The 121896-nt window shown below is 43.4% G+C and overlaps 3 protein-coding genes and 1 long non-coding RNA gene across 17 annotated transcripts; 3 read left to right on the top strand and 1 right to left on the bottom strand.

The window, feature by feature from the left end:
* The first annotated feature begins 4965 nt into the window (after window positions 1–4965).
* On the top strand, window positions 4966–19378 carry LOC110521763 (dual specificity protein phosphatase 22-B). 4 transcript variants are annotated; one of them, XM_021599607.3, is made up of 7 exons: window positions 4966–5425; window positions 5647–5680; window positions 7403–7485; window positions 17653–17702; window positions 17884–17958; window positions 18046–18217; window positions 18484–19378. In XM_021599607.3, exons 1-7 carry the CDS (start codon window positions 5405–5407, stop codon window positions 18634–18636), a joined length of 588 nt encoding a protein of 195 aa, XP_021455282.1. In that variant the 5' UTR covers window positions 4966–5404; the 3' UTR covers window positions 18637–19378. The 4 variants fall into 4 exon arrangements, with proteins under 4 accessions (XP_021455282.1, XP_021455280.1, XP_090088061.1 ...); XM_021599605.3 differs by having other exon boundaries at window positions 17842–17958; XM_090231935.1 differs by having other exon boundaries at window positions 5031–5503.
* A 187-nt stretch (window positions 19379–19565) lies between these two features.
* On the top strand, window positions 19566–25200 carry irf4l (interferon regulatory factor 4 like). 4 transcript variants are annotated; one of them, XM_021599599.3, is made up of 9 exons: window positions 19566–19810; window positions 20131–20333; window positions 21220–21406; window positions 21910–22007; window positions 22346–22490; window positions 22763–22864; window positions 23051–23431; window positions 23930–24039; window positions 24314–25200. In XM_021599599.3, exons 2-9 carry the CDS (start codon window positions 20133–20135, stop codon window positions 24494–24496), a joined length of 1407 nt encoding a protein of 468 aa, XP_021455274.1. In that variant the 5' UTR covers window positions 19566–19810; window positions 20131–20132; the 3' UTR covers window positions 24497–25200. The 4 variants fall into 4 exon arrangements, with proteins under 4 accessions (XP_021455274.1, XP_021455277.1, XP_021455276.1 ...); XM_021599602.3 differs by having other exon boundaries at window positions 19722–19810; window positions 21925–22007; XM_021599601.3 differs by having other exon boundaries at window positions 19751–19887.
* Window positions 25201–26989: 1789 nt separating this feature from the next.
* On the bottom strand, window positions 26990–113565 carry LOC110521760 (exocyst complex component 2). Of its 8 annotated transcripts, none has more exons than XM_036969307.2 (30): window positions 113487–113565; window positions 111469–111536; window positions 96886–97061; window positions 88843–89019; window positions 88414–88540; window positions 84071–84184; window positions 81712–81836; window positions 81425–81454; window positions 68877–68957; window positions 67665–67810; window positions 66839–66920; window positions 66628–66730; window positions 64775–64893; window positions 57877–57996; window positions 57548–57672; window positions 57390–57458; window positions 57061–57218; window positions 55039–55160; window positions 54300–54361; window positions 49007–49087; window positions 48386–48439; window positions 47516–47577; window positions 47364–47430; window positions 39592–39708; window positions 38944–39085; window positions 34290–34345; window positions 33594–33716; window positions 28217–28278; window positions 27735–27794; window positions 26990–27550 (listed from the first exon to the last, which is right to left on the bottom strand). In XM_036969307.2, the coding sequence occupies exons 3-30, from the start codon at window positions 97001–97003 to the stop codon at window positions 27457–27459; spliced, it is 2796 nt and encodes a 931-aa protein (XP_036825202.2). In that variant the 5' UTR covers window positions 97004–97061; window positions 111469–111536; window positions 113487–113565; the 3' UTR covers window positions 26990–27456. The 8 variants fall into 8 exon arrangements, 6 of the variants coding, with proteins under 6 accessions (XP_036825202.2, XP_036825201.2, XP_090088058.1 ...); XM_036969306.2 differs by having other exon boundaries at window positions 113454–113558; XR_016495241.1 differs by lacking the exon at window positions 81425–81454 and having other exon boundaries at window positions 54942–55160; window positions 113454–113558.
* LOC149984003 (uncharacterized) lies at window positions 113056–114230 on the top strand. Its single transcript, XR_016495242.1, has 2 exons — window positions 113056–113392; window positions 113495–114230. It is a non-coding gene; the product is annotated as an uncharacterized LOC149984003 (long non-coding RNA).
* Window positions 114231–121896: the final 7666 nt, after the last annotated feature.

Raw genomic sequence — 121896 nt, 5'->3', positions numbered from 1 at the left:
CTTAATGTGTTTGAGCCAATCAGTTGTGTTGTGACACGGTGGGGGGGGGGGGGGGGGGGGGTATGGAGAAGATGGTCTTTTACCAAATAGGGCCAAGTCCATATTATGGCAAGAACAGCTCAAATAAGCAAAGAGAAACAACAGTCCATCATTATGTTAAGACATGAGGGTCAGTCAATACAGACATTTCAAAAACTGAACGTTTCTTCAAGTGCTATGATGAAACTGGCTCTCATGAGGACCGCCTAAGGAATGGAAGACCCAGAGTTACCTCTGCTGCAGATTATATGTTCATTAGAGTTACCAACCTCAGAAATTGCAGCCCAAATAAATGATTCACAGAGTTCAAGTAACAGACACATCTCAACATCAACTGTTCAGAGCAGACTGTGTGAATCAGGCCTTCATGGTCGAATTGGTGCAAAGAATCCACTACTAAAGGACACCAATAATATGAATAGACTTGCGTGGGCCAAGAAACATGAACAAGGGTCACGAGACTGGTGGAAATCTGTCCTTTAGTCTGGAGTCCAAATTTGAGATTTTTTGGTTCCAACCGTTGTGTCTTTGTGAGACATGGTGTGGGTGAACGGATAATCTCCACATGTGTATTTCCCACCGTTAAGCATGGAGGAGGAGGTGTGATGGTGTGGTTGGGCTTTGCTAGTGACACTGTCTGGGATTTATTTAGAATTCAAGGCACGCTTAGCCAGCATGGCTACCACATTCTGCAGCGATACGCCATCCCATCTGTTTTGGGCTTAGTGGGACTATCATTTGTTTTTCAACAAGACAATGACCCAACATACCTCCAGGCTGTGTAATGGCTATTTTACAAAGGAGGACAGTGATGGAGTGCTGCATCAGATGACCTGGCCTCCACAATCCCCCGACCTCAACCAAATTGAGATGGTTTGGGATGAGTCGGACAGCAGAGTGAAGGAAAAGCAGCCAACAAGTGCTCAGCATATGTGGGAACTCCTTCAAGACTGTTGGAAAAGCATTCCAGGTGAAGCTGGTTGAGAGAATGCCAAGCGTGTGCAAAGCTGTCATCAAGGCAAAGGGTGGCTACTTTGAAGAATCTAAAATATATTTGAATTTGTTTAACACTTTTTTGGTTACTGCATGATTCCAAATGTGTTCTTTCATAGTTTTTATGTCTTCACTATAATTCTACAATGTAGAAAATTGTAAAAAAAAAAAAAAATGAAAAACCCTTGAACCCTTGGGTGTTCTAAGACTTTTGACCGTTAGTGTTTATAATTGCTGCTTACTGAATTGAGGAAATGTAGATAGAACATCCCATAGTAAAAAGTGAACTTAAAATAAGATTAGTTGATTATAAATGAAATATTAGTTTTTCTGTAATTTATTAGATTTAACCAAAGAGGAAAAGTAAGTTGATTGTTGAACGAAATAGGTTGCAAAGTGAAATATAGGTTTCTAAATAATCAAATAACATTTGGCATTGAATCCTATATTTGGTATCAACAAATTTAGTTTTTGTTCAATTGAGAGAACCTAACTCATTTACTTGTAACTAGTTGAAGTCATGTTCTTTTAGGTTGATTCGAACATGACCTCCCTCATTACTGTGTCCAACCCCCTCTCCACCCCCCTTACTTTCACCAGTGTAGGTATACATACTTCTGCACTGTGCATGAGTTCTTCACCCCCAAGTACCATTGTACCATTCACCCACACATCCGTCATATCTCTATGAATGTTTCTCTTCATGAAACTTCTCTTTTATTGTGAACGCCTCTCCTCTCAGCTGCGTGCCATCTCCTGCTGTACACACAAACCACACACATGTACACGCTAGATCCAAAGCTCTGCTAAAAATGCATCACAGAACAGTGGAGGTGAAACAATGTTAACGTCAAAGGTTACTGTAATTGACATGAATAAAAGCATTTAATAGAATAACCTACCACAATGACAACAGCAGCATAAGAATATTGAATATAGAACAGAATATAATGAATTAATACTTTATAGTCCATTTTTGTGAGAAACAGAATTGTGCCCAAACCACGGGGCCTACTGGACGTCCAAAATTGTTTTTCTTTCTTCAATTTATAGACCTAGTGCGGCTGTACACCTACTGCAAATGCATGTATCTGCACAGCAAATTGGCCTGTGTTACCTAGTGTAGATTTTTTTGTGCCCGTGTTGATTCAGGATTTAAATGAACTATCTAACAGTGAAATTAACAACAGTTGTGTAAAATTACCCCAGTGTTGATGTTAATAATCAGTGTTGAGTGTGAGGGTGTGATTGGGTCAGTTTTACTCTGTGGCCATGAAAATCACATTGTTTCACCATCATTATCATAATTCCCAGCATGCTCTACTGCAGCTAGAATGTTTAGGATTGTTTTTAATATTTGTGTTTTTGCATGTACATTGATTGATTGATTGATCTTATGTTACACAAAGATAAATAACATACATTTTTCTAAACTAATTCAATCAGTTAGTTAGATTTATTGCACCTGTTACTGAAATGGTTGTTCTAGTTTAAATGGTTTAGGTAGTCTTCTTTATAAATGGCCCTGTCACGACTTCTACCGACCGAATTCAGGTCCTCTCCTTCTTCGGGCAGTGTTCTGCGTTCAACGTCACCGGTATCGCCTACGTGTTGTGTATTTAACTCTCTGTTACCCCCATATCTTTGTGTGGTATTGTTTGTTTGTAAGTGCTTGTGCACATGTTGACTGGTGCGAGTCGGCTTTTGTACCCAAGTTGTTATTTTCTTGATGCCGTTGGTTTTGTATTAAACTGCTCCGTCTATTACCTAGTTCTGCTCTCCTGCGTCTGACTTCCCTGCCACCAGTTACGCACCCCTTACAGTTCCTAATGATAGACATTCAGAATGCAGGTTGTGGGTGTATGAAAATTAGAACTGTTGGATGTCTTAACTTTGGCTGGATTCCAATAGGAATTACACATCATGTTGTAAACCAGCATAATCAGACTTGCTGGCCTTATGCGGCATGTAACCCAGAAGGTTCCTAACTCCACGGTGTTAGGGTTAATCTTGGACATCAAAGTAAAGCCTCATGATATATGTAATGTATTGTCATACATCACTTTACTTGTACTGAGAACATTCAACAACAGTAAGAACTAATGTGGTGAAGTCCACAGGACAGAAAATGAACAAATTCAACAAAGTGCATAGTCATTTTACCCCTATCTATGTATTACCTCAATTACCTTGACTAACCTGTATCCCTGCACATTGACTCGGTACTGGTACCCCCTGTATATATCCTCGTTATTGTTATGTTATTGTTACTCAGTAATTGTTTTACTTTAGTTCATTTAGTAAATATTTTCTCAACTCTTATTTTTCTTTAAACTGCATTGTTGGTTAAGGGCTTATAAGTAAGAATTTCACATTAAGGTCTACACCTGTTATATTCAGCGCATGTTACTGTCACAACTCCTACCGAAGGTGGCTCCCCTTCCTGTTCGGGTGGCGCACAGCGGTCGTTGTCACCGGCCTACTAGCTGCCACTGATCCTTTTTTTCCCCTTGTCTGTTTATTAATTACACCTGTGTTTAATTAGGTTTATTGGTGGGGCTTTATTATCCAGCCGGCCCGCCTACTGGGTGTGCGGGATGATTCTCTGTGTACATTTGTGCACGACTGTAGGTCACGGTTGTCCGAGTATATGTGTATTGTCTGGACTGTTTAGTTCCCCGTGTTTTGGGGCATTTGTTTGGGTTGGCATCGGTTTCACCTGTGCAGTGAATTAAAAGTATCACTACCCTGAACTCTCTGTTTCCTGCGCCTGACTTCTTCCTCCACTACAACCAGGGCATTACAGTTACAAATAAAATTGGATTTGAATAAATTTGTCTCTGTCACGAACAAATGCAGTCATGGGTGGTAACGCTACAAATTACTCAAAAAGGCAAGTCACACTGGGAAATGATATTGGAGACATGGCTTGGTCGGGGCGTGGCTTTGAATTAGTTATTTTTGGCCACCTGTGAGTGAAAGTGTTATACCAGTTTAATTGGTCTAGGTTGATGTTAATCAATGTTTGAACATATTGGTTACCACTTCAGATGTCTTTGTAAATGTGACATAGAAGCATGTGTCAATAAAGACTTGTAAGAAAATACTATTATGTGAGGATGACGATCATGCAGATGTGGAGGTCCTGGGCTGACGTGGTTACACGTGGTCTTAAAATGACATTGGAGGTGGCTTATGGTAGAGAAATTAACATTGCATTCTCTGGCAACAGTTTTGGCGGACATTCTTGCAATCAGCATGCCAATTGCTTGCTCCCAGCATGCCAACTGCACATTTTAGAGTGGCCTTTTATTGTCCCCAGTACAAGATACACCTGTGTAATGATCATGATGTTAAATCAGCTTTTTGATATGTCACACCTGTCAGATGGATGGATTATCTTGCCAAAGGAGAAATACTCACTGTAGTATCAGTGATCTACACTACATGGCCTCCCTTGAATGAGTAGGGGTTCTAAAACTTTTGACCGGTAGTGTATATCTGTTTATATTAGTTACTATGCTGTTACTTAGCGGTAATGTATTACGACAGTGTTATGTTACGACACCTAATCGGTAAGGCACATGCACACAATTGGGGTGGGCTGTAGAGCACGAGAGGTTTTTTTCTAAACCAAACTGTACTCCTGTATCCAGCCTGGTAATTTTCTCCACAACACAAATATTAACACTCAGAAGTGTGGACTTGTATAGACAGACACTGGCCAAGTGTCAAATTGAAAATGGTCAGTGTTGATTTAGCACTGGAGAATTTGCTTTGTGGTGAGTAGACGGTTAAAAGTTCAGATCAACTGAGAGATGGATTATTGGGGCTCTGTTGGAGCTCTGTGGGTTATGTAGGCTATTGTAGGTATGGGCTATGGGCTTGCCTCTTCTGCCCCCTGGATCTCTCTGTCTATCTTAACTCCACTCCACTGAGACATATATTTAGCCCCAGAGAGCAGTGGCCACGGGATGGCCACATACCAAAACAGTCACATAGCAGGGTTAAGGTCACATTGCGTCATTATTAATGACCAACAGTTAGATTAATCGACTGTCTGCAGCCATAACCACAACGGGCAAACCCGGTGCCACGCACACTCTATGAGAACTTCCAAGGTCTCATTAAATAGATGACGAGTTAGGAACAGGAGAAGATTGAATGGCCTGAAAACTACACGAAAGGAAAGACTACTATCTGCCTGTTGAGAGGGCTTGGCACCAGCTACCTGCTTCTGGGAGATAAATTATCCCGAAAACATTGGCTACTTTTCAAACAGGCTGTTCAGACTACTATGCTATCTATTTTGAATAAGACATTTAAGCATTAGGTTGAAGCGTCTGTCAGAGGGATACTTTCTTCCCAGGACATGGGGAATGGAATAAACAAGGTAGCGGTAATAATTATGTCAAATGGAGCACGTGTGTGTCCCGACGCTTTCTCGGAACGCCATCATCTGCTTTTGATTGTGAGAAAGGATAAGCTATAGAAATTCAGTTAAATAGAATGGCTCAAAGATAGACTGCAGTACATAGGCCACAATTAGCCGGCTCTTTATTATTATAAGCTATACAGAATCATTTGAGAATAAACATGCATTTCACCATGTAGGTGCTGCCTGATCTCTATCTGGGAAACTTCAAAGGTAAAGTCGTTCCCTCACAGTGTGTGTGTGTGTGTGTGTGTGTGTGTGTGTAGCAGTGGGTGTCCCACACCTGCTGTTCAGTTCTCCAGGTCCCTACAAAGATCCGCTCAAGCACAGTTATGAGGGTGTCTTTATTTAATAAGACTGTATGCTTGTGTATTAAGCATATACAGTGGGGTCCGGAATTGTTGACACCCTTGATAAAGATGAAAAAGAGGCATTTGCAGTTCATTTTGTTTGTGTTTTAGATGATTTTTTTAATAGAAAGAAATGGTAAATCATGTATTGTGAAATGTTCAGTCACTTTTATCGTAAATAGGAATAGAATATGTTCCTGAACACTTCTACATGAATGTGGATGCTACCATGATTACAGATAATCCTGAATTAATCGTTAATAATGATGAGTGAGAGAGGGTCAAAGATCATACACCCAAGACATGCGAACCTCCCCTGTTATTGGTAATGGCGAGAGGGAGAGGTTATAGCATGTCTTGGGGCTATGATCTTTAACCCTCTGTAACTCTCTCACTCCGTATTATTCACGGTTCATTGAGGATTATCCGTAACCGTGGTAGCATCCACATTCATGTAGAAGTATGTGTAAAAGTGTAATGTAGAAACAAAGGATATTCTTATCTAGAATAAAAGTGACTCCAAAATGACACAAGACATTATTTACCATTCATTTCTATTGGGAACAAAATCATCTGAAACACAACCTATCTGAACCACAAATGCATCCAATAAGTTTGGAGATTCACACGCTTGATGTTGTCATTGTGTGCTATGAATATGGGACCAAATACTTAACATTTAACTACATTATTTATTAGAATCTTTGTGGGGTGTCAATACTTTTTACCCCTACCTTTTTGAAAAAAAGTATTACTTGTTAAACAAAATCTCTTTCTCTAAGCAATTGTATTAGTATAAAATAACAGAATTTCCATTTTTTTTGCATACAATACAGCTCAGCATTTGAGTTATTTATTTTATATATCCATTATTGCTCATTTTTATCAAGGGTGTCAATAATTTCGGACCCCACTGTATGTGTGTTTGTGTGTGTGTGCTATATTGCTCTAAATAATTGATTTGATGATTGTTATTATATAATAGATTACACCAGCCAATATCAATTCACTGTGCATGGTTTGGGTTGGACGTCATTTCATAATCAGGCTTGGGCCTAATTTCCTCAGTCCTTTCTAGTCCATATGTATATCACCTCACCATTCAGTAAACCAACCCAGTGTGAGAAAACATGCCCTTGGCACATCTGACCTAAGTAGAGAACCTTTAGCTTCCTTTTAAAGACTGAATTTGATTAGAAGATTTACTGTTTCTTGCTTTTGTGCTCTTTTAGAAACACTGGTTTTCCGGTTTTTCTTTCAGTTCAAATGAAGAAAAAACCTGTTTGTGAGAGCTTATTTGCTTGGAGATCCTTGGGGAGTTGGTTGTTGTTGTTGAGCAGAAAACTCTTTATTTAGGACAGGGGCGCCTAGGGTCTTTGTAATTTGAGGACAGGGCCTACGTGATTTTTATCAGCTGGTAAGTGTGTGGCGCTAGCAACTCCAGGGTTGTGGGTTCGATTCCTGCAGAGATCATGTACATACAGTAAACTTAAAATGTTAACACTCGCTGTACTGTAAATCGGTTTGGATAAAAGCATATCCTAAATGACATATTATGTTATATTATTATGTTTTCTATTCTCAGATGCGCGGGACAAGGAGCTGTTGGCGAAGCACAATATCACCCACATCCTTTCCATCCATGACACCGCTGCCCCCATTCTAGAGGTGAGACTATGCCTTGCCCACCCCTGACACAGATTAAGCCTAGTCCTGGATTGGAGATGGAGATTCTCCATTGAAATTGTATATTAGCCCGGGACTATGCTTTATCTGTGTCCAGGGAAACATCCCTTTGAGTTACGACCTGTGTGATATTGGAATCAGCAGTATAACCTGACCAATCAGTCTACTGCCTGCCTTGTTATATTAGCATGGAATGATATCTGGTTGCAGTAGTTGAATGGAACGATAAGTATAGATCATTTTTGATCCTACTCTACTTATATTATAACCTTGGGAGGCCATGCTTGATCTTGAATACCTAACACCCACTTAATCCCACTTGATCACAGTCATATCACCAATAGCAATACAAGGGCTGAACTTGATATAATCATTACATTGTGACAGTTGGAAAGTGTTCTGTTCTTTCTAGATTCGGCTGTGTGTTTTGTAAACAGTGTATTCTAGTCAAAGGTTCTACGCCTCAATGCCTGTATAATAATGGTTCTCAGATAGTTGTGGATGAAAGAAATACCCATAAGTAATTGCTGCTGTGTACTGAGTCAAATACTCATACAATGTTCATTATGTCACCAATTCACACTTCTCTGTTACGACTCCTGAAATAGAAAACTGAAGTTGAATTGAAAGTCGAACTTTCCTATCCCCATTTTCAATTGTTATATGGAAAGTATTAGACTTCTGGTATCACTCACAAGACAATGGGGTTCTTCACTCAGAAAAAAAGGTTCCAAAAGGGTTCTTCAGCTGTCCCCATAGGAGAAGCCTTTTGGGTTCCATGTAGAACCATTTTGGGTTCCATGTAGAACCATGTGGAAAGTGTTCTACCTGGAAACAAAAAGGGTTCTTCAAAGGGTTATCCTATGGGGACAGCCAAAGAACCCTTTTAGGTTCTAGATAGCATCTTTTTTTTAAAGAGTGTACCTCATGTTATGCAACTCAAGGTGGAGTTGTTGGTGAGTTTAAATGATTCTACACTTTTTTTAATCAAAATGTAGGCATGCATGCATCATTTTGCAGTTAGATTTCTGCCTTTTCTGATGACATTATTGAAACCTTATATTCCTACAAGCTTTAACAGTCTCACGTCAGAATGAGACGATCATCCATGTTTCGGAAACGTCAGATTTCGAAGTTGTTCCAAATGTCAAATTTCGAAGTGTTTAAGGTTAAGTTTAGGCATAAACTCATAATTCTTAAGGTTCGTCATTAACTTCGAATGGTACATGTAAGGGTTAAGGTTTGGGATAGGCTTAAAACAAAAATATCAAAAACAACTTTCTCTCGCTGTACTGGAACATGCAACCTTGAAATCAGAGGAAGACGCTTACACCTAGTGATGGGAAACCAAATTGTGCGCTTTCACCAAATTGTGCCAAAAAACGGTAAATTATTCAAAGCCTCTTTATCTGGTAGTAATGCACATTAGTGACATCTGCTGGTTAGCTATAAATAGTATCATGTGATTATCAGATAGAGGTATTTTTTCTCTGTTGTGTTCTTTATAACACCTTGGTGGAGCAGTAAATTGTTAGATTTAGTAGCCTATAATCAGTTGGAATACCAGGTTTGCATCTTACACCATGCTTCCTTTTTGCTATAGAGTGGACACTATATAAATAATTCCTACTGAATAGGTGGTGGACTTAACTGCAGTATAGTATTATTATTATTCATGGATGTTGGTGTTGACCATGACCTTTACCCTCCTGTGATGTCATCACACAGAGTTGGCACAGTATTAACGGGACACTACCTCATGTTGAGTTGGGTGTATCGATCTCCTGTTTTCAACCTTTGTTACATGGCTGTACCCCTTTATTTTGTAGTGTGCAAGTAAAGGCAAGGAAACATTGAAACGCATGTGGATAATCCTTGTAAAGTTACCACACTTTTTTTGCTTTCAAGTTCACTATTTAAAAAAACTGAATCGAAGGCATGATTTAGGATGCTTACGACAGAAGCTTATACTACACTAAATAAAACAAATAATTTGAACAACAGTGCAGAAAGACCAATTTTCAAAATAGTGTGCCTTTAACAGGATTCAAACTCATACCTTCACGAATATTCCTTAGTTCCCTCCTCTATGTACCTGCTAAACTACCGGTTAGGTGAAATGTTTTGTACAAAACCCGAACTATATTTACGGTGTCCACTAGAGGTCGATGTTTGAAAGCAGCTTGGAATAAATACAAAAAATCACTGGAAACACAGCAAAATCTGTGGGAGCTTGCATTTTGCAACAAATGATTTGAAAAAGCACGTGATCAAACGATGCTTCGGACGTCATTGACGACGTACTTCTGATAAACTGATACACGCAATGGCACACTGCTTCGAAGTTAGCTGCTTAGCAATTTCGAAGCATGCCTCGGAGCTCCGGTATCAAATGTAACAACACTACTTATGCCCATGCACAACTCCCTAGCAAAACCAAAACCTACTTGAAGGTGACAGTGCTCACTGTTGCCCCTAGTGGCCAGTTTTCACAGAATCTCCCGACATCCTGGAACATGTATGGATGTTGAATACTGACTTGTATCACGGGTGACCTGCCTGCATATTCATAATTACATGAAAGTGCAACTCTATCAAATCCAATCAAATTTTATTTGTCATGTCCAACAAATACAACAGGTACCTTACAGTGAAATGCAGGATCTAAACAACTGTGCAATTTTTAAGTAAAAAAAAGGTATTAGGTGAACAATAGATTAGTAAAGAAATAAAAACAACAGTAAAAAGACAGTGAAAAATAACAGTAGCGAGGCTATATACAGGCACTGGTTAGTCAGGCTAGTTGAGGTAGTATGTACATGTAGGTATAGTTAAAGTGACTGCACATATGATAAATCGAGAGTAGCAGTAGAGTAAAAGAGGGGTTGGGTGGTGGGACACAATGCAGATAGTCCGGGTAGCCAATGTGCTAGCTTAGTCGGGCTAATTGAGGAAGTATGTGCATGAATGTATAGTTAAAGTGACTATGCATATATGATAAACAGAGAGTAGCAGCAGCGTAAAAGAGGGGTTGGGGGGGGGGGGGGGGGGGGGACAATGCAAATAGTCTGGATAGCCATTTGATTACCTCTTCAGGAGTCTTATGGCTTGGTATACTTACCAACATGGCTTGGGGGTAAAAACTGTTGAGAAGCCTTTTGGTCCTAGACTTGGCACTCCGGTACCGCTCGCCATGTGGTAGTAGAGAGAACAGTCTATGACTGGGGTGGCTGGGGTCTTTGACAGTTTTTAGGGCCTTCTTCTGATTCCGCCTGGTGTAGAGGTCCTGGATGGCAGGCAGCTTAGCCCCAGTGATGTACTGTGCCGTACGCACTACTCTCTGTAGTGCCTTTCGGTCAGAGGCCGAGCAGTTGCCATACCAGGCAGGGATGCTCTCAATGTTGCTGCTCTTTTGAGGATCTGAGGACCCGTGCCAAATCTTTTTAGTTTCCTGAAGGGGAATAGGCTTTCTCGTGCCCTCTTCACGACTGTATTAAATGTTTATCTGAGTTTTCAGATAGGGCTTCATTCGGATGTTCAAATATGTTTCTATATGAGAGAGTGGGAAAGGTGTGTTTGTGTGAGATAAGTACAGATGGGGAGAGGACAAATCTCAAACTGAGAATGCTAAAATGAGCTGTGTGGTTAGCTACTAGTTTTCCTTCAGTGCTGTTGACTGCAGCTGTTTCAGTTGCACTGAAAAGCAATAAAATACCAAATACACCATATTTGTGTACAAACACAACTATTGTCTCTGAACTTTAATATTTTCTCATTGAAAGCCAGCCTGGAAACCATGTATCAATCTCTTTACACTTTATCAGTCTGTGACAGCATCTCAGTTAGTTGTTGTGCGTACAGTAGTGTGCTTTCACTATTATTATGCTGGAGAGAGAATGGCAACTTCTAAAACAGTATTAAGATACACAATAGTAGATTTTGGTAGACAGAAGGTGCTCTTTGATAAAAGGGGTGAATTGGTTATCAAAAAGAAAGGACGACCAAGGCACTCTTCATATAACTAACTAAAATGCCTTTATTCGTATGGCATGTTCAATGGAAACAAAGTTTCAGGGAGACCAGGGAGTACTCCCTGTCGAAGGCCATGCAGCTGAAACGCATCGGCGAGTCGTCACACTACTAGAGAATGCGTTATCATTCTACCTGTAAATCAGCTGATCAACTGTTTAGAAAGCCTCTATGACTCAGCTCTTTGCAGACTAATGGCAAGCCAGATGGAGGGTCAATTTGCATACCCAACAGTCAACTTGTATGGTTATACTGATTGATTACTGCAAAGATAGCTCTGTAGTTTTGGAGAGGGAAGAGGTTAGTTAACAACCTGGTGAAGTTGACATGGGCAATTTTAGCAGAAATTGGTAATGCTTCTCAGGATTAGTATTCTATGTATTAATTGCGGTGTATTTTTCTAAATCTAATTCGTTGCACACAGTTTTGGTTAGAGTTGTGTGGTAAATTGTGGTCATGACTAATTGCTATGATGATTATTGATCTTGACAGTGTTGTGTTGTGGGTAGCTATGCTGATTGTGATGACTCATTGTTTGGGTGACCAGTTGAGATGAGTTTATTAAAAATATCAAGTCGAAATGAGTTTTGGGACTGCTCCCACCTGTGTTCTACTGTCTATCGGGCGGCTGTCTGTCTGACCTGTCCAGTTGGAGGACTACCGTGGCTGTCATGTACTGTCATGTTGTGTCTTGTCTCTGTCCTTTCCCTTCACCCTGTCTCCCTCTGCTGGTCGTTGTTAGGTTACCTTTTCTCCCCCGCTTTCCCCCAGCTGTTCCTTGTCTCCTCTAACTACCCATTCACCCCGTTTCCCACCTGTTCCCTTTTTCCCTCTGATTAGGTCCCTATATCTCTCTCTGTTTCTGTTCCTGTCCTTGTCGGATTCTTGTTTGTTGTGTTTCATGCCTGAGCCAGACTATCGTCATGTTTGCTGTAACCTTGTCCTGTCCTGTCGGAATCTGCCGGTCTATCTGAGCCTACCTATGTTTGGTTATTAAAGAAGCTCTGTTTAAGTTAGTTCGCTTTTGGGTCCTCATTCACTCACCATAACAGAAGAATCCGACCAAGAATGGACCCAGCGACTTCGGATCCTCTCCACTCAGCCGTCGGGATCCAGGGAGCGATGCTAGGCAGACACGAGCAGGAAGTGTCTGCTGCTCGACATGCCGTTGAGACCCTGGCCACCCAAGTCTCCAACCTCACAGAACAGGTTCACCATCTCCGCCTCGATCCACCGGCCACTTCCAGGGCTTTCGAATCTCCGGAGCCCAGAATCAATAACCCGCCGTGTTACTCTGGGGAGCCCACTGAATGCCGCTCGTTCCTCACCCAGTGTGATATTGTGTTTTCTCTCCAGCCCAACACTTACTCCAGGAGCACTGCTCGTGTCGCCTACGTCATATCTCTCCTTATTGGACGGGCTCGTGAGTGGGGCACGGCAATCTGGGAGGCAAGGGCTGAGTGTACTAACCAGTATCAAGACTTTAAGGAGGAGATGATACGGGTTTTTGATCGATCTGTTTTTGGGGAGGAGGCTTCCAGGGCCCTGTCTTCCCTATGTCAAGGCAATCGATCCATAACAGACTACTCTATTGAGTTTCGCACTCTTGCTGTCTCCAGTGGCTGGAACGAGCCGGCCTTGCTCGCTCGTCTTCTGGAGGGTTTCCGCGCAGAGGTAAAGGATGAGATTCTCTCCCGGGAGGTTCCTTCCAGCGTGGATTCCTTGATTGAACTCGCTATTCGCATTGAGCGACGGGTTGATCTTCGTCACCGAGCTCGTGGAAAGGAGCTCGCGCTCTCCGTCGCCTCCCTCTCCGCATCACTACCATCTTCCTCTGCCGGCTCGGGTGCTGAGCCCATGCAGCTGGGAGGTATCCGCATCTCGACTAAGGAGAGGGAACGGAGAATCACCAACCGCCTCTGTCTCTATTGCGGTTCCGCTGGTCATTTTGTCACTTCATGTCCAGTAAAAGGCCAGAGCTCGTCAGTAAGCGGAGGGCTACTGGTGAGCGCTACTACTCCTGTCTCTCCTTCAAGATCCTGCACTACCTTGTCGGTCCATCTACGCTGGACCGGTTCGTCAGCTTCCTGCAGTGCCTTAATAGACTCTGGGGCGGAGGGCTGTTTTATGGACGAGACCTGGGCTCGGGAACATGACATTCCTCTCAGACAGTTAAAGGAGCCCACGGCCTTGTTCGCCCTGGATGGTAGTCCTCTCCCCAGGATTCAGCGTGAGACGCTACCTTTAACCCTCACTGTTTCTGGTAATCATAGTGAAACCATTTCTTTTTTAATTTTTCGTTCACCTTTTACACCTGTTGTTTTGGGCCATCCCTGGCTAGTTTGTCATAATCCTTCCATTAATTGGTCTAGTAATTCTATCCTCTCCTGGAACGTCTCTTGTCATGTGAAATGTTTAATGTCTGCTATCCCTCCTGTTTCCTCTGTCTCTTCTTCACAGGAGGAGCCTGGTGATTTGACAGGGGTGCCGGAGGAATATCACGATCTGCGCACGGTGTTCAGTCGGTCCAGGGCCACCTCTCTTCCTCCACACCGGTCATATGATTGTAGTATTGATCTCCTTCCGGGAACCACCCCCCCCCGGGGTAGACTATACTCTCTGTCGGCTCCCGAACGTAAGGCTCTCGAAGATTATTTGTCTGTAGCTCTTGACGCCGGTACCATAGTCCCCTCCTCCTCTCCCGCCGGAGCAGGGTTTTTTTTTGTCAAGAAGAAGGACGGGTCTCTGCGCCCCTGCATAGATTATCGAGGGCTGAATGACATAACAGTGAAGAATCGTTATCCGCTTCCTCTTATGTCTTCAGCCTTCGAGATCCTGCAGGGAGCCAGGTTTTTCACTAAGTTGGACCTTCGTAACGCTTACCATCTCGTGCGCATCAGGGAGGGGGACGAGTGGAAGACGGCGTTTAACACTCCGTTAGGGCACTTTGAATACCGGGTTCTTCCTTTCGGCCTCGCTAACGCTCCAGCTGTCTTTCAGGCATTAGTCAATGATGTCCTGAGAGACATGCTGAACATCTTTGTTTTCGTTTACCTTGACGATATCCTGATTTTTTCACCGTCACTCCAGATTCATGTTCAGCACGTTCGACGTGTCCTCCAGCGCCTTTTAGAGAATTGTCTTTTTGTGAAGGCTGAGAAGTGCTCTTTTCATAACTCCTCCGTCACATTTCTCGGTTCTGTTATTTCCGCTGAAGGCATTAAGATGGATCCCGCTAAGGTCCAAGCTGTCATTGATTGGCCCGTCCCTAAGTCACGCGTCGAGCTGCAGCGCTTTCTCGGCTTCGCGAACTTCTATCGTCGTTTCATCCGTAATTTCGGTCAGGTGGCAGCTCCTCTCACAGCCCTTACTTCTGTCAAGACGTGCTTTAAGTGGTCCGTTTCCGCCCAGGGAGCTTTTGATCTCCTCAAGAATCGTTTTACATCCGCTCCTATCCTTGTTACACCTGACGTCTCTAGACAGTTCGTTGTCGAGGTTGACGCGTCAGAGGTGGGCGTGGGAGCCATCCTTTCTCAGCGCTCCCTCTCTGACGACAAGGTCCACCCATGCGCGTATTTTTCTCATCGCCTGTCGCCGTCGGAACGTAACTATGATGTGGGTAACCGCGAACTGCTCGCCATCCGGTTAGCCCTAGGCGAATGGCGACAGTGGTTGGAGGGGGCGACCGTTCCTTTTGTCGTTTGGACTGACCATAGGAACCTTGAGTACATCCGTTCTGCCAAACGACTTAATGCGCGTCAGGCGCGTTGGGCGCTGTTTTTCGCTCGTTTCGAGTTCGTGATTTCTTATCGTCCGGGCTCTAATAACACCAAGCCTGATGCTTTGTCTCGTCTCTTCAGTTCTTCAGTAGCCTCCACTGACCCCGAGGGGATTCTCCCTGAGGGGCGTGTTGTCGGGTTGACTGTCTGGGGAATTGAGAGGCAGGTAAAACAAGCGCTCACTCACACTCCGTCGCCGCGCGCTTGTCCTAGGAACCTTCTTTTCGTTCCCGTTCCTACTCGTCTGGCCGTTCTTCAGTGGGCTCACTCTGCCAAGTTAGCCGGCCACCCTGGCGTTCGGGGTACGCTTGCTTCCATTCGCCAGCGTTTTTGGTGGCCCACCCGGGAGCATGACACGCGTCGTTTCGTGGCTGCTTGTTCGGTCTGCGCGCAGACTAAGTCCGGTAACTCTCCTCCTGCCGGCCGTCTCAGGCCGCTTCCTATTCCCTCTCGACCGTGGTCTCACATCGCCTTAGATTTTGTCACCGGACTGCCTTCGTCAGCGGGGAAGACTGTTATTCTTACGGTTGTCGATAGGTTCTCTAAGGCGGCTCATTTCATTCCCCTTGCTAAGCTCCCTTCTGCTAAAGAGACGGCACAAATCATCATCGAGAATGTTTTCAGAATTCATGGCCTTCCGTCAGACGTCGTTTCGGACAGAGGTCCGCAATTCACGTCTCAATTTTGGAGGGAGTTTTGCCGTTTGATTGGGGCTTCCGTCAGTCTCTCTTCCGGCTTTCACCCCCAGTCTAACGGTCAAGCAGAACGGGCCAATCAGACTATTGGTCGCATCTTACGCAGTCTTTCTTTTCGTAACCCTGCGTCTTGGTCAGAACAGCTCCCCTGGGCAGAATACGCCCACAACTCGCTTTCTTCGTCTGCGACCGGGCTATCTCCTTTTCAGAGTAGCCTCGGGTACCAGCCTCCGCTGTTCTCATCTCAGTTCGCCGAGTCCAGCGTCCCCTCCGCTCAGGCTTTTGTCCAACGTTGCGAGCGCACCTGGAAGAGGGTCAGGTCTGCACTTTGCCGTTATAGGACGCAGACTGTGAGGGCTGCTAATAAGCGTAGAACTAAGAGTCCTAGATATTGTCGCGGTCAGAGAGTTTGGCTCTCCACTCAGAACCTTCCCCTTAAGACGGCTTCTCGCAAGTTGACCCCGCGGTTCATTGGTCCGTTCCGTATTTCTCGGGTCATTAATCCTGTCGCAGTTCGACTTCTTCTTCCGCGATACCTTCGTCGCGTCCACCCGGTCTTCCATGTCTCCTGCATCAAGCCCGTCCTTCGCGCCCCCGCTCGTCTTCCCCCCCCCCCCCCCCCATCCTTGTCGAGGGCGCACCCATCTACAGGGTCCGTAGAATTTTGGACATGCGTCCTCGGGGCCGTGGTCACCAGTACCTCGTAGATTGGGAGGGGTACGGTCCTGAGGAGAGGAGTTGGGTTCCCTCTCGGGACGTGCTGGACCGTGCGCTGATCGAGGATTTCCTCCGTTGCCGCCAGGTTTCCTCCTCGAGTGCGCCAGGAGGCGCTCGGTGAGTGGGGGGGTACTGTCATGTACTGTCATGTTGTGTCTTGTCTCTGTCCTTTCCCTTCACCCTGTCTCCCTCTGCTGGTCGTTGTTAGGTTACCTTTTCTCCCCCGCTTTCCCCCAGCTGTTCCTTGTCTCCTCTAACTACCCATTCACCCCGTTTCCCACCTGTTCCCTTTTTCCCTCTGATTAGGTCCCTATATCTCTCTCTGTTTCTGTTCCTGTCCTTGTCGGATTCTTGTTTGTTGTGTTTCATGCCTGAGCCAGACTATCGTCATGTTTGCTGTAACCTTGTCCTGTCCTGTCGGAATCTGCCGGTCTATCTGAGCCTACCTATGTTTGGTTATTAAAGAAGCTCTGTTTAAGTTAGTTCGCTTTTGGGTCCTCATTCACTCACCATAACAGTGGCTCTCTATATCGCAGAGGTTCTTTCCTTGCCGAGGCGCAGTCATAACGTGACGGTTCGTTTCTGCCCGCTGAGGCCATGGTTCACCATCAGCTGTCAGGTGCACATTCACCACACACACACACACATAGAGAGAGAGAGAGAGTAAACCTGTATTGTCATGATGCGCTACTGCATGGGGTTTGTCCCTTGTTAGGACCTGAAAGAGGAAGAGAGCAGAAGACCCCAACACCACAGAGTTCAAACTGAAGTGATAAAAGAGCCTCATCACTAGATATAGTACGTTGGCATACTGCATTACGACACAGTGTTTATAGACCCAAATGCATCATGTCAAATGCCCAATTGGGTATGTCAAAGTTTTACATGTTGTTGACTTGTTGTTCAGCTCCAGTTGTCCTCTTCCACAGGAGATGAAATACCTCTGCATCCCTGCTGCGGATGCCTCCAAACAAAACCTGTAAGTGTCTGTGTTTGCGTGCACGTGTGATGTGTGTGTACGCGCCAGGTGCTCTGGTGTGTGTGCGCGCGTGTGCGTGGTTAATTAACAAATGAGGAACGCCACGTGACTTTATATCCCCTAAATGTTCATTTATTAGCTCAAACTGCAGCCCTAGTCCAAGCTTTATATCTGTCTTCAGGACCCCGTTTTTTAAGGACAGCATCATTTTCATCCACGAGTCCAGACTCAAAGGGAAAGGCTGCCTGGTCCACTGGTGAGATTTTTTTTTATGTACTGATATTTGATTGAATGTATCGATGAAATTCTAATTTTTGTAATTGATTGACTGATGTGTTCCCAGTGTTGCAGGTGTGTCTCGTAGCGTTACGTTGGTGGTGGTTTACATCATGACAGTTACTGGGCGGGGCTGGGTGGAGTCGTTAGCTGCGGTGAGGGTGGTACGGCCGTGTGCTGGACCTAACGTGGGGTTCTTAAGGCAGCTAGAGGACTTTGAGAATCTAGAGTTGGCACAGGTCAGTGACAGTCTTCTTTCGCTCTCTCTCTTCTTAACCCACTGAGTATTGCCCCTCTCTCGCTCTCTCTTTCTCTCTCTCTCCTCCTCTTATCTATTTATCTTTCTCTCACAATCGCTATCACACAAGTTCTCTACTCTCTCCTGGGTCTTCTCTCAATCAATCTCTTTTTCTGCTCCCTCTCATCTTTCCCTCTCTTGACTCTCTCCTCCTCTCAACTCTCCCACTCTTCTGACACTCTCTCCGGTCTCCTTCTCTGTCCTCAGTATAGGGAATGGTTTAAGGACAGGTATAAGGAGAACCATTTTAATGATGAAGAGGAGATCAGAGCCCTTCTGTGGCAGAAGTCTCAGGCCATCAGTGAGTCCATAGCAACGGCCACGGCAACGGCGGCTCAGCTAGCCACCAGCAACACATGACCCCATGGTCTCCTGCCTGCTCAGCCCACGCCAGACAGCTGTCACTCACCCAATGCCCAGCCAATCACCGTTTGACTTCAATATATATAGGTGGGACTGAGTTTCTTATTCAGTTCAACCAACTGTAGGTTAGACCAACTGGAAAATGTTGATTACAAAAAAATGTACAGGTACAGGTCATGAGGGGGATTTCTCAGTGGTCCCTGTGTGCGACTGGGTTCTTGCTCTCCCTTAACAGTCACAGCAACATGCAAGAGCAGTCAATCTGAACGCTCAGGAAATATACATTACAAGCCTACATTACACACACAGAGAGAGAGTGAGAGAGAGAGAGTAAACCTATAACTTCTATAATCTCCCCCACTCCTGTCCATACACACTCCCTCCCCCTCTGAGTGTGGCGTGTGTGGGTTTGTGTGTGTTTTGTGTTTAGCCTATTACAAGGAATACATCTCTGTATATTCATAGGCCTAAAAGTTATGTGAAACGTAGCACTGTATCTTTGTAGACCGACAGAGATTTTGATTGATTATTCTTGACCATGGATTATAAAAAAGTACTTAAAATGTGTCTACTGTTTCCATGCATATAGAGGTGGTTAAACTTAGGCAATATCACCAAGCACAGCCACATTTTCATGTTATCCCCACTAGGCAATCTTCTTTATCACAATGATAATTAGCCTATGACTTTAGGAATTATAATGATTACATAGGTTACTTATTAAAAAATTGGTCTCTGATTAAGTTTGTTGGGTCTTTATTTGAAAGTTGGAATTCGATTTATAGCCCACATCTATAGCCTACTGGAGACAGATTTTATCATGAAAATAATATAGGTTTAGGCTTTCCGTGACAGGATGTAGAATTAGCCTATATCATTGGTTTATACAATTTCAAAGAATTGCTTTGCTCTCGACTGGTGAACAGATTGCTCCACTTTCCAGCGCTGCGGGTGTCTTTTTCTGCGACTGACGTTCGCGAGGGTTTCCCCTGCCGTTTACGGGAGGCATGCGCAGCATGAAGGTTCACAGACACGAAAAGCCCAGCATCCACGCTCGACTTCATTTCGCCCCGCCCCCATCTACAACTGATTTAAGTTGAGTTGTCACGCTGCATTATGATCTTTCAAGACTGATTGATTTCAAAACTCAAAGGGGTTTCGAGTTTCAGCGGTAAGTCAAGGACATTTGCTCTGCTCCCGCTCAAATCTATAGGCTACCTGCAGCAAAAAAAATACGTTTACATGCAAGTAAGTGTTCAAAAGTGAATGTAGCCTATTCTTAAATTATTTGAATACAATTTACATAATTGGTATGCAGTTTTAGTATACGCAAGCAATTTGTCACAAAAAAACTCCAGCAATAACATTTTCGCAGATATTTTTAGGCAAATTCATGTGTTATGGATAATTTGTAGTCTAAATATCTTAGTCCCTATAATATTTACCAATATTGCCTATACTGTCCTGACCATTCACCTGTCTCTTGGCTAGAGATGAACCCTGAGTCGGACTACGGGATGTCTACGGTGAGCTGTGGGAACGGAAAGCTCCGCTCGTGGCTAATCGAGCAGGTGGATACCGGGAAGTACCAGGGCCTGGTCTGGGAGAACGAAGAAAAGAGCATCTTCAGGATACCATGGAAGCACGCGGGCAAGCAGGACTACAACCGGGACGAGGATGCCGCTCTCTTCAAGGTAGGCTACTGTATGGTACGGGGCCTCAAATGAATGTCTCCAACATTCTGCATTTAAGCACTGCATGTGCGAGAGATGTGTAGGCTATTACATTTTAATATTTTAGCAGACACTCTTCTTCAGAGCTACTTACAGTACTGAGTTCATACATTTGAGCCACACAAGGAGCTACACACAGTACAATTAGACTAGTGATGAGTTAAGTAGGTGCTTTTTATTTATTTGAAATTTGTGCAGGATAAAATAACTTGAATCAAATCAAATGTTATTTGTAACATGCTTCGTAAACAACAGGTGTAGATGAACAGTGAAATGCTTACTTATGGGTGATTTCCCAACAACACAAGAGTTAAAAATAAAGATAACAAAAATAAAAAAAATGAAATAGTGACACGAGGAAAAAATGCACAGTGAATAACAATAACGAGTAAAAATAACATGCCTATATACAGGAAGTACCAGTACCGAGGCGATGTGCAGAGGTACGGGGTAATTGAGGTAGCGATGTACAAAGGGTAGGGGTAAAGTGACTAGGTTAGATAACAGACTTAGCTGTTGCGGTAGCATCTCGTTTTCAAGTGTCCAAATATAAATATATATTTTAAATACTTAGTAACAAGAATAATATAGCAACTACTGTCTTGTAATAATAACAATGAAATAATAATAATAATACAAAACTTTAATTAACACCATAAAAAATTGTTTTACAACTACTAGGCCTTCCACTAATAAAAGCTACTGCTACAACTACTAACTTCAACTAAGCTTTGGTTAGGTTGAGGTGCCAAATCCATTACGCATAGGATTTACCAATTTATGCACAACTGCACCGGTGATTCATTACCCGTGTCTGACGACTCCGTTTTATGCGACTTTTCTGCAGGCTTGGGCGCTGTTTAAAGGCAAGTTTCGGGAGGGCATCGACAAACTGGACCCGCCAACGTGGAAGACTCGCCTGCGGTGCGCGCTCAACAAAAGTAACGACTTCGAGGAGCTCGTGCAGCGAAGTCAGCTGGACATCTCAGACCCATACAAAGTCTACCGGATCATCCCGGAGTGCGCCAAGAAGCGTCAGTTTAATATTTTTTGCATTTACTTTAAATATAGTGGCCTAGGATTCATGCTGCAATTTTACGTTGCAGTTTATAATGAATTCAAATGATGAAATTTGTGGAAAAACCTATAGAAAAAGTTATTGAATCAGCTTCCATATATGTATGTTTTTATTATATGCACTACTATCAGAAGGAAACACAGATGGCACCCATGCACTGAATGCCCCAGCAGGTTTTGATAGGGGCCAGTGACTTATGTGCAAATAATAGAAACAATAGAAACATTTCAGTATACTGGAAAATCAGGCCGCCAAACCGCAAGACTTTGGCAGCCTGACTTTGGCATCCATTTGCTTTCTCTGATATTTCATATTCATTATGAACTTTTATGATAAAGTCTTGATTATTCATGTGTAATTACAAACTACTATCTACCCTCTCATAATTTAAGAGTGCCGTTGAATGTCTGTGTGATTACTCATGTGGCGTGTGTTTAAATTATTACTCCTATGTAACAGATTTCTTGCTATCAGGATCCAAACAGGAGGATGGTGGCAGCCCCCTGAGTCCTCTGAGTTACCCCATGCTACCCTCCTACCCCGCCCTGCAGACACAGGTAATTATGGTAGTCTGTAAACTCTCACCTCTTAGAGGTTTTGTTTGTGGCGTGTGTTTACGTGTGTGTCTGTATGTGTGTTAGTGAGTGAGAGAGTGAAGGGAACAGCTGCATGGATTGGCGAGTGTGTCATCAACATCACATGACGAGGGACTCAGAACCCACCCTTTCAGGCATGAACTCACACAGACACACTAGTACGCACATTGAGTGATTAGCGCACAATATCACATGAGCCCAGTCTTAGTGATACTTCCTCTTCCATTCATATTCTGAATCATAGTTGGTCCCGTGTGTAGAGGTGATTGTTTGACTGACAGGTATCTCTTTCTCTATAGATGCCTGGGTACATGCCCAGTACAGAGAGAGGTTGGATGAAGGACTATCTTCCAGAGCAGGCCTCTCTTCCTGAGCTGCCCTATGCCCAGTGCCCCTACCCCTCACGCAGCCTATCCTGGGCCCAGGGGCCCAGCATGGACAACGGTAGGCCTAATACCACAGCATATATATTTTTACTTGTGTGATAGAATCTAATGTAGGCTATGCAGCTGTTATGTATCTGTAGTTATGCAAAGGGCTCTCATGGGCCTAAACCCTAACTTGACATCTGCTCAAATAACTCACTTTTTTTGCGTAAGTCTTCCATTGACCTCAATGTTTGATCGTCAATTCAGGCTCATGATGTTTGCGTGTATGCTTTTCTGGTGTGTTGGAATACGTGCCTTTATTCAGGTCCTGTCTCTCTGTGTTTGCAGGGTACCAGATCACAGGGTCCTTCTACACCTACAGCGCTACTGACGCCCAGCCCTCCCCCTTCACACTGGACACCAGCATGAGATCAGCAGAGGCACTCTCAGGTACACACACACACACACACACACACGCTTATTTACTTCAATGTTGACTTACAAATTATAATTTAGATTTTAGTCCACGTAATTGCGCATTATACTTAAGGCAAATTTATACTGTATTCCAAGAGTTAGCTAAATACTCTGATTTTTATGCTGTTTCTCTTACCTGTACTCCTTCCTCCACCCCAGATATGCGGTTACATGTGTCAGTGTTTTACCGGGACTCTCTGTGGAGGGAGGTGACCACCTCCAGTCCAGAGGGCTGTCGCATCGCTCCCTGCTCCCCAGACGAAAAGCTTTATTCCCCCACTGTGGGTCCAGACCTGGTGCCCCTACCCCTGGACAGCCTCCCAGCCCTGGGGAGGGGGGAGGAGTGTCCTCCTAGCCCCCCTAGTTGTCCCCTGGAGAGGGGCGTGCTACTGTGGATGGCCCCAGATGGCCTCTACGCCCGGCGGCTGTGCCAGGAGAGAGTGTTCTGGGAGGGAGGGTTATCATCCTATGTAGACAAACCCAACAAGCTGGAGAGAGAACACACCTGTAAACTACTGCACACACAGGACTACCTCACAGGTAAGTTAACGTAAACTGCAGGCAGTCGCACACGCACACACATCTCATTCACTGGCAAACTAAACCGCAGTTGTCATGCCGTTTCCTTGTCGTGGACAGGAAGCAGACACGTCCTCCTTTCCTGTAAATATTATGTTGAGCTTGCCTCCATACTCCCCACCACACACTTTTAAGAATAGGACATTATACAGTCATGTGACCTCATCCCCGCCCACCTTGCCCTACCACAGATGTGTTCAGCCTGATTGGGTTAATTTGCATATAGACACAGGACTTTCCACCCAGTCACATGACCTCTAAAGTAACCACCACACCAGTTCATAGGAATTCACATTGGTCAAAATTAATAAATTCTCTACCACCCCTCTCTCTCTCCTCCCCCCCTCCGCTATCTCAGACCTGCAGGGTTATTCCCTCCAGTCGCCCCTCTCCATGCCACTCCTCTGTACCTAACCTGACCATCTAGACCCTATTAACCTTTATTTCTCTGTCTACCAGAGTTGCAGGGCTATGCCCTCCACTGTCGGCCCCCTCCACGTCTCCAGGTGCTGCTGAGCTTCGGAGACGAGTGTCTGGATCCCCAGAGACAGAGGACCCTCACTGTACAGGTATAGAACCATCCCCTAACATCAACATGACCTCTACCGGTCTTCAATGCCCCTCTCTACTTTACTCACACCCCATCAACTAATCCTGACCCTCTATATACCCCGTAACCTCCATCTGTCTCTCACAAAATATCAGTTTGATTCCTTGTAACACCCACACTCATACATAGCACTTACAGTACAGTCCCCCTTCTATCTCACCACCTAACCCGCTTACCACCACCACCTCTGTGACACCAGTAGTAATCCCTGCTGTTCCCATCCACTCCTGCAGGTGGAACCCATGTTTGCCAGGCAGCTGCTGTACTACACCCAGCATCAGCAGTCCAGCGGACACTACTACCGCAGCTACGACCTCCCTCTCCCTGGGGTCACGGAACACAGCATGACCCCTTCCATAACCGAGGACTACCAGAGGGTCATCACACATCACCATAGCAACACCCTGCAGGACTGACTAATCTGACCATCTCTGATCAGTCAGACTGCGGTGCAGGACATGGGGAGAGGAGAAGAGAGGGAGAGCCTGGGGAGCCGAGGAAAGAGTTGTCACACTGTACTCTGGATCACACATTTCCATCAAAGCTGAAGCAGAAGAACTATGCCCATCCAAGCCAAACTGAACTTAACCAGGCCATGGGGGAACGTACACTGGGACCACTGAAGAGACTAACAGATAGTTGTATGCTGTAGATGTGTGTTGTAAGGGAGTCAACACCCCAAATTCTTATGGATCAAACTGTATTTCACCTACTCTCAGGGAGCCATCCTTTGGCCTTAAAGACTCAAACTTGACCGCCGTTTTGCAAGGTCCACTTTGTGACAACAGAACTGACAGCTGTAGTGATTGTATCGACATGCTCTAGAGTCGTTTGTGTGTGTGTTTTTGTATCTGCATTTTATTGTATGATCGTGTGTAGTATGGCCATGCTGATGTTGACATGCTTTCTTCTGTAAATACATTTGCCCTGTTACTTCTAGTGTATAGCATCACATTTCCTCAATCATAAATACTGCAGTTCAGAGATGACCAAAGACTACCACTGAGATTCGATCACACTGAAACACGTACTAGCATGCCGAACCTTTGGATTGGCTCACTGTGTCATACACTGGGGAATGTTTTGTAATGGAATAATTAAAGTGTTTTAAGCAAAAAAACTTTGCATGTTTTGAGACACACATCAAATGAATAGAAAGAGGGCTCGTGTTAGATAAGGGATTTGTGAGAAGTGACATCCTTTGTGTGTGTACAGGAAGCCTGGTTCAGATGCAGGATGATGCTGGTTAATCAAACACACTCGCAGGAGAACGCGGTCATAAACAATGGGTGATGACATCACCAGGGGAGGAGGAAGAGGTCGGCCACTCTTTCCGCCCCAGAGAGGCATTAGAACTGAAGAGGGTTTAGAACTGTTTCCTGGGGTGCCTTTGACATGCCAAACAACATTTTAACTTCCATGGAAGAATAGTGAAAACCCCAGAATGGGTGACACATCTGTGTGGTTACTTCTCCACGGTCTGATAAGGTAAACAAGGCTGATGACGCCACTTGATACCACATTGTAATACCTTATGGAGGAGAAATGGCTGTCAATGTAATCACACAGAAAAATGTGCACACATGCAGCCAACTTAAATAAATGAGAAAACATACAATGGCAAAATAACAGATTTTTGATCATAATCAACACAGATAACCAACTGGTTTGCCTGACACTTTCCACTCCACCATCTACATACAAAAATCCCTCTACCTACTGCCAGTGTCAATATCACCTATTTCAGAGAATGAGATCAATGTAAACATGTTTTGATTGATAGGCCTGGTCCTCTCGACCTGCGGCGTCCCGGATGGAACAGAAGTGTGGTGTAAAACTCCCCTCCTCACCTCTCTATTGCTGTAAACAGTCTACCGGTGGAAGAAGGATGAGACCTGAGGGCTTTGAACCTACTGCTGTTGTGAATGAATCCGTGGGTGGACAGAGACAGAGCTAAGTTTAGAACAGACAATCAAAACACCCTGTCTAAATGACTTTTCCCCCTGCCTGGCCTTAGAAAAAAATGGGCTGCTGCTGCTGATAATGTAGCCTACATTAAGAAATTTGAGGTTTGACTTGTCTGAAACAGTCGATAGTGGCAATAAGAACATTGGCACGTTTTTGGGTTTGTTTCGTCGATAAGAACATTTTCTTATTCAACATTTTAAGCAGGACGAAATCTCTTTTTCAAATGTCCCCAAAACCGACCACCCCCCCCCAAAAAAAACAATATACAGTAACAAGACTAATATGGCAAATTGTCTAATAATAATAAAAAACTAAAACTTACATATTGTTGTTAGACATTTCAATCTCATGATCTTTTATTAGAATTTTTTGGTTAGAGCTAGTTGATTTCTGGTAGGTTATTCAAGTCCCCATCATGTTTTGTGTTGAGTTGTCTCGTAATGAGTGATGTTTTCATAATCAGTCATGTACGTGTGTAAAATGTTACAATATTTTGTGATAAAATCCCACAGTGCCGGTTCTAGGGACACGCCCTTTGATAATCCCACGACTCATGGGTGTGGCAGCCTTCGTCTACTACTACTACTACATCTGACATACGACCACACACACACTTCAAAACCGCAACCATCCATCCCAGTTCAGTAATTGCTAACTCCTCACACCTACAACCGAATCTCTGTGCAACATTTTGGTTTATAGCCAGTAACTAAGGAGTTAACATAGACCACTCCCCACCCCGCCCTACCAATACCCTAACCGGCCCTACCCCAGACTCTATTGTGCCAGACATTGCGTGAGCTGTCAGTACAACAACCGCCAGAGGTGACTGTTTTGGCTATTAACGTACTGTTGCACGGCTGAGGCCTTACCTTCTACGGGACAGAGATGACTATATGCTCTCTCTTTCACTGTCACAAATGTGGCTGGTTACAAGAACATAAATAATATAAATGTGTCTTTATTTGGCAATGGAGACAGTAATAAGAGGACAGAGCATAATGTGCAGTTTCTTTATGAACATACAGAAATCAGGGACCACATATGTTGACTGGTTTCTCAGTAGAAGAGAGACAGTCTTGTCTCAAACACCAGGCTAGCATGACCTAGCTTGCCTACAAGGGACTGGGATGAGTGGCCATCTAACAATAGCATAATTAGCATGTTTCCACAGTAGAGGGGCTGCCCAGATTAACTATGAGATTAACTCAGAAAAAGAATGTACATATCTAAGATTAAAAAATAGATTAGCGTGAAAAAGACTAGTGTGCTAATTTCCATTCTAGATCTTATAACAATTTAACAAAAAGCTACGAGAGTTTATCGGTGCAAGTAAATAGGCATTGCACATATTTGATAGAGATACTATAGTGCCATTATATTAATGTTGAAGAGACATTGTACAGACTCATCTCTTGACAGGCTGGACATTAGAGGGCTGGAAACAGGTGAGCTGGAGCTGCATACTGCTCTTAAACTTATTCAGCAGCTCCTCCAGTAACCTAGAAAGAGAGAGAGAGGGAGGGAGAGAGAAGACAAGAGACAGAGGGAAAATAAGAGGTAGAATCATCCCCACTGTACTGTGCAGGTTGGCATTTTTCATCATGAATCTTGTTCTAGTGGCAGCTTGAACCTGAATTACTTACTTTTTGTCTGCTCCAAATATGACCTTGACGAATTACTTACTTTTTGTCTGCTCCGTTGTGTAGCTGGGGAAGGACCTCCAGAGCCTGCTTGAAGCTGGCGCTTAAACAAGATATACACAGTTAACACAACACCACACATACCAACAAATTATACTACACACAGAAGGAGAGAGAGACATACCATAACACAAAGACAGACTTATATTAAGTCACAGAACCTGATTAAACTAGTTGGATTGCTGGTAAAGTTCTGCTTAAGTCACAGAACCTGATTAAACCAGTTGGATTGCTGGTAAAGTTCTGCTTTCGCTTCCTTTTCCATATACCACCAGGTGATGACGACTAGAGGTGTGGGGAAGATGAATGTGATTTACAGGAATGAAAGTGAGAGTAATGTATAATCTCTGTAATTCATGTACATTTGTATAGTATGCACAGTGTATGGAAGTGTAGTGTATGTGTATGTGTGGTAAACAGGTGTGTAGTGGTGTACAGTGTCAGTGGGGGTTCTATGGGCCTTACTGGCTCTCAGATGACAGGTAGGAGGCTACAGCATCTCTCAGAGAATCTATCTCCAAACGGGCCTGCAGAGAGAGAAAGAGAGGGATGAAAGAGGATAAAGAGCAAGAAAGGAACAGATAAAAGCATATACAGATATACTTAGGGTACTTAAAGTATCAACATCATATGACCCAGATGCAGACACAGGAGGTGAATAGTTCGATACTCAGAATATTTATTATACAAAGGGGCAAGCAAAGGGCAGGTCGAGGGCAGGCAGTGGTTCGTAATTCAAGGCCGGGTCAAACAGGGACAGAATGGCAGCCAGGCTCAGGGTCAGGACAGGCAGAAAGGTCAGATCTGGGAAAACAAAACTTGAGAGCAAGAGAAACGGGAACAGGAGACACAGGGCAGTGAGACAGAGGTTTAATCCTAGACACATGGAAAGTGGGATGTATACAGAGGGTGCGGGGCAACAGAAGACGAACAGCGATGGGGCTAAGGACTTTAGAGATGGGGAAAGGGCTCACCCGGAGTGCAGAGCCATACCCTCTGCCCGAGACGATAGCGGACCGCCACCGGGTCCCGGCTACCAGCTATACCTCATCCAGGTATGCCGACAGCGGTGGATAAACATCTGGAGCCGAGGGTGTTGACCTCTTCCTCTTGCTCAGAGGAAAAGGGCTGGGCTCCGTGGGCTGATAACCCACGGAGCACTCGGAGGGCGAGAGACCAATTGTCGAGCAGGGAAGGATGTTCTGAGCGTATTCCACCCACACGAGTTATTGGCTCCAGGTGGGTGGGGATGGCTGAGATGATGCACCGAAGAGTCGTCACCAGGTCCTGATTGGCAAGCTTCGACTGGCCGCTAGATTGAGGATGAAACCAGGAGGACTGGCTGGCTGACGACCCAATGAGGTTGCAGAAAGCCTTCCAGAATCGTGACGAGAACTGAAGACCACGATCCGAGACTACGATCTGAGAAGAACGCTGGGACAGGACGGGTCCAACGTCCGAGGTGTCAACCTCCACTACGAACTGACAGGACGGGTCCGGATGGATTAAGAAGCTGCAGCTTCACTCTGGATGTGGGGCCACTCCACCACCGCTCTCACCTTGTCCGGATCAATCTAAATGTTCCCGGCAGCGATGACATATCCCAATAAAGGAGATGGTGGAGCGATGAAATTCACACTTCTAGTTCTTCAGGAGGTGCTGGAGGACTTGTCGGATGTGGAGAACACACTCCTGAACCGAATGGGAATAGACAGCGATTTTGTCAAGGTAGACAAACACGAACCAGTTCAACATGTCACAGAGCACATCATTGACCAGAGCCTGGAACACTGTGGAAGTGTTGGTCAGTCCGAATGGCACAACCAGGCACTCATAGTGCCCATTAGCTGTGTTAAAGTCTGTCTTCTATTCATCTCCTTCCCGTATCCGAACCAGATGGTAGACGTTCCGAAGGTCCAACTTCGAGAATACGGTCTCCCCCTGGAGATGCTCGAAAGCCGAGGAGTGGTAGCAGGTAACGGTTCTTTACCGAGATATCATTAACTAGGGCAGGTGATCCGCTAGCGGAACCCCTCGACAACATTCCACTGAAAAGGCAGCGCGCAAAATTCTAAAATATTTAACTTTCACACATTAACAAGTCCAATACAGCAAATGAAAGATATACTTTTCGTTAATCTAACCATCGTGTCCGATTTCAAAAAGGCTTTACAGCGAAAGCACAACATATGATTAGGTCATAGCCAAGTCAAAAAAACAGCCATTTTTCCAGCCAAAGATAAAATTAATCACTAACCTTTATAATCAAAATCAAATAAAAAAATGTATTTATATAGCCCTTCGTACATCAGCTGATCTCAAAGTGCTGTACAGAAACCCAGCCTAAAACCCCAAACAGCAAGCAATGCAGGTGTAGAAGCACGGTGGCTAGGAAAAACTCCCTAGAAAGGCCAAAACCTAGGAAGAAACCTAGAGAGGAACCAGGCTAAGTGGGGTGGCCAGTCCTCTTCTGGCTGTGCCGAGTGGAGATTATAACCTTTGATGATCTTCATCAGATGACACTCATAGGACATCATGTTACACAATACAATTCGATAATGTGCATATTTATATCCAAAAATCTCAGTTTACATTGGCGCGTTACGTGCAGTAATGTTTTGATTCCAAAACATCAGGTGATTTAGCAGAAATACTCATCATAAATATTGATAAAAGATACAAGTGTTATTCACATAATTAAAGATAGACTTCTCCTTAATGCAACCGCTGTGTCAGATTTTAAAAAAACTTTACGGAAAAAGCATAATCTGAGTACGGCGCTCAGAGCCCAATCCAGCCAAAGAAATATCTGCCATGTTGGAGTCAACAGAAGTTAGAAATAACATTATAAATATTCCCAGGAATCCCAGTTTGACAATAAATGACTGATTTGTTCCATAAAGTCCATAATTTATGTCCAAATAGCCACTTGTTGTTAGCGTGTTCAGTCCAGTAATCCATCTTCATGAGGCGTGAGCACCACGTCCAGACAAAAACTTTAAAAGTTATGTTACAGGTCATAGAAACAAGTCAAACAATGTATGGAATCAATCTTTAGGATGTTTAACATAAATCAGCAATAAGGTTCCAACCGGAGAATTCCATTGTCTGTAGAAAAGCACTGGAACGAGAGCTAACTCTGTCGGGAACGCACATCACGAGCCCGAGACACTGCCAGACCCATGACTCATTCAGCTCCCATCCCCCCCTCCTTTATAGCAGAAGCCTGAAACAAGTTTCTAAAGACGGTTGACATCTAGTGGAAGCCTTTGGAAGTGCAACTTGACCCCATAGACACTGTATTTGGTAGGCCAAGCTTTGAAAAATTACAAACCTCAGATTTCCCACTTCCTGGTTGGATTTTTCTCAGGTTTTCACCTGCCATATGAGTTATGTTATACTCACAGACATCATTCAAACATACTAATAATAATATGCATATATTAGCATCTGGGACAGAGTAGGAGGCAGTTCACTCTGGGCACGCTATTCATCCAAAAGTGAAAATGCTTCCCCCTATCCCAAAAAGGTTAAGGCCCCAGTAGTCGACACACGGGCGCAGGGTTTTGTCCTTCTCCACAAAGAAGAACCCTGCGCCTGCAGGGGAGGAAGAAGAATGAATGAACCCTGCTCCCAGAGAGTTCTCAATGTACCCTTCCATGGTCCTGGTCTACGGGCAAGACCGGTAATAAAGCCACCCCAAGGCGGTGTAGTGCCAGGGAGGAGGTCAATGGCGCAGTCAAACAGTTGATACGGGGGAAGAGATGTGGCGCGTGCCTTGTTGAAAACCTCCCAGAGGTCCTGATACTCCACGGGAACTGCGGAGAGATCCAAGGCTTTCCCCAAGCCGAAGGAGGATGTCCAGAGGCGGGCTAAGCTGCCCTGAGGCAATGCGCATGGCAGAACGGGTTCCAACCCAGGATAGAGCCCGTTGCCCAGTCGATCAGGGGGTTGTGCCTCTGGAGCCACGACAAAACCCAAAACCACGGCTGCACGAGGACATTCAATGAGCAGGAACCGCATGGACTCACTGTGATTCCCTGACACTCGCAGGTTAATAGGAATAGTACTGTGGGTAACCCTGCCAATAGAGCGTCCATCCAACGCTCTGGCGTCCATGGGAACGGAGAGGAGTTGTGTGGAGATACCCAGCTCCGACACCAGGGTAGTGTCTATAAAGCTCTCATCGGCCCCAGAGTCCACGAGTACCTGGAGAGATTTAAACCGGTCACCCCACAACAGGATAGCATGGAGAGGAGTATGAGTAATGGGAGCTGGGAAAACTCCCCGTATGACCCACCAGCGTATTCATACCTACTGATGAGCCTGGGCTTTTTACTGGACAGTAATGTAATGTCCTGAAATTCCACAATACATACAGCTTTTAGAGCTCAGTCTGTGTAAACATTCCTCAAGGAACAATCTAGCATGGGTGCCGTAGGAGGCGAGTCGAGGAATGTCAATGATTTCTGAGGGAACTTTGGTGATATTGGATTCTCTTGGGAATGCAAGCATTACGGATTTCCGGGGTTCTTCGGAGGCGAGGGGAATATCGTGGACGGGTGCGTGTGCCCGGGATCAGACCTTTCTCTACTGCGTTCCAGTAGTCGCCCAACGATCCTTATGGTCAAGGCTATGAGAGAGTCGAGGTCCAAGTGCAGCTCCCGGGCTACGAGGTCATCCTTAATTCACACTGATAATCCATGAAGGAACATGTCGAACAGGGATTCTGGGGTACAGGCACACTCAGTGGCTAAAGTGCGAAAGTCTACTGCGTAGTCTGCCACACTACAGGGGTCTTGACACAGTTGAAGTAGCTTTACGAGCCACTTCTCTCTCAGACAACAGAGAGTCGAACACCTTCCTTACATCTGCCATTAAATCCTCCAGCCTAAGGCAAACAGTGGATTGTTGCTCCAACACCGCCGTAGCCCAGGCGAGTGCCCTCCCGGACATCAGCGTTATAAGATATGTTATCTTAGAATGGTCAGACAGAAATGTAGAGGGCTGCAGCCTGAAAATGAGGGAGCGCTGGGAGAGAAACACCCGGCAGCTTCTGGGATCACCAGCATAGCGCTTCGGAGGAGGTAAGCCGGGATAGGCTAGGGAGAAACGCCGCTGGTAGCGGGGTTACAGAGAGTCTGGGAGGTTACCGTAGTGGCTTGCTGCCTGGTAGATAATCTGCGGAATAGCTCCAGTAATGCATTGAAAGCATGGTCATGGTGTTCTGCCATGGTCTGGAGTCTTTCCATAAGCCTATGAAGGAACTCCTCATGTCTTCCAATGGTAGCTCCTTCGGAGAAAACAGCGTTGCAGAGCTGGTCTGTGTCTGCTGGGTCAGTCATGGCCAGTTCGTGCTACCACAACTCAGGATATGACCCAGCTGCACAGACAGGAGGCAGATTGTATAATAAATATTCTGCATATCGTACAAAGGGGCAGGTAAAGGGCCGGTCGAGGGCAGGCAGTTCGTAATTCAAGGCAAGGTCAAACAGGCGCAGAACGGCAGGCAGGCTCAGGGTCAGGACAGGCAGAAAGGTCAGATCCGGGAAGAAAACACACTGGTAAGACCTGACAAGACAAGACATACTGGCAACAGACAAACATAAAACGCAGGTATGAATACACAGGGGATAATGGGGAAAAAAAGTAGGAGACACCTGGTGGGGGGTGGAGACAAGCACAAGACAGGTGAAACAGATCAGAGTGGACCAGTAGGTAGTACAGCTGGTTTGGAAGAGGTAGTTGGGGGTTACTGTGGTCAGTAAAAGAGGGTAAATCCCCGCACAATTGGCCCATTTGACTTACCCGAGAGAGTGGCAAACTGAAAGTGTGTGTATACCTGTATGGCTCCGTTCTTGCTGAAGGAGGAGACACACTGCATCAGGCGACTCATCTCTTCCGCCACACCCTCAATGATTCTACTCAAAACCCTGGGAACTAGGTCCTTAGACACTGTAAAGACCTAAATGAGAGAGAGAGGGTTAGATTGGAGGTGTCCACTGATTCAATGAATTATGTAAGTCTACTGATTTAATGTAAGTAACGGTGAGAGGTTCTAGTCATTGTACAGAAAAGCAGTGGTCTAAGGTACTGCATCGTAGGGCTAGAGGCGTTACTACAGACCCGAGTTCATTCCCGGGCTGTGCCACAACTAGCCGTGGCCGGGAGTCCCATAGGACAGTGCATAATTGGCCCAGCGTCGTCCAGCTTAGGGGAGGGTTTGGTTTTACTTGGCTCATCTCTCCCTAGCGACTCCTTGTGGCGGGCTAGGTGTCTGCAGGCTGACCCTGGTCGCCGGTTGAACTGTGTTTCCTCCGACACATTGGTGCGGCTGGCTTCCGGGTTAAGCTGGCGGGTGTTAAGGAGCGCAGTTAGGCGGGTCATGTTTCAGAGGACACGACTCCACTTTCGCCTCTCCCGAGCCCGTTGGGGAGTTGCAGTGACGAGACAAGAACGAAATATGGGGAGAAAAAGTCAAATACACACAAAAAAAAAGTCATTTTTAGTCATGCATGTCTTTGAGTACAAGATTTACCTCTGCATGGACAGTGATGATGTTCACCAAGGCTTCTTTCAGGTAGTTCCTCACACCTGTAGGAGAGTAGTTTTGCAATGACATCAAAACCCAGTCCAACACCCAAACCTGATCAAATGAAAATGATCCCAGACCAAACACTGACACGCTTTCTTTTACAATAAGACCAGACTAAAATGGAGTGGGTGTGGAACAAAAGTTGTGTCAAACTTGGAGTTCTATTTTTGTCTGGCATTAAGGCGGCACTAGTGTCAAACACACATTCATTTGCAATTTCGACCTATTAAAGCCAGCATTCTGCTACTTTCTGTTGAGCAAGGATTGTTAATTTACTGGTCTTAAACCAGCGTTGTGACTTTTTTTATCCTGGCAATTTTATGATATCATTAAAATGTACATGTATTTATTGTTGTTGTTTAAAAACAAAACAGATTGGTAAATAAAAAAAATAAAAAATGCTAACTTATTTGAATGATTCAGTGTCCTGGCTTTATTGTGAGATCGTCCATGGTGTGCATGCAATGCAACTTCTGGAGAAGTGTGAATGTCATCTGATCTGTTAGATGGTTATGATTATGTTTATAAATTTATATTTGGCAGCAGTATAACGGTGAGGTGGCATTCTCCTTTATTCTTTATATTGGCTCTTTGTGCAGCGACTGAGAAAGGTTTGGATGTGTGTAACACCCTCCACAGTCTGCATTGTTTTAATATTATATGCACACAGTGAGAAATGATGGTGCCTGTTAGTGTATTTAGAGAGAGCCTATTTGAAACAAATGGTTTCAATCGTTTAGAATTGGATTAGAATTATTCGCTCTCGGGGCCTCCCGTTTGAGGCGTCACTACAGACCCTGGATCAATCCCAGCTGGCCGTGACTGGGAGACCCATGAGACGGCGCACAATTGATCCAGTGTCGTCCGGGTTAGAGAAGGGTTTGGCCGGCCGGGGATTTCCTTGCCCCATTGAGCTCTAGCGACTCCTTGTGGTGGGCCAGGTGCCTGCAATGTGACTTCGATGAAGTCGAAGGTGTTTCTTCCGACACATTGGTGCGGCTGGCTTCCGGGTTAAGCGAGCAGTGTGTCAAGAAGCAGTAGGGCTTGGCAGGGTTGTGTTTCGGAGGACGCATGGCTCCAGACCTTCGCCCCTCCCGAGTCTGAAGGGGAGTTACAGTGATGGGACAAGACTAACTACCAATTGGAAATCACAAAAAAGGGGTAAAAGTACAAAAAAATATATAGGAGTTGAAGTCGGAAGCTTACATACACTTAGGTTGGAGTCATTAAAACTCGTTTTTCAACCACTATGCCATATATTTTGTGAAGTGCACCAGTCCCTCCTGCAGCAAAGCACCCCACAACATGACATTGCCACCCCCGTGCTTCACGGTTGGGATGGGGTTCTTCGGCTTGCAAGCCCCCCCCTTTTTTCTCCAAACATAACGATGGTCAATATGGCCAAACAGTTCTATTTTTGTTTCATCAGACCATCAGTTGCAAACCATAGTCTGGTCTTCCTGGCTGATTGGCCTGTCAGGTTGTGTCGATATAGGACTTGTTTTACTGTGGATATAGATACTTTTGTACCTTATTCCTCCAGCATCTTCACAAGGTCCTTAGCCGTTGTTCTGGGATTGATTTGCACTTTTCGCACCAAAGTATGTTCATCTCTAGGAGACAGAACGCGTCTCCTTCCCGAGCGGTATGAAGGCTGCGTGGTCCCATGATGTTTATACTTGCGTACTATTGTTTGTACAGATGAATGTGGTACCTTCAGGCATTTGGAAATTGCTCACAAGGATGAACCAGGCTTGTGGAGGTCTACAATTTTTTTCCTGAGGTCTTGGCTGATTTCTTTTGATTTTCCCATGATGTCAAGCAAAGAGGTACTGAGTTTGAAGGTAGGCCTTGAAATACAACCACAGGTACACCTCCAATTGACTCAAATGATGTCAATTAGCCTATCAGAAGCTTCTAAAGCCATGACATAATTTTTCTGGAATTTCCAAGCTGTTTAAAGGCAGGCACAGTTAACTTACTGTATGTAAACTTCTGATCCACTGGAATTGTGGTACAGTGAATTATAAGTGAAATAATCTGTCTGTAAACAATTGTTGGAAAAATGACTTGTGTCATGCACAAAGTAGATGTCCTAACCGACTTGCCAAAACTATAGTTTGTTAACAAGAAATATGTGGAGTGGTTGAAAAACAAGTTTTAATGACCCCAACCTAAGTGTATGTAAACATCCTGACTTCAACTGTAGTTGATTTTATAAAAAAAAAAAACATACGGTTTGTCTATATATGGAAAAATACACATTTAAACATTTTTACCAATTGATTAGTCGAAATAACACTTTTTTTGTTTTTGTCGGGGACAGCCCTAAACAAGTGACATCATTAAGGGACCATAGCTTTCACCTGGATTCAACTGGTCAGTCATGGAAAGAGCATAATGTTTTGTACACTCAATGTATATTTCCATATTGAAGCCATGCAATTACTTAGAACAATGTGGACAGCAAACAGGTTCAAGTTAACGTATTTCGCAAGATGGGATAGGTCTACATGTTGTTATGTTGTTTCTGTAAGCTATTTAACAAACTATAACGGACTTGGAGTTGATGACAATGCAATACATAAAAACACACAACTTGAAGCAACCACGTATTTAGCTATGGAGCACATTCTCATTGGCCAGTGAGGGGCCAAGTCTCGACACACCCACAACTGGTTTATTCATCAAAACACAGCCCTTTGGCGCCACAGCCAGCAACGGCGGCCATAATTCTGGATGTGAAAATAGTAAAAATAGTTCTGACACAGCCCTGAACCTATTGCGCTACCGTCAGAAGTTAGATTTAACATTTTGTTAGATCGGTCCGAAAAATGCCCCTGGTCTTGGTCTTTCTAATGAGAAAGTGGTTTATAGACCCACATTCACTCTGGGGAATGGTGGATGTATAAATATAGCCACCACTAACAAGCCATGTTGAAAAGACAATAGAAGAGTTGTATGCTGGTGTCTGGTACGTTAGGTTAATACTTCCAAGGGGCGCTGTGAGAGTAATACCACGAGAAAAAAAAAGACCAAAACCAGTGAAAGTTGTCTTGCTTTTTCCGCGGGTAATGGTTTGCAGCATGCCCATACTAAATCACACACACACATACATAGGCTAGTCCTGCACACGCTAAGCCAGTGAAAGTATCATATCCTATTCCTTATAGTTGTGGTTATTAAGTCCAAATGTTCCTGTTTCACTATTAGCAGAACACACACACACACTTTCACTCCTTGGAGCATTTTGGAGGTGGGGGAGTGGGGTTATGTCAAACACACACACCGATTAACTTCCTGTTCCCGTAAGGTACGTAAAACCACCAAGTTTCACCTGGTCTCACTGCACATCCGTGTGCACGTGTGTGTGCATGGACTTTTGCACACACACCCAAAACCACAGACCATAATGATATATTGTCCATGTCACTACTTATATCAGATCAATTTAGATTGTGTGTGTGTACAGAACGAAGATTCACTGAGAATTCATGTTTGACATTTCCTGCACTGTGCAGATGACACACACAAGGAGCTCCCCCACCCACAAAAAAACAAACAACTTCTTAAGAGAGAATATAGAGAGAAAATGAAAGAGAGAGAGAGAGGAAAAATATACAAAGGGTAGACATCAAGCCCATAGAGAAAACTCATTTTTGAACCCCTGGCTAAGTGCATCCAAGCACTGTTTACAGTAACACTTCAAACAGACACACAGAGACATTACAGTATGTACTCCACATATGACATACACATAAACCACAAAACACACAGGGCTGCTCAGACAGTCCCATGAATTCCCCTGACAGTGGTCAGGTTTAGTATATTTCGAGGTAAGCCAAAAGACTACATACAGTGCCTTCGAAAAGTATTCAGACCCCTTGATAAAATCATTTTTTCCCCTCAAATCTACACAGAATTCCCCATAATTTCCCATTTACATAAGTATTCAGACCCTTTCCTTAGTACTTTGCCGAAGCACCTTTGTCAGCGATTTCCACATTACCACCAGTCTTCTTGGGTATGACGGTACAAGCTTGGCACACTGGTTCACTGGTGGACTCCAATCAAGATGGAGAAACATCTCAACGATGATCAATGGAAACAGGATCCACCTGAACTCAAGTTCAAGTCTCATAGCAAAGGGTCTGAATACTTATGTAAATAAGGTTTTTGTTATTTAATACATTTTCAAAAAAAAATAATGTTTTCACTTTGTCGTTATGGGGTATTCTGTGTAGCTTGCTGAGGATTTAAAAAAATGTATTTTATCAATTTTAGAATAAGGCTGTAATGTAACAAAATGTGGAAAAAGTCAAGGGGTCTGAATATTTTCCAAAGGCACTATAGGTCAGGGGTTATTATGGGTAAACCCCCCTCTCTCTGTCACACATGTGGCTTGGCTCAGAAACTCAACATTGCGAAGGCAATCTCTGAAAACATTTGGGAAATTGCATTTTAAAAGTCTATCAACAGTGCAAAGGTCGTTAATCTGTGTTTGTTTGAATCCTGGCCATAGCGCATAATGTCCTGCGATTAAGGTGTGCAGTCCCTCCAATTGAAGTAGACAGCATAGACCTGTGTGTGTGTATACCTGTGGGTGTTCCGCAGTCTCTCCAGTCGAAGTGTCCAGCATAGATGCCTGGTTCCAGGGATCCTACGATGGGATCAGACTTCCTCTCGATGTAGGCATCAAACAAACTCTCATCTAGCTCCTTCACAGCATGTACAGTCACCTGGAAACAGAGGTAGAGACAAACCTAATTAACACAACTACACAAACACTAACCTGGGAGCAGATTTCAATGTCTTTTATTTAGAAATCCCTTCCAACATCAGCAGTTGTCGCAAAGTGCGTTTACAGTAACTTTATTGGTGGTCTTATAGTCACAATATTGTTCCCTAGGCAAAAACCCAATAAACTGCCCTGAGTGGCTTTGAACCAACTGCTACAGGCGCTCAGCTGTCTTTACGGGAAGGTCCAACCAATATGTGAGAGAGAGAACGAGACTGACTCAGAGATCTGACATTTAAGTGTTTAAAGAGAAAGTGAGTGTAATTGCTCTGCCCTGAAACAAACTTCTTTCTCATCATATCTTCGGTGACAAACATTCTTCTTCACAGAACAGCAAAAACTAAACACCAAAATATCTAAGGGGCCAGTTAACGGTTTGTTGTTTCTTAAAGTTGCAGCTTCCCAAGGTTGTGCGTGTGTGTGTGTGTGTGTGTCCTCTCTACTCACCCGTGTGATCTTCTCAGTCCCGGTGAATCCGTGTTGCTCAAAGTGTTCAGCCAGATTAAGGAAGGTGTGTTTCTCCAGGTACTGACAGTTACTGAGGATGATCAGCAGACGCTGCTCCTACACACACGCGCGTGCGTGCAAGTACACACACAAACACACAGAATTTTAAAGGTCAGAACATTGGATTTGTCATATTGAGTGGTCTCTGAACATTATCTGCCAGTAATCTCATCTTTGACTCCAACCCTGTTTTACTGCATACCACACACTCCGGGTTTCCCTCTGATACAAGTTAAATGAGAACAGCTACCTCACTGACATGATTAGTGTAACAGGTAGGGTTCACTCTTAACACAAAAACCATCACAGGCCAACAGCCACTGACCTTTGATTTTGTCAATTAAATTATTATTATTATTTTTTAATGTCCTGCTCCTTCCCTGACTTTTCCTAAATGTTTGTATTTTACACTGCTCATTTGTCAAAATTTTGAAATCACAAACAGAAAAGTATTGAGCCTTTGTACCATTTGTTTCCACACCTATTCCCAACTTAACCCGCCAAGACAATGTGCTGTTGGACGTTGGTACCCAGTCCCAAGCTAATGAGTCTCTCTCTCCTCACTGAATGAATGTCAAATAGGTGAATGGGCGATAATTGTGCACCTTACTTCACAATTGAATTTAAATGAGGCCTAACTGAATGATAAGGAAAGACAATAGTGTAATGATGAGTTTGTGTTATGCCTATTTAAATCAGCAACCAATAATTTGACAATAACCTCAAGGAGTGAGGGTGAGGCCAAGAGAACTAATCTGGGGGAAGTGTTTGGAGTCAAAATAGGATATCGTCGGGTCCCAGGTGGAGTAAAATGAGTTGGTTGACCCTCGAATGGTATACTTAAATTGATTCTAATTTTAGGAACAGCATCAAATCTTTGAGCCAAAGAGAAGCTAAGGGTGGATTTACAGATTTTTACAATCCAATAAACTCCTTCTGCGGGTCAACAGAGAGGCAAAGGCATCTAGCTGTCTATTGGTCAGGGAAGGATTGTTGTTTGGTGCTCCAAAAATAACTATTTCTGTACTAGGCTGCAACTCTATACCAAATGCTTCAGAAAGGGTTTTAAATATAGTGGACCAATAGCCTATCAGATGGGGACAGGACCAGAACATGTGAGTCAAGTCCACCAAGGAGCTTTTACATTGGTCAAATGTACCTTCAACGTTTGGGTAGAATTTGGACAATCTGGCCTTACTGATATGGATACAGTGAAGTACCTTAAACTGTACAAGGCTGATTAAGAGGAGCTTCCATTTACCCTAAGTAAGGAACTATTCCAGACTTTGTCAGATCTCTCCGCCAAGTCCTTTACCCCACTCAGATCAGATTTGATTAAATGACGGATTATCAAGGGACATGAACGATTATCTAAAAAATATGGGAGATGAGTCCCTTTAGTTGAAAAGGTGTTTTCAAAAGGGCATTCAAACTCGATCCGGGTGATAGAATTGGAAAGGCGGGGGGGCTTTGATTGCAAATAAACTGGCGGATTTGGAAATACTCAAATAAACTTGAATGGGGTAGATTCAATTTGATAGAAAGGTCATCGAAATTGGCAAAGGTGCCATCAATATAAAAGGTAATTAAACTTAGTAAAGCCATTCCTCTGCCACAGCGTAAAAGCTGAATTTGCCTGGAAAGAAGAGTTGATTATTACATATATGACCATGAATATAAAAACACAGAATGTAAAACATTGATGGAATTGAGTAAAACATTTGAGTATTGACGACAATTGGATTGGCTGTGTAGCGCAAAGCTAACAGAGGAAGATTGGAGGTGACGAAAGCTGACAAAGAGGAAGAGAAACAGTAGTTGGCTTCTGTTTGACACCAGTCAGTTTCTGGGGTGCGAAGCCAAGTAAACAATCTTTTGTATATTTCGCTGCCTAGTAATAATACATGAAGTTAGGAGGGGCTAGTCCTCCATGTGTAATATCTCTCTGGAGGAATGCTTTACGTATTCTTGGATTCCGACTGCCCCGTTTAAAAAAAAAAAAGATGAAAAAAAGACTTGTGAAGAGAGGGAGACGTTGGAACAAATACTGAAATTTGGGCAATTACATTCCTCTTAACACAATTCACTTTACCAGCTAAAGTAAAATGGAGAATACTCCATCTCTGAAAGCCCAGTTTAAGTGTGCTAATCAGGGGGATAAAGTTCTCATCGTGGAGGGAAGACGAGGTACGGGTGATATTGATGCCTAAATATTTAAAGCCAGACTTGGACAAACGAAATGGAATAGTGTCTCGTGGAATGTGTAAAGCTAATTCATTAATAGGAAAACATACATTTAAAAAAAAAAAAATCAATTTCTGACCTGAAAATACAACAAACCTACACAGTAGGTCCACTGTATCAGGGACACACTCTTCGGGGTCTGAGAGATATAAAAACAAGTCATCTGAATACAAGGAAACGTTGTGTTCCAGTCCACATCTGTAGATACCATGTATTAAGGGTGTGTCCTTTAGCATAATAGAAAGGGGTTCTAGTAACAGAGGGGACAATGGATATCCTTGGTGTGTGACCCTTGATAATGGGAAATACTGTGAACAAAGTTTGTTTGTAGGTACTGATGCCTTGGATGATGAGTACAACAGTTGGACCCAAGAAATGAGGTTCACACCAAAGCCAAATTCTCTCAGTACAGAGAATAAATATTGCCATTCTACCCTGTCAAATGCCTTCTCCGCATCTAAAGACATAATTACTTCAGGAACATCCGAAGATGCAGGAACGTATCACATTAAGCCGATGTTGACTGTTAGAAAAGGGATGGCAACCGTTAATAAACCCTGTCTGATCCGTTGATATGTCGTCTGTCATAGTGGACTCTATTCGAGAGGCGAGCAATTTCGCAAATATTTTAACATCTGCATTTAAAAGTGGGATCGGTCTGTATGAACCACATTCAGACGCACCTTTGCCGTGTTTTAACAACAGTGTGATCGACGCCTCTGTCAGGGTTTGGGGTAAAACACCATGGTCCTGGGTGTTTTCTAACATTTCCAGCAGGAGAAGCGCCAGGTTGGCAGAAAACCTGTAGAATTTGATTGGGTAGCCATCTGGGCCAGGGGATTTCCCACTTTGCATTGCTGTAATTGAATGAAAAATCTCCTCGAACTGCAAAGAAGTTGATCAATTTCCCCTCTCTTCTCTGTACTACTCTGGTAGGAGTTTCTGAATGGTCAAGAAAATCATTCATAATTGAATTGTCTTCAGGTGATTCTGATGTTTAAAGGTCTGAATAAAATGGTTTTGAAAGTATTATTGATTTCAGTGGGACTAACTGATAAAACACCTGAGGAATTTGAGGGATCAGCTGTGAGGCAGATTTGAACTCGAGTTGAGAAGCTAGAAGTCGACCAGCCCTTTCTCCATGCTGGTAAACAAAACCTGCGTGCGTGAAGTAGCTGCTCCTCAGCCTTATCAGTGGATAGTAAATTGTACTGAGTTTGAAGACTCAGCCTTTCTTTATGATGTTCTGGTGATGGAAATGTGGAGTATTGTTGGTCTAATTCCAGAATGGCGTCGATCAGCTGCTGTTGTTTAATTTTCCGTGGTTTATTGAGGAGAGGAATAGGACATTTGTTCTGAGAGGATAAACACTTTTAAGTGTTTCCCAAAGTGTAGACAGAGATCGAATCTGTTTTATTTGTCTCAATAAAGACATCAATTGCATTCGATAGAATTGGGCAGAAGGAATTGTTTGAAAGTAAAGATGAGATGAGTCTCCATGGGGGGGGGGTGATATGTATAGTTCAATGAGAATGAGAGGTCGAGTGACAGAGGAGCATGGTCACTAACAACGGCAGAGTATTCTACTTTCTTTACAGATGGGAGAAGGGCTTTATCTACAAAAAAATAAAGACAATTCCTTGTTATTGGAAAAAAGGAATCTCCATGGATCTACACATCCTGCCAGTCTCATGAATGTAGACAAAGCGCTGGACATTTTTGAGGGAGAAAATGCTCTAGGGTTTGAACGCCTTGAATTGGATCACACAATTCAAGTCACCTCCAAAAATGAAATAGTGTGAGAGTTGAGATTGGGCAGCAAAGAAATAAGTTTGTTAAAAAAAAAAAATCTACATCATCCCAATTGGGAGCATAAACATTTACAAGCAAAACAAAAAAGGTGTGAAAGAGAGAACCAGATACCATAACAAAACGCCCCTGTGGATCCGAGATTATGTCAGGAGAGGTAAATTGTACTTTCTTTGAGTAAGTATTGCTGTTCCCCTTGACTTAACATTGCATTTTGAATGCAAGTGTGTCAAAAATAAGGGTCCTCTCCCTCGTAAAAGACACGAAAAGCTGAGGAGCTGAAACTTGACCCCTTCTTGTAGAGACAGGTTTTGATTTCCTTGAATTCAGCTTCACGAGGTTGGCACACAGGTCCAGGTAGAATCATATATCTTGGCCACGGAATTTTGCTCCCTCGCCCAGCGCATTGCACGTTCATAATCTTGGTAATGATGAAAGTGGGCTATGATTGCCCTAGTCTGCTCCCCTGAGCTGGGTTTGGGGGCGAGGGATCTGTGTGTTCGGGCGAGACACCATTTCCCATCACTACTACCAGCATGTCAGAGACAAATTTCACAGGGTTGACTAGTCTCAACGATCCAGATATTTTCCCTTCTGGTTTAATTCTCCAACGAATCTACCCATATGCGAGGCAGCTGCCTCTACTAGCTCGGCAATATGCTTGGCGTTGTTTGTGGAGAAACCTTCTCGTGTAGTGAGGCGTTGCCCAAAAGTGTTGACTATTTCCCAAAAGGCATCAACAACAGTTTGGAGAGGTGCCAGCGAAGGGCTGATGACAGAAGCCATATCCTCTTTTAGGCTACTTATTTGTTTAGCTAGCTCAGCTACAAGCGTGGTCATAGACAAGGGCTCCGACTCTGCATCAGGGCTGGCCGTGGCAGCCATTTTCAGTGTTCGAGTAGTTGATTCGGCCTTCGACGATGTGTTGGTTGTAGCAGTTCTCTTCGGGTTGGTCTAGCTCATGGTACCATAAAAAGTGATTAAAATAATATAACCAACCGATACAGCAACAGAAAAACTAACAGCGGTGCCTAAAAACGTAAAAATTAAAGTTTAAATTAGGGACCTCTCTCAAAAACGTCTTCGTACATCGCCCGAGCGGAAGTCCACTGCAAAACATTTCCTTGACTCTATCTAAGTTGATGAGCGGGAAACAAACAATGCCTGCACAGCCGGCCCATTGAAACTACACCGAAATTAATTTCACACATAATAAGAGTTAGCCTATAGACAAGATAACATTTACAATAATCTGACGAGTGACAATATTAGGCCTATCAGTTTGTACATGATGAGATGGGCGCATCTTGTAATTGACAGATAGAGGGAAAGGAGTATCAATTTCTATATAGTATCATAAAGAGCATGTTCTGCAGCTTCTATGACATGTACCTTTGTCAAATAACTCTCAAATTCAAGAGGTGCATCTCTATTTACGAATGTCACTTTTTCCAAGAATATCCGTGCTGTCCATGCATTCAGCACATGACCACTCGAGTGGCAGCATTGCGGTGGCTACTAAGCAAATACTAGTAACCTAATAACATTTAAATATGCTATTCTGTTATCAATGGATGAATGGGCGATAGAAACCAAATAGAAACTGATAATGGTGCATGTGACTTCAATGAACTGAATGATGAGGAGGGTGATTAAACTAGATTTATCTGAATAATGAGGGTTAAGAGGATGATTGAATTTAGAACAATAGTGTAATGATGATGAATTGTGGGCTGTCTAATTATTGTATTATGAAAGGCTGGAAATTGTATATAATTTCCCATCGGAGAGTCAAATCAGACACTGAGTGTAGTTCAGAATGGCAAGCCGAACCAAACGAATGGACGCACTGACAGACTAGATGAATTGGAGTAACGAATATGGAGCTTGAAAATCGACATTGCTGATGAAGAGCCTTCATCTGATTCTGATGTTGACTTCGAGCCTCCGTCTCCGATGCCTGAGTCTCGCCGCGGAAAAACCAGAACAGAGCCAACTGAGGCGGTGAGCCCAACTGCCACCATGAGACAGGAGTCTGGGAGGGACGGCACGGTTTGGGTAGAAAAGAGTGACGAGTTTATGTGGCATGCAGATGTTGTAGCACATCAAAGATTGTACTGTTGCTCATGCGCACAGAAAAATAAACAGTATGTGGGACATGTCTATGGATGAACTCAAAGCATTTATGGCACTCTTGTATGTCTGTGGGGCATACGGCGGTAAGAGCATGGATGTGGAGTTATTTTGGTCTGATAGGTATGGTGTGGACTTTTTCAGAGAGACCATCCCACGTAACCTCTTCCCAGAGATTATGCAACACCTGTGGCAGGTGCTCACAAAACAAGGCTCGTGAAAACTGTGTGCAGTGCCACCAATTTATTTCCGGGGCTTTGTGTGAGCAAAGCAAAAGTGAAGAGGCGACTCCGGGATGCTAGCGTTCTAGGTTCCTCTGTCCAGTGTCTGTGGAATATAAAAGGCCACTAACATGTGCAGGTTTGTCACACAACACAATGCCACAGAGTGCAATTGGCATGCTGACTGTAGGAATGCCCATCAGAGTTGGTTAATTTTTAATAAGCTGCCTCCAACATCATTTTAGAGAATTTGGCAGTACGTCCAACCGGCCTCACAACCACGTGTAACTACGGCCGGCTCAGGACCCCCACATCCGTTTTCTGAGGAGTATTTTGGACTGTAATAAAGCCCTTTTGAGGGGAAAAACCCATTCTGATTGGCTGGGCCTGGCTCCCCAGTGGGTGGGCCTATTCACTCCTAGGCACACCAATGGCTGCGCTCCTGCTCAGTCATGTGAAATCAATAGATTAGGGGCTAATAAAATTAATTACACGTGACTGATTCACTTATATGAACTGTAACTCAGTAAAATAGTTGAAATTGTTGCATTTTGCATTTATATTTTTGTTTTGTTTTGCTTGGCAGGTAGCCTAGCGGTTAGAGCGTTGGGTCAGTAATTGAAAGGTTGCTGGATCGAATCCCCGAGCTGAACAAGGCAGTTAACCTACTGTTCCCCATGACCCGTCATTGTAAATAAGAATTTGTTCTTAACTGACTTGCCTAGTTAAATAAAGGTTAAATAAAATGAAAATAAAAAAGTATCTTACTATGAATATTTCTTCATGCAATTAATCCTTTACAATGGTTTATGCACTATTTATCAAGCGTTGGTGCTCATAAATAAACTCTGGGCATCTGCTCTGAATATTGCCTGGCTGTCAGTCTCACCATCTCACCCCTGCTAGAGACTAGGGGAAACCCCGTCTGCCCCCTGCTCTATTTCCCTTTACCAGAAAAACCCTACACACACTCCTCTGTCATCACCCCCCCCCCCCCACACACACATGACACCCATGCCATTCACTCTCATCTCAACATATAGTATTTACAGGAAATAAGGTTGTGCCTGCTTCCTGTCCATAACCAGGAAACAGCATCATAACACAGAGTGGTTTGGTTTGCCAGTGAAAGAGATACATGTGTGTGTTTGTTTGGTGTGTGTGTGTGTGTGTAGTGGGGTGAGATTGTAAGAGAGATAGAGCGCGAGAAAGAACCCTCATTGAGAACGCTTACTGACATCGGTAATCCTGTAGAGTGAAATTGAGGCCAATAGTCTCAGAATGAGAAAAATAAGATTTTCATACCAGTGTTGGACAGAAGTCCTCCTGAATGCCACTGAACAAGTTTGGAGAGGCCTGGTCCACGGACATACTGAGAACACACACCGAAGAGTTTAAAAAACACTAATGCAGACATATAAAAGGACACTGGAAGTAAAGTCCCTGCCTGTACTCACCGTGAGGTGTCGATGTCTCTGTCTGTTTTAGTGCTCAGCTGCTCCAGGCAGTTGATGAACACCTGGAATAGGTGTTACAGGTCAGTCACATATACAGATCAGTTACTCAGACACACCTAGACAACAGTAACAGTGTACTATATTCTAAATGTCTACTGAATGGGGTGAATGGATTGCACTGTAAACCTACAGTAAAACTACCTAGAATCTGTAGTGATTCCTTTGGGGTAATAGGAGTGTAATCCTAGTCTCTTATCTACTCTGTACCATACCTTATTGATGTCCTTCCAGAGCTTTTCCACTTGCTCTCGAACCTGCTCGGAAAGTAACATCATCTACATGTCTACTGAATTTGAACTGAATTTGTGCACTGAAGACCTACAGTAAACGACTGGTTTCTGTAAGTATTCCTATGGTGAAATATGACGTAATCCTTGACTCTACTTTGTACCGTACCTTCATGATCCTCCCACAGAGCTTCCTGGCCCCTTCATGCTACAAAGTTAAAAAGTCTACAATAATCTAAGGGCCAGTTCAACGGACATAGATAGACTAATCTCAGTGGAGATTCTCCATTGAAAGTCCAGGACTAGTTTTAATATGTGTCCTGGAAACTGTCCCTAAATGCCTACCGGACTTTTGCATTGTAGCTTATAGACAACCTGTGACCTGTAGGAGTCCCTTCAGTGTAGACAGAGTGAAATATAGAGTAAACTTATTCTCTAGTGACATTCACACCATACCTTCATTGCTAAACTACCAGTAAATTGAAGGGATTCCTATGTTGAACTATACTGTAATATGAATCTCTACTCCGTATTATTGTGGTAAAATATACTGTAAACCTAGTCTGCAGTGACTGTACAGTACCTTTATGATGTCCACACAGAGCTCTGAGGCCTGGTCCTGATCCAACTGGAGGATCTGAAGACAGGAGAGGAGAGCAAGGTGAGACAGGACACTCAGCCGCATAAAACAACTATCACACTGTAACGTGGTCCAATACAACAACATATCCAGGTAACTACCAAAATAAAGGAAACACTTGAGTAAATGAGGGACACAACATATATTGAAAGCAGGTGCATCCACACAGGTGTGGTTTGTCAATTAAGCAATTAATATCCCATCATGCTTAGGGGTCATGTATACAAATGTCCAGTTGCCCATCATTTTGGCTACCATGGCTAGAAGAAATCTCAGGGACTCTGAAAGAGGGGTCTCAAAGGAGCATAGGGGGTTTAAAGGGTGTGTGTGTGTCTCATTCACCAAATCTCAACCCGAATTGAACACTTAAAGGAGATTATGGACCGAAGCCTGAGAATCTATGCCAAGGTGCAGTGAAGCTGATCTGGTGGCTCGCGTTGGACCAACACCCCTTGAGACACTTTATGTTGGTGTTTCCCTAATTTTGGCAGTTACCTGTAGTTGACATAGATGAATGAGATTATGTGATAGTGTAATATGTGTGTGTTTGTGTGTGTTTCTTACATTGACCTCCCCAGGTTTGGTCTCCATGGGTTCTTTGAGTGACTGCAGCATCTGCACCATGCACTGCTCAAACTGGGCCGGCTGCTCACAACGCACAGATCGAATACATACAGTGTATTCAGAAAGTATTCAGACCACTTGACATTTTCCACATTTTGTTACATTACAGCCTTATTCTAAAACTGATACAATTATATTTTTTTCTCATCAATCTACACACAATACCCCATAATGACAAAGCAAAACTGTTTTTTAGAAATGTTTGCAAACGTATTAAAAATAAAGAACAAAAACCTTATTTACATAAGTATTCAGACCCTTTGCTATGAGACTCGAAATTGAACTCCGGTGCATCCTGTTTCCATTGATCATCCTTGAGATGTTGCTACAACGTAAATGGAGGCTGTGGTAAATTCAATTGATTAGACATGATTTGGAAAGGAACACACCTGTCTATCTAAGGTCCCACACTGGACAGTGCATATCAGTTAACCCACTGTTCCCCGGGCGCCGAAGACGTGGATGTCGATTAAGGCAGCCCCCCGCACCTCTCTGGTTCAGAGGGGTTAGGTTAAATGCGGAAGACCCATTTCAGTTGAAAGCATTCAGTTGTACAACTGATTAGGTAACCCCTTTCCCTTTCAGAGCAAAAACCAAGCCATGAGGTCGAATAAATTGTCTGTAGAGGCACAGATCTGGGGAAGGGTACCAAAACATTTTCGCAGCATTGAAGATCCCCAAGAACACTGTGGCCTCCATCATTCTTAAATGGAAGAAGTTTGGAACCACCAAGACTCTTCCAAGAGCAGGCCGCCTGGCCAAACTGAGCAACTGGGGGAGAAGGGTCTTGGTCAGGGAGGTGACCAAGAACCCGATGGTCACTCTGACAGAGCTCCAGAGTTCCTCTGTGGAGATGGGAGAACCTTTCAGAAGGACAACCATCTCTGCAGCACTCCACCAATCAGGACTTTATGGTAGAGTGGCCAGACGGAAGCCACTCCTCAGTAAAAGACAACAGTCTGCTTGGAGTTTGCTAAAACGCACCTAAAGACTATCAGACCATGAGAAACAAGATTCTGTGATCTGACGAAACCAAGATTGAACTCTTAGACCTGAATGCCAAGCGTCACTTCTGGAAGACACCTAGCACCATCCCTACGGTGAAGCATGGTGGTGACAGCATCACGCAGTGGGGATGTTTTTCAGTGACAAGGACTGGGAGACTAGTCAGGATAAAGGGAATGATGAACTGAGCAAAGTACAGGGAGATCATGGATGAAAACCTGCTCCAGAGCGCTGAGGACCTCAGACTGGGGCGAAGGTTCAGAGAGGGTCTGGTGAGAAGAATGGGAGAAACTCCCCAAATACAAGTGTGACAAGCTTGTAGCGTCATACCCAAGAAGAATCAAGGCTGTAATCGCTGCCAAAGGTGTTTCAACAATGTACTGAGTAAAGAGTCTGAATACTTAGATTATCTATAAAACATTTGCAAAGATTTTGAAAAAATGAGATGCTTTGTCATTATGGGGTTTTGAGTGCAGATTGATGAGAAGAAAAAAAAAAAAAAAAAAAAAAAAAAATATATATATATATATATATATACATACACACACATACACTACCGTTCAAAAGTTTGGGTTCACTTAGAAAGGTTTTTCATGAAAACATACATGAAATGAGTTGCAAAATGAATGAAGGTTATAAATAATGATTCTTAATTGAAATAATAATTGTGTCCTTCAAACTTAGCTTTCGTCAAAGAATACTCCATTTGCAGCAATTACAGCCTTGCAGACCTTTGGCAATCTAGTTGTCAGTTTATTGAGGTAATCTGAAGAGATTTCACCCCATGCTTCCTGAAGCACCTCCCACAAGTTGGATTGGCTTGATGGGCCAACAGCTCAATAGGGTTGAGATCTGGTGACTGTGCTGGCCACTCCATTATAGACAGAATACCAGCTGACTGCCTCTTCCCTAAATAGTTCTTGCATAGTTTGGAGTTGTGCTTTGGGTCATTGTCCTGTTGTAGGAGGAAATTGGCTCCAATTAAGCGCTGTCCACAGGGTATGGCATGGCATTGCAAAATGGAGTGACAGCCTTCCTTCTTCAAGATCCCTTCTACCCTGTACAAATCTCCCACTTTAACACCACCAAAGCACTCCCAGACCATCGCATTGCCTCCACCATGCTTGACAGATGGCGTCAAGCACTCCTCCAGCATATTTAATTTTTTCCTGCATCTCACGAATGTACTTCTTTGTGATTTGAACACCTCAGACTTTAGATTTGTCTGTCCATAACACTTTTTTTCCAATCTTCCTCTGTCCAGTGTCTGTGTTATTTTCCCCATCTTAATATTTTATTTTTATTGGCCAGTCTGAGACTTGGCTTTTTCTTCGCAACTCTGCCTAGAAGGCCAGCATCCCGAAGTCACCTCTTTACTGTTGACGTTGAGACCGGTGTTTTGCGGGTACCATTTAATGAAGCTGCCAGTTGAGGACTTGTAAGGCGTCCATTTCTCAAACTCGACACTATAATGTACAGTGGGGCAAAAAAGTATTTAGTCAGCCACCAATTGTGCAAGTTCTCCCACTTAAAAAGAGGAGGCCTGTAATTTTCATCATAGGTACACCTCAACTATGACAGACAAAATTAGATTATTTTTCTCCAGAAAATCACATTGAATTTATTTGCAAATTATGGTGGAAAATAAGTATTTGGTCACCTACAAACAAGCAAGATTTCTGGCTCTCACAGACCTGTAACAACTTCTTTAAGGGGCTCCTCTGTGTCCTCCACTCGTTACCTGTATTAATGGCACCTGTTTGAACTTGTTATCAGTATAAAAGACACCTGTCCACAACCTCAAACAGTCACACTCCAAACTCCACTATGGCCAAGACAAAAGAGCTGTCAAAGGACACCAGAAACAAAATTGTAGACCTGCACCAGGCTGGGAAGACTGAATCTGCAATAGGTAAGCAGCTTGGTTTGAAGAAATCAACTGTGGGAGCAATTATTAGGAAATGGAAGACATACAAGACCACTGATAATCTCCCTCGATCTGGGGCTCCACACAAGATCTCACCCTATGGGGTCAAAATTACGGTGAGCAAAAATCCCAGAACCACACGGGGGGACCTAGTGAATGACCTGCAGAGAGCTGGGACCAAAGTTTTATTTTATTTTACCTTTATTTAACTAGGCAAGTCAGTTCAGAACAAATTCTTATTTTCAATGACGGCCTAGGAACAGTGGGTTAACTTGCCTGTGCAGGGGCAGAACGACAGATTTGTACCTTGTCAGCTCGGGGGTTTGAACTTGCAACCTTCCAACGCTCTAACCACTAGGCTACCCTGCTGCAAACAAAGCCTACCATCAGTAACACACTACGCCGCCAGGGACTCAAATCCTGCAGTGCCAGACGTGTCCCCCTACTTAAGCCAGTACATGTCCAGGCCCGTCTGAAGTTTGCTAGAGAGCGTTTGGATGATCCAGAAGAAGATTGGGAGAATGTCATATGGTTAGATGAAACCAAAATATAACTTTTTGGGAAAAACTCAACTCGTCGTGTTTGGAGGACAAAGAATGCTGAGTTGTATCCAAAGAACACCATACCTACTGTGAAGCATGGGGGTGGAAACATCATGTTTTGGGGCTGTTTTTCTGCAAAGGGACCAGGACGACTGATCCGTGTAAAGGAAAGAATGAATGGGGCCATGTATCGTAAGATTTTGAGTGAAAACCTCCTTCCATCAGCAAGGGCATTGAAGATGAAACATGGCTGGGTCTTTCAGCATGACTATGATCCCAAACACACCGCCCAGGCAACAAAGGAGTGGCTTCGTAAGAAGCATTTCAAGGTCCTGGAGTGGCCTAGCCAGTCTCCAGATCTCAACCCCAAAGAAAATCTTTGGAGGGAGTTGAAAGTCCGTGTAGCCCAGCAACAGCCCCAAAACATCACTGCTCTAGAGGAGATCTGCATGGAAGAATGGGCCAAAATACCAGCAAGTGTGTGAAAACCTTGTGAAGACTTACAGAAAACGTTTGACCTCTGTCATTGCCAACAAAGGGTATATAACAAAGTATTGAGATAAACTTTTGTTATTGACCAAATACTTATTTTCCACCATAATTTGCAAATAAATTCATTAAAAATCCTACAATGTGATTTTCTGGATTTTCTTTCTTCTCATTTTGTCTGCCATAGTTGAAGTGTACCTATGATGAAAATTACAGGCCTCTTTCATATTTTTAAGTGGGAGAACTTGCACAATTGGTGGCTGACTAAATACTTTTTTGCCCCACTGTACTTGTCCCCTTGCTCAGTTGTGCACCAGGGCCTCCCACTCCTCTTTCTATTCTGATTAGAGCACTCACTGTATATAGACTTTGTTTTCTACTGTATTATTGACTGTATGTTTTGTTCATTCCATGTGTAACTCTGTTGTTGTATGTGTCGAACTGCTATGCTTTATCTTGGCCAGGTCGCAGTTCCAAATGAGAACTTGTTCTCAACTAGCTTACCTGGTTAAATAAAGGTGAAATAAAAAAAAATAATAAATTAAAAAAGTTTGCGCAGTTCTGTGAAGGGAGTAGTACACAGCGTTGTACGAGATCTTCAGTTTCTTGGAAATTTCTCACATGGAATAGCCTTCATTTCTCAGAACAAGAATAGACTGATGAGTTTCAGAAGAAAGTTATTTGTTTCTGGTCATTTTGAGCCTGTAATCAAACCCACAAATGCTGATGCTCCAGATACTCAACTAGTCTAAAGAAGGCTAGTTTTACTGCTTCTTTAATCAGAACAACATTTCTCAGCTGTGCTAACCTAATTGTAAAAGGGTTTTCTAATGATCAATTTGCCTTTTAAAATTATAAACTTTGATTAGCTAACACAACGTGCCATTGGAACACAGGAGTGATGGTTGCTGATAATGGGCCTCTGTATGACTATGTAGATCTCAGCTATTTCGAGCTACAATAGTCATTTACAACATTAGCAATGTCTACACTGCATTTCTGATCAATTTGTTGTTCTTTTAATGGACCAAAAAATGTGCCTTTCTTTCAAAAACAAGGACATTTCTAAGTGAACCCAAACTTTTGAATGGTAGTGTATATATTTTAGAATAAGGTTGTAACAAAATGTGGAAAAAGTCAAGGGGTCTGAATACTTTCCGAATGCACTGTAGATTACACCATGACATATTTTATATCATACTGTATCTTACCATAATAAATCATGATATTTCACTAAGTGGAGTGTATATTATAGTAACTATAGCTTTACCAGGCTGGTGATTCCTTCATTGTCTACGACCCAGTCCTCTTTCTCTGCAACCCTTTTGACATCTGACAAGGCACATACAAAAACATTAATGATTGTAGAGGCTACAAATGTGTGCACTCTTTACATGATTTTTGATCTACTAGGTAGAAGATGGCTAACAACTGAATGGTCATGACCAGTTCACATTACATTTTAAATAGGACTGTGAGAGTTGTTTGGAGGAAGACTGCAGTAGAAAGTGAAATGACCCTCTAAACTAGTGTATAACTAACTACCTTCAAAACCACCTTTAGTTGGTACTATCAACCCAGATGTTCTATAGAACTAGGACCACTGTCAGAATAACCACACTTGTTAACCACAAACCATCTTTCACTGAACACTAACACTTTCTCTAACCTCACATAACTCACCCCTTCCATTTCTCCTCTCCCCTATCCCCCAACCTCGCTATCCTTCCAGCTCCCCCTCTCTCCAGGGTGCAGAGGGCAGGATGACCAGTTGATGTCTCAGCTCCTACAGTAGATCCCTCCCTCCCTCCCTTCCACTCTGTGGTGTGGTGCAGGGTGACCAGTCAACAGTGGTGTCTCAGCTCCAACAGTAGATCCCCCCCTCCCATATCTCCATCCTCCCTTTCCTCACCCTCTGCAGTGTGGTGCAGGGTGACCAGTAGACAGTGGTGTCTCAGCTCCAACAGTAGACCCCCCCCCCCCCATATCTCCATCCTCCCTTTTCTCACCCTCTGCGGTGTGGTGCAGGGTGACCAGTAGACAGTGGTGTCTCAGCTCTAACAATAGATCCTGGATCACCTGCAGTAGATCATTGGGGATCTCGAGAGCTACCAGAGCCTCAAAAATTATTCTGAAGACGTGGGAGAAAAAGAGATAGAAATGAGGGAGAAATAGAAGGCAGGAAAGCGATAGAGACGGTGGAAGTGGGATTGGGGGTCAGGAATATGGGGTACACACACACACACAAACACACACACACAAAATCAGTGATCATCAATTAGATTCAGATTTATCTTGAGCGGATGGTCGGGGGGCTGAAACATAATTACAAATCATTTGTAGACTACAAACTGCAAATTGACCGCAAGAATGCAAAACAGATATAATATTTGACTAAAACATAATCAATTCAAACCTGGCTTACATTTGTACAAACAGTTGAAGTTGGAAGTTTACATACACGTAGGTTGGAGTCATTAAAACACGTTTTTCAACCACTCCACAAATTTCTTGTTAACAAACTATAGTTTTGGCAAGTCGGTTAGGACATCTACTTCATGCATGACAAGGAATTTTTCCAACAACTCTTTGCTTGACATCATGGGAAAATCAAAAGAAATCAGCCAAGAGCTCAGAAAATAAATTGTAGACCTCCACAAGTCTGGTTCATCCTTGGGAGCAATTTCCAAACACCTGAAGGTACCACGTTCATCTGTACAAACAATAGTACGCAAGTATAAACACCATGGGACCACGCAGCCGTCATACCGCTCTGGAAGGAGACGCGTTCTGCCTCCTAGAGATGAACGTACTTTGGTGCGAAAAGAGCAAATCAATCCCAGAACAACAGCAAAGGAGCTTGTGAAGATGCTGGAGGAAACAGGTACAAAAGTATCTATAGCCACAGTAAAACAAGTCCTATATCGACATAACCTGAAAGGCTGCCCAACAAGGAAGAAGCCACTGCCCCCAAACCGCCATAAAAAAGCACGCCTACACATGGGGACAAAGATCGTACTTTTTGGAGAAATGTCCTCTGGTCGGATGAAACAAAAATAGAACTGTTTGGCCATAATGACCATCACTATGTTTGGAGGAAAAAGGGGGAGGCTTGCAAGCCGAAGAACACAATCCCAACCGTGAAGCACGGGGGTGGCAGCATCATGTTGTGGGGGTGCTTTGCTGCACGAGGGACTGGTGCACAAACCAAAATAGATGGCATCATGAGGAAAGGAAATTACGTGGATATATTGAAGCAACATCTCAAGACATCAGTCAGGAAGTTAAAGCTTAGTCGCAAATGGGTCTTCCAAATGGACAATGACCCCAAGCATACTTCCAAAGTTGTGGCAAAATGACTTAAGGACAACAAAGTCAAGGTATTGGAGTGGCCATCACAAAGCCCTGACCTCAATCCTATAGAACATTTGTGGGCAGAACTGGAAAAGAGTGTGCGAGCGAGGAGGCCTTCAAACCTGACTCAGTTACACAATCTCTGGCAGGAGGAATGGGCCAAAATTCACCCAACTTATTGTGGGAAGCTTGTGGAAGGCTACCCAAAACATTTGACCCAAGTTAAACAATTTAAAGGCAATGCTACCAAATACTAATTGAGTGCATGTAAACTTCTGACCCACTGGGAATGTGATGAAAGAAACAAAAGCTGAAATAAATAATTTGCTCTACTATTATTCTGACATTTCACATTCTTAAAATAAAAGTGGTGATCCTAACTGGATTAAATGTCAGGAATTGTGAAGAACTGAGTTTAAATGTACTTGGTTAAGGTGTATGTAAACCTCCGACTTCAACTGTGTTTCTTTATTATGCGTGGGAATACTTCGGAACAGATTTCCAAAATTAAAATCACTTGGAGCTCATTTCCTTGTGTTTTTAGAGTCTTATGTCCAACAATAAAGATAATAATAATTGTCAGCGAATTTGGGGGGCCAAATAAAACCACCCACGAGCCAAATTCAGTGCGTGGGCCACCAGTTGGGGAACTCTGCACTACAGTGACATGTCCATACCTAACGATGTGTATGACCTGAGTGAGCCAGGGTCCAGTGAGCTCAGTCTTATTCTCCCAGCCACCGTACAATCTCAGCTCCAGCTCTGTCAGGGTGGAGGGGAGCAGAGCACCTCTCACCAGCTTCACCAAGCGATGAGTCACCTCCTCTATCATTTTCTATACAGACACACAGAAACAGACTTGAGTCCTATAACAATACAACAATACCACTTTGGACCATTACAAGGCACTGCCCATTTTGCTTTAGCTCTGAAAACTGTACACTGATGAGAGGGCATTCTTATGGTTATAAAAAGTGTATCTAAAACTATATCCAGCACAACTCACCTTAAAGTCGTTCTGTCTCTGCCTGGCATTCTTCTTTGACTTTTCAACCTGGCCAGATTTCTCTCCAGTCTGATAAAAGCACACGTTTGACAACAGTGAAAATATGCTGTGTTGGATCATTACATTCATGACGCCCAATCACTGTCTGTTTTGCATACCTCGCTGAAGAGGCTGCCGTTGACGTAGGAGATCCAGAGCTTCCAGAAGTTGGGGAGCTGGCCAATCACCACGTCCGACAGCTTCTCCACAAACTGCACCTGCTGGGGTGTCTCATAATGCCAGGCTGCAACACACAAAGACAGGAGACAGACCGGTTATAGTGTAAATAAAAATACAGAATAGTTCACAATTAAACTTTACAAATGTACACAGTGCTGATGTTTTTTGGGGAAACATGTCCACAACCCTTTCAAAACTCCCAGGTTGAAAAGGTCTGGTAGAGTGTGTGCATTGTTATACTGTACTATAATATAGTAGGGTTACTCACTGCTGTGGCGTGGGGTATGCAAGATGCCCCCCTTATTCAGAGGAGCTGTGTCCCTGATCCTACTGAAAGCCGATGGGCGAGGGTCCCCCTCTAGATCCAGGGCTATGGCCCCCAAGCCCACTGAGATGGAGAGATAGAAGGAGAGGGGGAGAGAGAAAAAGAGAGAAATAAACCCACAGGAACACATACTTGAGAGATTAAATAAACCTTTTTCATAATAACTCCCCATTCCTCAATAATCTCAGCAGGCTTTCACACCAAACAATCCCTCACTCGCTCCTCTCCTCCGTTCTTTATTTGTCTTCTCGTCCACCTCTCCCCTGGCCAGTAACAGAGAATGCCCTGTTGTTTCAGGGTGAGAGAGAAAAGTAAAAGCGGGAGGATGAGGAGAGGAGAAGCGAGCAAAGGGGAGCTGAAGAGAGTGCAACCCCACTGTTTGTACGGGGCAGAGGCGAACTGGGTTTAGCTGGGCCACAGTGATGTCTGTGCGGATCTGGGTCAGATTACTCTGGCCTGATCAGGCCGCTCACTGCTCTCCACAAGATGGTGATAGAGAGCTACAGTGGTACTGCAGCCAGGGGGTGACTGGCTGACTGGCACCCTTGCTTCCAGTGCACTTGGCTTAGTGCACTCCTGTGGGTCACTGGGAGAGGTTTGGTAAAGAACCAAACGGGGTGAAAGGTCAGCCCCGTGACCTTTGGTCTTTGACATGAAAGTGAAACCTGCACTGATAAAAGACTATGATAGAAACTCAGGGTAAAGCACTAGTACAACAACACTACTAGAGCTTAAATAGCACACCCACAGATCCTTATTGTAAACGCATTGAGAAAAATAACAGGGCTTATTTCCAGAACATATGACACACACACAGTGAGTCACAAACTCATTCTCTTGTGTATGTTGCGGTCTATGAGCTTTGGAGAAAACCCCAGACTGCTTGGGCAGCAGGCTTACAGTACAGCAGATCAAACCCGTCCATCTCCAAATGTGAGAAAAGTCTACAAGGTGAGTCAGACAGACCAGAAACGGTTTTTCAAACACATGAATATATAGACGCACAGTAAGTAGAAACACATATGTTTGGAAGTTCATATTTAGGCATACACACAACCGCGCACACACACACACACACACACACACACGACACCATGGGAAAGGGTTCACCCGACACCTGGATCAACAGCAGCAGCTCTCATCCCTCTCTCTATAAAAAGAAAGATAGGAAAACATGGACAAGAATGAGAGAGAGAAAGCAGCTCCATATGTGCAGTGTGTGTCTGTGTGCCCATTATGTGTGTTTATCGGGTATGGCCATACACTGATTGAGAGTGTGTTACAAAGTTTCTTGTGTGTTTAGTGTGTACGATTAGAAAGTTAATTCCTTCTGTGAGTGTGTATATGCATGTCTGTGTGTGTGTGTGTTGAAGACCCTGTGTGTCTTCTGTCAGCGCGGTGCAGCTCACTTCCTTCTCTACCCTGCAGGTCGCACGACTTCCTGTTCCCCACGGGGTCGCAACCCCGACCACACACACACACACTGCTTTCTGTCTAAACACCATACACACACTCCCCCTGTCTCTATTGCACTCACTCTCTCCCACACACATACACGTGCAGAAGATACATATCCAGTGATCCTGAAAAGGACAAACACATTCTACATACACACAAAAGTATGTGGACACCCCTTCAAATTAGTGGATTTCAGCCCGTTGCTGACAGGTGTATAAAATAGAGCACAGCCATGCAATCTCCATAGACAAACATTGGAAGAAGAATGGCCTCACTGAAGAGCTCATTGACTTTCAAAGTGGCACCGTCATAGGATGCCACATTCCAACAGGTCTGTTTGTAAAATTTATGCCCTGCTAGAGCTGTCCCGGTCGACCATAAGTGCTGTTATTGTGAGGTGGAAAAGTTGAGGAGCAACAACGGCTCGGCTGCGAAGTGGTATGCCACACAAGCTCACTGAATGGGACCGCCGAGTGCTGAAGCATGTGGCGCATAAAAATCATCTGTCCTCGGTTGCCACTCACTACCGAGTTCTAAACTCCTCTGGAAGCTTCATGAAATGGGTTTCCATGGCCGGGCAGCAGCACACAAGCCTAAGATCACCATGCACAATGCCAAGTGACGTTGGAATGGTGTAAAGCTTGCTGCCATTGGTCTCTGGAGCAGTGGAAATGCATTCTCTGGAGTGATGAATCACGCTTCAGATCGGTGTGGAAGAACTTGACTGGCCTGCACAGAGCCCTGACCTCAACCCCATCGAACAACATGGGGATGAATTGAAACGATGACTGCGAGCCAGGCCTAATCGTCCAACATCAGTGCCCGACCTCACTAATGCTTGTGGCTAAATGGAAGCAAGTCCCAGCAGCAATGGTCCAACATCTAGTGGAAAGCCATCCCAGAAGAGTGGAGGCTGTTATAGCAGCAAAGGGGGACCAACTCCATATTAATGCCCATGATTTTAGAATGAGATGTTCGACGAGCAGGTGTCCACATACTTTTAGTATATGGAGCTGCTTTCTCCCTCTTATTCTTGTCCATGTTTTCCTATCTGTTATTTACATTGAGCTGTTCAAATGACAGAATTACCAGGCTGTTGATATGAATACAGAGATTCAGCCGAGTTTGAAATTGCCCCGTCAAGTTTTTCTTAATACCCTAACACTGCCTAATAAATACCCTAAGACTGCACAGTGAAGATCTGCACCAGTCAGTGTGTCCTGGCCTTCTAATCATTCACCCGACTGACAACGTTATTTTCCTACAAACACAATTGCTGCTAATTGTATTTCTCCTTGGCGGGGTGTGTATTGTTCAGGAACTAAAAGCAACACAGTTTGTAATTGAATTGGGCAGAGATCGATTGAGATAACAGACAAATAAAATGGGAGCTTTTAGACATACAGAAGCAACTGACTGCTAGCGCTGACCTGCTCGCGATTAATTGGGTTTCAAACAAAAGGAAAATACATTTTAGGGTATTTTCACAGGTAATTATTTAGAGTCAAAACACACTAGAATGAGCTTCCGAACCTTCACGTTCTGGAACATTCCAGACATGAGAGGAAAATTACAAGAGTTACCAATAAATCGAAGAGCTATAGGCTTGCCCTGTCACGCGTGACTCTGACAATAGGTCTCAAGGCCCATTCTGCTAGCTACAACACTGGATAATAATTAGTGTGTGCGCACATTTGATGATAAAAACAAAAAAGTTAAATAAAAATATTGAACCTTTATTTAATGACGATGATTGATGTGAGGAGAGAGAGTGGGGCTGGTGGAGGAAAGGTTTGAGAGATACTGGCCTCAGGTGTAGCTAGCTGGATGTGGTCTTGGTGGGGTTGGGGCAGTGGGTGCTGCTGTTGAGGGATGCTTTTGGTAAGCACTGGTTTTCGGTTTGGTGTGTGTGTGTGTGGGGGGGGGGGGCTGAGGGAAGCGGGGATGTGGTCTAGGAGTGTAAATGGCTGCCAGGTGCGTAGAGTGGCTGAGCTCACAAGACAGGGGGCAGGAGACAGCTGCTGCTGAGTGTGTGCATGTGTGTGCATTTGATATTCAATGATTCCTTTAAATAATGCCATAAGTGTATCTGAGTGACATCCATGTACTGAATTACAGACTCACCTTACATACAGTAGGCCTATGCACTACGAGCCCAAACTAAATTCACAGACAGACACTTGACTTCCTGTCTCCATATAGGCTAACAGCTGTCTGACAGCTGTGTCCAAGTGTCCATGTCTGTAGCAATGTGTAACTAACTCGATCCCAGAGATGAGTGATGCAGCTCTGTAGCTCAAGGTGAAGAGCATTAGAGAGCGCACAATAACCCCCCCCATACTCACGGAGCCCCGGAAACCACTGTTACCCTTAGCATTAGCCCTGTTTATACTCTGACTCCACTATATACGACAGCCACCACCCACGCAGTGTTCTGTCTGCAAGCCTAAGATCACCATGAGCAATGTCAAGCGTCGGCCGGAGTGGTGTAAAGCTTGCCGCCATTGGACTCTGGAGTGATGATTCACACTTCACCATCTGGCAGTCCGACTAACGAATCTGGGTTTGGCGGATGCCGGGAGAACGTTACCTGCCCCAATGCATAGTGCTAACTGTAAAGTTTGGTTAAGGAGGAATAATGGTCTTGAGCTGTTTTTCATGGTTCGAGCTAGGCCCCTTAGTTCCAGTGAAGGGAAATCTTAACGCTACACCATACAATGACATTCTAAACAATTCTGTGCTTCCAACTTTGTGGCAATAGTTTCAGGATGACAATGCCCCTGTGCACAAAGCGAGGTCCATACAGAAATGGTTTGTCGAGATCAGTGTGGAAGAACTTAACTGGCCTGCACAGAGCCCTGACCTCAACCCCACCAAACACCTTTGGATGAATTGGAACTGACTGCGAGCCAGGCCTAATCGCCCATCAGTGCTCGACCTCACTAACGCTCGTGGCTGAATGGAAACAAGTCCCCACAGAAATGGTCCATCAACATCTAGTGGAAAGCCTTCCCAGAAGAGTGGAGGCTGTTATAGCAGCAAAAGGGGGACCAACTCCATATGAATGGCCATGATTTTGTAATGAGATGTTTGACGAGCAGGTGTCCACATACTTTTATACACAAAATGCCCCATGTAATGTTAATATTCAGAAGTATTCAACTCCTTGAGTCAATCAATACATGTTAGAATCACCTGTGGCAGTGATTACAGCTGTGAGTCTTTCTGGGTAAGTCTCAAAGAGCTTTGTACAAACCTTGCCCATTATTCATTTTTTTATTCTTCAAAATCTGTCAAGTTGGTTGTTGATCATTGCTAGACAGCCATTTGCAAGTCTTGCCATAGATTTCCAAGCTGATTTAAGTCCGTAACTAGGCCACCCAGTGTATACTTGGCATTGTGCTTTAGGCAACTGTCCTGCTGAAAGGTGAATTCGTCTCCCAGTGTCTGTTGGAAAGCAAACTGAACCAGGTTTTCCTCTAGGATTTTGCCTGTGCTTAATTCTATTCTGTTTCCTATTATCCTAAAAAACCTCTTGTGGTCCTTAGCCAATGACAAGCATACCCATAACATGATGCAGCCACCACCATGCTTGAAAATATGTGGTACTCAGTGAAGTGTTTTGTTGTATTCAGGACAAAAGTTAATTTCTTTGCCATATTTGATGCAGTATTACTTTAACTGTTTTAAGATCACCATTGGTCTCATGGTAAAATCCCTGAGCGTTTTCCTTCCTCTCCGGCAACTGAGTTAGGAAGGGCGCCTGTATCTCTGTAGTGACTGGGTGTATTGATACACCATCCAAAGTGTAATTTATAACTGCACCATGTTCAGAGGGATATTTAATGTCAGCTTTTAATAAAAAATTAAACAAATATCTACCAATATGTGTCCTTATTTGCAAGGCATTGGAAAACCTCCCTGGTCTTTGTGGTTGAATCTGTGCTTGAAATTTACTGCTCGACTGAGGGACTACAGCTAAGTGTACGTGTGGGGTACAGAGATGAGGCAGTCATTTAAAAATCATGTTCAACACTATTGTTGCACACAGAGCGAGTCCATGCAACTTATTATGTGACTTGTTAAGCAACTGTTTACTTCTAAATGTATTTAGGCTTGCCATAACAAAATGGTTGAACACTTACTGACTCAAGACATTTCAGCTTTTCGTGTCTGTAGATCAGTGACACAAAATCTCAATTCAAATCAATTTTAAATTCAGGCTGTAACACAACAAAATGTGGAAAAAGTCAAGAGGTGTGAATACTTTCTGAAGGTGCTGTACATCAAAGCTGTGATCGAGAGACTGAAAAACAGCTTCCATATCCCTCCATCAAACTGTTAAACAGGCATCACTAGCCGGCCTCTGACCGGTACCCTGTCCTGAACCTTAGAGACTGCTGCCCTATGTACATACAGTCATTGAACACTTGTCACTTTTAAAATGTTTACATACCCTTTTACCCACTTTATATACTGTATTCTAGTCATGTCTCATCCTATATAACTAGAACAATAATGTCCATATTGTCTATGCACACCCTTATATAGACACTGAGTGTACAAAACATTAAGAACAACGTCCTAATATTGAGTTGCTGCCCCATGTTGACTCCAATGCTTCCCACAGTTGTGCCAAGTTGGCTGGATGTCATTTGGGTGCTGGACCATTCTTGATACACAAAACTTTTGAGGGTGAAAAACCCAGCAGCATTGCAGTTCTTGACACAAACCGGTGTGTCTGGCACCTGCTACCATACCCCATTCAAAAGGAACTTAAATATTGTGTCTTGCCCATTCACCCTCTGAATGGCACACAAACACAATCATGTCCTTCTTTAACCTGTCTCCTCCCCTTCATCTACATTGGATTTGGAAGTGGATTTAACAAGTGACATCACTTAGGGATCCTAGCTTTCACCTGGATTCAACTGGTCAGTCTGTCATGGAATGAGCAGGTGTTCTTAATAACAGGGGTGGCTAGCAATATGTACATTTGTGTGTGCGTGTCTGTGCATGTGTGTGAGCATGGGTCTGTACTGTTCATCCTGAGCAAATGGTTTCACATTATTCCTGGTACTGATTTAACAGAGAGACATCTTCATTGGGGTTAATTGTTCCAATCTATCTGTGCAGCCTAGTGTCGGTCGGCGTGTGTGTGTGTGCTGTAACATGTCGGGCCCTGAAACCCAAGTCCAACGCCAAGAGAGAGATGACAGGAGGGAGCGTGTTGACATATGGCAACCTAACCAGTCTGACTGAAATTGCAAAACGGGGGACTTTTCTTTATATCTTCCGTGCGTGTGTGTGAATCTGTGTGTGTGTGTGTGTGTGTGTGTGTGCATGTATACATAGATATAACATGTGTGTGTGTTTAACTCACCTCTCTGGTAATTGATAAACTCCTCCTTGCAGTTCTGCATGAGTCCGAGGATCCACTTGTGCTGGGCGGAGATACACTGCCAGGCAGGGTCCCCTGATGCATGCAGGTCAGACAGGTACCTGGAAGGAACACACACAGGTAAGGGTGAAAATGTGGGCGCAGCACTTCACAGGTGATACTGACACACTCAGGTGAGAAATGGGTGTAAACAGCACTTCAATAGGACACCCGTTAAAATCTAAACCCTGTGCCCTCGATCTCCCTCAGCCTTTGCCTTAACCTAACTTCCTCCCAAAAATCATCATCCCATACCCACAGTCCTCTTCCCCAGTACATTCCCTGTACAGCTGCACTCGGTACTCTGTTGGATCATCACAAAAGAGTCTGAGTCACTGACTGTGGCTCTGGGCTGGCTTCATCACATAGCAGGCAGACCAGACTAATTTGTTCCTCATTACAGGAGATGCCTCTGAACCCCTAGCCAGCCAGCCTCTACAGTATGTCCCCACAAGACCTGGGTTCAAGCAGTATTTCCCAAATACTTTAGACATTTCATTGCCTAGAGTACCAGACGGGGCGGGTTTTGGTATGCACTTTGGGGAATATTCTATTGGTTAAATTTGACCAGGCAAATTCAATCAAGCACAGTATTTAAAAGAACATAAATTGAACCATTTTACTGTGACATGTGGTTCGTCTCTGGAGACATTGTACCAATGCGCCAGGCTTGACACGTCTGTAGAAGTTCCCGTGTCAGTTGGGACAGAGAGGACGAGTCAGAAACTGGAAGCGCGTCACCGGTAACGCCACAGCTAAATTACTCAAATGTAAACGTTATGTAGAACCCAGGTCTGGTTTAGCCAACTTGGTCTGGCATACACTACAGGTCTGGTTTAGCCCCTTCCACAGCCCCCACCACAGCCCCCCAGCCAGCTAACCAGCTAGTTCACCCCCAACACAGCCTGCTAGTCCCCTTAATGTGTGTAAGGTAAACTGGGGGTATGGTGGGCGTGTAAAGCTAGCTAGCTATCATGTAATGTAATGTAGGAGGATGAAAGATGGCTGCTGTGGTCTAGGGCTGCGCTCTCTCGTTCTGACGAGTCAGTCTGAGCAATAATAAACCAGCCAAGACCCCAACTATGCAGGATGTCGGGAAAGGGGGCGAAAGAGGGAGAGAACGAAAACGAGGGGAAAAGAGGAACAAGGATAGAGAGAAACAGGGACGTGAGCGAGAAAGAGAAAATGAGAGAGAGAGGAGAAAGAACAAGACATGAAGAAAGATTTATTTTAAAAGTACATTTTCAGCCAAATGACCGCGGTCACCGTAGAGTTACGGGGGGGGAAGACCGTCAGGAAAATAAAATAACCGTCATAACGAAAAAGAAAAAAAATCATAACTAAAATGAAGACTGTTTCAGCAAGGGGTTGTTGCAAACCAATAAGCAACCATGTTTCATTGCGTTGTAAAGAGCATGTTACCACGGAAACGGACTCAACCGCACGTCGGCAGCAGCCGTCTTCAGTCCACTGTTTGCTCCACAACACAGAATTCTAAAACTGTCTAGAGAGGACGCAGTTTTAGAGTTTTGTGGAACAAACAGCTCACTGAAGATGGCTGCAGCCGACGTAAGGTTGAGTCCGTATCCATGGTAACACGGTCCCGTTACACGATTATAAAATGAACGTGCCAGCCCTAAAGATCAGGCAAACAACGAGCCAGAGACAGAAAGTAAGAAGAGCGAACAGAACGAATATGGGAAATGTAATACACTAAAACCATAAAGACATGACTAAATTTTGCACTGCGTGACATCTAACCCTCTACAGTGCAGTATGTGTATACATAGTGAGACCTTATGTATCTCTTCTGGTCATGCAGGGTTGAAGGTGTCTCCAGTAGCTTGTCCAGGAGCAGAATCTTCAGAGCCCCGATCCTCGTCTCCACCTCGGCATACACTACACACAGACAGGAGAGACAGGAGAGAACATGGTCATTTATCTTGTTTCCAGCACAGTAAACTGGACATCCCCCCCCCCCCTTCCAAGAAGCTCAGTTCACCCTACCTTTTTTAAAGACCGAGACCTCCGTGTTGCTGAACAGAGACTTGGCTTTCTCATAGTCATTGATCACCACGTCATAATCTCCCTGAAGGAGAACACATACAATTCTCAAGACAGCAATATCACAATGCTTAATTAAAAAAAAAAAAAAAAAAGATATTTTATTTGACAGGGGTTTATTTCATACGTGGAGACACTTGTGTGTAGAGTGCACTGGATATGAACATGACACTTTGACATTCTAGCTTCTCTAGCACCACCTTCTGGATGCCGGGCTGGAGTTTGAGCAACAGGTTGAGGTGTGCATGCTGTGCGTGTGTTCCATGACGTAGACTGACCAGGTGAATCCAGGTGAAAGCCATGGTCCCTTATTGATCTCACTTGTTAAATCCACTTCCATCAGTATAGATGAAGGGGAGGAAACAGGTTAAAGATTTTAAAGAAACAGGAAACAGATTTTTAAGCCTTGAGACAATTGAGACGTGGATTGGGTGTGTGCGCCATTCAGAGGGTGCCTTTGAACGGGGTATGGTAGTAGGTGCCAGGCGCACTGGTTTGAGTGGGTCAAGAACTGCAACGCTGCAGCGTTTTTTTTCAAGCTCAACAGTGTCCTGTGTATCAAGAATGGTCCACCACCAAAGGACATCCAGCCAACTTGACAAAACTGAGGGAAGCATTGGAGTCAACATGGGCCAGCATCCCTGTGGAACGCTTTCGACACCTTGTAGAGTCCATGCCCTGATGAATTGAGACTGTTCTGAGGGCAAAAGGGAGGGTGCAACTCAACCTTAGGAAAGTGGTCTTCATGTTTTGGAAACTCAGTGTATACCTTCTGTATGTTGCGTTCGATGTTGAGCGGCAGGTTGAAGAGGAACTTGAAGCGCTGCAGGACGTTGAGGGCGTTCCGCGTCGAGTCAGCTTTATCCTTCCGCCCCAACACCTCCTGGAACAGAGTGTCTGCTGTATCACTGGCTCCTGGGGTGGAGGGAGTGGGGAGGGGAAAGGGGGAGGGGAATACAGGGAGAAGATGGAGAGAAGAGGGGAAAGGATAGAGAGAGATAGAAAGAGTGAGGGTGAGTACTACAGACATCAAGAAAAAGTTAAAAGGTTACATTTTTTTATTATTTCACCATTAATACATATCTCTCAGACTTTAAGAACCTGGTTTTCCTCTGTGGTGATGGCATGTGTGTTATATTATCTGAACTTAGAGGGGTGGAAAAAGAGTCAAGGAGTGTGACAGCTATCTCTTACTCTAGTCCCTCTTTTTCTCTCTGGCCCATTAGTACTCTCCGGCTTCTTGGGTGGCCTCGGAAGTGGAGGCGAAAAAATAAAAAACAAGGACTCGCTAAAATGAATTTAAATCAGAAAAAAAAAAAAACTCACCTGCTCCCGCCAACCCCAAATCTCGAAAGGAAAAAGATTGAGATTTAAAAACACTTTGCTCCCGACTCCATGCTCTGACTGACGAGATGTCATGTGTTTGATATTTCGAGGGGCTGTTTGTGATTAGCTGATGGGTTGAGGGTTTGATGGGCGGGTGGGGTGGAGGTTAAGGGGGTGTATGGGAAGAAGACAGGGGTCTTGGGTCGAGGCGCTGAAGGGATGAAAGCAGCGTCCAGCTGGGAGGTTTATTAACCTTCAACCCTGAGGAAAGGACCTTTTCGTTTACTGACCATGATAGGAAATGCATTATCATGTAGGAGATGAGAGGGGCAGACAGAGGATCCGGCTGGAAGATCTACTCTCCAGACAGGGAAGAACAAACACACGCGGCGTGGTGTGTGTATGAGAGTGTGTGTGAGAGCTTGTAAAAAAACTTCCTAGTAATTGAACTTCCAAAAAAGACAGAAGTGGAAAGAGGATATTAACTAATGGCACCTGGGATGACTGTGCTCAGCTCACACTACATGATAATAGCAAGAAGTAGAAAGATGGAGAAATGCAGATGGATGGGTTGATAGATGATCATTCGTACATGGATAGAAGGATGGATGGATGGATGAACAGATAGCTGTATAGATGGATGAAAGATGCTTACTGTTGAGAACATTCTCTAGGCGTTGTGTCATGGAGCCTTCCACCCTCTCTGTCCCGTCTGACTCCAACCTCTGGTGTATAGCTGCAACAGAACAATACAGTTTTATTCAATTATGTGAAAGATTGTGATGATAACAGCTCAGTTCAATCAAAGTAGGCTGGCACTCTTAGAAATCGATACAATGCACTCTTCTTTTTTTTTTATAAAGCCCTGCATGCATTAACTTCCAACGTACCTTACTTCATTGTTAATTTATAGACATAGGAGATACCAGACCCGGTCTCAGGGATGGCTAACTCTGGAGATCTCTGAGTAAGGTAAATCTGCTTTTCATTTCTTTGCATCTTACATGTGGAATAGGGGTGGCAGGGTAGCCTAGCGGATAAGAGCGTTGGGCCAGACACACATATAAATAAAATGTTATCTTATACACACAATATATGAATGAGTGATGGTTACAGAACGGCATAGGCAAGATGCAGTAGATGGTATCGAGTACAGTATATACATATGAGATGAGAAGAGTAATGTAGGGTATGTAAACATATAAAAGTGGCATTGTTTAAAGTGGCTTGTGATACATGTATTACATAAAGATGGCAAGATGCAGTAGATGGTATAGAGTACAGTATATACATAAGGGATGAGTAATGTAGGGTAAGTGGCATTGTTTAAAGTGGTTTGTGATACATTTTTTACATCCATTTTTCCATTATTAAAGTGGCTGGAGTTGAGTCAGTATGTTGGCAGCAGCCACTCAATGTTAGTGATGGCTGTTTAACAGTCTGATGGCCTTGAGCTTGAAGCTGTTTTTCAGGGCAGGGCAGGTAGTTTGCCCCCGGTGATGCGTTGTGCATACCTCACTACCCTCTGGAGAGCCTTACAGTTGTGGGCGGAGCAGTTACCGTACCAGGCGGTGATACAGCCCGACAGGATGCTCTCGATTGTGCATCTGTAGAAGTTTGTGAGTGCTTTTGGTGACAAGCTGAATTTCTTCAGCCTCCTGAGGTTGAAGAGGCACTGCTGCGCCTTCTTCACCACGCTGTCTGTGGGGGTGGACCAATTCAGTTTGTCCGTGATGTGTACACCGAGGAACTTAAAAAAAACGTACTACCCTCTCCACTACTGTCCCGTCGATGTGGATAGGGGAGTGCTCCCTCGGCTGTTTCCTGAAGTCCACGATCATCTCCTTTGCTTTGTTGACATTGAGTGTGAGGTTATTTTCCTGACACCACACTCCGAGGGCCCTTACCTACCCTCACCACCTGGGGGCGGCCCGTCAGGAAGTCCTGTACCCAGTTGCACAGGGCGGGGTCGAGACCCAGGGTCTTGAGCTTGATGACGAACGAGTTTGGAGGGTACTATGGTGTTAAATGCAGAGCTGTAGTCGAACAGCATTCTCACATAGGTATTCCTCTTGTCCAGATGGGTTAGGGCAGCGTGCAATGTGGTTGCGATTGCGTCGTCTGTGGACCTATTGGGGCAGTAAGCAAATTGGAGTGGGTCTAGGGTGTCAGGTAGGATGGAGGTGATATGGTCCTTGACTCTCAAAGCACTTCATGATGACGGAAGTGAGTGCTACGGGGCGGTAGTCATTTAGCTCAGTTACCTTAGCTTTCTTGAGAACAGGAACAACGGTGGCCCTCTTGAAGTATGTGGGAACAGCAGACTGGGATAAGGATTGATTGAATATGTCCGTAAACACACCAGCCAGCTGGTCTGCGCATGCTCTGAGGATGCGGCTGGGGATGCCGCCTGGGCCTGCAGCCTTGCGAGGGTTAACATGTTTAAATGTTTCACTCACGTCGGCTGCAGTGAAAGAGAGTCCGCAGGTTTTGGTAGCGGGCCGTGTCAGTGGCACTGTATTGTCCTCAAAGCGAGTAAAGACATTGTTTAGTCTGTCTGGGAGCAAGACATCCTGGTCCGCGACGGGGCTGGTTTTCTTTTTGTAATCCGTGATTGACTGTAGATCACATACCTCGTGTCTGAGGCGTTGAATTGCGACTCTACTTTGTCTCTATACTGACGCCTAGCTTGTTTGATTTCCTTGCGGAGGGAATAGCTACACTGTTTGTATTTCTGTCATGTTTCCGGTCACCTTGCCCTTGTTAAAAGCAGTGGTTTGCTCTTTCAGTTTCGCGCGAATGCTGCCATCAATCCACGGTTTCTGGTTTGGGAATGTTTTAATAGTTGCTGTGGGTATGACATCGCCGATGCACATGCTAATAAACTCGCTCACCGAGTCACCGTATTCGTCAATGTTGTTGTTTGACGCAATGCGGAACATATCCCAATCCACGTGATCGAAGCAATCTTGAAGCGTGGAATCAGATTGGTCGGACCAGCGTTGAACAGACCTGAGCACGGGAGCTTCCTGTTTTAGTCTCGGTCTATAGGCAGGGAGCAACAAAATGAAGGTGTGGTCAGCTTTTCTGAAAGGAGAGCGGGGGAGGGCCTTATATGCGTTGCGGAAGTTAGAATAACAATGATCCACGGTTTTTACCAGCCCTGGTAGCACAATCGATATGCTGATAGAATTTACCATAGCAACAAAGTCATAAAACACACACACACACACACTTAAGTGTTCCCCCATTTTCTAATTGGAGGGTCGACTATAAGGGGGAAAAAAGAACTGTCTCTATGGCTACAAAGAACAAACAGCTTTTAAACCTGTCCAACAATGTCATGAATTCCACAGATTAGCCAGGTCTGAGTTCATGTAAATATCATACAGCTATTAGATCGAGCCTAGGCTACTTCTCCATGCACTACTCACACAATGTCAATATAAGAAAAGATATACGGCGAGGCGTGGCTTAACGTGACCACACACCCAAGTAGGGTACTCCCGTTACTCCCATGTAATTAGCCTAACTTTGGCGTCATCCTAAACAAACTAACACTTTCAGCAGCATCACTTGTCGTTATTAAAATACTTGGCTGTCACAACAAATTACTTGCATGATACTTATTCTGCCATTCATTTATTACCCGATCTGCTAACACTTATTCTGCCGTCACTGTTTGTTTCCCCATAGCTTTTTCGCCGGTTAGCTGATGTTAGCGAGATAAGCAAATTAGATTGAGATTAATTTGTCTGAGATGTCGTATCGCGTAGCTACTTCCTGTCTTTTCCTACTCTTGAACGGTCTTGAGTTATTTGGCCTATATGTCCTTCCGACTTTCCAGAGACTAACTGGGGACACAACCCTACCAAATGGACCAAAGCAAAGTAGCCTATGATGAGATCTACACCCAGTTGGTGGAATCTCCAGGTTTGCGTAAATATCCAAATGCAGAAGAATATTATGGCTGTTATTTGGACAGATACAGCTCACTCGTCATAACTACAAGATAACTAGCAAGCTTTATACAAAGCGATTTACCGCGGATTAAGTGTTTGAACACACATACATGTATAGCGTAACCGGAGCCCACCGTTTTACATCGTCATCAAGCATGAAACAATGAGGTCCGCCGAACCAGGTACTTGGGCAGCTGATGAAACTGAATTTGGTGGTCTTTTCTCATACCATTGTTGAAACAAAAAGGTATACAACAGCTTTTCGGCATCTTAAAAGCAGGGTTAGTTAGCTAATTGAAGAAAGTCCGTTGGGATCGGCTCTTTGGCTGATAATCATGACTTGCATTCCATGTGACAGTCATGCTAACATTGTTCATGCTAACATTTTTACATTTAGAATGAAAGTGTTTTTAGGTATGATGTCGTTTGTTGATTAAGTTAGTTGAATGAAGACTAATTCAGCCATGGCATTGTAAACATTATTTTGGTTAGCTAGCTAGCTAGCTAATGCTGTGCCTATTCAGTTTTTTTCTGTTATCTATAGAAACGCCTAGGAATGTGTTTATGGTTGAACTTTCTGTAAGTTTTCCTTCAAAATTGTTGGTCAAAGCTGAGTGCATAGTGGAAGTTTAAGCACCACAATAGAGTCAGACAGCGCCACCAAGACTGAGTGCACACTGCAAAGAGCGTGTTGTAGGTTGCGCGTCAAAGGGTCTGTGTGGTGAAGAAACAGGGGTGCGAATAACGGCTTAAAAATGTTCACTTTGACAGGCCTGGTATTGATGTGTATGCAGGATTCATCTGAGAAAGAGACCTTTGTATCAGCATGACTCCCACTCGAAACAAAGGTTGAATTAAAAAATATTTAAAAAATGAACACTGAAAAATAGCTGAATTAAGAAGAGGCACATACTCGGGGATAGAGAAATAAGCAACAAGAAAAAGACAGAAATACAGAGAAATAGTTATTTTAAGATCTCTGTGTGTTCTATAATGACAAATCAGACCGAGTGCCTCTGCTGCTCAATCTAACATGCTTAATTCTGAGATTCTGGAACATTTTCAATTTAAGGAACCAAAGGTAAAACAACAGCCTCTCTGCCCCAGTGGTAGATGAGAGGTAACCTGCATGACCCTCCATCTACAGACACTTCTGTCAGACTCTGACCACACCTCCCTCTCAAGCTTTCCCACGCCAACCACTGACCTGACCCGGTCACCACAAGAACTGTAACGCATCAATACACCTGACCTGGCTTGACCAAATCAGCAGTACCACCCAAAATCCACTCCAAATTAGTATTTTCCCTACTATCAAAGCTGTTTTGGGGACCCCAACTGGAAACTACTCTATTCTAGGGGTTCCAAATGGAGCATAGACAGTACACACTCTGCACCCAAAGACAGAGTCCGGAGGAAATGTGCAAATTTTAATGTTATATCAGTTGGAGGAATAATATTTGGGTGAGGAGAGCTGAAAGACTGGAGAGCACTATTTCTACTGCCGAGAGGGATGCTGCTAGTGTCAGGTTGACTATACAAGACTAATGAAGAAAGAAAGATCTGTAGGGTGCACATTCCAATATCAACACTGAGTAGGACATAGTGCTGGTGAGGTAAGGCAAGGAGAAGTGGAAGAAAGGCAGAGGATGTAAAAAGGTGAGAGGACGAGAGGAAACGGAAATAGAGGAGAGGAGAGGTCAAAATAGATCTGAACATGTGGACCAGAAAGAGATTCATGTCAGAGATGGAGAGAGTAGGGTAGGCAGAGAGAGAAATAAGTGAGGGGGAGAGAAATAAGTGAGGGGGAGAGAGAGAGAGTGCGCGTCAGGGCTGCTCACATGAACAAATAAATGGTGGCTGTAGTTAGGCAGCTGGGTGCTGAGAGGGGCAGTGTGGGTTTATTGATAGAACAGAGGGGGAGAGGAGGGGGAGAGGACGGAAGAGGGGGAGAGAGGGTCGAAAGGGGGAGGGCGAGCGGACGAGATGAGAGAAATTGACAAGGGAACGAGAAGGAGGGGGGAAGGAAAGAGGGAAGGAAAAAGAGAAGGAGGGGAGACAGTTCTGTAAATAATGCTGGAGGCATTCCGGAACTTCACTTATAGTGCCTTTGGAAAGTATTCAGACCCCTTTACCTTTTCCACATTTTGTAACATTACAGTCTTATTCTAAAATGTATTAAATACATTTTTGCCCCTCATCAATCTACATACAATAGCCCATAATGACAAAGCAAAAACAGGTTTTTAAAATGTTTGCAAATGTATTACAAATAAAAAACAGAAATACATGATTTACATAAGTATTCAGACCCTTTGCAATGAGACTCAAAATTAAGCTCAGGTGCATCCTGTTTTTATTGATCATCCTTAAGATGCGTCTACATTTGATTGGAGTCCACCTCTGGTAATGATTTGGAAAGGCACACACACCTGTCTGTATAAGGTCCCACAGTTGACAGTGCATGTCAGAGCAAAAACCAAGCCATGATGCCGAAAGAATTGTCTGTAGAGCTCTGAGACAGGATTGGTATCGTGGCTCAGATCTGGGGAATGGTACCAAAAAAAATGTCTGCAGCATCGAAGGTCCCCAAGAACATAGTGGCCTCCACTATTCTTAAATGGAAGAAGTATGGAACCACCAAGACTGAGAACAGACGCTGGGAGACGAGAAGCAAGTACAGGGAGTGAATATTTAATAAATAACGGAAATGAAACAAAACAAGGACAGCGTCTGGACAAGGGGAGAAGAACGACATTAACGCAGACACGGGGAAGCCGGCTGAGGCATGACGTGGGATGGGAGCCTGCCGAGCCAACCGAAGCAAGAAAACCTCCCGAGCCAGCTAAGGCATGGAAGCCCGACGAGCCAGCTGAGGCACCCCCGGTTCCTTCGGCAGCGGCACCCGGACCCGACGTCACCAACCCCAACGGAGGAAAAAAAAAAAACTCCCCGATGCTTCCAATATTTGAGTTTGCATTCTGTGAGGATAGACACTGGGAGACGAGAAGCAAGTACAGGGAGTGAATATTTAAAATAATGGACATGAAACAAAACAAGGACAGCGTCGGAACAATGGGAACAAAACATTAATGTAGACACGGGGAAGAAACTGAGGAAGTGACAGATATAGGGGAGACAATCAATAAGGTAATAGAGTCCAGGTGACTCCAATGAAGCGCTGATGTGTGTAACAATGGTGACAGGTGTGCGTAATTATGGGCCCTCGAGCGCCTGAGAGGGGGAGTGGGAGCAGGCGTGACAAAGACTCTTCCTAGAGCTAGCCTCCCGGCCAAACTGAGAAATGGGGGCGGGAGAAGGGCCTTGGTCAGGGAGTTGACCAAGAACCTAATGTTCACTCTGACAGAGCTCTAGAGTTACTCTGAGGACATGGGAGAACCTTCCATAAAAGCAACCATCCCTCAGCAACACTCCACCAAATCAGGCCTTTATGGTAGAGTGGCTGGACGGAAGCCACTCCTCAGTAAATGGCAAATGACAGCCCGCTTGAAGTTTGCCAAAAGGCACTTAACCTCTTTGGGCTGAGATCCTGCTAAAGGGATCGATATGACAGTCAGTGAATGTGCAGGGCGCAAAATTCAAAACAGAAATCCCACAATTAAAATTCCTCAAACATAAAAAGTATTTTACACCATTTTAAAGATACACTTCTTGTTAATCCCACCACAGTGTCCAATTTCAAAAAGGCTTTACAATGAAAGCAATCCAAACGATTATGTTAGGTCAGAGCCAAGTCACAGAAAAACACAGCCATTTTTCCAGCCAAAGAGAGGAGTCACAAAAAGCAGAAATGGAGATAAATTTATCACTAACCTTTGATGATCTTCATCAAATGACACTCGTAGGACTTCATGTATGTTTTGTTCGATAAAGTTCATATTTATATTTAAAAAATTTTGCAGAGAGCCACATCAATTTACAGAATTACACATAATAAACATTGATAAAAGATACAACTATTATACATGGAACTTTAGATAAACTTCTCCTTAATACAACCGCTGTGTCAGATTTCAAAAAAGCTTTACCGAAAAAGCACACAGATATCCGCCATGTTGTGTAGTCAACAGAAGTCAGAAATAGCATTATAGGGCCTAGCGAGAGACCACCAGAGACTCTGGGTTCGCGCCCAGGCTCTGTCGTAACCGGCTGCGACCGGGAGGTCCGTGGGGCGACGCACAATTGGCCTAGCGCCGTCCAGGTTAGGGATATCCTTGTCTCATTGCGCACCATCGACTCCTGTGGCGGGCCGGGCGCAGTGCGCACTAACCAAAGTTGCCGGGTGTTTCTTCCAACACATTGGTGCGGCTGGCTTCCGGGTTGGATGCGCGCTGTGTTAAGAAGCAGTGCAGCTTGGTTGGGTTGTGTATCGGAGGACGCATGACTTTCAACCTTCGTCTCTCCCGAGCCCGTACGGGAGCTGTAGCGATGAGACAAGATAGTAGCTACTAACAATTGGATACCACAACATTGGGGAGAAAAAGGGGTAAAATTCAATAATAATAAATAAAATAAAAAGAAATAGCATTAGAAATATTCACTTTAATGATCTTCATCAGAATGCACTCCCAGGAATCCCAGTTCCACAATAAATGTTTGTTTTGTTCGATAATTTCGATAATTTATGTCCAAATACCTCCTTTTTGTTTGCGCGTTTAGCCCAGTAATCCAAATTCATGACACGCGATCACTAGGTGCAGACGAAGTCAAAAAGTTCCATTACAGTCCGTAGAAACATGTCAAATGATGTATAGAATCAATCTTTATGAAGTTAACATAAATCTTCAATAAAGTTTCAACCGGACAATTCCTTTGTCTGTAGAATTGCAATGGAACTCAAGCTAACTATCATGTGAATGAGCGTGGCCAGCTCGCGGCTCTCTGGCAGACCTCTGAGTCATTCGCCCCCACTTCACAGTAGAAGCATCAAACAGGGTTCTAAACACTGTTGACATCTAGTGGAAGCCTTAGGAAGTGCAATATGACCCCATAGACACTGTGTATTCAATAGGGAATGAGTTGAAAAACTACACACCTCAGATTTCCCACTTCCTGGTTGGATTTTTTCTCAGGTTTTTGCCTGCCACATGAGTTCTGTTATACTCACAGACATCATTCAAACAGTTTTAGAAACTTCAGAGTGTTTTCTATCCAAATCTACTAATAATATGCATATATTAGACAGTTTACGCGGGGCACCTTATTCATCCAAGCTACTCAATACTGCCCCCAGCCATAACAAGTTAAAGGACTATGACCATGAGAAACAAGATTCTCTGGTTTGATGAAACCAAGATCGAACTCTTTGGTCTGAATGCCAAACGTCATGTCTGGAGGAAACCTGGCACAATCCCTACCGTGAAGCATGGTGGTGGCAGAATCATGCTGTGGGAATGTTTTTCAGCGGCCGTACAGAGATCCTTGATGAAAACCTGCTCCTCAGAATGGGGCAAAAGTTCACCTTCCAACAGGACGACGGCCCGAAGCACACAGCCAAGACAAAGCAGGAGTGGCTTCCGGACAAGTCTCTGAATGTGCATGAGTGGCCCAGCCAGAGCTCGGACTTGAACCCAATCGAACATTTCTGGAGAGACCTAAAAATAGCTGTGCAGCAACCCCCCCTCCCCCGCCCCAACTGTTTTTGCTTTGTTATTATGGGGTATTGTGTATAGATTGATGAGGGAAAAAAATACAATTTAATACATTTTAGAATAAGGCTGTAACATAACAAAAACATTTCAAGTGGTCTGAATACTTCCCGAATGCACTATACCAAAACACGCCATCATATCATGGCTGCCTAATCGGCACAACCATCACTGGACCACCACAGCAAGCATAAATGGCTAGAACACCAGCCCCATGGTTTGGTAGAGGACACTCAGAGAACCAGGGCAGGAACCATAGACTTTAGCCTATAAGCAGAAACAGGGAGACCAGAGGAGTTATGGAAGAAGAACGCCATCTGCCTCTGCTCTGAAAAGGATAGGGTAGAGAAGAGAGAAGTCTACAATACGTCTTTGTACTGTCTAAACAACCCAGTTATAAAAGCATTGGCCTGATTCTGTAGACATATCTATAGGGGGACAGGACTGGTGTGTGAGTACGCACATGCATTGCACACACACACACAGCCTGAGGGGTTCTGGTTCTTGTCTCCTCAGAGAACCCTGTGCCTCCTTGCCAGCTGTGTGTCCTCGCAGTCTGCCACGCACTCTCGCTGCCGTGGCTATGACGTCACGGCTAACCTAAACACCCCGTCAGGCTCCGGATAAAACAAACACACACACACAGAGCAGCGGAGGAAGAGACGCAGGCAGCCCCACTCAGCTTCCTGGAACCCACTGATTCTAAAGCTGGAGATGTTTTGTCTCCCGACTGCTGTAGAGGAGTCGGAGGTTCGGAGCTTTGGGAATACGGCCCTGGGAAATCTTGGATTTTGGAACACGGTAGCGGTGGTCTGTTTCCTGTATTGCAGGGCCACTTCCGTTTCACACAACAATAAAAAAACTTGAAATGTGTACATTTTTCAGAGTCCCCCCCCCCCAAAAAAAAACCCTGCCTCTATCAGTCTGTTAGCCAGGTAGTCAGTCAGCCAGGTCTCAGAAGATCCCTGTGAAACATGGTTCAATTTGTCAGGGGATCAGCCTAACCAAACAGCCCCCTAGCATGAATATGAAACCCAATTCCTTTCACCAAGCTGTCTGGATCACAAAAAGTTTAGAGAACGGTTCCTTCACTTTCTTTTTTTACCCAGCTCCTGGCCCACTGGATGGGTGACCCCAGACATCAAGGTAATTTGACCTCTGCGACCTCATGTAATCCCTCAATGCAGACATGTACCCTGCAGGTACAAGCGTCAGTCTAACAGTGTAATAAGGGTACGAGGTTGTAATAAGGGTGTAATATAAATGTGCTTTGGGATGAGGGTGGGGTTAGCCATTTAGCAGCTAGTGCTAAACTGTGCTTAAGCCCAGCAGGGAAACACAAAGGCCATTATTACTGAGAGACATCAGTGGTCATACAGACGCACACCCACACGCACATACGCGCGCGCACCCACACGTCTCGGTTTCTGTTGGGAGGAGACGAATGAGGTGAGATTGAGGATCGGAGAGGGCGGGACAAAAGAGAGAAAGCCAAGAAAGAGAACAGGAGAAAGAGAAGAAAACCATGGATTCTCAAAAACACACCACTTGTTTGAAGCATTTTGTTGTTGAACAGAACTCATTTAATTTTCCAGATGATTTGGCCTACGCAGAGACATTCCTTCCTTATTTACACACTGCGATCCCCAGTCCCCTACTCGCTCTTATTAATAAAACATTGGGCTTTTACAATAGCCATCAATAAAATTCTCACATACAGGCAGAAGAGAAAATAAACTGAAGAGGAGACAAAAAGTAAAGGCATTAAACGGTAATTGAGTGAGCTGGAGGCACCACAGGCTAAACATCAATTAGTACCGCTTTTAATGCAATACATTCTGACCACAGAGCACACCGACATGCACGTGCGCAATCGCACAAGCGCACTCGGACGCATGCAAACACACACACACACGTCGTTATTAAATTTCCTTTCAATTTGTACAGCAACACCTGAGGTGTAGCTAATTTGGAATGACTCCAACTGACGACCTGCCAAACACAGAGAGAGACAGAGAGACAAAGAAAGGATTCACAGTTTCACAGACGGCTGTGCTAACTGGGCATGGCAATGAGCGACTGCTGGAGCCGCCTAGAGCCGTCTGGCACGTTACTAAAGCTTACCCTTACCATATGCTGGGCTAGCACTCAGACATGCTTTATAACCAACCAAAACAGGGCCTCAGAAGCATCATTCTAAAAACAGGTCATAATCAGAGGACTAAATACTGTAATGAGTCAGAATATACTCTCAAAACCTGTAAGGTGAAGTGCATCCTAATGTCAAAGGTCAATTGGACTTTCACCTTACAGTCCATTGCTTCCTGACTCACAGGTCATTGGAGTCCATCAACGAACACTACTTCCTGGGTCACTGAGGACTTGTGCCTCCCATTGGGTTCATATTGGGCATGATTAGTATAGTGAACGTGAGAAAGGGTCTGTATTGTTCCCCTCGGTCATGTTAGGGCCGTTATCACCCCGATTACTCTTGCCTGCATTGTGTGGCCCTGCTCCATTTATTTAGATTCAGTTGCTAACAATGAAAACATTGCCTCGGACCCCCCCCCCGCTCCTACAGGGCACAAACATTACATTAGGAAAGCAATAATAATAATGACAGAGGCATATAAATAGTAAGGGGAAGTAACTGAGTGGTTATGAGGGGAAATAAGAGTAAACAGACAAAAATATGAATGATAGAGTTGAACAATTGATTTCACTGAACTAACTGGCAGAGCGACAGTAGTCACAATGTTACCTCAGAGGCTTTAGAGAGTGGATCATAAAGGCTGTGTGTGTGTGTGTGTGGGGGGGGGGGGTCAGTATATGTGTGAATTAGTAAACGTGTCTGTCCAGTATGTGGATGTTCCGTACGTGTGTTTGTGTGTATAGTGAGAGGCAAATGTAAGTGTGTATGTATAATCACAATTAGAATTTGTGTAATGCAAATCAGCACACTCCACTCTAAGGCTATTTTTTTACATGTATTATTTTAACCTTTATTTAACTAGGCAAGCAAGTTCTTATTTACTATGACAGCCTAGGAACAGTGGGTTAACTGCCTTGTTCAGGGGCAGAACGACAGAATTTTACCTCGTCAGGCTTCGGTTTACTGGCCCAACGCTCTAACCACTAGGTTACCTGCTGTCTATAAGGACACAGCAGAGCAGCAGTGCAGAGCAGCAGTGCAGATTGCCTCATGGCCCTGCGTGTGCCTGCTACCGTGCAAGTAGTGTGATTGACAGTTGACAGCTGACGTGGTTTTAATGAAAGTGAATTAGGCGTGTTGTGGTTGGCTAGCCGTACTGCAGCACACTAAAGCACAGAGCACCACTCCACTGTAATCAACCACTGTTAGACCACACCGCACAGCCGCGTGATGATACACACACACAGACCCATGCATGTCCGCACACACACACACACACACACACCAGAGTTCTGAGAAATTGTCGGGTGTTACCTCAAAAGTCATTAGATTAGATGTCCACTGCAAAAGACTACTTAACCTTATCCCAAATCATGCTTGGCTTAGTCTTACACACACCCTGAGCCCGACAAACTCTTACCTGCATCATGAGAGCCAAGTTCCATCAACCCTGTAACAATTTTACATTCAATGTCTTAACAGTGTTAACATCTCTCGGTGTAATAACACACGTAAAATGTGTACCACACACTCTCTGTGTAGTATTGGCGTACTGTGTACCACACACTCTCTGTGTAGTAGTGGCGTACTGTGTACCACACACTCTCTGTGTAGTATTGGCGTACTGTGTACCACACACTCTCTGTGTAGTATTGGCGTACTGTGTACCACACACTCTCTGTGTAGTATTGGTGTACTGTATCTTACCTGCGAGAGCATCCTGAGCCTCGAAGAAGGTGCTGAGGCCTCCCTTCACATAGGCCAGACTGCCCTCATTCTTCTTAGTGGCCTGCTTCTTCAGGTTACTGGCTGCCATACGCAACTGGTCGAAACTGAGAGGGGGGAGTGCCATCAGTCAGAGGAGTTGTGTGTGCGTATTATTTTGTGTGTGTAACAGAGTGCATGTGCGCCATGCCTGAGTGAGTGTGAGCTTGCGTGTCTGCAGGAGGGTGTGTGTGTGTCCCCTGGGAGTGAATGGAGGTTTCCTCTGGAGGAAGAAACACATGCCCTGTCAACCAAAAACAACCCGACCCAATGGACCCTGAAGTTCTGCAGTAACTAGTCAGCACTCGGCAGGATCCAACCGTTAGACTGGGGGGGGGGGGTTAGTTGGAGGGGAACCATGACAGATGACAGAAAGGAAACCAGGGGAGACTAATAATAACCTGACAGACAGGCTGACAAACACTGTCCTAGTATGACAAAGACCAGGAGTTAGAGGTCAACAAGAGAAAGGACACTTCCTTCACATGTCCAACGTTTTCTTGTTAGGTCAAAAATCAAAGTAGGAATGGAGGTAGATTGTATTTGTTTACAGACTAAACCGGTCTCTGGGTTAGTGGATAGATTGGAAGGTCTGAGAACCGTGTAAAAGACAACATTAAAAAAAAGGTTATCTCGTCTCAAGTCACACCAATAGTTTCAAAAGTTGAACTACGCTGCCGACAAAAGAAAACATCTAGGATTCATGTGTATGTTTGTGACTAGTAGTTTGGTTGTTTGGGCTGACGTTCATGAAGACGTTACAGTGCTTTCAGAAAGTATTCACACCCCTGGACTTTTTTCACAGTGTGTTGTGTTACAGGCTGTAATTACATACAATACCCCACAATGTCAAAGTGGAATTTTGATTTTTAGAAATGTTTACAAATGATAAAACATTTCAAGCCGAAATGTCTTGCGTCAATACGTAGTCAACTCCTTTGTTACGGCAAGCCTGAATATATTCAGGAGTAAAGACTTGCTTAACAAGTCACATAATAAGTTGCATGGACCTAATGTGCAATATTAGTGGTTAACAACATTTTTGAATGACTACATCATCTCTGTACCCCACACATACAGATAATTGTAAGGGTCCTCAGTCGAGTAGTGAATTTCAAGAACAAATTCAACCACAAAGATAAGGGAGGTTTTCCAATGCCTCGCAAAGAAGGGCACCTATTGGTTGATGGGTAAAAAAAATAAAAAGCAGACACTGAATATCCCTTTGAGCATGGTGAAGTTATTAATTACGCTTTAGTTGGTGTATCAATACACTCAGTCGTCCTTCCTAACTCAGTTGCCAGAGAGGAGTAAAACCGTTCCGAGCAATGGTGATTTTAAAACCGTTCCAGAGTTTAATGGCTGTGATGGGAGAAAACTGAGGCTGAATCAAATACATTGTCACTACTCCACAATACTAACCTAAACGACAGAGTCCAAAGATGGAAGTCTGTACAGAATAAAAATAATTCCAAAACATGCAATAACTTTGCAATAAGGCACTACAGTAATACTCCAAAAAATATGCCAAATAAATGAACTTCCTGTCCTGAATACAAAGCATTATGTTTGGGGCAAATCCAACACAACACGTCACAGACTACCACTCTTCATGTTATGGAAATGCTCGTCATCAGCCAAGGATTAGAGAGATTTTTTTTAGGATAAAAAGAAACAGAACAGAATTAAGCACAGGCAAAATCCTCGAACCTGGACTTGGTTCAATCTGCTTTCCAACAGACACTGGGAGACAAATTCACCTTTCAGCAGGACAATAACCTAAAACTCACAGCCAAATATTTCACAGTTGCAAACCAAGACAACGGAGTGGTCTACTTGCAGTTTGACTTAAATCAGTTTGGAAATCTATGGCAAGACTTGAAAATGGCTGTCTAGCAATGATCAACAACCAACTTGACAGAGCGAGGAGTTTAAAAAATAATAAAATGGAAAAATATATTACAATCCAGGTGTGCAAAACTCTTAGAGATTTACCCAAAGGTGATTATTGATTCAGGGTGTTGAAAACTTAATGCATCTAATCAAGATATTAGTTTGTCGTTAATCTTATAATTTACACTTGACATTTGAGTATTTAGTGTAGATCGATTAAAAAAAAGACAATTCAATCCACTTCTAACCGAATTTGTAACACAAAAGTCAAGGGGTGTGATTACTTTCTGAAGGCACTGTAGTTGAAGGAGTGCTGTCTGATTGGCTGGTATAGGAGAAAGATGGTTGTGATTGGCTGCGTCTCAGACCCAGAGGCCGTAAAAAATAAAAATTGGTTGGTCTGACCTACCTGGTGACAGAGTGGTTCTCGATAAGGTACCAAGTAGCTGAGAAGTTCTCGCTGGTGAACTCTCCACTCACACCTGGAAACAATGCCTCCAGATCTTTCAGAGGGACCTTACCCCTGGGGGAGAAAACACACACATACAAGAGATTACCAAGGAAACCCTATTAAATATGTATGTTTTATGTCTCCTATGTTATGATCATGCTGTGGTCCCTGTATGGTTCAGTTGGTAGAGCATGGTGCTTGCAATGCCAGGATTGTGGGGTTTGAATCCTGGGGCCACCAATATGTAAAATGGATGCATGCATGACTGCAAGTCACTTTCAGTTAAGTGTGTACTAAAAGGCATATATTATTATGCTGCAAAACCCATTTCCCTCTTTGACAATAAAGTTGGAGCATGAAATCTACACAAACACAGAATTAGAGGGAATGCTTACAACTGTACATAGTTACTCAAATAAGAAAGAACATTTACCAGTTACATATATACAAAATAACAAGAACTTCATTCCATAATGTGAAAGGTAAGTTGACGTGTTGGTATAAAGTCCTCCAGCGGGGTCAGCGTGAGGCCAGGCCGTGCCCAAAGAGGAAGGCCCGGGCATGGGAAGAGCAGTGTGTGACGCCACTGGAGGACCCAGAAGTTGTTAGGAACGTTTGATCTGTGGTAATGACCCGTGGGCTACACAAACTAAACTCTAAAATGAAACCCACCACCCACCCAGCCTCTACTGTAGTGGAACACACTGAGCCCTGAGGGGATAAATACACACACACACACACACAGCAGAGCAGAGCAGAGCAGAATTATCTCAGTGCCGATCGGTAAAGATGGGTAGTCATGGGAAAGAATTGGGAGAAAGAGAGGGAGGGTGAAACTGCAAGTTTGATCACCATGAAAGTTTAACGTCAATTAACCTCTCAAAGCTCTTTCGTCTCAAAGTTCTCGTGCTGCTTCTTGTAACGGTGTGGCTCAGTTGGTACGAGTGTTTCGCTAGCAATGTACAGGTTGCAGACTGAATTCCTAGACCATATATATATATATATATATATACACACAATAAAAATGTACTCACCGCACTGTTAGTAGACGCTTTGTAAAGCGCCTAAGTGGCATATTACATTTATACAGTTGAAGTCGGAAGTTTACATACACTTAGGTTGGAATCATTAAAACTCGTTTTTCAACCACTCCACAAATATCTTGTTAACAAACTATAGTTTTGGCAAGTCGGTTAGGACATCTACTAGGACATCTAAGTCATTTTTCCAACAATTGTTTACAAACAGATTATTTAACTTATAATTCACTGTATCACAATTCCAGTGGGTCAGAAGTTTACATACACTAAGTTGACTGTGCCTTTAAACAGCTTGGAAAATTCCAGAAAATTATGTCATGGCTTTAGAAGCTTCTGATAGGCTAATTGACATAATTTGGGTGAATTGGAGGTGCACCTGTGGATGTATTTCAAGGCCTACCTTCAAACTCGGTGCCTCTTTGCTTGACATCATGGTAAAACCAAAAGAAATCAGCAAAGACCTCAGAAAGAAATGTGTAGACCTCCACAAGTCTGGTTCATCCTTGGGAGCAATTTCCAAAGTTCATCTGTACAAACAATAGTACGCAAGTATAAACACCATGGGACCACGCAGCCATCATAACGCTTAGGAAGGAGATGAGTTCTGTCTCCTAAAGATGAACGTACTGTGGTGTGAAAAGTGCAAATCAATCCCAGAACAACAGCAAAGGACCTTGTGAAGATGCTGGAGGAAACAGGTACAAAAGTATCTATATCCACAGTAAAACAAGTCCTATATTGACATAACCTGAAAGGCTGCTCAGCAAGGAAGAAGCCACTGCTCCAAAACCACCATAAAAAAGGCAGACTAAAAAAGCAAGTGCACATGGGGACAAAGATCATACTTTTTTGGAGAAAATGTCCTCTGGTCTGATGAAACAAAAATATAACTATTTGGCCATAATGACCATTGTTATGTTTGGAGGGAAAAGGGGGAGGCTTGCAAGCCGAAGAACACCATCCCAACCGTGAAGCACAGGGGTGGCAGCATCATGTTGTGGGGGTGCTTTGCTGCAGGAGGGACTGGTGCACAAACCAAAATAGATGGCATCATGAGGGTAGAAAATTATGTGGATATATTGAAGCAACATCTCAAGACATCAATCAGGAAGTTAAAGCTTAGTTGCAAATGAGTCTTCCAAATGGACAATGACCACAAGCATACTTCCAAAGTTAGGGAAAAATGGCTTAAGGACAACAAAGTCAAGGTATTGGAGTGGCCATCACAAATCCCTGGCCTCAATCCAATAGAACATTTGTGGGCAGAACTGAAAAAGCGTGTGCGAGCAAGGAGGCCTACAAACCTGACTCAGTTACACCAGCTCTGGCAGGAGGAATGGGCCAAATCCACCCAACTTATTGTGGGAAGCTTGTGGAAGGCTATCTGAAACGTTTGACCCAAGTTTAAATTGTTTAAGGCAATGCTACCAAATACTAATTGAGTGTATATAAACTTCTGACCCACTGGGGATGTGATGAAAGAAATAAAAGCTGAAATAAATCACTCTACTATTATTCTGACATTTCAGATTCTTAAAATAAAGTGGTGATCCTAACTGACCTAAGACAGGGAATTTTTACTAGGATTAAATGTCAGGAATTGTGAAAAACTGAGGTTACATTTTTTTTTGGCTAAGGTGTATAAACTTTCGACTTCAACTGTACATATGTATCTTGAAAGAGAGCGAGAGAGAAAAAGAGAGGGAGATTGAGAGAGAGAGTAAAAGAGAACTTTCGCAGTCTGTTCAGTTATTCCCTCACCTCCAAACCTGGCAAAGTATCAAAGCCTGCTTTAATATATATCGGCTCTGCTGCTCTGCTCTACACAGACGGAGAGGAAGCACATATGTATACGCTGTGAGAAACCCTGCCCAAGTTCAGTAGGCTAACTCAAAATAAGCAGTTACAGTCCTGACTCCGGAAATGATCACTCGAGCATCGCGGCTTGGACGGTGCTAGGACGGGGTTTGTTCCTCTGTAGCATGCGGACCAAAATAAAAAAGGAACACGTTGATGATGACGTCACCAGGAAGTGTTTCGCAGACCAACAAGAGGACTTCCTTTAAAAATATAGACTTTTTCAAACAATATAATCATATAGATAAAGAAAACAGACAGACCCAAACATTAACGATATCAAAGCTGTCCAGACCCACATGTTCCTACTGCATCCATCTCCAGTGATTGTAAGACACTTTGCCATATGACCTCAAATTGAGCTATTCTGCATTTCCTCTGTCACCTTTTCAATATTGAAATAATGATTTGATTCTTCCATATATATTGCTGTAGAGCATGAGTTAAGTGTACCACAACAAGATGACTTCTTGTTTGACCTCTCTGTATAACCAATCAGTGACATCACCACCAGACAAACCTGTTTAAAAATCGGTTCAAGACATCATAATTATAATCACGATGGGTTTAAACGTATTGAATTACTATAACTAAAAAGGTTGTCCGACTTCGTCCGCTTCAATTCTTCTGGTCAGCTATTTCTAGTTTGAACAGCTAGCCATCGTCTCTATAGTGAACAGAATTGGCTACATTCATTAATGTGAAGCGTTTGTGTATTGTGCACTGTGTATGTGTGCGTGTGACCCTATTCGAGTGTGTTGACTGTACTATGTGGTTATAACATGAAGAGAAGAGCCGTACAGTTTATTAGTTAGAGCTAACTGACTGATGTAAGGGTTGTAGTAGCCTACCAGTAGGCCCAGGAAAGTGACCCTGGACATGGAGGGTTTGCAGCCCAGTCAGGGGCTCTCCTCCCTGTCCACGAGCGATCACTTGCCCCCTGGATCCCCTGGCCTCTCTAAACCAAACAAACATCAGAAGGCCTAGAGCACAGATATACCAGAACTAAACATTACATTACAGACTGTACATTCCCTGCCAGTCGCGTGGGAGGCAGAAGCCACACCATACGACCTGCCTGCTATGGCCATGTGTGGTGGCTTGCAATCTTTCTATTCCACTTTTTCCTCTCTTCTTTCTCCTTCCTTTCAGGCCATGTGTAGTGGGTTGCAATGTTTCTTTCCAACTCAATCCGCTCTTCTTTCTTTCCCTCTCCTTTAAACACAATTATGGTGTTTCCAGTGCCTTTGTGCAGCAGAAAAAGCCAGTTGTAGCCATTGCTGTGTTGGCATAACATTTCAAACATCTCCACATGGGGATTGTTTGTTTGTTAGACTCAATGACTTAAGCCTGTGTGTGTGTGTGTGTGTGTATGTATGTATGTATGTATGTGTGTGTCCCTACTTGTCAAAGTCGATGCCTAGCGGATTGCTGGGCCGTAGGGAGAGGGGGGAGATGCCTTTGTAGCGGTCGGTTCTCATGTCGTAATAGTTCATCTCATCCACCCACACAGCAGACTGGTCCAGAATACCTACAGCACAGACACACATCATCGCTGAGAGGACAGCCCAGATCACACACACCCAATTATAGTACCTGACAGAGCTACTATACAGTTTGTAAAGCAACACAGGACAATAGAGTATGGGTTTGTGGTGTGTTTCCATACTCTATTTCCTAGTTGCCTGAGCTTGGAAAAACTGAGAAAGATTGTCTGTTCTTGTGCAACGGGGTAGTCATTCTAGAGTTCCTCTGATGATTGACAAAGAGAGATGTGTTTGTAGATTTATATTAGAACTGCCGTGGTCGCCGAGGGCAGAAGGAGTATCTTACCGATCTTCTCAGCCTTGAGCAGTTTGAAGGAGACGGTGGAGGTGCCGTGGCCTCCTGACTTGGTGCTGACGATGATCTCTCCCTTATCGTCTTTGGCTGGGCCCACACGACACACTATCTTACTGGCTGACATCCACTCAGCCGTCAGCAAGCAGTTGTGACCACATATGGACAGACCTGAGAGAGAGAGAAAGAAGTGAGGCTAATCAAATATATAGGCGAGCTAACAGCAACAGGATAAACAACCAAGTAATAACATGAGAGAAACACTGAGAGAAAAGGCATGACACATTGACACAAACAGCAGTTTAATAAACCCGTCATTAGGGGTCAAAGTTCAGGCCAGGTCCAGTCAGTCCTGTGGGTGGCCCTGACACGAGTCTCTCACAGCTTCATCATTCTGTCCACACAGAGTGCTGTCACTTCAATGCTAAGTGGCTCAATAAATATCTATTTACTGTACTTTTACACTCTGACCCTTCTTCTCCTTGTCAGTGTGAACACTGGAATAAAGAGCGAGAGGAGAGCAAAACTCCTTCCTCTAATTTATCTGACTAGATGGAACTCGACAGTGTCAGACATGTGTAATCAAACATCATAAAAGCTTGTGAGAGATGATACAAAAATAACCCTTGAAACAAACTGTGAATAATAATATGGCCATTAAATTAAAGCACATTTCCTGCCTCTGTACTGGTCATATGCAAAAACACTATTTTTTTGCTATCTAACATATACATTAAAAGGCTAAATTTTAGGCTCTGGGGACATTAGTGGTCAGAAATAGATCCAAATGATTGGCCAGGACTCCACCTGCCAAGTCCAAGTATGTGTGAGGCCATGTCTTTCATTCGCGGGTGTCTTGATTTTAATTCTTGAAAATAACACACTGAAATTCTAGGTATATTCTAATTGGTGACATTTTGACAATATAAAAAAGTTCATAAAATGCAGCAAAAAGAAAAGGGGTAGTGGAGTTTATTTTTGTTTCACTAGCGCTACTCTTTTTCAAAGTAAAAAAAATTGTGGCCACAGATGCTTAGCTTTTTAAAAAATGTGTTCCGTTTTTAAAGTTCTGTTAAAAAAATTCAATAAAAAAAAAATTCTGTGAAACAAATTCACTAATTATAAAATATCTTACACTTTTTGGCAATTCAATTCAGATTACATTTAAACAAAACATGCAGTATTTAGATAAAATGATTAACCTGATAAGTATTTTAACCAACAATCTGTTCTACTTAAAAATATCTATTAAACAAATCATGTTCACTTATATTCCAATTTTTTGTAGAACATTTGATGGTGGTGTAGTTTTTTCTTCTTTCTTTTGCATTTTTTCTTGCAATTCAAACATGTTCTCCATGGAGCTGAGATCCATTTTTCATTTTAAAGCTAATTTCCTGCAATTCTACACATTTTACCATAGAGCTGAGACAACATTTTGCAGTTTTAAGGCTAATTTTATGCAACTATGCATTTTTCCATGGCTAAATCTGTGTTCTTACGCACAAACATAACAAAATCAATACTGCTAAATTCATTGCTTTTGGAATTTCATACTCCCTAACTTTTATTTTGGTGATTGTTAGTTCTCAAAGACTAAAGAAATATATAGGTCTATTATCTTTCATACATAGTTTATATCTGGTTTCAGGTGTTGAAGTTTTTCCATGCCGAAAATGTATTTAAAACAATATTATTCTATTTTTTTACATGCTTAGGTGGCCTGCCCAAGGATTACAATGGCAGAAAAATCTCTGCCAAAGGCATCCAATTCAATATGATTCAGATATCCAATCATTTTCTTCAGCATATAAAATCAGTTAGTTAAATGACATTCTAAAATGTTAGTCATTATTTTTTCACTTAACCAATGTTGATTATCTTGGGTGTTTTAAATGCATTCGGGTTAAACGAAACAAAAAAGTAATTTCATCTAATCTAGATTCATAAAAATGTGTTTTCCACTTCATGAAGTCATGAAAACCCATTCAATTTGATCAACAGCAACAAACAGTCCGTGTAATGTAAGCAGAGCCTGACCATCGCTGACTGGTCCAGAGAGTTCTGTGGTAGACTGTAGGCTAGTAAGGCTCTAGCCTGGCTCTGGGTAAATTAGTTACGGAGTCCAACTGCGGACGGGTCATAACGGCATGAACTCTACTGTACACAGTCTAACACACTCTCTCTCACACACACACACACACACACACACACACACACACACAAACAAATGTCATCAGTGCCAGTGAAAACATTCACATCACAAACAGAATAATTGAATGCATCAAAAACAACCGCACCAATGAATTCACACACTGGCTCATTTTGAGATTACCATTACAGGAAAGTGGGAGACAAAACATTCTAGGAAGTGATTTGACTGTTGAAAGTCAAATCTAAATAACAGTGTGTGTGTGTGTGTGTGTGTGTGTGTGTGTGTGTGTGTTAGTGCTGGTCATGGAATTTCAGGTGTCATGGTCGGCGTGTCATATGTGCACAGTTATCAGCACCACACTAGCGGATATGGGCCTAACTGTCTTGCTCTTGAATAATTCATTAATTGTCAGACACAGACACCCAACCTTTTTTAACAGATATTTATTTAACATAAATCAATAAAAACCTGCATTGTTTTATAGAAAGTCTACACAAACTTTCTCTACTAAAGTGCCATAGGCTAGCGCTTATACGATAAATTACCACTAACAACAGCAACATAAATAGGTAAGAGCAAATATTAACAGTATATCTATAGGGCCATAATAAAACAAAAATAATTAAATAAATATAGAATAAAATGTTTTGCTATTTTATAGCAAACGGCGACAGCTTGTAAAATGCAAACTATGCATATTGACTTTGTCCGGCTTGAGGCACAAGCGGACAGGGTTAACAAATGTATCCCCACAGTGCTGAACATTCGCTCTGATGCGGTGTTCCTTGGCTCAAATACACACGCATCTGCGTGCCAGCTTCGACATCAATGGATAGCGAGTCTGGTTGTCTCACCACCAGGTCAGGGGATTATTTGTTGGGTCAGGCTGTTCCTGCAGGTAGTTAGTAGGTTCGGTGTCTGCACGGACTCTGAGGGGAACAGGGGCAGTGTTTTGAACTCCTCGCTTCTGGAGGAGATCCCCTAAATTCCTTTTCTTGGCAGATGGTGGCGCACTCGCACCATCATTCGAGTCATCATCTCCCTCAGTTGCAATAGCAGCAATTGCACCGACACCCCGGCTCCGGCACCCCCTGCTTCCACAATCTCTTTGAAGAGTGCATCTGTCATCTCGTTCAAATCATGCCCTTTGTATCTTGGGTCGAGGAGGGAAGACGAGGATAAAGCCATTTTATTTCCGGTAGGCTGTACTTGTCCTCGAGAACATCTTCTGGACATCTCCCTATTGAGGCTTTGTGTCAGGCCGGTGTCGTTGGGGAGGCCGGCATGAGCAGATCTCCCCCAAGTAACTGGAACACAGGCTCCACTAACTCTCAACCGAGAGGACATCAGTGAAGTCAGCCACAGGTTTCAGTGCTGCTTGGACAGATGGCAAGAGGTCTTTATCCTGCCATTTTAGGATGAGGCGATTATGTTTACGATCCGAGACCAGGACTCGTTCAATGGCTGGTGCTTCCGCCAAAACCCGCTCTACCATTTTTGGTTAGGTTCCCCACCTAGTTAAACAATGCCTTGGAAGAAAACATTTGATTGGCAGGATAAAACAAACAAATGTCAATATGCATAGTTTGCAATTTACAAGCTGTCGCCGTTTGCTATAAATGACAACACCCCCCCCCCACCCCCCAACAACATTGAATGATTCAATGTTGCATTACTATAAGCCAATAGTAATTTCACAATAAAATTAGCTTATGTTCTGAGAAAAAAAATGTATTCAGTGCACCTGAATAACATAATTCTACGTGAACAATAATTGAATATAGCATAGCTCTGGGATTGGCAAATTTGCTGGGGTGGGGGACACAAAATCTGAATTCACGAGGGGCCACAGATGCTCGTGCGTCTGCGTACTCACATGGCAACCCCCCCCCCCCCCATCACATTGCGAACAAAACATTTTAGCAGCCCCCTTCTTGACAGCGCAGAGACATTTAAAAAATATGTAGTTTAAAGCAGGTTTGCTGCAATTCCACACATTTTGCCATTGGACGGAGAGGAACATTTGCTGGTTGCAGATTTTAATATAATATATGAGTGACACTGACTAAAAATATCAAACAGGGGCACCAGGCTGGGTTAATTGAGTGGCTATCAGTGGCTCCCGAGTGGCGCAGCGGTCTAAGGCACTGCATCTCAGTGCCTGAGGCGTCACTAGACACCCTGGTTCCAATCTGGTTCGAATCCAGGCTGTATCACAACCGACCGTGATTGGGAGTCCCATAGGGAGGTGCACAATTGTCCCAGGTTGTCCGGGTTTGGCCGGTGTAGGCCGTCATTGTAAATAAAAATTTGTTCTTAACAGACTTGCCTAGTTAAATAAAGGTTCAATTAAAAATATATAAAAATTCTATATGTGTATTCTAATATTCTTACTTGGAACAGTAAGTTCAGACCCAGACTGAGTAAAACATTTAAAAAAGAATAAACAATTAAGTCACTGAAATATATATATAAATCACCGAAATAGATAAGTCACTCAAAAATACAGTATATTTTATATATATATATATATATATATATATATATATATAAAAATATAAAGGTCACTCAGGTTTATCTCACTGGTCATCCCCAAAGCCAACACCTCCTTTAGCCATCTTTCCTTCCAGTTCTCTGCTGCCAATGACTGGAACGAATTGCAAAAATCGACTTGTATCTCCCTCACTAACTTAAAACATCAGCTATTTGAGCAACTAACCGATCGCTGCAGCTGTACACAGCCCATCTGAAAATAGCCCATCCAATCTACCTACCTCATTTCCATATTGCTTTTATTTACTTTTTTGCACACCAGTATGTCCACTTGCACATCATCATCTGCACATCTATCACTCGTGTTAATTTGCTAAATTGGAATTACTTCGCTACTATGGCCTATTTATTGCCTTACCTCCTCACGCCATTTGTACACACTGTACATAGACATTTTTTATTTTGTGATATTGACTGTACGTTTGTTTATTCGATGTGTAACTCTGATGTTGTTTGTGTCGCACTGCTTTGCTTTATCTTGGCCAGGTCGCAGTTGTAAATGAGAACTTGTTCTCAACTGGCCTACCTGGTTAAATAAAAGGTGAAAAAATAATATATAGATATATATATACATACACACACAAAATTTAAGGTCGGAGGTTTACATACACTTAGGTTGGAGTCATTAAAACCAGTGCACACATTTCTTGTTAACAAACTATAGTTTTGGAAAGTCGGTTAGGACATCTACTTTGTGCATGACACAAGTCATTTTTCCAACAATTGTTTACAGACAGATTATTTCACTTATAATTCACTGTATCATAATTCCAGTGGGTCAGAAGTTTACATATGCTAACTTGAATGTGCCTTTAAGCAGCTTGGAAAATTCCAGAAAATGTCATGGCTATAGAAGCTTCTCATTGACTCAAATGATGTCAATTAGCCTATTGGAGGTGTACCTGTGGACATATTTTAAGGACTACCTTCAAACTCGGAGCCTCTTTGCTTGACATCATGGGAAAATCAAAAGAAAATCAGCCAAGACCTCAGAAAAACATTTGTAGACCTCCACAAGTCAGGTTCATCCTTGGGAGCAACTTCCAAATGTCTTAATTAAGGTACCACGTTCATCTGTACAAACAATAGTACGCAAGTCTAAATACCATGGGATCACGCAGCCATCATAACGCGCGTTCTGTCTCCTAGAAGTTAACGTACTGTGGTGCAAAAAGTGCAAATCAATCCCAGAACAACAGCAAAGGACCTTGCGAAGATGCTGGAGGAAACAGGTACAAAAGTATCTATATCCACAGTAAAACAAGTCCTATATTGACATAACCTGAAAGGCTGCTCAGCAAGGAAGAAGCCACTGCTCAAAAACCGCCATAACAAAGTTGTGACAAAATGGCTTAAGGACAACAAAGTCAAGGTATTGGAGTGGCCATCACAAAGCCCTGACCTCAATTCTATAGAAAATGTGTGGGCAGAAATGAAAAAGTGTGTGCGAGCAAGGAGGCCTACAAACCTGACTCAGTTACACCAGATCTGGCAGGAGGAATTGGCCAAAATTCACCCAACTTATTGTGGGAAGCTTATGGAAGGCTACCTGAAACGTTTGACCCAAGTTAAACAATTTAAAGGCAATGCTACCAAATGAGTGTATGTAAACTTCTGACCCACTGGGAATGTGATGAAAGAAATAAAAGCTTAAATAAATAATTATCTGCTATTATTCTGACATTTCACATTTTTAAAATAAAGTGGTGATCCTAACTGACCTAAGACAGGGAATTTTTACTAGAATTAAATGTCAGGAATTGTGAAAAACTGAGTTTAAATGTAATTGGCTAAGGTGTATGTGAACTTCAGACATCAAAAAAAAAATATATATATATATTTATTTTGTGTGTTTTCCTAGGGCCTTCAAAAGTGGGACCCGCCAGTTGCCCATCCCTGGCATATCGTATTCTTCAAACATTGAATAGGCTAATTTCTCACCAGAATGAGGCTGTGATTTGGGAGGTTCAGCTCCGTCTCAGCCTTCAGTAGGGCCCTCTTTTTTTTGCCAGATCTGCAAAAAAGTGCCCACCAGGGTTCCACATAGGCCTCGAGCCCTGCCTGTGTGTGCGCTTTTGCTGTTCACGCCTTTGGTGACGATGAGATGGAGATTGTGGCCAAAGCAATTTAGCCAGAGCCAGTTTAGTTGCCTCACTGCAGCCACAATGTTGTCCCGTGTGGTGATACAACAGTTTATTTTCATCAAGGGCCCAGTCTAGCCATCCCGAACACAGGGCTTTGGACAGGTTGTTGGCTGTGTGGGATTCCTGCATGTAGGTTGTTTCTTATCAGCGGGTTTCACTGTCAGGCACTCATATTTAAATTTGACCAATGTTCCCTCTAAGCTGCGCGCAGCAGCCCGAGACTGCCATGCAGCGTACCTGTTAGTTAACACTATCAATGTTACCCTTTATTGTGGCAATTGTGATTGAATCAACGCAATATTAGCCACTTTCAATGCAACATACAGAAACAAAAACAAACTATGCAAGAGATTTTGTTGTAGGCAGAACGCATCGGAGTAGGATTCTATTGCACAAGACTCAACACAGACTGGTGTGGCATAACCAATCAGAGCTGCAGTAGGCTTATATTCAAATAGATCATTGCCATATATGGATATGTGCCATTTACTTTGAACTGGACTGTGTTTACAGCTGTGGTCGTGAGTAGATGCGCTTGTTTTGAGATCAAAGCAAGAGCTGCATGTAGCCACGTGGGCACATTTTGTTCATGTTCTTTGCTATTTAGTGAGTCATTAGCCCAGTTATAGATAATTTGTAGTCAGCAATAGGGGATTGATTGCTTCCTACAAGAGCACAAAACATGTACATTTCCTTGAAATTGCTTTGAAAAGCGAGTCAGGTAAAGAGGGTTTTTATTTTTGTCTTAAAGGGGCAGTGTTGTATTTTGAGACATTTATTGGTGTCTGCAAACATGTTAGTCCAAGTCATCTGGTTCTCCATCGTCGTTAAATTTGAAACCAAAATGTACCCAAAGATAGGATGTTACTTTTTGTTTTTGCTACGAGAGCCAAAACATTTTCACCTCACTCCTCCAATCTACTGGAGCAATATTAAGGCCAGAGGTGAAGTGCAGTGGACACACCCACCCTATAGAATATAGATACTAACTATAGTTCCACCTGGTCCTCACTTCTCACCCCACCCCCTCCATTCTTCAATGAAATGACCTTCAAAGATTTTCTCCTATCCGCACCTAGCCCCTGCGCATATAGCGGATTTGCTGATTGTGGCATATACAGCTTGATAGACACACTAAGTGTCTGTGCAAGTTTGTGCTTTCATGTATACATGTGTGTGTCGTACCAACGAGGTCAGCGGGACCCGTGCCCAGGTTCTCTCCTCGGATGGTGACCTTGGTCCATGAGGTGCCCTCGTTGGGCGAGATGCCCGTGACCAGCGGGGGCTGGCGGACACGAGACATGGTAGGTCACGCTGATCGTCACGCGTGTGCAGGAACACAGGAAGAATCAGTCAGCAACCTGTGAACATGCCAAGGGGCAGCGGGAGGAGAGGACAATAATGGCTATTAACATGGAGATGAGGAGAGAGAGACAGTTGTAATGTACAGTTACAATGCATTATTACTTTTTCATGTCTTTATAAAATGTATTATTATAAGATATTTAATACATCTTAAAAAAGGTGTCTAAGAGTTTAAGTAGGAAGGCTACAACTTCTACACAGACAGGAGGACATGAAGGTGCTGGTAGGAGCTCCGAGTCTGAGACCAGACAGAGGGAGAAAAAAGGGGGAGGAAAGGAAGAATGTAAACCTCGGAGAGAAGAATAAATAAACGTGCTCGCCCTCATCGATTCCACATAACCTACTCAATGTGTGTATGAGACTGTATAGCTAGGCCTAGCCTAATACCTAGAGGAGGTACGTGTAATGTGTATGTAATAATGGGGGAGAACATAGACAGTAAAACACCAATCACCTGCGTAGATGATATGCCAATGTGGAAGAGAAATGACACAGGCCAGTTAAAATTCTGGAAGAAATGTGCAACTATTAGCCTATCAAAAAGGAGGAAAACAGGATAGATGTGTTATGAATGGATGTGAGAATATCAACAAAAAAAAAAGCCAGTATGAGGGTTTTTTATATTTTTCGCTAACACGTGTGGCAATAAATTGCTGCCAGGTCCGGTTGAAAACCTAACTGCTTTGCAAACACTAAATCCAAAACACGTTCCCCACAAACAAGGCAGGAATTCACACGGAACAGAGCAGACAAGCAACCAGGGGTGACGCAGCAGATTCGTGGCAACATCATCTCAGAGCATACGTGTAGGCTTGTTGAACAAATCTTTCTATACACGTTTAGTTAAGAGCTTGTTGCGTAAAGAGACGGGGGTCTGTTAACTCAAATAAAGAATAGGAATATTTGTCACATGCTTCGTAAAAAACAGGTGTAGACAAATAGTGAAATGCTCACGTGTACTTTTCCAACAATGCAGAGTTGAAGATGAAAAACAAATACGGAAAAAAATTATATAAATAGTGACAAGGAATAAATACACAGTGAATACGAATAACAATAATGAGTAAGAATAACATGGCTGTATACAGGAAGTACAAGTACCAAGTCAATGTGCAGGGGTACGAGGTAATTGAAGTGCCTTCAGAAAGTTAATGTAGTGGATCACATATCCGTGTCCCCATGTTAAAGCTTTTTGGGTACAAAAAAAATAGCAAAAATCTAAGTAGCCAATCCTTCGGAGCATTTCATTGATTATTGACCGACGAGGTTGAGGTTAGGGAGGGAGCAAAGACAGAGCAATACTCTAAAAAGCAGCGTCTTTCCTTGACTTATTCCACGTTGCTGTTTTAAAGCCTGAATTTTTTTTCTCTCACCCATCTACACACGTTACCCCATAATGCATTGTTTCCCAAACTCGATCTTCGGGGCCCCAAGAGGTGCACATTTACGTTTTTGCCCTAACACTACACAGCTAATTCAAATGATCAAACCCTGATGATTAGTTGATTATTTTAATCATCGGTGTAGTGATAGGGCATTAAAAAAAACGTTTTAAAAAATGTGCACCCCTTGTGGTCCAGAGGACCGAGTTTGGAAACCCTGCCATAACGACTTAGTGCAAACACATTTTTAGAAATTGTAGCAAATTTATTGAAAAGGAAGTACAGAAATATCTAATTTATTGTACAGTACATAAGTACTCACCCCTGAGTCAATACACGCTAGAATCACCTTTGGCAGCTGCAAGTCTTTCTGGTTAAGTCTAAGAGCTTTGCACACCTGGATTGTAAAAAAAATGTTTTTATTCAAGCTCTGTCAACCCAGTCATCTACAGCCCCATCAATGTAGTCCTTTGTCTTGCTGACATTGAAGGAGATGCTGTTGCCCTGATCCACACTGCCAGGTCCCTGACCTTGCTATAGGCTGCCTCATCGTAGTCCGTGATCAGACCTAGGTCGTCAGTGTCGTCAGCAAACTTGATGAGGGTGTTGGGGGTCATGCGCGGCCACGCAGTCATGGGTGAACACTGAGTCCAGGAGGGGACTAGGCACACACCCTTGACTCAAAGGGGATGTAACTTAAGTAGCATAACCCCTGCTGTCTTGTGCTTGTCAGAGGAAATCTAGGAGCAGGGGCATCTGACATGGAGAAGATAAGAGGTTAACAAGCCTTAAACAAGCCCCTTATCTGTCATTCATCTAGCCCATATGTTTAGGGTGGGAGTCAGAGTGGAGGGGGAATGTGTGTCTTCTTCTGCATAACTGCACAACATGACTGTTGTGTTACCTCAACAGGAGTGATTCTATCCCTGTCTTAGGAATACATGCGAAGACACACACACACGAGGCTGGGCAGAATGACAGCTCTGCTCGGTTGCGTGCGAGGGGCCGAGCTGGCGCTGTGTGGTCTGTGTGTATGCGAGAGAGCATGTGGAGGGATATGTGCTGCGGAGAGGTCTGGGTAGTGTGTGTGTGTGTGTGTGTGTGTGTGTGTATATATATACATATGTGTGGTCTGGGTGTGTGGTCTCTGGCTCGGGCCTGGGGAGAGCCTGTTGACGGCTGGGATGAGAAAAGAGCTGCTGTGTTTACTTTACTCTGGGGGCCATGCATGGACATGGGAACACAGCCCAAACCCCTCCGCTCTGTAATACACACACACCCGTCACTGGAAGTAAGGGGTCTGAGTCCGAACCATGAAAAACGTCCCCAGACCATTATTCCTCCTCCACCAAACTTTACATACGGCACTTTGTATTGGGGCAGGAAGTGTTCTCCTGGCATCTGCCAAATCCAGATTTGTCCGTCGGACTGCCAGATGGTGAAGCGCGATTCATCACTCCAGAGAACGTGTTTCCACTGCTTCAGAGTCCAATGGCGGCGAGATTTACACCACTCCAGCAGACGCTTGGCATTGCACATGGTGATCTTAGGCTTGTGTGCGGCAGCTCGGCCATGGAAACCCATTTCCTGAAGCTACAGACAAACAGTTATTGTGCTGACGTTGCTTCCAGAGGCAGTTCGGAACTCGGTAGTGAGTGTTGCAAACGAGAATAGACGACTTCTACATGCTACGGGCTTGAGCACTGGGCAGTCCCGTTCTGTGAGCTTGTATGGCATACCATTTCGCAGCTGAGACATTGTTGCTCCTAGACGTTTCCACTTCACAATAGCAGCACTTACAGTTGACCGGTGCAGCTCTAGCAGGGAAGAAATTTGACGAACTGACTTGCTGGAAAGGTGACATCCTATGATGACGCCAACTTGAAAGTCACTGAGCTCTTCAGTAAGGCCTTTCTACTGCCAATGTCTATTGAAATTGCATGGCTGTGTGCTCGATTTTATACACCTGTCAGCAACGAGTGTGGCTGAAATAGCTGAATCCACTAATTTGAAGGGGTGACATACTTTTGTATATATAATTAGAATTTACATGACTGTTTATTTATTTGACAAAAATGCTCTAGGGGGCATTACAGGACCCTATTTTGACTTGTGGCAGCAGCCTACAATGAGAATCACCTAGAAGCCAAGGTAGGCTTCCCAAGTACACAGCACAGTTTTAACAGTTCACTTAAAGTCATATACAGTACCAGTCAAATGTTTGGACACACCTACTCATACAACAGTTTCTTTACTATTTTCTACATTGCAAAATAATAGTGAAGACATCAAAACTATGAAATAACACATATGGAATAACATAGTAACCAAAAGTGTTAAACAAATCAAAATATATTTTATATTTGAGATTTTTCAAAGTAGCCACAGTTTGCCTTTATAAACAGCTTTGCACACTTGGCATTCTCTCAACCAGATTCACGAGGTAGTCACCTGGAATGCATTTAAATTAACAGGTGTGCCTTGTTAAAAGTTAACGTGGAATTTCTTTCCTTCTTAACGCGTTTGAGCCAATCAGTTGTTTTGTGACAAGGTAGGGGTGGTATACAGAAAATAGCCCTATTTAGTAAGATACCAAGTCCATATTTTGGCAAGAACAGCTCAAATAAGCAAAGAGAAACGACAGTCCATCATTACTTTAAGACATGAAGGTCAACGCGGAACATTTCAAGAAAATTGAACGTTTAAGTGCAGTCGCAAAAACCATCAAGAGCTATGATGAAACTGGCTCTCATGAGGACCGCCACAGGAAAGGAAGACCCAGAGTTACCTCTGCTGCAGAGGATACGTTCATTAGAGTTAACTGCACATCGGATTGCAGCCCAAATAAATGCTTCAAAAACGTCAAGTAACAGACACATCTCAACATCAACTGCTCAGAAGAGACCGCATGAATCAGGCCTTCATGGTCGAATTGCTGCAAATAAACTACTACTAAAAAGGACACCGATAAGAAGAAGAGGCTTGCTTGGACCTAGACACACGAGCAATGGACATTAGACCAGTGGAAATATGTCAGTCAGTCTAATAAATCCAAATTTGAGATTTTTGGTTTCAACCGCCGAGTCTTTGTGAGACCCAGAGTAGGTGAACGGATGATCTCCGCATGTGTGGTTCCCACCGTGAAGCATGGAGGTGGTGGTGTGATGGAGTGGGGGTGCTTAGCTGGTGACACAGTCTGTGATTTATTTAGAATTCAAGGCACACTTAACCAGCATGGCTACCACAGTGTTCTGCAGTGATACACCATCCCATCTGGTTTGTGCTTAGTGGGATTACCAATTGTTTTTCCAACAGAACAATGACCCAACACACCTCCAGGCTGTGTAAGGGCTATTCGAGTGCTGCATCAGATCACCTGGCCTCCACAATCACCCGACCTAAAACAATTGAGTTGGTTTGGGAAGAGTTGGACCGCAGGGTGATGGAAAAGCAACCAACAAGTGCTCAGCATGTGGGAACTCCTTCAAGACTGTTGAAAAAGCATTCCAGGTGACGCTGGTTGAGAGAATGCTAAGAGTGTGCAAAGCTGTCACCAAGGCAAAGGGTGGCTACATTGAAGAATATAAAATATATTTTGATTTGTTTAACATTTTTTGGGTTACTACATGATTCTATATGTGTTATTTCAAAGTGTTGATGTCTTCACTATTATTCTACAATGTAGACAATGGTAAAAATAAAGAAAAACCCTTAAATGAGTAGGTGTGTCCAAACTTTTGACTGGTACGGTAAATGGCACTCTCGGTCAGTTTCTTCTGATCATTCTTGTTGTTAAATCCTGTGTTGTTTATCAAACATCTGCCTACTCATTGGCCACATGACTAGTGCTTAAGCATTCTCCCCCTCCCTTTCTCCCTCGCTTCCTCCCTTCCTGCTTACGTTCTAATTGGGCTAAAATGGCAGGTTTATTTTACTTGGAGAGGGACTTATAAACAAAGTGACTGCCCCTCCTCTATTTGGTAACTCTGTCACCCCAGAGCCTAGGACTGAGCAATAGGACCAGAGCTAACAAGCTCAGGGAGAAAGGAGCTCTCTGGCTAGGCAAGACTGTAGCCTTGCGTTCCAAATGGCACCCTATTCCTAATATATTTTGACCAGAGCCCTATAGTTGTGCATTAGCCTATAGGGAGTTGGGTGCCATTTTAAACACAGCTGTAGAATGGGCTGAATATGAGGAATGGATTGCTTCATAGGAAGTATGCTGTATATTTATACTATAACAGATGAAAATCATATAAGCCTAGGCCCTAGGACATTTACTACAGCACACTTTAAACAATATATACCCCACACTCACAATGCCAGGACACTGTTCTGTTTCAGAAAGAGGCATATGGAAGCTACACAGACAGCACAATGTTCTGAGAACCATATGTTTCTTTATTGGAATTTCAGCATAACATTTCCTACAGGTTTCCTCAAGGTTCTATTTAAAGTAATGTTCTCAAATTGTTCTGAGAACGTTAAGAAACAGCATTCTTCTGTGGGAATATCTATTTAAAGTCATGTTTTTAGAACATTAAGAAAACTTTCCATAAAAACCACAAGAAAAAAAATGAGTAACGTTCAAAGGACATTCTAAGAATGTTATTTAAAAAAACATACATTCCATTCTCAGCGTCAACAAAACTCCATCTATCTTCCATCTTTAAGTGTGTTCAGGTGTGTTGGCCGCACCCACTAATTTGCCACACTTGATCTTAATGATTGCTTGATTCCGTTCTCAAAATGTTAATAATGCCTCCCTGGAAAACTTTCAGGGAATCCCAGTAAAACATTCTCAGAACCTCCCTGCAACCAAAAAAATGTAGGCTTCCAGAACAGGCAAATTTTCATTTCCGTTGTCATAACGTTTAAAGAACATTCAGTTTTACCGGTCAGGAAACTTATGGCTTCATTCCCAGAACCAAAGGAACACCAAAAACGTGTGTTCCCACAACTTCCAAGGCAGTGTGACTGATAATCAGTCTGTCATATTAGCCCCCCTCTGAGAGCCTGCAGGGTGCAGTGTGGGTTTTAGGGGTTTGGCTGATTTTCCCCTGCTGTTTAGGCTAATGCACTGGATAGAGGGGGGGCGGGTATTCACACGAAAAGGGGGTGACTGTACTTACTGCTCCCAAATGTAGCCCTAAAGTTGTTTATTTAGGTCATCTGTTCCTAAACTTTCGGACTTACAACTTCCAGCATGAGTCCCCCCTCCTGCTACAGAAGGAATGAGTCACTGTGAGATGGACCTGTGGCGTAGAGGGCGGTTAGAGAGGGTGGAGGAGGGTCAGAGAGGCATCCCCTTGGCTATCAGGGGGATATCCCTGCTGGAGACAGTACTGGGCTCTTCACAAACAAATCCTGATACTCGCTCACGTTACACACATAACTGTCCTGCTCATTCTGAGCCAAATACTGGGTAGTGTAGAGGTCACCTTTGCTCTGGTCTGAGCTCTATGCTTGTTCTCTTCTTCTCAGCTCCCCATGTGGGAGTGATTGACAGGTGAGAGGGGGTTAGGTTGAGTGTGTGTGTGTGTTATGTGTTATGGTCTGGGCTAGGGGCACAAAGGGACCCTTTCAGAAATATCCGTCTGCCCCCCACACTGCCACCCCATCAGTGCTGCTACCACTAAGCCTCTCCCAGTACCCCACGCTAACACTCCAGTCAGCCCCCAACATTAAACAAACACCAGATTCCATCAAAGAGCACCCTCAGTCTGAATACACAGAGCTGGCCAAACATCATGGCCCTGGTATGACTGGCCCTGATCTCTGATCTGACAGACCAGCAATTTAAGAAACCATTCCTCACTCCAAACTCACACCAGAACTCATACAGACTGTTTTGAACTGACTCTCAGTTGCAGACTGGCAGGGGACAGAGAGAATGCTGCCAATAGTTTAACAGAGAGCATCAGTTAGGCTACACTCTGTCGGATTTGTGCATTAAAGGAAAAGGAATGTGATCAATTAAAGTTCAGAAGACTGAACTAGGCTAATACATTGGCACATTTGTGACTCGTTTCAGGAAACTAGGCCTATGTCGCGCGTCACTACTTCACAGGAGAGGCATTTGAATGTTTTTTTGGGGGCAGAAATGCCATCTGGAACATGTGAACTTTCAGGTGCCTTAATAAACACACTTGTATGCCATCTGTAAATACAAATTTTAAAATTACGAGCCTAGTTAGTTTAGCCACGGAAATAAGAAGGAACCGCTATCTATGATTGGCTGATATAATGGATGGGCTGGACATGCTGAGAGATGAGTTTGGATTGGTCTGCCATGTAGCACACTTCTGTCTACAACATAAGCTGCTCAGTCTCTGTAGGCAATCATTTCTAACGTGTTTTTTTTTTTTTAAAGATGCTCTCCACTTTTTGGAGTTTTGAAATCAGTGGAATGTCTGGTGGAAGTAGAGTATGACAGCTACGGAGAAAATTCTGCCGTTTGATTGCAAATATACAGAGGGAGTCGAAAAGAGACCACACAAAAAGCTGTTGCATAAAACAGCTGTATCTGGGTTACATCTTCAAACTAAGGTCAACCATGGCATCCATGACAGAGAGGAAGAAGTGTTAATCTATGTATTCGGGTAAGAGATTCTAGCTAGCTACATTTTCAGTTATTATACATATCTAATTTTGTCAGAAAGTCAATTTTATTGCAAGTTAAAGCGTACTGTTAGCTAGCTAGCTAAAGTTACGTGTATGATCTGTGTAGGAATATTATTCGTATCTCAGAGCTATTTGCATTGCTAGTTATAGCCTCATGCTTGCTAGCTAGCTGGCTGTATCCTGTGCTAGCTAGCTGGCTAGCTAGCTAACATTGAACCTAGTTGGTTAGTTTTAGCTACCAGCAGATTCATGCATGGTAGTAACATTAAGAGTTGGGATTATGGTTCATTGTTTAGCTAGCTAGCTACATGTCTAAACAAAAGACTCCGCTATGCAAGTAACCATTTCACTGTACCGTTTACACCTTCTGTATCCTGTGCATTTGACAAACTTTGATTTGATATAGTGTGTATTTACCAGAGACGGGAATGTGAAGAACAACATGACCTGCGCCAAAGTCATATTAGGATAACATTAGACCTACGAGACAGTATCCAATTTCTAAAATTCTGCGGTAGAGTGCCCTACTTTCATCACACACAACCATAAGCTATTTTCTGTAATTAGCTCACCATTAACTTGTAAATAATAATATTGTAAGTTTATTTTTCTGTAATAATGAATGCAAATTAGCTAAAGTTCAGACAGGTGTCAGCTTATGACATGGTCATTATTTGAAACGGGTAGTCAGCTAGCTATCTAACAAGCTAGAAACAAACCAAAACATTATTTAGAAAAGTAACTTTTAGTTGCCTGGTTTGCTGGATTGACATATACTAAATACATTTTTAAACGGGTGGGTTTATTGGGTGTTAAAATACACCGTTATCAGCAGCCTGGTGCCCCAGAATAGCATGTCATGTAGCCTGTCGTTTTTGAGTTTATACATTTTCGCAACGACAAGTTTGATGTCGGATAAAGAATGTTCATGATGTGACTGCGAAAACTGTCTACAGACATGTCGATAGACGTAGTATACATCAGGCTTTAGTCTTGAACTCTTTGGTTGTTCAGTACAATACCGTACTCACTTTGTTCAACACCTGGCCTCACATGTGAACCCTTAAAGAGATGGGTGGGGCTAAGGCTTAAGAGGTGGTGATGGATGCTGAATGGATGTAGACAAAGAAGAGCTCTCCAGTAGGTATACCAAAACATTCAAGGGCCATTTTTTAAAAGAGCGGTTACAAGTTAATCAAATTTCAATACCGATATTACTTTCCCATTGTTCCTCAACTGTAGTGTATGATATACCATTTTCTATCTCTGAGTCTCTACTTTTATCCAATGTAAAAAAAACAATTTCAGGAGTCCTACCCTCACATCACACCCATTGGCTGTGCTGCTCATGCATTGAATCTGCTCCTCAAGGACATCATGGCACTGAAAACAATGGATACACTCTATAAGAAAGCCAAGGAAATGGTTAGGTATGTGAAGGGTCATCAAGTTATAGCAGCAATCTACCTCACCAAGCAAAGTGAGAAGAAGAAGAGCACCACATTGAAGCTGCCCAGCAACACCCGTTGGGGTGGTGTGTCATCATGTTTGACAGTCTCCTGGAGGGGTAGGAGCCTCTCCAAGAAATGGCCATGTCACAGTCTGCCAATATGGACAGCACCATCAAGAGGATCGTCCTGGATGATGTATTTTGGGAGAGAGCGGTAAGCAGAGGAAACTGCAGTTCTGAAATACATCAAAAAGCGTGAGGACTTCTGCCTTAAGCTCATACACGCTGCAGCGTACATGTTGGACCCCAAGTATGCTGGCAAGAGCATCCTTTCTGGTGCAGGGATCAACAAGGCCTATGGTGTCATCCCCACCGTGTCTCGCCACCTTGGCCTGGATGAGGGCAAGGTTCTTGGCAGTCTGGCGAAGTACACACCCAAGCAAGGGCTTTGGGACGGAGATGCAAAGTCGTACCAATGTATCTCATCAGCCACCTGGTGGAAGGGACTTTGTGGATCTGAGGCTCTTTCCCCTGCTGCCTCCATCACCCTCCAAATCCCACCAACATTAGCCGTCTCAGAGTGTAACTGGTCCTTGTTTGGGAACACACACACCAAAGCATGCAACAGGCTGACCAATACAAACATTGGTGGCCATCCGGGCAAATTTTAGGCTTTTTGAGCCATACAACGAGCCATCCTCAACAAGGTTGGAAAGTGACAGTGAAGATAAGGCGTCAGTCGGATGTTCAAGAGGTGGACATTGAATAGGTCCACAGAGAAGACATGGAAGCCTGAGAGGAAGACAACAAAAGCTTTAGCTTCCAGACTACCATTTTACAGATGTTTGCTGAAAATGTTTTTGGGAGATGCGATGGATCATTGGGGATCATTTAATATTCCCTTTATTTTGTTGTTCAGTGAAATCATCCCATGTGAAGAGTCAAATCATTTAATTAAAAGTTAAATTTGTAACTAAATCAATTTTTTATTTCTATTGGAAGGATTTAATAATTTCCAATTATGTCTATTTATGATAAGGTAAAAATATTTATGTTTCACTCTCCATTTGATATGCTAGATATATATCCAATGCAAAAAAAATCTACATTTGCATATATTCCCATGGAAATTTTCCACAAAATGTGCAACCCTAAAAGGCAGGCATAAGCTATGGATAATGAACACAATTGCATTTTATGGATGGCATTTCAATGCACAGATATATCATGAAGAGATCCAGAAGCCCATTGTCATGCCATTACTTCATATTTCAGCATGATATTGCATGGCCCCATGTCACAAGGATCTGTACACAATTCCTGGAAGCTGAAAATGGCCCAGTTCTTCCATGGCCTGCATATTCATTAGATACAGTATGTCACCTATTGAACATGTTTGGGATGCTCTGGATCGACGTGTATGACAGCGTGTTCCAACTCCCGCCAATATCCAGTACCGCCGCACAGCCATTGACGAGGAGTGGGACAACATTCCATAGGCCACAAACAGCATGATCAACTGTATGCGAAGGAGAAGTGTCACGCTACAAGAGTCAAATGGTGGTCACACCAGATACTGACTGGTTTTCTGATCCACGCCCTACCCATTTTTAAAGTATCGGTGACCAACAGATATGTATTCCCAGATCGAATCCCTGAGCTGACATGGTAAAAAGTTGTTCTGCCCCTGAACAAGGCAGTTAACCCACTGTTCCTAGGCCATCATTGTAAATAAGAATTTGATCTTAACTGACTTGTCTAGTTAAATAAAAGATAAAATAAAACAATGGCAGTGGTATTCATATTTTTGAGCAGACAGACATTATTCGTTGTCAAATTCGTTGGCCAGTCAGCACTTCTCAGCCAACTGTAATACAGGACAGTAAGAGAGTAACCAATCCCAACGCAGTACAGTGAAAAGATCTAGGAGAGCACCAGAATGGCGCAATAAGGGGTCCGGCGTCCGGGTTTAGTTCTCTCTATCCCCTCTGTCTCACTCTCTTCTCCCATTTGTTGTCCTTTGGCAAGTTCTCTGTTTGTTGGTCTCAAATTGGACTTTTAAGATCTAACTTCTCCTCTCAGAATCCTGGCTAAATAAACCGAATTTGAAATGTGGGCGCATGAATGCAGGCTGAGGTTTATAGAGGGCTTAGGATGTGGAGACAGCCATAGAATGAGATTCCACGGGGAGTCAGGGTTTAAACCTTGGTAATGCCGTGTCACAAGTACAGTAACTAATATTTACATACAAAAACATGGCTCATGATGAGCGTGAGAACTGGGAACAAGGACTAGGGACCGATTACCAGGACATTTACTCAGAGCATGCGTGGAACAACTGGCAAGTGTCTTCAATTACATTTTCAACCTCTCCCAAACTGAGTCTGTAATACCTACGTTTCAATCAGACCACCATAGTCCCTGTGCCCAAGAAAGCGAAGGTAACCTGCCTAACTGACTACCGTCGGTAGCCACCATGAAATGCTTTGAAAAGCTGGTCATGGCTCACATCAACACCATCATCCCGGAAACCCTAGACCCACTCCAATTCATGGGTCCTCAAAAAGTTATACAGCTGCACCATCAAGAGCATCCTGCCTGACTGGTTGCATCACAGCCTGGTATGGCAACTGCTCGGCCTCCGACCGCAAGGCACTACAGAGGGTAGTGCGTACAGCCCAGTACATCACGTGGGCCAAGCTTCCTGCCATCCAGGACCTCTATACCCGGCAGTGTCAGAGGAAGGCCCAAAAAATTGTCAAAGACTCCAGTCACCAAAGTCAGACTGTTCTCTCTGCTAGCGCAAGCGGTACCATAGTGGCAAGCGGTACCAGAGCACCAAGTCTAGGTCCAAAAGGCTCCTTAACAGCTTCTACCACCAAGCCATAAGACTTTGATCAGTTGTTCAACATGGCCATCCGGACTATTTACATTGACACCCCACCCTTTTGTTTTTAGACGGCTGCTACTCGCTGTTTATTATCTATGTATCTATGAAAATGGGCAGGGTATATGCACATGTTTAATTGAACCTTTATTTAACTAGGCAAGTTAGTTAAGAACAAATTCTTATTTACAATGACTGCCTACCCCGGCCAAACCCGGAAGACACGGGGCCAATTGTGCGCCGCCCTATGGGACTCCCAATCACGGCCGGGTGAGACACAGCCTGGATTCGAATCAGGAACTGTAGTGACAGTGCCTTAGACCACTGCGTCCCTCGGGCAGTGTGTAGTATAGTATTCTACAGTTTCCTTAAGGACTCTTTAGTAAGTACTCATTGTGGGAAAGGCGGGACGACAGGGGTGAGAGAGAAGTGCCACTCCAAAAACATTGTCCGCATCAACCTTTCACCCCTGCTGTGACCGCTCTGGTTCAATCCACCCTAGCCTAACCCTATAGCAGGGTCTCCCAATGTCAGCCCTGGGGGCCCCCCCTGGGTGCACATTTTGGTTTTTGCCCTAGCACTACACAGCTGATTCAAATAATCCAAGCTTGATGATGAGTTGGTTATTGTAATCAGCTGTGTAGTGCTAGGGCAAAAGGACAGAGTTTGGGAAACCCTTCCTTAAAGCAGAAACCACTGATGAGAAAGTGCCGCAAAAATATAACCCGCCACTGCATTCCACCAAAACAAACAAGCAGGGGCCAGCCGGGCCACCCAACATTTTCAATTAGAGCCAGAGAGAGGGCAGGAAACAGCCCTGTGTCCCCTGCAGGGAGATGGGTGGAAGTCAGGGGTGAGGAAAGGGGTCTTCAAGGCTCCAACCAGAGAGAGGCTCAGCAACAGCTTAGCACTAATTTCCTGTGATATCATTGTGTGATTAATACACAGCATACATACACACGTGGTGGAAAAAGTTGCAGAAAATGTAATTTAAAAAAAAGATTTAGTAATTTAAAGAATCCCTCAAAATAATACAGTAGGCCTTATTGATATAGGCTTGCACACCCACACTAAAATATTTCCAGTAAAACGTACAGCAATTTACTGGCAGCAATTGGCCAGAATGTTACTGAAATGTATTGTAATCCATTTTTGGATAATCCATTTTACAGTGCCAAAAATGTTACGGTAACCTAATTTATAGTACATTACTGGAATTACCCATGCTGCGGCATATTACCCAGTGTTCTTTGCAAGTTTTCTTTTTTCACATTTACATAGAAATGTTGGTCATTTAAGTAGGCGCTCATGTCCTTAGCAACTTAGTCAGTGCAATCAACCAAGGTTGATAAAACATGTAAAAAAAATATAAAAAAATAACATTACAGTCAGTCAGTGTTTTCCAATAAGGCCGGCTGTCGGCTAATCAGAAGGTTACTGACTCATTTTAAGTCAGCTACATTTTCTACTTTCTACTACTTTTCCTTTAAAAAGTTTCAAATTGCTAGTCCGTCAAGCCTTCTCCTGCTAGAATGAATCATATGCATCTTCTAGTGATCTATTGATGGAATAGGTGCCTGTCAGTCAAAGTGAGTGATGACAGGGAGCGAATTACAGCAAAATAAGCCCAATGCGTTTCTATGTGCTTACTTTGGATTTAAACCTGTCAACTGCCTTCCCGCCTTTGGGACAACGACTCCCTTTGTTAGGACAGAGACATTAGCATTTTGTCATTATATACAGATCTCTCGTCGCTGTTTAATTATTATTTTCGGACACATTCGTTTATTTCCTTTTGCGTGTTTCACATAGCCAGCCACGCAGAGTCGTGTCGCATAGTAGGCTATTTACTCTGCGTTGGTTGACAATCATGTGATCAATCCATGAGGGCATACACAAAATGCAAGAATAACAGATCCTTTAATAAAAGCACAGAGAGTGGGAAACACTGAGAAGTACCTATATTACTGTTAGTCTTCATTCTCCAGTTGTTGTTTAACATACTGTATTCCTAGGTGTGATAACAGCAGAGGGCTTACGTTTCATTAAGCCTGTCATACCTTAAGCCGTAGAGAAGGAAGGTTCAAAGCTGCCTGTTCAGTCTCGCTCTCCTTGCCCACTGCTCCACCTGAAACAGCACACCAGTGTGCAGTATTTGAGGATGCACACACACACATCAACATCTATGCTCTGACCTTTCACCTCTGAGGGTAACACAGTAGGGGGTAATGTTTCTCTACCAATAACATGACCCCCTCAACACTGACCTGACACACAAAAAAATATCAATTAAAGACAGCGCTTGCTTATCTGCAACACTTAGGCCTACATCATTTTGGTGATGTCAAAGATTAAAAATCATACAAGAAGCTTACACAAAATGTAGGCTATTGCAAAGTCTCATTTAGATCAAAAGTCTGATAAAGCAATGGGGAAAAATGTATCCAAGGGGACTGAAGCACTAAGGTAACAATCATCTGCATAGTTTCAAGGCACTGACCTTATATCAGCAATATGCTGCTGTAGTGCAATTCCATGGTAACAAAATTATGCTTTGACTCAGTTCACTTTAAAATGTAAGCCAAACAAAAACCATTGACTTAAAAGTTTAACAAACCATAAAACTGTATGAACAAGGACAAATTTTAACAATTTCCACAGAAAATTTTACAAAAACAAATTCAGTAAAGTTATATCAATGCTGAATCAATGTCTGGGAAGAACACAATTTGCATTCCTCAAAACATAACCGAATATTAGCATAATAGGCCTATAAGTTTACTGTTACACCAAAAACACAGAATTTCTTAATGAGATTTTAGGATGGCTAGCTGAAGCTGAATATTCCCCCAAAAAGTATCATGCGCGAAAACTCAGAGCGCACAACCAGGCAGGATTTATGCTTTGATTAAAACAATATACAATTAATGCTAATAGTTTGTTAACAGTATCTGCACTTATTTAAAAAGATCTAAATGCATATTACCATGAAACTGATTGAGATAAATCAAGTGATTGACATGGAGATACAGTTTGAACGTTTCACCGATAAAACGTGAAGAATTATCATTCACAACTGACAGTGATGATGGCCTATTTTGAAATAAATTGGTGTTGAGGGTATTAGAAAAAGTAACCTTTTCTTTAGACAATATGGCATAGGCAGACATCGCAATTGGTGGATGCATTTTATGCATATTCTATAATGATAGGCTGGCTATTCAATTGGCTAAATATGTTGGTACAAACTTTGATTACCTTTTTAAAAAATTATTATTACGATCCCTCACCTACAAAAATAGCACTACACCACTGCCCATTGTGGAGTTGAGTTTAGTCGGCTACCATCAATCAAACAAAACAAGAGGCAAAGGCTATTAGTTTGACAGGCCATGGTTTCCATTATATCCTACAGAACTCCTCTACATCTGCGTAGTCAAATTTACACATATAAACACCGGATATATTTCATGAGACTGGCCTTACACAGGCCTAGCCCTGCGCTACAGTACAGTAGTGCCGAATAAACCAAGGAAAGCAGTAAGCAAGACCACATCGTTCATAAATGTGTCATTCTCTTTGGCAAGACCGTCCCAGGTAGGAATGTAGATTCTGTGTGGTCAATGACCCCTTGATGCGATACCTGTGCGCATGTCAAGAAAGGTGAGCAAGCGAGGTTGTTTTTTGGGGACATGTCAGCTGACACAGACAGCGCTAGCAGTAGTTAGCTAGCGCAACTAATAGTTAAAACATTTCTCAAGTGCGTTCGCTGCCAGACCAATATAATTACTTATACACATACTTAGACCATCAGACAAACATACATAGTAACGATATGAACAGTAAATTGGAAGTTGGAAACTGTTAGCTGACTAACGTTAGTAGCATGCAAGCCAGCAGGCTAGCTTTGATAACGGAAATGTAAACAATCATCGGAGAATTCTGCAAAATGAGACGAACTAAGACCGTGAATCCAATCCAATGGTAAAATAAAGCTTTCATATGTGTCACAATATTTTGTAAAATAGATAATAGGGTAACTTACAATGCAGCAGTTGAATGAAATATTCCAGCTAACCTTTTCAGATATCAACTTTGTTTGCCACTTCCTGCAACGCCCAGTCGGCGATGATGTCATCACGCACTCATCTTCATCCCCCTCGGAGCATCAGAGCCATCAGCGCAGGAGCTGGGTTGAGTTGAGTTGAGTACAATTTGGTATGGTGTGGATTGTTACTCAAAACACTGTAGCTAAAATGCATTGCACTGCTGAGCGTACAAAACATTAGAAACACCTGCTCTATCCATGATGTAGACTGACCAGGTGAATGCTATGATCCCTAATTGATGTCACCTGTTAATTCAACTTCAATCAGAGTAGATGAACGGGAGAAGACAGGTTAAAGAGGATTTTTAAGCCTTGATACATGGATTGTGTATGTGTGCCATCCAGAGGGTGAATGGGCAAGACAAAAATATTTGTGTCTTTGAACAGGGGATGGATGGTACTAGGTGCCAGGCGCACCGGTTTGAGTGAGTCAAGATCTGCAACGCTGCTGGGTTTTTCACGCTCAACAGTTTCCCATGTGTATCAAGAACTTAACACAACTGTGCATCCCTGTGGAAATATTTTGACACGTTGTACAACAATTCCCTGATGAATTGAGGCTGTTCTGCAGGAAAAAGGGGGTGCAAATCAATATTAGTAAGGTGTTCCTAATATTTTGTACCCTCTGTGTGTGTGTGTTTGTGTACTGAACAAAAATATAAACAGTTCCTGTAAGGGAATCAGTCCAATATCAATAAATGAATTATGCCATAATCGATGGATTTCACACAACTGGGCATGGGTGCAGCCATGGGTGAGCCTGGGAGGGTATAAGCCCATGGTACACTTGGGAGCCACACCTACTGATTGAAGGGTTTTTCTTTATTTATACTATTTTCTACATTATAGAATAATAGTGAAGATATAAACTATGAAATAACACATGAAATCATGTAGTAACCAAAAAAGTGTTAAACAAATCAAAATAGATTTGAGATTCTTCAAAGTAGCCACCCTTTGCCTTTGACAGCTTTGCACACGCTTGGCATTCTCTCAACCAGCTTCACCTGGAATGTTTTTCCAACAGTCTTGGAGTTCCCACATATGCTGAGCACTTGTTGGCTGCTTTTCCTTCACTCTGCGGTCCCAAGTCATCCCAAACCTACTTTGAAGATTTTTTTAACACTTTTTTTGGTTTCTACATGATTCCATATGCTTTTTTTTATAGTTTTGATGTCTTCACTGTTATTCTACAATGTATAAAATGAAGAAAAACACTTGAATGAGAAGGTGTGTCCAAACTTTTGACTGGTACTAATATTTAGTGCATTTGGAAAGTGTTCAGACCTAACTTTTTCCATATTTTGTTATGTTACAGCCTTATTCTAAATTAAATTAAATCTATCTACACACAATGCACCCCATTTGAAATTGAGCTCAGGTGCATCCTGTTTCCATTGATCATCCTTCAGATGTTGAGTCCACCTGTGGTAAATTCAATTGATTGGACATGATTTGGAAAGGCACACACCTGTCTACATAAGGTCCTACAGTTGACAGTGCACGTCAGAGGAAAAACCAAGCCATGAGGTCGAAGCAATTGTCCATATAGCTCTGAGACAGGATTGTGTCGAGGCACAGATCTGGGGAAGGGTACTCAAAAATGTCTGCAGCATTGAAGGTCCTCCAAAAACACAGTGGCCTTCATCATTATTAAATGGAAGAAGTTTGGAACCACCGAACTGAGCAATCCGTGGAGAAGGGCCTAGGTCAGGGAGGTGACCAAGAACCCGATGGTAACTCTGACAAACCTCTAGAGTTCCTCTGTGGAGATGGGAGAAACTTCCAGAAGGATAACCATCTCTGCAACACTCCACCAATCAGACCTTTATGGCAGAATATCCCAACGGATGCCACTCCTCAGTAAAAGGCACATGACAGCCTGCTTGGAGTTTTCCAAAAGGCACCTAAAGACTCTGAGACATGAGAAATTAGATTCTCTGGTCAGATGAAACCAAGTTTGAACTCTTTGGCCTGAATGCCAAGCGTCACATCTGGAAGAAACCTGGCACCATCCCTATGGTGAATCATGGTGGTGGCAGGATCATGCTGTGGGGATGTTAGCAACAGAGACTGGGAGAATCGTCAGGATCGAGGCAAAGTACAGAGAGATTCTTGATGAAAACATTCTCCAGAGCGCTTGGGACCTCAGACTGGGGGCGAAGGTTCACCTTCCAACAGGACAACGACCCTAAGCACACAACCAAGACAACGCAGGAGTGGCTTCAGGACAAGTCTCTGAATGTCCTTGAGTGGCCCAACCAGAGCTCAGACTTGAACCCGATCGAACATCTCTGGAGAGACCTGAAGTTATCTGTGCAGCGACGCTCCCCATCCAACCTGACAGAGCTTGGAAGGATCTGCAGAGAAGAATGGGAGAAACTCCCCAAATACAGGTGTGCCGAGCTTGTAGCGTCATACCCAAGAAGACTTGTCTGTAATCACTGCCAAAGGTCCTTCAACAATGTACTGAGTAAAGGGTGTGAATACTTTTGTAAATGTGATATTTCTTTTTTTAATTTTTAATTTTATTAGGATAAACGTCTAAACTGTTTTAGCTTTGTCATTCTGGGGTATTATGTGTAGATTGATGAGGGGGAAAAAACATTTAATACATTTTCAAATAAATAATATATTTAAAGTGCTTTCGGAAAAGTATTCAGACCCCCCTTGACTTTTTCCACATTTTGTTACGTTACAGCCTTATTCTAAAATTGATTAAATAAAACATTTTCCTCAGCAATCTACACACAATACCCCAGAATGACAAAGCCAAAACAGGTTTTTAGAATTTATTTCAAATGTATTAAAAACAGAAATACCTTATTTACATAACTATTCAGACCCTTTGCTATGAGACTCAAAACTGAGCTCAGGTGCATCCTGTTTCCATTGATCATCATTGAGATGTTTCTACAATTTTATTGGAGTCCACCTGTGGTACATTCAATTGATTGGACATGATTTGGAAAGGCACACGCCTGTCTACATTGTCCTTCGCTAATATTGGCACCATTGGTAAATATGAGCAAAACAGGTTGTGAAATTTTTTTTTTGCTATTTATCCTCTTCATCTTTCATTCAAAATATTCACAAAAATCTGACCTTTTAAATGAAGCAAAATGATTGAAAGAAATACATTTTAAATAAATATTTTTCCCCGAAAAATCTGTGCCACAATTATTGGCACCCAATTATTGGCATTCTTATGAATAAAATCTAACTGTAAAAGTAAATTCCCATTCATATTTCACATCTTTAAGTTCACCTGAGTGATTAGGAACACTTAAGTGTTAAGCCATGACTTCCTGTTTCACTGGGGTATAAATATGAGGTGACACACAGGCCAAGTTTCCATAGTCATCCATCACTATGGGAAAGACCTGAGACTACAGTGAGGATGTGTGACAAAAGGTTGTTGAGCTGTACAAATCAGGAAATGGCCATAAGAAAATAGCTCAACGGTTGAAAATGCTAATTTTCCACTATCAGGGCAATAATTAAGAAGTTTAAAACAACTGGAGATGTCCTCTTGTGGGCTGATTGTTAACATGTGTCTATATTGACCCCATGCACAGTGAGGAGGATGGTTAGAGTGGCCGAAAAGGATCACAGCTGGAGAATTGCAGACGATAGTTGGGTCTTGGTGTCAGAAAGTCTCCAAATCTACAATCAGACGCCACCTACATAACCACAAGTTGTTTTGCAGGGTTGCCATAAAAAAAGTATTTGTTGTCATCAAATAACAAACTCAAGTGCCCACCAGAGTTGGGTTTGGCGTAGACAGAAAGATAGCCATGCAGAAAAGTAACTCATCCCCACGGTGAAGTATGGAGGTGGATATTTGATGTTGTGGGGCCGTTTTTCTTCAAAAGGCCCGGGACAACTTGTTAGGATATATGGTATCATGGACTCCATCAAATATCAGCAGATATTAAATCAAAACCTGACTGCCTCTGCTAGGAAGCTTAAGCTGGGCCGTGTTTGGATCTTCCAGCAGGACAATGATCCAAGCACACCTCAAAATCAACACAAAAATAGTTCACTGACCACAGAATCAAGGTTTTGCCTAGTCCCCTGACCTAAACCCCATAGAAAACATGTGGGATGAGCCGAGCTCGGTATCTGAAGGATCTGGAGAGATTCTGTATGGAGGAGTGGTGTCAGATTCCTTGCCATGTGTTCTCCAACCTCATTACACATTATATGAGAAGACTCTTGGCAAAGGGAGGTTGCACAAAGTATTGAATGAAGGGGTGGCAATAATTGTGGCACACATATATTGAGAAGAATATTAGTTTTATGATTTATTTTTTCTTTCAATTATTTTACTTTAATTAAAGGTTAGATTTAATCACCTTCAAGACTATTGGAAAAGCATTCCTCATGAAGCTGGTTGAGAGAATGCCAAGAGTGTCATCAAGGCAAATGGTGGCTACTTTGAAGAATCATAAATATAAAATATATTTTGATTTGTTTAACACTTTTTTGGTTATTACATGATTTCATATTCATTATGTCTTCACTATTATTCTACAATGTAGAAAATAGTAAAAAATAAAGAAAACACTGCAATGAGTAGGTGTGTCCAAATGTTTGACTGGTACTATGTGTGTGTGTATATATAAATTCAGCAAAAAAAGAAACGTCCTCTCACTGTCAACTGTGTTTATTTTCAGCAAACTTAACGTGTAAATATTTGTATGAACATAAGATTCAACAACTGAGACATAAACAGAACAGGTTTCACAGACATGTGACTAACAGAAATTGAATAATGTGTCCCTGAACAAAGGGAGGGTCAAAATCAAAAGTAACAGTCAGTATCTGGTGTGGCCACCAGCTGCATTAAGTACTGCAGTGCATCTCCTCCTCAAGGACTGCAGCAAATTTGCAAGTTCTTGCTGTGAGATGCTACCCCACTCTTCCACCAAGGCACCAGCAAGTTCCCAGACATTTCTGGGGGGAATGGCCTTATTCCTCACCCTCCAATCCAACAGGTCCCAGACATACTCAATGGCCATGGCAGAACACTGACATTCCTTTCTTGCAGGAAATCATGCACTGAACAAGCAGTATGGCAGGTGGCATTGTCATGCTGGAGGGTCTTGTCAGGATGAGCCTGCAGGAAGGATACCACATGAGGGAGGAGGATGTCTTCCCTGTAACGCACAGCGTTGAGATTGCCTGCAATGACAACAAGCTCAGTCCGATGATGCTGTGACACACTGCCCCAGACCATGACGGACCCTCCACCTCCAAATCGATCCCGCTCCAGAGTACAGGCCTCGGTGTAACGCTTATTCCTTTGACGATAAACACAAATCCGACCATCACCCCTGGTGAGACAAAACCGCCACTCGCCAGTGAAGAGCACTTTTTGCCAGTCCTGTCTGGTCCAGCGACGTTGGGTTTGTGCCCATAGGCGACGTTGTTGCCGGTGATGTCTGGTGAGGACCTGCCTTACGACAGGCCTACAAGCCCTCAGTCCAGCCTCTCTCAGCCTATTGCGGACAGTCTGAGCACTGATGGAGGGATTGTGCGTTCCTGGTGTATCTTGGGCAGTTGTTGTTGCCATCCTGTACCTGTCCCGCAGGTGTGATGGTCAGATGTACCAATCCTGTGCAGGTGTTGTTACACGTGATCTGCCACTGCGAGGACGATCAGCTGTCCGTCCTGTCTCCTTATAGCGCTGTCTTAGGTGTCTCACAGTACAGACATTGCAATTCATTGCCCTGGCCACATCTGCAGTCCTCATGCCTCCTTGCAGCATGCCTAAGGCACGTTCATGCAGATGAGCAGGGACCCTGGGCATCTTTCTTTTGGTGTTTTTCAGAGTCAGTAGAAAGGCCTCTTTAGTGTCCTAAGTTTTCATAACTGTGACCGTAATTGCCATACCGTCTGTAAGTTTTTAGTGTCTTAATGACCGTTCCACAGGTGCATGTTCATTAATTGTTTATGGTTCATTGAACAAGCATGGGAAACAGTGTTTAAACCCTTTGCAATGAAGATCTGTGAAGTTATTTTGATTTTTACGAATGATCTTAGAAAGACAGGGTCCTGAAAAATGTTTGCTCAGTTTATTTATATATATATATGTACATACACTACCATTCAAAAGTTTGGGGTCACTTAGAAATGTCCTTGTTTTTGAAAGAAAAGCAAGTTTTTTTGACAATTAAAATAACATCAAATTGATCAGAAATACAGTGTTACAACATTGTTAATGTTGTAAATGACTATTGTAGCTGGAAACGGCAGATTTTTAAATGGAATATCTACATAGGTGTACAGGGGCCCATTATCAGCAACCATTACTCCTGTGTTCCAATGGCACGTTGTGTTAGCTAATCCAAGTTTATAATTTTAAAAGGCTAATTGGTCATTAGAAATCATTTAGCAATTTTGTTAGCAGAGCGGAAAACTGTTGTTTATGATTTAAGAAAATAAAACTGGCCTTCTTTAGACTAGTTGAGTATCTGGAGCATCAGCATTTGTGGGTTCGATTACAGGCTCAAAATGGCCAGAAACAAATAACTTTCTTCTGAAACTCGCCAGTCTATTCTTGTTCTGAGAAATAAAGGCTATTCCATGCAAGAAATTGCCAAGAAACTGAAGATCTCATAAAACGCTGTGTACTACTTGTAAGGGATTTCCTCCTCTTCTTCCGAAGAGGAGAGGCAAAAAGGATCAGAGGACCAATATGCGGCGTGGTAAGTGTCCATGGTTATTTTAATACGTAAATGTACACATGAACAACTGAATACAAAAACAAGAAACGTGAAAACCCAAAACAGTCCTATCTGGTGCAAACACAGAGACAGGAACAATCACCCACAAACACACAGTGCAACCCAGGCTACCTAAGTATGATTCTCAATCAGAGACAACTACTGACACCTGCCTCTGATTGAGAACCATACTAGGCTGAAACATAGAAATACCCAAAACCTAGTAAAACAAACAGACTGCCCACCCAACTCACCATACTAAATAAATACAAAACAAAGGAAATAAAAGGTCAGAACGTGACACTACTTCCTTCGCAGAACAGCACAAACGGTCTCTAACCATAATAGAAAGAGGAGTGGGAGGCCCCGGTGCACAACTGAGCAAGAGGACAAGTACATTAGAGTGTCTAGTTTGAGAAACAGACGCCTCACAAGTCCTCAACTCAATAGTACCCGCAAAACAGCAGTCTCAACGTAAACAGTGAAGAGGTGACTCCGGGATGCTGACCTTCTAGGCAAAGTTCCTCTGTCCAGTGTCTGTTCTTTTGCCCATCTTAATCTTTTATTTTTATTGGCCAGTCTGAGAAATGTATTTTCCTTTGCAACTCTGCCTAGAGGGCCAACATCCCGGAGTCGCCTCTTCACTGTTGACTTTGAGACTAGTGTGCCTGAACCTGAACCTGAAATATATTTGAACCATTCTGTATTCATCTCTCACATGATGCTTTATTTTGATCATAGCCATAGACAGAATGTGGGTCTACTGAGCTATTTGTTTTATACATTTTTCACAATTGTTAATTGTTTCTTTGAGAATAGGATCCCTATCGTCTTTATTGAACTGTAAATTATTGACAGTAAAATAGGCTTTTCTGCTGCTAATATTGCCATATTAGAGTTCTGTGCCTGCCAAGCACACTGCAAGAGTGTGCCTGTATTTTTCCTTCTAAAGCCATTGTTTCTTATTAGTTCATTCTTGACTCGCTGGGTCTCAAAACAAAGAGCCCAAACCAAACCTTGGGATGGCAACCTTTTTCTTTTCCTTGTAGGAAGGGATAGAAGTGATATAAAACTCAAACATCTACTTGTGCTGGCTAGTTCACACAGACTTGCCCAGGAAGCTACTGCACAGCAAACATCCTACCATTGTGCCTCCCGGGTGGCGCAGTGGTTAAGGGCGCTGTACTGCAGTGCCACAGGAGTCGCTGGTGCGCGATGAGACAAGGACACCTGTGCCATCAGAGTGCCATCAGAGACTCTGGGTTCGCGCCCAGGCTCTGTCGTAACCGGCCGCGACCGGGAGGTCCATGGGGCGACGCACAATTGGCCTAGCGTCGTCCGGTGGGCTTGGTCAGTAGTAGTAGACACCTTCGATGTCCTTGTCTCATCGCGCACCAGCGACTCCTGTGGCGGGCCGGGCGCGGTGCGCGCTAACCAAGGTTGCCAGGTGCACAGTGTTTCCTCCGACACATTGGTGCGGCTGGCTTCCGGGTTGGATGTGCTCTGTGTTAAGAAGCAGGTTGTATCGGAGGACGCATGACTTTCAACCTTCGTCTCTCCCGAGCCCGTACGGGAGTTGTAGCGATGAGACAAGATAGTAGCTACTACAAAAATTGGGGAGAAAAAGGGGTAAAAAAATATATATATTA

Source organism: Oncorhynchus mykiss, chromosome 4 (genome assembly GCF_057628025.1).
Source record: "Oncorhynchus mykiss isolate SJ-2025 chromosome 4, ASM5762802v1, whole genome shotgun sequence".
Lineage (NCBI taxonomy): Eukaryota > Metazoa > Chordata > Actinopteri > Salmoniformes > Salmonidae > Oncorhynchus > Oncorhynchus mykiss.
This window is presented reverse-complemented; position numbering and strand designations above follow the sequence as displayed.

Bases quoted from the DNA above. Each gene is read 5' to 3' on its own strand.
- LOC110521763 (XM_090231934.1), top strand. From the start codon at position 5,405: ATGGGGAATGGAATAAACAAGGTAGCGGTAATAATTATGTCAAATGGA. The intron at 17,703-17,841 runs GTAAGTGTCTGT...TTCATTTATTAG, and splicing joins GATGCCTCCAAACAAAACCT to CTCAAACTGCAGCCCTAGTC. The intron at 18,218-18,483 runs GTCAGTGACAGT...CTCTGTCCTCAG, and splicing joins AGAATCTAGAGTTGGCACAG to TATAGGGAATGGTTTAAGGA.
- LOC110521760 (XM_036969307.2), bottom strand. From the start codon at position 97,003: ATGTCTCGTGTCCGCCAGCCCCCGCTGGTCACGGGCATCTCGCCCAAC. The intron at 89,020-96,885 runs GTACGACACACA...TCTCTCTCTCAG, and splicing joins GGGTCCCGCTGACCTCGTTG to GTCTGTCCATATGTGGTCAC. The intron at 39,086-39,591 runs GTGAGTAGAGAG...CTCTGTTTCCAG, and splicing joins GGACTGAGAAGATCACACGG to GTGACTGTACATGCTGTGAA.
- irf4l (XM_021599599.3), top strand. From the start codon at position 20,133: ATGAACCCTGAGTCGGACTACGGGATGTCTACGGTGAGCTGTGGGAAC. The intron at 21,407-21,909 runs GTCAGTTTAATA...CCTATGTAACAG, and splicing joins CCCGGAGTGCGCCAAGAAGC to ATTTCTTGCTATCAGGATCC. The intron at 22,865-23,050 runs GTACACACACAC...CCTCCACCCCAG, and splicing joins ATCAGCAGAGGCACTCTCAG to ATATGCGGTTACATGTGTCA.